The sequence below is a fragment of the Vigna unguiculata genome, chromosome 11, assembly GCF_037176805.1.
Source record: "Vigna unguiculata cultivar grain cowpea cultivar isolate G323 ecotype 2 chromosome 11, ASM3717680v1, whole genome shotgun sequence".
Lineage (NCBI taxonomy): Eukaryota > Viridiplantae > Streptophyta > Magnoliopsida > Fabales > Fabaceae > Vigna > Vigna unguiculata.
Window position 1 is genome coordinate 40334191 of NC_140802.1, and position 126684 is coordinate 40460874.

General features: G+C 27.9%; 11 protein-coding genes, 2 long non-coding RNA genes and 1 other non-coding gene across 17 annotated transcripts; 8 read left to right on the forward strand and 6 right to left on the reverse strand.

Annotated features, from left to right (window-relative positions):
• The first annotated feature begins 8427 nt into the window (after positions 1 to 8427).
• LOC114169077 (protein RGF1 INDUCIBLE TRANSCRIPTION FACTOR 1-like) lies at positions 8428 to 10094 on the forward strand. Its single transcript, XM_028054097.2, has 4 exons — positions 8428 to 8565; positions 8640 to 8822; positions 9110 to 9349; positions 9536 to 10094. Exons 1-4 carry the CDS (start codon positions 8563 to 8565, stop codon positions 9782 to 9784), a joined length of 675 nt encoding a protein of 224 aa, XP_027909898.1. The 5' UTR covers positions 8428 to 8562; the 3' UTR covers positions 9785 to 10094.
• A 19384-nt stretch (positions 10095 to 29478) lies between these two features.
• On the forward strand, positions 29479 to 30432 carry LOC114169114 (uncharacterized). Its single transcript, XM_028054145.2, has one exon. The coding sequence runs from the start codon at positions 29523 to 29525 to the stop codon at positions 30177 to 30179; it is 657 nt and encodes a 218-aa protein (XP_027909946.2). The 5' UTR covers positions 29479 to 29522; the 3' UTR covers positions 30180 to 30432.
• Positions 30433 to 34671: 4239 nt separating this feature from the next.
• On the forward strand, positions 34672 to 35493 carry LOC114168741 (RING-H2 finger protein ATL32). The gene has a single exon (XM_028053655.2). The coding sequence runs from the start codon at positions 34787 to 34789 to the stop codon at positions 35345 to 35347; it is 561 nt and encodes a 186-aa protein (XP_027909456.1). The 5' UTR covers positions 34672 to 34786; the 3' UTR covers positions 35348 to 35493.
• A 5740-nt stretch (positions 35494 to 41233) lies between these two features.
• On the reverse strand, positions 41234 to 46471 carry LOC114169423 (Ring/U-Box superfamily protein). 2 transcript variants are annotated; one of them, XM_028054563.2, is made up of 8 exons: positions 46286 to 46471; positions 44692 to 45798; positions 44212 to 44330; positions 42762 to 43685; positions 42358 to 42670; positions 41909 to 42065; positions 41649 to 41754; positions 41234 to 41562 (listed from the first exon to the last, which is right to left on the reverse strand). In XM_028054563.2, the coding sequence occupies exons 2-8, from the start codon at positions 45529 to 45531 to the stop codon at positions 41445 to 41447; spliced, it is 2577 nt and encodes an 858-aa protein (XP_027910364.2). In that variant the 5' UTR covers positions 45532 to 45798; positions 46286 to 46471; the 3' UTR covers positions 41234 to 41444. The 2 variants fall into 2 exon arrangements, with proteins under 2 accessions (XP_027910364.2, XP_027910363.2); XM_028054562.2 differs by having other exon boundaries at positions 41900 to 42065.
• Positions 46472 to 54107: 7636 nt separating this feature from the next.
• LOC146881902 (uncharacterized) lies at positions 54108 to 54599 on the reverse strand. Its single transcript, XR_014986218.1, has 2 exons — positions 54479 to 54599; positions 54108 to 54382 (listed from the first exon to the last, which is right to left on the reverse strand). It is a non-coding gene; the product is annotated as an uncharacterized LOC146881902 (long non-coding RNA).
• A 4823-nt stretch (positions 54600 to 59422) lies between these two features.
• On the forward strand, positions 59423 to 65500 carry LOC114170707 (uncharacterized). The gene is made up of 18 exons (XM_028056246.2): positions 59423 to 60219; positions 60301 to 60378; positions 60558 to 60762; positions 60866 to 60980; positions 61448 to 61540; positions 61673 to 61754; positions 61847 to 61906; positions 61989 to 62041; positions 62534 to 62700; positions 62902 to 63106; positions 63690 to 63744; positions 63852 to 63908; positions 64009 to 64257; positions 64336 to 64400; positions 64496 to 64552; positions 64639 to 64732; positions 64817 to 64957; positions 65180 to 65500. The coding sequence occupies exons 1-18, from the start codon at positions 59449 to 59451 to the stop codon at positions 65258 to 65260; spliced, it is 2628 nt and encodes an 875-aa protein (XP_027912047.2). The 5' UTR covers positions 59423 to 59448; the 3' UTR covers positions 65261 to 65500.
• An 18529-nt stretch (positions 65501 to 84029) lies between these two features.
• Positions 84030 to 85426, forward strand: LOC114168657 (cyclin-dependent kinases regulatory subunit 1). Of its 2 annotated transcripts, none has more exons than XM_028053553.2 (4): positions 84030 to 84164; positions 84277 to 84367; positions 84459 to 84519; positions 85023 to 85426. In XM_028053553.2, the coding sequence occupies exons 2-4, from the start codon at positions 84315 to 84317 to the stop codon at positions 85173 to 85175; spliced, it is 267 nt and encodes an 88-aa protein (XP_027909354.1). In that variant the 5' UTR covers positions 84030 to 84164; positions 84277 to 84314; the 3' UTR covers positions 85176 to 85426. The 2 variants fall into 2 exon arrangements, with proteins under 2 accessions (XP_027909354.1, XP_027909355.1); XM_028053554.2 differs by having other exon boundaries at positions 84038 to 84164; positions 84274 to 84367.
• A 1365-nt stretch (positions 85427 to 86791) lies between these two features.
• Positions 86792 to 88062, forward strand: LOC114169985 (uncharacterized). 2 transcript variants are annotated; one of them, XM_028055413.2, is made up of 3 exons: positions 86792 to 87016; positions 87118 to 87222; positions 87621 to 88062. In XM_028055413.2, exons 2-3 carry the CDS (start codon positions 87140 to 87142, stop codon positions 87742 to 87744), a joined length of 207 nt encoding a protein of 68 aa, XP_027911214.1. In that variant the 5' UTR covers positions 86792 to 87016; positions 87118 to 87139; the 3' UTR covers positions 87745 to 88062. The 2 variants fall into 2 exon arrangements, with proteins under 2 accessions (XP_027911214.1, XP_027911213.1); XM_028055412.2 differs by having other exon boundaries at positions 86802 to 87016; positions 87106 to 87222.
• A 1521-nt stretch (positions 88063 to 89583) lies between these two features.
• LOC114169786 (uncharacterized) lies at positions 89584 to 91024 on the reverse strand. The gene is made up of 2 exons (XR_003601006.2): positions 90849 to 91024; positions 89584 to 89811 (listed from the first exon to the last, which is right to left on the reverse strand). It is a non-coding gene; the product is annotated as an uncharacterized LOC114169786 (long non-coding RNA).
• Positions 89937 to 94401, forward strand: ACD1 (Pheophorbide a oxygenase family protein with Rieske 2Fe-2S domain-containing protein). Its single transcript, XM_028055090.2, has 7 exons — positions 89937 to 90601; positions 90807 to 91042; positions 91184 to 91310; positions 91851 to 91987; positions 92497 to 92656; positions 93599 to 93874; positions 94039 to 94401. Exons 1-7 carry the CDS (start codon positions 90149 to 90151, stop codon positions 94291 to 94293), a joined length of 1644 nt encoding a protein of 547 aa, XP_027910891.1. The 5' UTR covers positions 89937 to 90148; the 3' UTR covers positions 94294 to 94401.
• Positions 94402 to 98283: 3882 nt separating this feature from the next.
• LOC114169945 (C2H2 and C2HC zinc fingers superfamily protein) lies at positions 98284 to 99958 on the reverse strand. The gene is made up of 2 exons (XM_028055353.2): positions 98719 to 99958; positions 98284 to 98553 (listed from the first exon to the last, which is right to left on the reverse strand). The coding sequence occupies exon 1, from the start codon at positions 99873 to 99875 to the stop codon at positions 98733 to 98735; it is 1143 nt and encodes a 380-aa protein (XP_027911154.2). The 5' UTR covers positions 99876 to 99958; the 3' UTR covers positions 98284 to 98553; positions 98719 to 98732.
• A 5267-nt stretch (positions 99959 to 105225) lies between these two features.
• On the forward strand, positions 105226 to 108272 carry RPL9 (ribosomal protein L9). Its single transcript, XM_028052852.2, has 6 exons — positions 105226 to 105443; positions 105625 to 105752; positions 106496 to 106541; positions 106885 to 106982; positions 107066 to 107113; positions 107843 to 108272. Exons 1-6 carry the CDS (start codon positions 105294 to 105296, stop codon positions 107961 to 107963), a joined length of 591 nt encoding a protein of 196 aa, XP_027908653.1. The 5' UTR covers positions 105226 to 105293; the 3' UTR covers positions 107964 to 108272.
• A 435-nt stretch (positions 108273 to 108707) lies between these two features.
• TRNAV-UAC (transfer RNA valine (anticodon UAC)) lies at positions 108708 to 108780 on the reverse strand. Its single transcript has one exon. It is a non-coding gene; the product is annotated as a tRNA-Val (tRNA).
• A 5099-nt stretch (positions 108781 to 113879) lies between these two features.
• Positions 113880 to 115122, reverse strand: LOC114168799 (zinc finger protein ZAT5-like). The gene has a single exon (XM_028053755.2). It carries the CDS (start codon positions 114984 to 114986, stop codon positions 114033 to 114035), a length of 954 nt encoding a protein of 317 aa, XP_027909556.2. The 5' UTR covers positions 114987 to 115122; the 3' UTR covers positions 113880 to 114032.
• Between the last annotated feature and the right edge of the window lie 11562 nt (positions 115123 to 126684).

The window sequence follows — 126684 nt, forward strand, 5'->3', positions numbered from 1 at the left end:
TACATATTATATTTTCTATACTAGAAGAAGAATAAATATTATTATTTACAGTTTCTCCCTTGTAGGTTAACCTTTAAACATGTGGAGGAAAACAGTTATGGATAGGATTCACTTCGATTATTGGGGGTAAATAAAAAGTGACTTCAATCTATCCCTCCAAGATAATCGGTGCATTTGGAGCATTTAGGAATGTGATAGTAGAATCTTCAGTTCCTTGATTAATTTTGTAGTAACTAGTAAGGATAACCAAGTGTCATCATGACCAACAAAGTAACTCAAGAACATCTCATTTTGAATACTAACTATTCATTTAAATCTTCAAGATTATATCTTCAACTACAAAAATCATATTTTTATTTATCATAAATTTTATTTTGATGTTAAATCATATAATTATAGAATTAATGCATAACTAAAAATAAATAAAGAGGACTAGTACGTGATTGAAAATCAATATAAATAAATAAAAGAGGATAATATAAATTGAATAAATAGGACTAATGCATAACTAAAATGAATATAAATAAATAAATAAGAACGAGAACTAAATATAAGTTAGAATGAGGTTAAGACACCTCACTTAAAGTAAATATAAAAATAAAAATAATTATAAAGAGATAAAAAAATAATAAAAATAAAAAGATAAAATGATAAATATCTCCTTCCCTTACCTTATTTATTGTGAAAGATATATTAAGATTTAATTGAGACTTTAATGATATATATATATATATATATATATATATATATATATATATATTTATTTATTTATTTATTTATTTATACTAGATGAACTTGATGAATGAAATTAAAGCATTACACTTTTTCTATTTTTATTTTTCTTTCCACCTCGTCTACATTCCTTCACCCTTCACATATTTATATTACTCAAGTAATGATTAGTTTTAGTTTTCTTTGAACCAAATAATTTTTAACATTGTGCCAATTATATTAATAGCTAAACATTTTTCCTGATAATTTATTTTCAGATGGATGTGTATTTATTATTGTACTTTCGATGTTTACATGTTTTTATTACATATGTTTTCGTATATATGAATATATATATATATATATATATATATATATATATATATATATATATATATATATACTAATTAGATCTTTTTCTTTTTCTTTTTCTTTTGAAAATAACCTTTGAATCTGTAACATTATTTATAACTAAATCATTCACTACATATATTATTTTTATTTACATTTCTTCTATTATTATAATAAAAATGATTATTTCTAATTACATATATAAATTTTAAAGTATTTAATATATTTCTGATAAAATATTCAATTATTTGTATATTTTGAATATTTATAATCTATATTCATACGTTTATAATTTATTGTAATAGATATGTTATTATTTTTAATTATATATATATATATATATATTATAGATATATATTAAAATGTTCATAAATAAAGTAATACATTATTTATTGATAGTATAATTTATGGATGTTACAATATTAATGTGTGATTTTGAATAAACAATAATATATATATATATATATATATATATATATATATATATATATATATATATATATATATTATTCGTACATTTTGTTATCTTTAACGTTTTTAATGTCATGTATTATTATTAAGTGATGAGGTAGCATCACATTGCTTATAGAGTAATTTATAATAAAAAGAAAGGTATTATTATTATTATTATTATTATTATTATTGTTAATTTTTAAAAATGAGTCATATATACTTAATTTGAGGACATCTTTTTGAATTGGTAGAACAATTATAACTACGTATAAAAAATTGTTATTAAAAAGGAAATTTATAATCTGATAATAATATAATGTTATGAATAATGTTAGATTGTATTATAATTATATTTGTTTGTAACTTGAATTTGGTATTACCTGGTTTTACAAGTTTGTGCTCAATAATTTCACACTTTTATTTTATTAATATCTTATCTCTAAAATTACTATTTTACTTTTAAACATCCTAAACCTAATAATTTTAGCAAAACTCTTTAGCAATTTCTTTTTTTCCTTTCTCTCTTTATACATAATATATATCACAATTAGAGATAACAATAAGTCTCTATAGACATAGATAGTAGTTTCTCTTTGTCCAACCCGTAATAAAGTAAACTCACAAATATTTGTGGTAACTATAAATATATTAAAAAAAATTAAAAAATTATAGAAAAAGAAAGAAAACCTAGAAAAAGGAGAAATACGCGGACTTTGGATAAAAATTTAAAGTATCATTAACCTATTCGACGTTAATTTTATCCACAAATATTTATAGACACAAATATTTTTGTTATTCTTAATCACAATCATCTTTAAACTTCTTACGTACTATAAATAATAAAATAGATTAGGTTTAATGAATCAACTTGTCTGACCTCTAAAATAATCAACTTAAAATTATCCCTAAATAATCGATATATAATGAGAGAATAATACTACTGTAATTTTAATTTTTAAAACTAAATTCTTTAATTCCCTCCTCTCTAATACAAAAGGGATTATTAAATATATTTGTTATTTATAAAATAAAATAATCAATGATGATTTAATAAAAAAAATAATACAAAGAAACATTAGTCATAATCTTTCTCTTGACCCAAATAACTAAACTTTCATTTTTTCTCTCTCTTTTTCAGACTCATTATCTCAAATTTTTAGAAAACACACACAAATAATACTTTTTTTTCCTTTTTGTCATGAATTGATTTTGTCTATGTTTTTCTTGGTTTCTCTTTTGGCTAATGACGTGATGTTGGAGAATTTCAGTAGAGAAAAATTGAGCAACAGCAACATCAATGGTAAACAAGTATTTTTAGAATGAATTTAAAATAAAATAATTGAGAAAGATGAAAAAGAAAAGGAAAAATGTATATAATAAAAATATAATATAAATAGAAAAAAATAAATGTTAATGATTACAAATAAGTTGGACGGCGAGCCTAACCTATGTATGCAGAAGAGCATCCATGAAAAGATGGACTCCAATACTTTATTTCTTTTGTAATCATAACAACCAAGAAATTTAACTTTGAAAAGGAAGACAAAAAGAAAAATTGTTGTGATGAAAGGGAGAGTCACTTTGGTTTGTTCGTCAATTATTATTTTCTCCATAAATTAACCATGTTGTGAATTAATAGCATAGCTGTCATTTTGGTTTGGGTAGCTTCTTCACTTACACTGCCATGTAATGTCTAAAAAAAGATAACTACTTTAAAAAAAATGTTACATTTAATATAAAAATATGTAATCTCTCCTTAAAAACCACGAACTAAATATAAATATTTTCATATATATATATATATATATATATATATATATATATTTGTATTCCTAAATTTAAATTAAAATTTTGTTTCAATATATATTTTAGTCTTCATATTTTAAAAATAAATAAATACAGTCAATTTAATTCAATAATATTATTTTCTTCATGTGTAAATAATATTTTAAACTAACATTTGAGTTAGAATGTGTAAAATGATGTAAATAGTTCAAATGCAACCTAGAATATCATTTAACACAAAGGTTTCAACGTCATTAAGTTAAAATGATATTTATTTATTTTTGAAGTTTAGAGACAACAAAATATATCAAAGTTTAGAACAAAGACAAATTATAATTTTGTGTCTAAATTTAGAAATTAAAAACATATTTAATCACTACAAAAAAAAAAATATTTAATTAGAAACTGATTTTAAAAAATTAAAAATAGTTAATCATTATAGTGATCAATTTAGATACCAATTTAAAAAATTAAAAATGATTGGTTACTAAAATAGTCACTATTATAAATAAAAAATTATAATTTGCCACTAAATTAGTCACTGATAATTAGAGACTAATTTAGAAAAAAAAAATCATTTTAGTGACTAAAACCTAGGTAAGTAATTTTTAGTGACCAAATTTTTTTGATAGTCAAAACCATGGTAGCTAATTTTAAGACTAATTCAATAATCATTTATAATTTTTTATTTATAATAATGACTATTTTACTAACCAATCATTTTTAATTTTATAAATTGGTTACTATACTTACTAATAATTATTTATTACTAAAATTGTTAGTATTTAGAAATTGTCTTTCGGTGAATCATGTAAAAAAATATAAAAGTTATTTTTGAAAAAAAAAAACTAGTTGGGCATAAAATTATGTATGCATATATAGATATAAATTATAAAATGGTGATAGAAGAAGAAGCTTATGTTTGCTATACCTCATGCTTCTGTACCTAATTCACACATTCAGTTTTTGCTATAAATATTAACAAAAAATCACAGATCCACACAAATTCTCTTCTCATGTTCAGCTTTTGTGTTGTTGGGCTTTTGGACCTTCACGACCAGTGTTGGGCCGATTCCATTTTAACCCAATTCTAAAAGTTTGAAAAGAAATTGAAATTAAGTGGGACAATAACAAATATATCTTTTAAGTTTTCATTTTACCTCATTTTTATGTGCTTGGTCTCTCTTTTTCTTCTATTTTCTGCAACAGATTGTATTAAGACTCTTACAAACTACTATGTAATAATGGTCTTGCTTGGGATTAGGTGAACTTTTCAAAAGAACAAACTTATGAAACCATCTTTTTTGGAAGGTTGTAAAACTTTTTTCCAAAGACAAGAAATTCTGTTGTGTTTGATTGGAAATTATTGTACTTTTTGTTTTGGTTTAAAATTTGTAGAGAAATGTTCTTAACTCATGAAACAAAAAGTGATCACATTCTCTTATAGACAAAAATCTTGTTTGACCAAAAATCATTTTTGAAGCTAGTGGAAGTATGTGGCCTATGTTTATTCGTACATTTGAGGATAAGAAGGTAAAGTTCAAGGAATAATTGTAATATTGGATAAATTTTTTTCATAATAGTGATAAGATCTTAAATTTAAGAATGTTGATGCAGTTAAACAACTTTTAAATTTAAATTAACTAAAGTTAAATACACTGTTTAAATACATTACTCACCTAAAGAATATTCAGTCAAGTTACAATTTTATTTCAAAACAAAATGTTAAAAATAGAAATTTAATAAAATATGGTTCAATCTATATATTCTTTTATTATTGGTTATCTTGTCATTACTTTGAAATATAAGAGACCATTCAAACGAAATTAAAAAGATTATAAATAATAAAAAATAGAAATAATAAAAATAGAGTGAAAGTCTACAAATGATTTCATAAATTCTCTAGAACAATTTAAACTTCTATTTTAAAAAATATATAATTTTTTTATACATTACTTTTATATTTAAATATAAATTAGACAAAAGAAATGTATGATTAAAGAATCTATAAATAATTAAAAATATAATTGTTTTTTCAAAACTATATATAAAATATAATCAGAGATATCAAAAAAATTTGTACTCATGGGTATCCGTGGATAAAATCCATAATGGGTAGAAAATGAATATTGCAAATGGATACTCACGGACTAACGGGTACGAGTATTTTTAATAATCGCATGTTAGCATGGCGGGTAAGGGTATCATAGTATCCATACCCATAGATACCCATACCCGCTATACTCTAATTTAAATAAAAAAATTTTAAAAAAATATGATTAAAATATTAACATATTGATTTTGAATGAGCTATTTTTTTATCAATTAATTTTTTAAAAATTTCATTTCTTTATAAACCGTCATTCAACACTATTTAAATTAGTTATTTGGACTTTGTTTAAAATTTGTGAATGTTCTGTATTGTATTTTATTTGAATTTACTATTAAAATATGTTGTTAAATATTTTTTTTTTGTAAATACCTGTCGATACCCATGGATATTTGTGAATATTAAAAAATTATGCAGGTAACCGCATAACGGATACCCGATGGATATAAATACGGGTACGAGACAGATATTTATTTAACGGATAAGGTACAAATGAGCTACTACCCGCGGATAAGGTACGAATGAGCTACTATCTGTACTCTACGCACTCCATTGATATCCTTAAATATAATATTAGTATTTATTATTTGTTCAGACCGAACTAATGTATGAGATGTAATATAGTTTAATCACGTTGTATTTTAGCTTTGAATAATGAACCCTTCCTTTTCCCAAAGTTACTTTAATCATCTATACTAACTTTAATTTTCTTCACCAATAATGTATTGTTTTTATATGATATTAATGACCCTATTCTCACACAAACATAATGACACTAGTAGATTTAGTATTTGGAGAATATATAGTAAATGATTAAGGGGGGAACAATGAATTAATAAATTAATAACGTACATAAAGTTCATAAAGTTCATGCAGAACAAAATATCTAAGTGGAGGGTACATTGGATTATTAGGTTAAAGGATAAAAGTATATTATGATTTACTAAAATAAGATTTAAAAAAAATAAGATTTATTTAAATAATATTGAAATAAATATAATCATCTATATGTATATAGAATTAAAATAAAGTATATCAATATTTTAAAAGTAATTAAAACAAAAAAAATAATTAATAACTGAAATTTAAATATAATTCTGTTCAGTATACCACATTTTATAAAAATATATATGCCTTCAAATTTATTCATTCCATACTTAAGAAAATTTTAGTAAAACTAATTTTTCTAAATATTATAATAATTACTTTATTTTAATAAGATCACAATATATATATATATATATATATATATATATATATATATATAAATGGACATTAGAACTTGGTGAATATATCTTTATATTCTATTCTATTTTTATGTTTTTATTTTTACTTTATTCTAATAACTACATTTTTAAACCATAAACTTCTAAAAAATATATTTTTTATTAAGAAAAAAACACAGTGATAGAAAGTGTTTTTTTTTTTCTTGTTGTAATGTTTGATTGATCCCACACAATTAATTCTTACTCAGTCACATTTGTAGGTGACATTTTCAAAGGAAACTTTGATGTAGCATTATATAATGAGTAAAAAAGTCTCAATCTCATCGCACCTAGAGTTGAATTTTAACTTTGTAAACAGTGAAATCTGAAACAGTATTAAGGAACAATTGAACTGACATTATGGCAAACACAAAAAACACAAAAAAATCAACCACTAAGGGAGAAAAGTGTATAATTTAATGCAACAAGAAATAGAACCCAATTGGAACACTATCTTATAATTATAGGTACTACAGGTAATGTCTACAAAAGTGATCAACTTTGTCACAAAAGGTAGCTATAAAAACTGCCGTCAGATCATATGATTGTGTCGTATACACACTTGAAATTTTCCTAAATTATGAACAATCTTATTGGTCGTCACCTCTCCAAAACACACGAACTCTCATAATTTCAAGAAAGACTATTATCCACACTGTTTTACTTTTTGCTATTTTTGCACTACATGATGATGAAATAATTTATAATGATATGTTAAAAAAACTTATCAATTATCACCATCAATTGTTATTCTATATATCGTAGTTCAAATACTTTTTAAAATGATAGTCAGAGTTATTTTTGTCTTAAAGAAGTTAAATGAACCAGTTTTCTGTAAGAAGAAATCAAAATATACTATATAAACTATAAAAAATAATCTCTTTGATCTAGAATATTTAAAAAAAAAATTATTGTGTTTGATCTTAAAAATTTTACCATATAAAATCATTTTCAAAATATGCTTCATTTGATTAATATTTTTTTAATGATAATATGAAGTTTCAAAAATGGATAATTTAGAAGAGAAAAATCATTGTTTAAACTAAAATGGTATAATTAAATTTACTCTTCTAACGTGTAGATGAAGTAAATTAAAGTTACAATAAATATATAATATAGATTAAGTGCACTGAACTGAACTACTTATGCACGTCCTCAAAACCTCATCTTATTGAAATTTATATTTTTTAAGATTTCTCTTTATTTTAATAAAATAGTTGTGTACTTTATTTTATTTCACACTCTCTGTTTCTTCCTCTAATACACTAAACATTTATGTAAATTATTTAAAAAATTAAAAATAGATAAAGGTATAATAGGAAAAATATAATAAATGTTGAAGTTTTAAAAAGAAAGATAAAAAAAACAAATTTTTTTCTGGAAAAAAATATAGAAAATAATAAATGGAGTATCACAAAATAAAATTGCCTCTATATAATATTTATTAAAAAAATAATAGTGTTCTAGAAGCAATTCTTCATTAAAAATTATTCTAAGCATATTAAAAGAATTATAAAAAAAATGTATTTTTGTTCCAAATGTTAAAGTTTTTCCAAATTTCAAAATATACCCATATTTAAGAAAAAGTTATATTGGAAAAAGAAATGAATGGTGGTAGCTGTAATGACCGACCCTTCGAAAGAACATAATCTCTCATGATCCGACGCTCCAAAAGCTACTTGACCTACCATCCTTTCATTATAACCGTTGGTGTCACCTTATATAACACAACACACTTGCTTTGTCCTTTACTTCATTCATTGTTTTGTTGACAAATCCTATGTTACCCTTTCAACTTCCCTCTTTCTCCTCCTGTGTCTTCCTCGCTATCTGCTAAATAATCTCCAACCCTAAGTTACTTCCACATTATAACAATCATCCTCCACAATGGTAATGTTCAAACATACACACATGTTTTTTCCTTGTCCACTACATATGACAGTGTCTGTGTTTGTCTTTCTCAGGAATTGATGTTGGTGCCTCCACCATGGCTGGAACAACTCTTGTCCACCACATTCTTCACCATGTGCGAAACTCACATCAACACACCCAAAAACGAATGCAACATGTATTGCCTCGATTGCAAGGATCAATCATTCTGTTTCTATTGCAAACAATCTTGGCACAAGGATCATCAAGTAATTCAAGTGGGTATTGTATTTTACTTTCTGTTCTTCATTACAGTTTCAGAAAATGGTTGAGTCTAGCAGAAGGGGTTTTAGTCCTCACAATGTGATGAACCATGTTTTATCTGCAACAGTTTTATAATATCTGAGAGAAGCAAAAAATTAGTTTCTCAAGTATCAATCTTTGCATATACATTCATGCATTATATGTTTTATTAGACATTAAGAGAGTTTTAATGTTATATATAGATTGATGAAATCAACAGAATGAGAAAGATTGAATATTTTGATCTGTAAGTGTAATGCAGATAAGGAGATCTTCGTATCATGATGTTGTGAGGGTATCAGAGATTCAGAAAGTTTTGGATATCAGTGGAGTTCAGACTTATGTTATCAACAGTGCTAGAGTTATTTTTCTGAATGAGAGGCCTCAGAATCAATCAAAAACCAATAACATGGTTGGTGGTGGAAAAAACAACTCTCATTTGTGTGAAATTTGCAGAAGGAATCTCTTAGATCCTTTTCGTTTCTGTTCTTTAGGATGCAAGGTTGGTGATCTCTCATTCACTTCTTCCCTTATTCTTCACAATATCTTAATTTGTGTTCCTTTTTCAAACTATGTTGTTTCCTAGGCTGTGTTTTTTGTATGTTTGTGTTGACATACCCAGAAGAATTATGTTATTATATAATTAATAAGAGTGATTTATTTATTGTATTTATATAAATAATAATAGGTTGTAGGAACAAAGAAGAATGGGAATGCGAGTTTTGTCTTAAGCGCAAAGAAAGACGAAGAAATAGGGAGAATGCATGAAGGAATGCGAAGAAGGTTGCCATCAAAGGAAGAATTGCGTGAAGGAATCCACAAACAAGTGTACCAAAACACGTCTTCTAATTCACATATAAGGCCAACCCTACAACATGGTTGTTCAAATTCAAGGAGAAGAAAAGGGGTACCTCATAGGGCACCTTTAGGTCCATAATTGAAGTTATAGTACAATTAAGAATAATAATAACAAGTTTTAGTTTTGACAAATATTTTTATTGTTATGGATTTTCATGATTAACTAATTTCAAGCTGGATTTGTGCTCTTTATCCAGCTCATTCCTCACAAACCCATGTGGGTTGGAGTGTCCTTAAACCAAAGCTGTCTTAATGGGAAGCATTAATTTTTTAAGTACCAAAAGAGAGAGCAATGTTGATGTTACTTTTCAAGATAGGCTGGCTTTGGCTGCAATAATGCTATGCTTTGCATTCATTTGAATAAATGAATGAAACATCCTAGTTGTAAATGTTCCTTGTACACATGAATGGTTTCCTTCAACAAAACCATTGCTTTGTTTTTTCCTCTCTTGTGTTCTTCCAAAATTAAATTTTCGGTTAATTAATAATTAGTGTGAGACATGCAAGAATGTGGAATTGTAACGGCCCTATTTTATGGACTTAAGGGAATTAAGAAAAACAACCAAAGGTTGGAGCTTTTAATGAATCTATACAAAACTATGTATATAATTATGGTGTGTTTTTTTATGGACTTTAAGGGAATTATAGTTTTTTTTCCCACTTTTATTTGTTCGTAGCTTCTAATAACTCATAGCCAATTAATATATATGTTCAAGATGATTTGAGATATTTTCCTTTTTTTCTTTGTTTGGATAACTAATATTTAAATGACTTTTAATTTCATGAATTTTGTAAAATTTAATTTTTTTTACAAACATTTGTAAAATAATTATCTCATAATAAACTACTTTATCTAAATGCTTGAATCGTAACATGAAAGAATACTTATATTCTTAATAAATTTACTTTAAAAAAAAAATATTATGTTAGGCATTTAATTAATCAGTGTCAAGTGAGATATCAACTATATATAGTTATTTAATAACTATGCACGTTCCATTATTTAGACCATTATCCATAAATTTGAATAATTTGGTGGGGGTTTATGGTTTCTCTTTGTATAAAGAAAAAATATTGGTTACTTTTTGGAGAATAAAATTTATCATAACACCCAAGTTTTAAAAGTTGAACCATGACAAACATGTTTGTTAAATATTGTTTTGAAATTTTATACAATAGAATTATATCAACATGTGTCAGACTAAACTGAAAGTCTAATTTATGTAATGGATAATTGGAACTGAAATTTGACAACAGTCATCGATAGAATATAAATTATATGATAGATTATTGTTGAATTGAAATCTGATTCAATTTAAATTTTAAGCGTGGATGAGAGTCAACGATATCAAACAATTTTAAAAATGATGTGTTAACAAAAAATTCATTGGTTGAAATAAAATTACCATGTTACTTCAAAACAAAATAATATTGTTTATGGAAGACTTTGGATATAAAGTGACATAAAATCCAATCTGTATACACTAAGACCACAAAGTCTTTAAAATGCAAATAATTAAAAAAAAAATCAATAAATATAAACTCAAAACTAGATATGATGTATGAATAATTTAAGTACATGCATCGAGATAAGAAGATCACAATAACATTGCAAAATATAAGATAAAAGATAATATTTTTTTTTTCAGAAACAATTATTTATTTATTGTTCTTTAACATTTTAGGTACACATAGATTTTAAGATTTAATTATTATTGATTTTTTTAAAAATTTTAATTATATTTTTTTAAAATTAGATTTTAATTGATATATCAACCAAGACAATTGATAAAGAAAGAACATGTTGACATTAATAACTACTAGAGAAGGATAAGGAGCTTAAGGTATTTGTGTTACGCACAACCATATTTGATATTTAGTCACTACTAAAAATTTTCATATTACGTGAAATTTTTCTTATAAATTTGTTAAAAAAAATTGTAAGAATTTTTTTCCGCTATTTTTTCTAAGAATCTTTATTGACAGGTAATTCCTTTTTGGATAATTATTTTTTACAAAATTATAAAATTCGTAAATATTTCCTACAAAATATTTATACAAGAAAATTGGTAGTAATTTTCTGCAATTTTTTTTCATAACAAAACTTATAAGTATTTCCTACAAAAAAAAAATTTAAAACAAAATTGACAGGAAATATAAGTATTTTTAGTAATGAGTATTGGCCAAATCAACAAATATATGCAAGATCCCATGTAGTCTCATATGATTGCTGCAAAAAGGATATTACGATACCTACAAGGCATAATTGGGTTTGGAATCTTATTTCCAAAGGTGATGTTAAAAAATGATATAAGTTTAATTGGATACTCAGATTCTGATTGGTAAAAATGATAGGAAAAGTATTACCGGATACATTTTCTTCCATTGAGGAGCACCTATTTCTTGGAGCTTTACAAAATAACTTATTGATGTCTCATCATCTTGTGAGGTAGAGTGCATTGTTGCATCAAAGGTAGCTTTCCTAGCAATGTGACTAGGCTATCTAATGAAGGAGTTGAAGGTGGAACTCATGCACAAGATAAAGTTGTTAGTAGACAACAAATCAACAATTGATTTGGCCATACATCCAACTTCTCATGGAAGAAGTAAGCACATTGAAAACCGTTTTCACTTCTTGCATGAACAAGTGAATGATGGAAATTTATATCACATTTTAAGAAAAAATATATATTATGAAAAAAATAAAATTAATAATAGTCAAAGAAAGAAGTATTACATGTAGGTACCAAAACATAAAGATAAGCATGTTAAATGATATAAAAACATTTGTACATACAACTTCTATAAGAGACTTCTATTATTCATCAATAATTGCATTCTTAAAGTTGAGAAACTTAAAATGATTTGCATAAATAGAGTGTTTGTGCTTGAAATGTGTCAATGAATATATAAATGTTGTGTTTGTTCTATATATGTTTTCGTGTGTATTTTAGTGGATAATGCTACCAACAAGATAAAGTTACTCTTTTAATGTTTTCCTTTTTGTTTTATTATTGAGAATTTTAAAACTAACATAACAAAATGTGACATTGAAGCTCATTATTGATAAAAATTATGTAGGCATCGAAAATAATCAATTAGTTTTATTTGTTAAAATTGAATTTCATATTTACTTTTGACATAACTTACACCATCATTGAGTAGGGATAACAAATAAACTCGTTCTTGTGGATATTGTTCGAACTCGTCTCCGTTTTGACTAAGAATCTCGACATTGACTGGGTATAAGTATAGGTATGGGAAATACTTGACTTTTTCAATTGGGTAAGGAAATGTGGATTTGATGTACATATCTACTTCATCCATGTCCCCATACCATAATACCCATCCCTGCTATATATTCGTTCCCACTTAAATTCTAAAATATTCACGGTTTAGTAAGTAACTATATATATATTCTTCCAGATATTTTTTATCTTATCACAACTTTTCGTCTTATCACAACTTTTTTATGTCTCACATTTGAATATTTCTACTATTTTTTAATATTTTTATTTATTGTACATTTTCTTTTCATATGAGAATGTTTAAGATTCTCAATTTAAATGTTCAATAGCATAAACTTTTTATTTACTAAGTAATATAAAAAAATTATCCTCTTTATTCTACTATTATTAGTTTTTGTTTTATTTGAAAAACTCATTTATTTTGTTAAAAATATTACTATTAGATGTATGTATGTGTGATGTGCTATGTTTTTGATGATGTCTAAAATAGATTTACACTGTCAAATTGATACAGCTATGATATCCTAAAAACTGTCAATCTGTTGCCATGTTAGTTGACTAGGTTGTTAATATAGTTAACTACCCATATTCTGGAAATTGAGGTTTGGACACTGTTATAATATAGTTGATTAGCCAACTAATGTAGTCGACTAAGGTCGTGTATGCAGCAGTTATTACATAAAAACAGTTTCTGCACCTCCCGATAATCGACTAGCAAACTAATGTAGTCGACTAGGTTTGTGGCTGTTTGCATCTGTGATACAAAAACAGTTTCTGCAATTATTTTGTGGGTGAACTGGGAAATCAGAAGAAAGACAGAGAAGTGCGAAATAGTTTCTTGGAGCAAATCTTGGAAGGTCCTTTTGAAGATTTCTATCAAAACAATTCATTGTTGACTTGGCAAGATGAAGAGATCTCAATCTTGAAAAGGTGTATTCAATCCAATTTGTAGTTTGTGTTTTGTTTGTGTTTTGATTCAGTTTTGAAACAATTTGTTTCTGTTTTTTTTTCTGCCCTCTGCAAGTGCGTGTCTGCCCTGCTGTTGGGTGGTTGTGCAAGTGTGTGGATGCCTTGCATTTGTGTTCCTTATCTTAGAATTTAGATTTATCAATTGTATTTGTAAATCTTGAAATTCTTGTGATATAGTGAATATATCTAGCTGTGGTTTGCTAGATGAACTGGATGTAGATTCGTAAGAATCGAACCAGTATAAAATTTTCTGTGTGCCTTATCTCTTTCTCTCTATATTTTGTCATAGTACAAATGTTCCGTACATCAAGCATCACACTATACCATTTCAATTGATTCAAAAGTAAAAGTTATTATCAAAACAATTTCAATTTGCTAAAACTGGGCAAGATCTGTCAAAACCAATTCACCCCCCCTCTTGGTTGTGAAATATTGGGGCATCAATTCTAACAAGTGGCACCAGAGCAGGTTAGTCGAATACATAGTCGACTAGATCCTGACAAATGGCCAATATTTCACAGACTTTTTCTGAAGGGGCTTCAATAAACAGACCACCCTTATTTTCTGGAGATAACTATCCTTTCTGGAAAATCAGAATGAAAATCTTTTTAGAATCAGTTGATAAAGGTGTGTGGGATGCTATTGTTAATGGTCCATTCATACCTACAAAAATTGAGGAAGGAAAAGCTATACCTAAAGATTTTCTATCTTGGACTCCTGATGAAAATAAACGTGCTCATTATGATGTGAGAGCTAAGAATATAATTTCATCTGCACTAACATTGGATGAATTCTACAGGGTATCAATTTGTCAATCCGCAAAAGAAATGTGGGATGTGTTAGAGGTAACTCATGAAGGCACGGATGAAGTCAAGAGAGCTAGAAAGAACACATTAGTTCAAGAATATGAAATGTTTAGGATGAAGGCTGAGGAAACAATCTATGATGTGCAAAAAAGGTTCACTCATATTGTGAATCATCTCATAGCATTGGGAAAGGTCTTTGAAAAGGAAGAATTGAATATCAAAATTCTGAAAAGTCTGAATAGAGCATGGCAGCCTAAGGTTACTGCAATCTCTGAATCAAGAGATCTCACCACAATGAGTATGGCAACTCTCTTTGGAAAATTAAGAGAGCATGAATTGGAACTTGGACGTTTAAAAGAGGAAGAAGAAGGAGAGAAAAGGCAAAGCATTGCATTAAAAGCTGCTGCAAAAACTGATGGAAGAAGCAAAACCAAGGATAAAGAAACTGCTGCAGAAAAAGAGGATGAAGCTTCTGATTCTGAGGCACTAAATCTGATGGTAAAACGTTTTTCAAAGTTTTTAAAGTACAAAAATAAATCAAATGGAAAATCTGCTGCAGGAAATAGAAGATTATCTTCCAAGAAGCAAGAGTCATCTTCTAGCGTTCCAACATGTTATGAGTGTGGTAAATCTGGTCATATCAAACCTGAGTGTCCAATTCTCAAGATCAAAAAGAAGTTGGAAGAAAAAAATGAGGCCACAAGCAAATCCAAGAGAGTGAAGAAAGCATATATTGCTTGGGAGGATAATGACTCCAGTACCTCTAGTGATTCAAGTGAAAGCAATGAAGAAGAAACAAATCTATGCTTGATGGCTGATACAAAATCCTCTGACAGTAGTGTAAGTGATCTTGATCTTGAATCTATTGATGAAAGCTATGAAACTAGGTTCTATCAACTACTTGATGTGTATAATGAGTTGCATGAAGAGGCTAGAAAGCTGCAATACGCTAATAACAGACATAAAGGTGAAAATAGGTGGCTTGAAAATAGATTAAAACAACTTGAAACTGAAAATGAAGAACTGAAAACTGAACTTGAAAATATTGAAAAGCATAAAAGTGAAAATTGTAAAAAGAGTGTGATTAATTGTGAAAATTGTCCTAAGCAACTAGAGAGAATCAAATATCTAATGAGTACCCTAACTAGATTCACCCTAGGAAGAAATTATCTAGATGCTATGCTAGGTTCACAAAGAAGTGTACTGAACAGAGAAGGCATAGGATATGCAGAACACGAAAATCAACTAGGTAATCAACTAGAATCCAGGAAATCCAGTAACATGAGTAAACCATCTTCCACTGTATGTTTTTACTGTTGCAAACATGGTCATACATCAAATAAATGTTACTTTAAAAAGCATGGTGTTCCTGAAGGTAAATATAAATGGATAGTCAAGGATTCAAATGTTTTGTCTAACATGAAAGGACCCAAACCAAATTGGGTACCTACATCATCTCTTTAAACTGTCATGCAGATAAGTCTTGGAGCTAAGGAATCAATGTGGTATTTGGATAGTGGCTGTTCAAGACATATGACAGGTGATGCAAAGAAATTCAGCAAAATATCATACAAAGCAAGTGGTCATGTTACCTATGGTGATAACAATAGAGGTAAAATTCTAGGTGTAGGCAAGGTAACAAGTTCTTCCTCCACTGTTATTGAAAATGTATTATTGGTTGAAGGGCTGAAACATAACTTGCTTAGCATAAGTCAATTGTGTGATAAAGGGCTGAAGGTTATTTTTGAATCAAATCATTGTTTGATATGTTGTGCATCATCAAATGAAGTGGTATTTGTTGGAAAAAGAATTCAAAATATCTACATGGTTGATTTTGAAAATTCGGATTTCAAATCCATCCTTTGCTTATTTGCTAAAAAAGATGATCCATGGGTTTGGCACAAGAGACTTGCACACATTCATATGGCACATCTAAACAAACTAGCTAAAAAGAAATTGGTGAATGGGTTGCCTCACATTAAGTTTGTGCAAGATAGATTGTGTGATGCGTGTCAAAAAGGCAAGCAAATTAAAACCTCTTTCAAATCAAAGCAAACTGTTTCCACATATAATCCATTAGAATTAATCCACATGGACTTGTTTGGTCCCTCTAGAACTAGAAGTTTTGGAGGAAATTACTATGCTTTAGTTCTAGTAGATGACTACTCAAGATACACCTGGACGTTCTTTATTTCTGCTAAGAATGAAACATTCAAAGTCTTTAAAAAGTTTGCCAATGTTATACAAAATGAGATAGACTTGAAAATTAAATCTATTAGAAGTGATCATGGAGGGGAATTTCAAAATGCTCTTTTTGAAACATATTGTGAAGAAAATGGGATCTCGCACAATTTTTCTGCACCTAGAACACCACAGCAAAATGGTGTTGTAGAAAGGAAAAATAGATCATTGGAAGAATTAGCAAGAACCATGTTGAATGAAAATAATCTTCCAAAATATTTTTGGGCTGATGCAGTAAGTACTGCATGTTATGTGCTAAACAGAGTATTGATAAGACCCATTTTGAAATTAACTCCTTATGAACTTTTTAAAGGAAGAAAACCAACCATTTCTCACTTGAAAATTTTTGGATGCAAGTGTTTTGTATTAAATAATGGAAAATCTAACATTGGCAAATTTGATTCAAAGGCTGATGAAGGTATATTCTTGGGTTACTCTCTTACTAGCAAAGCATATAGGGTGTATAACAAAAGAACTCTAACTATTGAGGAATCTATACATGTTGCATTTGATGAATGTTTGGAAACCTATACTAACATGCATAAATCTAGAAAAAGCGATGAATTTCTTGAGACAGGGGGAGATTCAGCAGAAAAGCCTCAAAATGTTCAGATTGAAGAGAAAACTGTTGATACAGCCACAGATAGTCAACTACAAAGTAAACTCGATGATCTGCCAAAAGTATGGACTACTCCAAAGGACATGTCATTCGATAATGTGATAGGAGACATATCAAAAGGAGTGTCTACAAGGAAGCAGCTTAGTCAGGTGTGCTTAAATGTGGCATTTGTATCCCAAATAGAGCCAAAGACAGTAGATGATGCACTCAAAGATGAAAATTGGTATCTTGCAATGCAAGAGGAGCTAAACCAATTCCAAAGAAATGAAGTGTGGGATCTAGTTCCTCGACACCAAAATCAACAAGTTATTGGAACCAAATGGGTGTTTCGAAACAAACTTAATGATAGTGGCTGCATTGTGAGAAATAAAGCAAGACTTGTAGCCAAAGGATATAGTCAAGAAGAAGGAATTGACTATGATGAAACCTATGCACCAGTGGCAAGATTAGAAGCTATAAGAATTCTTCTAGCCATAGCATCAATGCTGGACTTTAAACTCTTTCAAATGGATGTGAAGAGTGCTTTTTTGAATGGATACATAAAGGAAGAAGTATTTGTAGAACAACCTCCTGGATTTCAAGATTTTGCATTTCCAAATCATGTCTACAAACTAAAGAAAGCTCTATATGGTTTAAAGCAAGCTCCAAGATCATGGTATGAAAGACTTAGTCTATTCTTGATCAAGTGTGAATTCCATAGAGGTACTGTTGATTCTACTTTATTTGTCAAAAAATCCAATAATGATCTTTTATTTGTACAAATCTATGTAGATGATATCATTTTTGGATCCACTAATCTTTCTTTGTGCAAGGAATTCTCTAAAAATATGCAACAAGAGTTTGAGATGTCTATGATGGGAGAATTAACCTTCTTTCTTGGACTACAAATCAAGCAAGTTAAGAATGGTATATTCATCCACCAAGCCAAGTATTGTGCAGATTTATTAAAGAAATTCTCTATGGACAGCTGCAAAGAATCTTCCACACCAATGGCCACAAATTGCTATCTAGATAGTGATAAACCAGGTAAGTGTGTTGATCAAACAAAGTATAGAGGTATGATTGGTTCTCTACTTTACTTAACCGCTAGTCGTCCGGATATCATGCATAGTGTGTGTGTTTGTGCACGGTTTCAATCATGTCCTAAGGAGTCTCACTTAACTGCTGTAAAAAGAATTTTGAAATACTTGAAAGGCACTAAAAGTCTAGGCTTATGGTATCCTAGAGGGGCAAATATATCATTGGTAGGATATAGTGACTCTGATTTTGGCGGCTGTAAAGTGGATAGAAAGAGTACTAGTGGAACATGTCATCTATTAGGTTGTTCATTAGTGTCATGGCATTCTAAAAAACAAGCATGTGTTGCGCTTTCTACCACGGAAGCAGAATATATTGCTGCTGGAAGCTGTTGCGCACAATCCATTTGGATCAAACATCACCTAGAAGATTATGGCATTCATTTAGACAGCATTCCTCTTAGATGTGATAGTACTAGTGCTATAAATCTCACGAAAAATCCAATCATGCACTCTAGAACCAAACATATAGAAATACGACATCATTTTATTAGAGATCATGTTGCAAAAGGAGAATGCAAAATTGAATATATTGACACAAATAATCAATTGGCTGACATATTCACTAAACCTTTAGCTAGGGAAAGATTTTATGTACTTCGAAATGAACTCGGGATACTTGATTTAACATGCACCACATAGTTACCTCTTCATATTTTGTATTATGAAGTAAATGGAGTACCTGTATTGTTCCAGACTCATCACTTTTGCATCTGTCATTGTGTTTTCTGCATTAAACAGTCAACTCTGTAGTTAACAATTTTCCACACTGCATCAGGTCTTTATGTTTCTACATTAGGAAGTCAACTCTGTAGTTAACAAATTTTCAATACTGCATCAGGTCTTTATGTTTCTACATTAGGAAGTCAACTCTGTAGTTAACAAATTTTCAATACTGCATCAGGTCTTTATGTTTCTGCATTAGGAAGTCAACTCTGTAGTTAACAATATGCTTTATATGCATCAGACCTGTCACCACTGCACCAGCATTTTCTCTGTTTCTGCATTGTGTAGTCAATTCTTTAGTTCACTATATTTTTTTCCCTGCATCAGACTTATCATTTCTACACTAACATAGTCAGCTCGCTAGTTAACTAGTCACGTATTGCTCATATTTCCTGTGACATGTTTTATACGTAGTCAACTACATTAGTATTCTAGTTAACTATGTCTATCACTGTGGTGCCTTGGTAAAATCTTCTCCTTTTCTTTAAAATCCTCAAAACTGTTCAGAACCCTAAAACCCCATCTTTCTCTCATCCTCTTTCCACCACACAACAAACCCTAATCTCTGCATCGAAATCAAATGGCATCATCCTCTTCGCGTCCCAAACGCATAAAGCGAACCGCGGTTAAGATCACGTCTCGCCCCGCCAACCTCGATGGATGGATCAGCGATGATGAGCAGCACGACATCTTTGTCAAGAACTGGAAGGACCGCAATATTATCAATCCGAAGTATATCGACATAAACTTCTTCCGCACCAATGGGTTTCGGTTTCAAGAGCATTTTGCCTATCAAAGCTTGGAGAAATTTGTACAACTTCAAGGTATCTACTATCCTAATCTTCTTAGGGTTTTCTATGCAAACGCCCGTGAGAATAATGGTACAGTGGTATCACGAGTGAAAGGGGTCAATATAATCTTGGATAATACTGTCTGGACCACTGTCGCGGGTTTTCAAATAGGGGGAGAAAAGTCGCATGTAGGTTCCGCAAATCTGCGCAAAATGGAGATATATAAATCCTTGCTACGACATCCATCTAGTGCAAAGAGATGTAACTTCTACAAAACTGGTGGTATGAAGAGGGATGATCGTGTTATGGCATAAACTCCAAGGGCTGGAAATCATGGGCAACTTCTCACAGAGGATATTTTTCTGATGCATGCCATAAACTCCAGGGTCAAAATCAATTGGTCCGCTCTTGTGAGTGACACCATCATCAAGACCACAAATTTACAAATGTATCCCCTACCTTACGCCTTGTTTCTATCAAGAGTATTTGAGTACTACAATCTTGATTTGGCTGATGAAGTCTCTGTTCCGATCACTCATTCAAGCCTCATTGAACTCAATGCTCTTCATCACATGGGTTTTGTTTTTAATGACACTGAGTGGACATTTAAGGATGATCCTTCTCCATCTGCAGCAACTTCACCGCCTCCGCTATCCACTGATCATTCCACGCACTCTGATGTTCTCCATTCCTTAGCTGCTCTCACTCTGTCTGTTGCCCGTCTGGATGAAAAGGTCACAAAATTGCTGAAATATCATCACATTAATGATGAAGAAGATGATCCAGTTACACAAGACGATGTCAATACCAGTGATGATGAATCTGCTGCTGCAGAAGACAATCCAAATTCCACTGCTACCGCTGCAAACACTGTCAACGATGCTACAGATGAAGAGACCTACTCCACTGCAGATGATATGTCAGACTAGTATTCGCTCTTGCTGCTGCTTACTTTTTTGGTCCCTAGGGGTTATTCTCTCATCTCTACATATATCTGCTCCACTAGTCTAGGTTGATATGTTATTTCCTTATTTTGCTTATGCCCAAAAAGGGGGAGAACTTCAGTAGTATGAAAATTAACGGCATATATATCTGCATATATCTAAGTCAACATAACATGCTTTCTTGATATATCTGTAGTATGAAAATGAATTAGTGTACTTCTTGAATATAGTGTCTTGTTTTGGCCATCATCAAAAAAGGGGGAGACTATTACTATTAGATGTATGTATGTGTGATGTGCTATGTTTTTGATGATGTCTAAAATAGATTTACACTGTCAAATTGATACAGCTATGATATCCTAAAAACTGTCAATCTGTTGCCATGTTAGTTGACTAGGTTGTTAATATAGTTAACTACCCATATTCTGGAAATTGAGGTTTGGACACTGTTATAATATAGTTGATTAGCCAACTAATGTAGTCGACTAAGGTCGTGTATGCAGCAGTTATTACATAAAAACAGTTTCTGCACCTCCCGATAATCGACTAGCAAACTAATGTAGTCGACTAGGTTTGTGGCTGTTTGCATCTGTGATACAAAAACAGTTTCTGCAATTATTTTGTGGGTGAACTGGGAAATCAGAAGAAAGACAGAGAAGTGCGAAATAGTTTCTTGGAGCAAATCTTGGAAGGTCCTTTTGAAGATTTCTATCAAAACAATTCATTGTTGACTTGGCAAGATGAAGAGATCTCAATCTTGAAAAGGTGTATTCAATCCAATTTGTAGTTTGTGTTTTGTTTGTGTTTTGATTCAGTTTTGAAACAATTTGTTTCTGTTTTTTTTTCTGCCCTCTGCAAGTGCGTGTCTGCCCTGCTGTTGGGTGGTTGTGCAAGTGTGTGGATGCCTTGCATTTGTGTTCCTTATCTTAGAATTTAGATTTATCAATTGTATTTGTAAATCTTGAAATTCTTGTGATATAGTGAATATATCTAGCTGTGGTTTGCTAGATGAACTGGATGTAGATTCGTAAGAATCGAACCAGTATAAAATTTTCTGTGTGCCTTATCTCTTTCTCTCTATATTTTGTCATAGTACAAATGTTCCGTACATCAAGCATCACACTATACCATTTCAATTGATTCAAAAGTAAAAGTTATTATCAAAACAATTTCAATTTGCTAAAACTGGGCAAGATCTGTCAAAACCAATTCACCCCCCCTCTTGGTTGTGAAATATTGGGGCATCAATTCTAACAAAAAAAAAATTCATTATCTCTCAACCACCGATTAGATTGACATTTGAAAATTTTTCTTAGATCTCTGAGCTATTTTACATCTTATCATATCCGTAAGTATACATTTATTTTCTTTTGTGTGACTTCATTCAATGGTATTTCAAATTGTTTCTAAGACACATATTTGATTATTTTTTAATATTTTTATTTATTGCTAATTTTTATCACGTAGAATAATATTTTGATATTTTTTACTTAATTATTTTATTTTCTAACTAGTTATCATACATGTAATTTTATCTTTATAATTGTATATAAATAAATTTTATTTACTAAAATATAATAATTAATGTAATTGACATGAATTTTTTTATCGCCATCCAACATATATTGAACTTCAAAAGGTGAAAGATTTATGTTAAAATTATATTATTATTAGTTTAATATATGTTCTTTGTATGATTTTGACCAAGTGATGTATTACAACTTTTATTAGTGTGTAAAAATAGACATTTCATTAGAATTTAAAAATTGAAACAAACACTTAAAATCCCTTTTAAGAATATATGTTTTTCTTTTATATATATATATATTTTAAATATTTTTAAATCTTATAAACTAGGTTTCATTCAACGCTTGTGAATTTAATAAATGTTTTGGCTCTCATCAAATTTTATTTAGTATTCTAATTTGAAATGTAAATAATTATAATTTTTTTACTAAATATTTGATATTTAAGAAATAACCATTCTTTTAATATTGAATATTTTATAATCTTATATTTTATTTGCTGTAATTTTTCATTATTTTATAATAATAACACACAATTTATGTATTCATGGACACATTTTAAGCACAAACACTCTATTTATGTAAAATCATTTGAAGTTTCTCAACTTTAAGAATGCAATTATCAATAAATAATAGAAGCCTTCTATTGAAGTTGTATGTAAAGATATATTTATATTATTTAACATTCTTATCTTTATGTTTTTGGTACCTCCATGTAATACTTCTTTCTTTGACTACTACTAAGTTTATTTTTTTCATAATATATTTTTTCCTATAAATGTGATATTATTTAATCATAGGTTTATTGTAGTCTCTTATATTGTTCTTTCTTTCTTTTATTTTTTAATAAATTTTTTATGTAATTATGCCATAAACATATTTTGAAGATGAAAAACTTAAGAATCCCGATAGAAAGTTATGAGAGTGGTGAGAGATGAGATATATAAGATAAGGGTAGTTAGGAAGGTACTTGAAAATCTCACATTGATAACATGCATTAACGTAGCATCGATAATAACAAATCAATTTTATTAGACAAGATTGGTATCAAATAAGTATGAGGAAAGATGAAGAACATTTTTTGAATAAATAGTTTTATGGTTAATTTTCTTTTTAATTTCAATATATATATATATATATATATATATATATATATTAATTTTGTACCTACATATTTTAACAATAAAAATGGTTAAACATTTTTTTTCAAAATTATTATAAAAATTTCTATAAAGTATTTCGTCTTACACTTTATAAAAATAATATAAAACATTTTTTAATAAATAACAAAGAAAAATTATAGCATTAAATATGTTTTTAGTCCATAAAGTTTGAAGCGAAATCAGAATTTGTTCATGTTTCAAGCTTTGATATAGTTTAGTCTTCAAACTTTAAAAATAAGGTTAAAATACCTTTTTGGTCCCAATTTTCGTCAAATTTTTTCAAATAAGTCATAGTTTTAGTTTTGTGTTCAAATAGGTTATAATTTTCGTCAATTTTGTTCAATTGGGTCCTTTTTTACTAACACCGTTTAAATCATTAACGGCCATGTCACTTCATTTTTTTTTGAATTTATTTATTTATTTATTTTTTTTAATTTTTTTTAATTTTTTTTAAATGTACACATGTCAACCCAGGAGTGTGTTATGTGTCACTTCGTGGTTTTTTTTTTAATTTTTTTTAAATGTTCACGTGTCAACCCAGTAATGTGTCACTTGTCAAAGTCAATGTTCTAAATTCAATTTGGTCCCTATATTTGTTATTTTTGTTCAATTATGTCCCAATTTTTGTTAACATTAACAATTTGGTCCCTCTCCAAATTAAAACCAAATTTAATTTTTATATTACAATTCACATTTTTTATTAAATATTTTTATATAATATATTAAAATTCACATCATTATAACTTTGATATAAAAATTAAATTTGGTCACATCTTTGATAGGGACCAAATTGGTTAATGTTAACAAAAATTGGGACCTAATTGAACAAAAATAACAAATATAGGGACCAAATTAAATATAGAATATTGACTTTGACACGTGGCACACTACTGGGTTGACACGTGGACATTTAAAAAAAATAAAAAAAATAAAGTAAAAAGTTAAAAAAAACCACAAAGTGACACGTGGCACGCTCCTGGGTTGACACGTGCACATTTTAAAAAAATATTAAAAAAATTTATTTATTTTTTTTAAAATTAAAAAAATTAAAAATAAAAATAAAAATAATTCAAAAAAACCACAAAGTGACACGTGACAGTCATTGTTCATGGCCGTTAATGATTTAAACGGTGTTAGCAAAAAATGACCCAATTGAACAAAATTGACGAAAATTGGGATCTATTTGAACACAAAACCAAAATTAGGACTTATTTAAAAAAACTTGACAAAAATTGGGACCAAAAAAATATTTTAACCTAAAAATAAATAGATATAATTTTCTTAATCCAACTGTGTTAAATTTTTTTGACCTGTCAAACATACAACCTAATTTTTGAGTTGTTTATATCGGCCAACACATTAACAAACCCACAAAAATTAATTAATCATTGGGTTAAAAAAATTATATTTATTAATTTTAAAATTTTAAAATCAAAATATATTACAATTTAAGACATTTAAAATTCATATTCAAATTTAAGAACTAGAAATATATTTAATCCAAAATTATATTATAACTAAGATAAAACTCATTTTATCAGATGAAAAATATTTCATATATTATATTTATTAATATATATTAGATAACTTTGACGAGAGAATAACTTGAAGTAATGAAAAATGTATTTAACTAATAAAAAACTTAAGAATCCCAATAGAAAGTTATGAAAGACGGGTAAGAAATGACATGTATAAAGAGGTAAGGGTAGTTAGGAAGGTACTTGAATGAATCCAACATGTCTTCCCAACTTAGACTTTGTTCTCACATGCAATCTGACATCATCTTTCAATTCTCCACCTTCAACCAAAACCAAAAAGCTTCCACCTTCCAACAACTTCTCTCATCTTTCACTTTTTCATCATCTCTAACGTATTCTCCATTGCTCACACACCAACACTTTTTATGCGTCTCTCCTTATTATTACCGAAACTCCATCGATCATGTCTTCAGACTCAACAACACAACATCATCAACTTCCTCAACATTCAAGCCCTTCCAAACAAGGATCAGAAGCAATGATCTTAAGGGTTGTTGCAGCACAAGAGGGAAGTGTTGAAGAGTTGGAACAGTGCAAAACTCCAACTTCATCGAGCAACAAGATTCCCATGATTGAAAAATGTCCACCTGCACCAAGAAAGAGAAGAAGACAACAAATGCAACACTTTTCTTCAAACATCAAAAGATCATCATCAAATGGGTTCAACTATGCAGTGAGGCATGATCAAGAGGTAGATTCTTTCTTCGATTCCACGTTTGAGCTTGCTAGAGTTCACAAGAGATGCAGAAGTGTATGAAACTCAACTTAACTCTTAGTCAATAATTGTGAGTGAATTTATATCCTCACATCAGTTATATATGACTTTTATTGGAGTTTTAGCATTTCTCTATATTTGCATTTCAATGGATAACATCACCATGATGAAGTATTCGATCATATCACATTGGATTCTCCATCTTCCATGTCCAAAGTGATAGGTATTTCAGAGGGGATTTTACTAAGAAGTTATAATACCAATGAGACTTGAATCTAACCACATAAGATATTGACATAATTTTCAATCCAAAATCTTAAGACAATGAGTTTATGAATCTTTATTTTTATATAGTGCTATACTTTTTCATCTGTAACCAATGTAGAACTTAGACTCACACTTGAACTCAACCACATAAAACATTGACAACACTCTCAACTCAAAACCTAAGACAATAAATTTATAGATCTTTATACTTATATAATGTTCTACTTTCTCATTTTTAACTAATATGAGACTTAGATTCACACTTAAATTTCTAACACAAATTTCATGTGATTACCGTATGCAAACTTTGTGTTTATTTGGTTTTTTTAATAGATATTACAGAAACGAGGGTTTAAAATATTATAATATTGATATATATATATATATATATATATATATATATAGGAAGTATACAATGACGTATCATGTGACATAAAAGAATTCTCTTACACGTTCCCACAAACAATGTGTTGTTGTGGGGAAGTATGGGAAGCAGTAACTGCATTATCTGATACTTTCAAAGTTACAGTATAGTCTCTGCTTCGTACAGATAATATAAGAGAGAATCCTACTCAAACAAGAAACTATTATGTCATCGTCATCACGATTAATTCACAACAAAACAGACCGAGTTTTATTATTTCGTTTCGTAAAACTAAAAATCACGGTTATATATTATATACTATTGTTAAGAAACGGACTTCTAACACACTTTCACGATGTGCACCGATTTCAATATAAAAACTTTAAATTTATCTTAATTCTATAAAACGGACGTGAAAGATGGGTGTTTACACCCACCTTAATAAAATATATTATTAATAATTAATTTTAATGGTAAGAAATGGATAGACATTAGAATATCAATTTTGATGTCTAATTTATAAATTAAAAAATTATTGTTTATTAAAATAGTTATTATTATAAATAAAAAATTATAATTAATTTTTAAAATTTAACTTTCAAAAGAAATTGATTAATAAATATTAATTATCAAGATTTTTGTTATTAAAGAAATTGGTTTCTAAATTAGTTTCTAATTAATTAGTGATCAATTTAGCGATCAATCATAATTTTCTATTCGTAACAGTGACTATTTTAGTAACTAAGAATTTTTTATTTTATAAATTAATATCTAAATTGGTCATTATAGTAACTAACAACTTTTGATCACTAAAATTGGTTATTAATGAAATATTTTCTTGTAGTAACCTAATTATATATTAAAAAGTTACATTTATCTCTAATGAATATAAAACTTCGGACGTGTAAACAAAATTATACTTTCATAAACACGTGAGATTTGAGACTATTTAATTAGAGTCCTGACTTATTCATAAGATAAATTTTGAATGTTCATGGTTTTTTCTTCAAGTATGGTAAATAACTATAACTAGAAGCATTTGAAGAAATAAGAGGTAGTTTACGATATGATTTATTTTAGAAACATGGTAAATAAAAATGGAATTAATGAAAAGAATAGTGTATGAGATATTGGGTTTGGGTTATGTTGAATGCATTGTTAATTTTTGATTGGATTGGATAGAAAAACAAAAAAAAAAAAAAAAACGAAGGAAACAAAGGTATTGAAGAAGATAGAGAGGGAGACAGAGAAACCTGCTACAGAATTGATTAACTTTATTTGCCCAAAAGCCATGGATGGGGACCAAGACACGTCCACGAGCATCACGAGAACAAAAATTGTACTTCCTTACTTTATAACCATACATTTCTGTCCTTCATAACCAACCTTTATAATTCAACACTACGCCAATTCTTCTAAAAACACCATCATTTCTTCACATACCTTTATAGACTATTATAAATGTTTAATGTGTTGGATATTGGGAAAACATATTTTAGATTGTATAATCTGAAATATATTATATTTTTTATTTTTGAATTATGTATTTAAATCGTATTTATTGATTTTTAAATTATTTAATTAAAAAATATTTTAATTTATGTATGTCATTAATTTTCAAATTATGTAATCAAAAATGATTTTTATATTATATAACCTAAAATATATTTTGAAATATAAAAATATATTTTAAATAATTTAAAATACATTTTCAAGTTACAAATACAATTCAAAATATATTTTGAGATCATCTAATCTGGATATTTTCTATTCCATAGATAATTTGGATTTTCTTACACCAAGGAGGTGTGAGAATAAAATATGGAGGTGGTAAAAGAAATATCCCAACTCTACCCTTCTGGCCTTTTTAAGTGGCCTGCTCTTGTGTTCAAAGCCTTTTTTTATTGACCAATAAGTTAAGTTTGATGTGTTAATTGGAGACAAAACAGAGGATAGGCTTGATCTACACAACTACTGAAATGACTAGAACCAAAAGGCACGTGAAAAACTCTAACCTAAATTTTATATCTTTTATATTAAATTACTAATATATATTATCATATCACTAAAATAAAGTTATCAACATAAGTTTTCAATAGAGAATTATAGGTTGTGATAACAGAGACTTACTTTCAAATCATCTCAGTATGACTCCATTTGATTTTGATTTTTCTTTTTATGTTTTGAACACCTTTACTTTCATTATTTTTGCTGCTGATAATACAGAAAAATAAATTACATAACTGCTGCATTTTTGTCATTGACATGTTTGAGTTCTTATTTGGTATTTTTTGTATGCTCTAATTCTTTTTACATGTTAGTGATAATAAATTTACAGTCTTGGGCATGAATAACATTATTATTCAAGAAAACATATATATAGCCTTATCCATTCCACCGAATGCATGAAAAACTAAGGATTTAAGACAAATCGTGCTTATTGTCTTATTCTTTTCTTAAACCCCACCCAGTGGTGCATTTCTTGAATCAATTCTTGAAAAAATGGACACATAACAAAGTTGTTGTAAAATCTGACATATACCATTTTTTCTTCTTAATACTACAAAAACATGTCATAGGTAGTATAGTACCATAAATTTGAAGGGACAGGAATCACAGTGGGACACACATCCTCCGAACACTCCTGAACTCGTTAATTACATTTAACCACACGTATTCACTTTGGTTCCTATGCATATGACACATGGTGTCCACGTGTCAAGCTCCAGAACCCCCTTGAGGTTTCGCTAGTTCTTCTATAAGCATATTCATCCATCAGTAACTTATACTCTTCTCGTTTCTAGAAAAGCTTGAAGTATAGTTAATGGCTCCAAAACGTGGTGAGAAGTTGGTGGTGAAATCCACCAAGAAAGTTGTGGAATCGAGCGTGCAAGTAACGGTTGTGAGCAGCAGCAGCAGCAGCAGAAGACAAACACGGGGAAGCAAAGAAACAGAAGAAGCAGAAGGTGGCGAAGAGCATGTGATGGTTATTCCCGTTGAAGAAGTGAATCCTCAAGTTCAAAAGGATTCACCTACCTCTGCCATTACTGATGAAAAAATAGGTGAGAAAAAAAACAGCACTGGTGAAGGTGAAGATGGTGGAGTGCAGAATGAAGAGAAAGAGAAGGCAAGAACAGCAAAAGGGTGGAATGGGAAAGAGAGAAAAAGGGGGAAAAAGAAGGGAAGAAAAAGTGCAGGAGGGTATCAGAGGTATGTGTATAGGGTGTTGAAGCAGGTGCACCCTGAAATGGGAATATCTTCGAAATGCATGATTGTTCTGAACAATTTGATGAATGACATGTTTGAGAGATTGGCTGGTGAAGCTGCTAAGTTGAAGGATTACACTGGACACATGACATTGTCTTCGAGGGAGATTCAAGGAGCAGTGAAGCTGGTTTTGCCAGGAGAGCTTGGGAAGCATGCCATTGCAGAAGGTGTGAAAGCTGTGAATAAATTCACCTCCTATGATACTGATGAATAGTGTAGTAGACAATAGTTCTATGTTTGATGTGTAAAAATTTGTACTTGATTAGGTAGAAGGTGACTAGGTTAAGGTTTTTGTTGTTTTAGGTGTGTATTGTTGTGGTGTTAAGTAGAGATGTGTTTAGTATTTTGCAATTTGGAGAGTGGTGTATGGTTGGTTGGTTCTTCTGATAGGGTGAGAAATGTAGATCACTCACTGTTTTAGTGAGCTTGTTTATCTGTAATGTAATTAGTAGCTATTTCCAGTTTCATTGATTTTTTTTCTCTTTTTTCTGGGGTTTGAGGGAAGTTTGGTTTCATAATAATTTCACGATGTTCTACTCGGTGGAGGATATTATTGTATTTTAACGCCTTTTATATAGGTTACTATTTAAGAAAGAGAAGGAAGAAATGGTTAACGGAAACACTTGCAATGAAACAAGAGAAAATAGTAAAGTACATATGTTTTTGTCCCATGTTGTTTCTGAGGAACAGGGTGGGAACGTTATACACAAACCTGCTGGCTGATATATAAAAAAAACTAAGTTATACACAAACCTATTGGTTGCTCAGTTAATTTAATTTGTCCTTTTTGTTTCAAAAAGGGTGGAAGATAAATAGTGATTGTACTTTATTATACCTTTCTAGTCCTTTTCTTGGAAGAATATATAATGTAGCTGATAAATGGCATTTAAAACTCATGTAATATAATTACTGACTAAGAAATAAACCTTGAGAGAAACTACTCTATAGTTTTGTTTTTATCAACATACTTGACAAATCTAATCTCATCCTACTTTGGACTTTAACTTAATTAATCATAATCACTTCTAAGAATAGACTTGAGTTCATAATGAAATAATTGATTCCATGAAAACGCAAGTTGAGTTGATGAGAAACCAAAAAAGGGTGATATCTTTTATTGGATTGTATCGGAAGTTTTCTTGTAGGATTGAGTTAAGTTTAAAGTCCACTTCTATAAAGTCGATTTTGTAGAGTTGAGATAGATTTAAAATCCAGTTGAAGTCGATTTTGTAAGATTAAGTTAGATTTAAAGTCCACTTCTAATATATAAAGTCGATTCTGTAGAGTTGAGTTAGATTTAAAATTCAGTTGAGTTAGATTTAAAGTCCAGAGTTGAATTAGATTTAAAATCCAGTTGAGTTAGATTTAAAGTCCATGATATAAGAGTGTCAAATGTCAAACTAAAGGACCATAAACATTTATATTTATAATTTAATAATCATATATATATAGTAAATTCTAATATATTTATATATGTGTTTAATATTAAATTATTAATTTCCTACTTTAATATAATATAAGAATCAATTAAAGTTTATGCTTCAAGATTTAAACATATCGCATCACATATTACCGGATTTGATTTTCATGTTCGAATGAATGATATCTTTATTGCGGTAGTGTATTGAAATTTTCATATCAGTCCAATTTATTTAAGATTTATTTCATAAAACATATATTTTCTTAAGTCCATTTTTAATCTATAAAATTATGTGAAATTAGAGTAGGTATGTGAATTGAAAAAGTAAGAAAAATGAGAATCTATCAATTTAAGAAAATATATATATTCACTTTTCTTTTTCTTTGCTAAGATAAAATCTATTAAATAAAATCTACCGAACTAAAACCTACTGAATTACTTTTTTTTTAATAATCTCGTCAATCATGTAACTTTTCTATCTAAAATTTTGTTGTTTCAAGTTCGTGAATTAGTCCACAAAGCTTGGAGTTTAACAAACTAGCTTGAAAATTGATTACAATTATGCAAATTAAAAAAAAAAGAAAAAAAGGAAGGGTATATTATATGTGAGATCCGTAATATTCTTAATGAACTTGTATGCATACTTAGATTTATACATCCACTCCAATTCTCAAATGTACTTGACAAAATTTGCGTACAAAGCATCTCAAATTTAATCAAGATTGACCAATGTGTCCAATATAAAGTGATGTCCAACAAGTTGACGATAACATTAAAGGATTTTCACACAGTAAATTTGATATTATTTCGATCAAAAAATTGCTTATAACATGCTATAAATTCAAATATTCTGATGTTATGAATTGTTGATTGATATATTTGCACTTATTCATCGTATATTTGTTAAAAACACAGCTAGGATATCAATTAAAAATAAGAAATGAACACACGAAAGCTTTCAAGTGATAATAAAAAGTTTAAAAAAAAATAATCTCTAATACGCCTTGTGCATCCAGTAGCTTGAATGGAAACATTTAATTTATGTTCTTTTTTTATAAACATTAATTTATGTTCTTATTCTTTACAAAAGTTAGCAAGATAGTGTTTAATTGTTTATCCTCACATTAGTTGTAATCAAATTTGATTACATATTGAAGGTTATAGTAATTTAGCCTTAAAGAATAGTTAAATTTTTCAATCCAAGTTAGAAATTATGGATTGTAAAAAATGTTGTAGATAACACTTAGGTCTAATGAATTTTTTTATTAAAAAAATCTCATAAAATTAAATAAGAACGGGATAAACTCAAGCAGAATTGTATTAATTTGAATCAATTCGAGTTTAGTGAACATATAATCTTTTTTAATCTTTTGAAGATATGTTTTATATTTTCATTTATACACAATCACATTATTAACTCCTAACAACCTATTTATTTTTCATACTCCCCTGTCACTGTAAAAATTCAAAATATATATTATAATTCTAGTGACTGGTTTCGGGCTTAATAACACCGATTAAACACTTTGGTCACTATAAATTTATTGGATGCATTTCGGTTGTATTCTATAGTTTCTACCTGCACCCCATAACTTTTAAAATGACAATTTTACTCCTCGCACAACAAAACATCATTATCCTTTTGAAAAGAATCTCCATAACAGAATGTCCAAAATAATAATATTTTCAGAACAATCAAAACAAATAAAATACATTTTAGATCCAGCTTTTCAGATCAAGTTTTTCAAAACAAATACAATACCATCAAAATAAGCTCTCTGAAACAAATTTTTCAAAACAAGTTTCCAGAACACATAAAATGTGCACTAGAATGATATTTCTATAACAGAATTTTTAAAACAAAGTTTCTAGAACATGAATAATTGCTTTCAAACGAGCTTTCTGGATCGAGTTTTTTTCTAAAACAAGCTCCTTCCCTTCTTCTTCCACTCAAAAAGTGGAGTACAAGTACAACCACGATGATACAACAATAATGAAGATAGCAACAACAGCCATAACGTAGTTCCATAAAAGGATATTTTAGTCCCTTAAGTTAGTATGGGAATGTAAGAAGAGAAAGCTTTCTAGATCTTGTCTTTATCTAGATCTTGTGTTAAAGGATATTTTAGTCCCTTTATTTGTTTTCTATATACTATTGAGATATAAGAAAAGTTTTTTATAAGATCTTCGTAGGGTAAAGTGTCAATAGGATAAAAGAAATTTAGGATTATATATGTTTTCGATATTTTGAAAAAAAAAATCATGTTTTCTATTTAATAATATGTTAATGTGGTAGTGATAGTAATTTGTCATTTTTAGAATTAACACTTCTAACATGCAACTAGTAAGATTATTGTAACATAATAATGTGTGAGAAGGTAAATACATTAATTTAAAAGTAACATTAACATTTAACTAAGTAGGCATGCTAATAATGTGTGAGAAGGTAACTCCAATAATTCAAAAGTAACTAACATTTAACTAATAAGATAGTTGTAGGAATGCTAATGTGTGAGAAGCTAACTCCAATAATTCAAATGTAACAGAACTATGGACAAACTAAATTAGTATCTTAAAAAATGTAAAAGTATTGCATGCATAATATAATTGAAAATAAAATTTTGTTCATCCCAGATAGCACAATTTATATCTGCATCTCTTTGTAATGGAAAGATCTAAGGAGAAATCTTCATCTCCTACTTTGCCTACTTTGCTAACTCAATCTGATATACTGTATCCTACATAACCTTACATGTGTGTACAATAACATCTAAGTACTGAGTACAGAAACAGAGGAGTACCTCCATAGATAATTCTCACTGAAGCAGCTTTTCCAGTACTTTTTTATAGACAGATCATGTTTATAAACATTTCAGTATGGTTCCCAAAAACTTATGGCTAAAACAGAATAGAGCAAACCGTCGGTGGTGGAACAAAGAATATTGCATCTCTTGTCCTATAGTTACGTCACTCTGCTCACATTGATATTCCACAACTTATATACTCTACTCCAAAAAAAAAATAAATAAATAAAAATTCAAACTCACTCACACTCCCAAAATTGATAGCTGTAGGAACAACAATGGCAAATTAATAATATTTAAGTTAATGATATTGGATTTAGAAGGATCAATGCAACATTCCCGTATACTCCAGAGTCACGGATTAAATGCTGTGGCTCCCATTCTCAGTCCCTGTCATATCACTCACTCTCCAATTGATTTATTTCACCAAAATATATCTATTATTAATTTACTATCCACTGTTTATTATTGCTAAAATTCTAAAATATAAAAGCTATTAACTCAACACTGCACTGCACTAAGCAACACCTTTTGTTATTCTCACAAGCAAGAAGCACATTGGACAGTGTTTGGTTGCTGAGAAATTTAAATCAAAAAATGGAATTCTCTTACCGCAGATTGCTGATGCAGAACGAGGACGTTCCAATCTCCACGTCCATGCCTCCTCTTCCTCACGCCAAACACGCCACAAACGCTTCCTCGCCGCAAGTGTCCATAGGAAGTCCTCTGGAAGTGTCCATTCGTCCGGTGTTCACTTCGAGCGTTGCCTACGTGTTCCTCATCCTCTTCACCACCTTCTTCTTCATCGGATTCGTGTTTCTCTACTTCCAACAGCACCACTCGTCGTCGGAGCCCGAGTCCGGCGCCATCCGGCGGCGATCACAGTCGGAGTCCGTGGTGGCGGAGAAGTCTCTGGCGGTGGTGGCGGATGCGGCGAGGCAGGGGGATTGCGCGATATGTCTGGAGGAGGTCGGAGAGGGAGAGGCGGTGAAGATGATTGCGTACTGCAAGCACGTGTTCCACGCGGATTGCATTGACCGGTGGCTGGAGAAGCATGTGACGTGCCCCGTGTGCCGGTGCTGCTGCGAGAAGTGTGGAGAGGTGGAGTCGGTGACGGTTAGAGGAGACGAAGGAGAAGATGCAGAAGCGTTTCCGTAACAAACTTGGATTAGGCGTGTTGCGTGTGTTAGAGGGCATTGGGTTATTCATATTAACTATGCTTCAACTACTTTCCCTTTCTCTCGTCCTCATCATTCCCACTCTTTTCTTCTACTGTTCAATAACTCAATAACGTTTCCTTCTTCTTTTTTTTTTTCAATTTTTTTTTTAACTTTGTATTTTTTTAGTTTCAATGTGGTTGGTAGGATAAATAATTTTATGAATTAAATGGACAATTAATTCAATTTTTTTAAATAAATAAAACGTATTTAATATTATTAAGTAATTTCTTTTTATGTGTTAAATTAATTAATCTTATAAAAAGAGATTAAACAGGTAGTTTTTTATGAATTACACGGATACAATTTATGTTTTGACACATCAATTCAATATGCTTCTAACTTCTTAAAGTGACCAAAAGATTTGTTTCACTCTATATTGATAAATAACATGTTTTAGTAATTGTTTTTATATATATATATATATATATATATATATATATATATATATTGCATTAGTTTAATTAATACCTTTTAAAGATCTAATGTTAACTCTTGTATACGGTAAGATGTTTCTATATATTTTTATACATGGTAAAGTTTTGTTATTTTTATCCATTTTTTTACAGGTAGAGTTTTCTGATTTTATAATCCATTTGTAGGTAAGATATTGATATTAGTTTATGTAGTTTATTGTTATTTAATACAATATTACTCTAGTATACGTACGGTAATTTAAGGTATTCGATACATGATAAGTTTATTTTGTACATTAATTAGAATGTGTGTTTTAATTGTGTTATTTAGTATATACTTTTATTATTATATTTGAGCCATTATATGAATTAATTTAATCAAAATATGATGTTTGTATAAATAATTTTTTTATTTTAAACTTGATTAAAAAAATATAAGATTATAATAATAGAGTAGACAGTGTGAAAATATGTAATAATTAAAGCTAAAAATTACAAACGTTTAAAATTAATGTAAAACTTATATGATAAATACTTACATAAGCTTTCATTAATAAAATTAAATTAAAATTTAATACAAACTATATCGTATAACATGTACAACCAGTTTTGTATTCACCCAATACTTCTACAGATAAATTTCTCAAGTATTATAGTTGAGCAAGTTAATTTTAACAATTTTCACTTATCAAATATCTACTATTATTTTAGGTCTTTTGTTACCGTTAGTTATGTTCTAGCTAGTTTCTGAATTAGTAGTTTCTGACTTAGTGTGTGTGTGTGTCATATTATTTAAAAATAATAATTAATATAAAATGAAAGATAATATTTGTTTCTGACTTAATATTACTTTGTTATTTTGTTGGAATTTAATGTAAAACGCCACTATAAGCATAAACAAATTGCGCTATCCATAATCTCTTTTAAGATAGTAATAGTAAAAGCCATTTTTTTTGTTATACATGATAATTTGTGATTGAATCACGTTATATAATATAAATACACTTAGAATTTCATTTAGAATCCGAAATATAAATATAAAATAAAAAGAAAATCTACACTAACTAAAAATCTCAATTAGTAACATTTAATATCACTAATTTCATTTTAAGATAAACATTTTATAAACTATCCTTTGAGTTTTTTATATATAAAAAAAGAATCATAAAAAATAAAATATCAATTAAATAAAAAATAGTTTATATATTATGTCGTTAAATAAAAAATAAAGTGAAATGGGTTAAAATGGGTTATTTTTAAAATTAACACTCAAATACTTTTTTATATTCGAGATGAGAAAGAGTAATACATTTTTTCTATTATGTTTTACAATCTGTTTATGATAAGAGTATGAAACATATGTTTGAAATTTGATTATTATTTTTTTTAGAAATATGGTTATTAAAAAAGATTTTGAAATTTAGAAAGGGTAACTTAGAAAAGGTCGTGATGAATTAAAAGTTAGATAAGCCTGAAATGGACGTGGGTCCTATATATGCGGTGGTCTCAATAATCCGGAATAGTAGTAGTACAGAGCATAATAATAGGCGTGGGTCCTATTAACGTTGGTCTTCGATTCATGATGTTCTCAACTTTCACCCAGGCTCATAATTTTTAAGGTTATTTTTTTCTGTTATTCTCAAATTAAATATTTTTATTTTTATCTTATTTTCATTCATCTTATCTAGTTTTTTTTTTTCTACCTAACCAACTTTAACTTGTATTTGAAATGAATGTCTTATAACTTTTTTGAAATTTAAATATATTACAACTGAATTGTTTTTATTTCAAATGTTTTAGATTTCAAAAATATTAGTCCATGATGTTTCTTAATTTTCTTAAATATTTGGTCAAGGATATAGACTTTGTTAAAAAAAATTATATTATATTATATTATATATATATATATATATATATATATATTATGATTTTTTTTATTTAAAAAAATTTAAATTATATATAATATATATTAGAAATTAATAAAAATTAAATTACATATCTTTTTATTTCTTTTATAAAGTATAACATTTAATACTAACTAATAATAAAACATATAATCAAAGAATAAAATTATTTATTAAAATATTTTTATTTACTTTTCTATTGTATTTTTTAGTTTTATATCAATTTTACTATGCTTTTTTAAATAAAAAATTAGACACAAAATTATTACTTTCTCTCACATTTTTATTTGTTCCTTTCCATTCTTAAAAAAATGGGTAAATCACTCATCCCACTTGATAATAAAATATTTGTTTAATAGTTAACAATATCTTTTAACCTTTTATACATCATTTTTTGTGATATTGAAGAACAAATAATGTAAATAATGTACTAGGTGTTTTCTCATAACTGATTTTTAATTATGACTTAATATAAATTTTTCTTTTAGTAACTCTCAATTTTTTAATAGATTATGATAAATTATTTTTTATTCTTAAACCTAAAAGAAATAAATATATTAATGAGAAATAAAAGAATAGACTCAATTTTTTAAAATGATAAAAGAAAAGTTATTCACAAAACAATTATATGTGATTTCTTTTAAAATTACAATTATACTAAATTATGTATTATTTTTTAATTTATTAGTAAACTAATGTATTAGTTTTTGTCATATTAGTAACAATAACTAAATATATAAATTTTGAATTTAATAATTTGACTCTTAATTGTTGGTCGAGATCCATCACGGAATAACATCCATTAAAAAATAATTTTACCAGGATTAATCTAGAATATCCCAACTAATATTAATCAAAAACATAAATCTGTTTTGCATGGATGGATAAATAATTTAGTGATGTAAATTAAAAAATAACATATCAAACTAAAAAACTCACACTTAAATTAAGTGCAAAATGTCTTTACTAATGTGGATGAAATTTTTTGACTTACATTGATTAAAAAAAAAAAAGTCCTCCAACCATAGTTCAGAGGACTTTTATTAGGGTTGATTGAAAATGAACCTAACCTACATTTTTTACTGGCATTAAAGTAAACAACAAACCCAACTTACATCAACTGAGAATAACATCAGGTAACATCAACACAAATGATATTATATTTGACACCACCAAAAATATTTTGTTTGTGATACCTAAGACAAAACTTACTAACACCAACAGAAGAAAATATTAAAAACTACAATTCTTCAACAAAAAAATAATTGCAACAATGACAATAAAAATAATAATCATGATAAACTTCAATCAGAAACAAAGTTTTACTAACCTTACTTAAAATATATAATGTCGAGTTGATGACCTTCATCGAGTCAAGTGTGTTTTAATTTAATTTGAGTTAATAATAGAATATTAAAAATTGAGATTAAGAGAGGATAACATATGAAATTATATATATACTTAAAAACATACTTGATTCCGTATAGTATAGCAACTTTGTGCATAAGTTCCCAAAGGCACAGTCGTGACTTTGGTCATTTCTTGAAAACATTGAATTTGTTGTCTAGTCTTCATATGATTCATATTTAACTTTAATCAAGGAGTGATTCTTGCACGCATGTATATTTTCAGTTTTTGGGTTTCATAAACCCTTAATTTGGCTTCTCTTTCAAGTGTTTCTTATTACAAGGGCTTTTGCTTGAAATGGTTGAGCTTTTCTTTCGATAAATGTAGTCATTATCAGTTTTTATTAGTTTTACTTATAGGCAATATTGTCTGAAATAAGTAGTTAAATATTGATTCAAACTGTTACACGGTGTTTAATTTTTTTCCCGCATTTCGACATTTTCCATTACTTTCGCATTTAAGATAATTTAGCTTTAATTGCATTGCATTCTATTAATGTGATTGTCTTCTCTTGTATCTATACTTTGGATGCTCATCTAAAACTATTGACAGTTTCTTCCTTCACCCCCTAACTTTCTTCTGCACCCAATAATTTGTGCATATTTTTTTGGCCGGTTAGTGTACTCCGAGTCTGCAAATAGTTAGAAACAATTGATTTGAGAGTTATAACTTTAAAAGTTATGGTTAGTTAGTTAGAATTTACCATTAGTTAGTTTTCTCTGTATACGATGTGCATTAGAAACCTATCCACACAAACCTCTCATCTGTTAATGATGCTTCATTATCCAAATTGCTCTTGTTCAACCCTAACGCGTATAACAAATTACCACAAAATGACTTTAAAAACTATATGATTTAGTATTTCAAAAATCATGCTAAAAGCATAAGACCAAGAAAAAGATTCAGCAATGGTTAGCTTCTGTATGAAATAGTTTAATTATGTTGCAGAAACGCAAAAGCAATATATCAACACTTCATGTATGAGAAATTGAATAATTAAGCACCAGTCAGTACTAATACTTTTGTCATCCATACAATTAGACTAGTTAACCATAAACCAAGAAAAACCAAAAACATTTTGTTTTGCCAGCCATTAATTTACATGCAGAAAATTACATTACGTTGGACTAACACAAATATCCGAGTTCTTCCAAAACAGTAACTATCCTGCCTGGAAAATAAGTTAAATAAGTTAATAATACTACATTTGTGCAACTATATTTTATAATTCATAACATATTTTCCTTTTAAATTGTTGAATGTTTAATTTAAAATGGGGCACAACAAAAAAACAAAAAGAATGACCTTAAATAATTCATTTTTTAACAAAAAAAATTAGTATGTTGATTACATAATGATGCGAGCTTTAACGAGTTCTAATATGCAACGTCACAGACAGTTTGTTATATGATTGTTTCATTTTGTACACTTTTTGTTTTTCTTTTTTTTATGGAAGTTAAATGTCGATTCATTTTCCATATTTTATTTATTATTTTTATGATGGCAGTTATATTACTAATTTTTATATATTTCACCTCTACCCAAAAGTCAAATGCTAGATGTTAGGGGGTCATACTCCAAAAAACCTACAGCTAAAGCAAAAGTAACTACGCAATTAATTACGTGGATTATTAAAAATGAAATATTGCGTAAAAAGGGATGTCAATACTATTGTCTTACCAAACTACCAATCAATCAAAAGTTAAGAAATTAAAAAACAACAAAAAGAACATTTGAAAATAGCATTTGATCCAACGAAATCTTTCTAGTTGCAATATGCTGTCATTGGTCAAGAAACTTCTACCAACCATCAAAGCACACTTTAAAAAAAACCTGCATAACTTAGAAACAGAAGGTGCAGGTTTGATGACAAATCAAAGCATTGGTACGGTCCCTCGTAACAGCCAGACAAGCACAAACCATAACCCACTTCAGATCAAAATCAATCTGATTTCCATACAAGTGTAACCCAAACGAGTAACACTTCATTCAGAACGATATTATAATCACATAAACAATACAGAAACAGGCTTGATCAACAAGAAGTGCAAGACGAAACCCCTCTATCCCACAACCACAGAAAAAAGTGCAAGACGAAACTTAAAAAACGACGTACAATTTTTATTCATGAGAATCATGGCCCCCAAAAAAATGCCATCATGTGTTCCATTGGTTCACTCCACATAAATACAATAATCACAGTAAGAAACCAAAAAAAAAAACGAAAAAAGAGTACCTGGAAACGTCCAGGAGATAAAACTTGTTAGAATCCTGTATTTTGTTAAAAGTGTGACCTTTTATATTTATGTCATTATTGTATAGAGTAAGCCCTTATCACCTCTACCACAGGAGCTTGACACATAGGGCATTTTTTCTTGCTTTGGAGCAACTCATTGGCACATTTTGAACATGTGCACAAATGACCACATCTGCAATTGAAGCCCAAGGTTAGGTGCAAAACAGATTTAGGTGCAAACTGGGGTATAAATCTGTCCAGCTGGTTATGGAACACTACCTGTACAACAAAGAATCGATATTGCTTTCGCAGCATACACAGCAAAGACCTTTTCTCACACATTCCCATTTAGATTTATCTTCTGGTGACTCGCAATCATGTATTTCTGAAATAAATTTAACTTAGACTTATCAGTAAGCTGGAGGACAAAAGTTGTTTCTCTTTAAAAATGTATCACACGACTCAGTTGAATGGAAAAATGGAAGACCCTGAAAATTGGGATGTGAAATGATAAGACAAAGAGCACAAACCAGACGAACCAGCAGAGCGATTTAGGGCTGCAGAAACTTCTTGTCTTATAGAGCGCTGCAACTCAAGCTGCATGTCCATACAGGCCTCCAGCATTCTCTGCATGTTATTCATCCTTTGTTGCAATCGAGCCATGTCAATTCTCAAGTCATTAACAATCTCCCAATCCTGCCAAAAAGACAAATCATAAAATTATTCAAACGAGCAACACATTTTTAAAAAGGGGAAGAAAAGAGTTAATCTAATATCTACACCATGGAAAACATATGCCAAAGAAAAAATAATAATAACCTATAAATTTTTAATTTTTGTACCTATAAATCGTTGCATGATAAAACCATCAGGCAGATGAGTAAACTTATATTAAATTAACTAATAAAATTAATTTACAGAACTAATACAAATCATTTTCACTTTATTAGAAAATAGTGAAAAAAAGCACCAAAGAAAATTCACGCACAATTCCTAGACGCTGATTATTTATGTCATTCTGTGACCAGTTGTCACGATGGTGGTGGTGCTGGTCCCATAGAGGCAGAGGAGGCGGTATAGGTAAAGAGGGCAGATCAAGTGGACTGTTAACCGGACCATCCTGATCAACAATTTGATCTCTACTTTGCTGTTCAAGGTCCTGCTCTACCGAGTCAGATGATGGGCTTGTTTCTTGCGATTCCCAGTCAATGTGTGCATTACCTTGCCTTTCAACATATGATTGTATTAACTGATCCAGACTATCCCGGAAACTGCTGTGAAGGAGGTTCGAGACACTTCTCCTGCAAGATAAACAGAAAGAGTTATTCTAGATTACTCTAGCCTACAAGTTTTATTTTCAAAAATCAAGTCCAGAAGCTCTACAGAACAGACCTATTAAGAAGTTCCCTGAGTTCAACACTGTACACATTGTCATCTTCAGGAAAATAAAATCCTCGAATTCTACCAGCTGGAGCACTTTCATGATCTGAAGGTCCTCCCAACCAATTTTCCACAGCCTCTTGGAAGCCACCATCTTCTTGCCATGCTTCATGAGATTCTTGTAGATGGGAGTTTTCTCCATCCCCATTTCCCAAAGTGTTTTCTGGCCACTCATTTCCTGGGTTACTGAGCTGATTACCCCCTGCACTTTCCTCAGTGCTATTTCTCCATTCAATATTATTCTGATACCAGTCACTTCCTTCATTTTCAAAAGCTTCTTCTGGCTGTTCTACTTCCAGAGCACTGGATTCATTCCAATTTACATCGTCAACATTACCATCCATATGAATGCCATGATTTGAAGAATTGTTTTCAATACTATTTATATCACACAGCTCAGAATGCTCAATATGCACCTCGCTGGATTCCTGGTTATTATTATACATCGAATATTCAATTGGCAAGCTTTGTTGGGTAATTTCATTAGCATCGTAATCAATAGGCAACACATCAACATTTTGCTCGTTGCTGTTCACACTATCAACACTAGCACTGAATGATGATTGGCAATCTAGTGATCCAATAGGCAAATGTTGCATTCGATCTCCTACTTGAGCATTAGATTCTTGCCAATTTAGATTCTCAGATGTGGTACCTTGTACACAGCTCTGGCTGTCTGATACCCCGAGACCATCGCTTCCTCTGTCATTAGGGTCAGACTGTTCAGAATGTACAATTGGGACCAAATGTGAACTGTTTGATCCCATTTGTTCATTAGTGCTAAAATCAATATTATCAACATTTGACGAGGTATCAGATACATTGCTGGTTGCTTGACTGCAACCACTATTCTCCTTTCTAGCGAAAAAACCCTCCCTGTTCAGAAGACAAGTTAATGTCATTGGCATTTAACAAAAATATAAAATAATTAAAATGAAGATCATGATAAAATAATTAAAGTCCTCAAATCAGATTAAGGAACAAATAGATTCTTCAACCATCTTTAGAAAGAAAAAACAGAGGAATTATTTTATAATGTCATTAATTACACAGATATCCCTATTTTTTATTCTTTGTTTTTCAACTAAAACAAATTAGTATTTCACATTTCTTTTAAAAAAAGCAGGGGAAAAATGAACATGTGAATCCAATATATAAAAATATTAGTAAAATTTAAATTCCAAAAATATATCAGTTTAACATTCAAAGGATGCATATTCCAAAATTTTCAATACAAGCCTACCTATAAGTTGCAGTATAATGAAATAAAGTTATGTATATCAACTCACGTGCAGAAGATTGTCATGCATATTTATCGGGTAAAAACATGCATAAAGCTAAAAAAGGTATGCAAAAAAATGTATTTGAAAGCATCAACTGAATGTCATAAATAAATTCATACCTTAGACCTGATACAGTTTGTTTACGCCTCAAGAAGCCCAATTCACTTTCTGCAACAGACAGGGGCCTGTTATTATCAACAGGTCTATCATTTCTCAAGAATCTGCCTCTAAGCAATGCCTACAAACATTTCAACAAACATTCATTTGGTGGACAAAGTTTACGATTTAAATTATTTTTGCATTCGGAATACTGGAATACTTTACATTTTCCCCACGCTACATTATTATACTACGGATTTTAAACATAAGTTTACTATACCTAGAGTGGTAATATATTACTGTAATATTGCCTTCAAACTCGATGTATAATCAAGTGCTCACTCACAAGTTCTGTCTAGCTCAACTAATGTAAATAACTCACAATGTTCACAGTAACGAACTCCAAAACAGAACTTGAAAGCTACTAACTGCATGATGCAGGAAAATTGTAAAAAAAGTAATAATTTAAAAGGAAAACATAAACCAGTTACTGAACAAACCTGAATGCGATTACGATAGGGGAATTGAGATACAGCCCGATGTACTGACAAGTCCTCAATTTCTCTTTGCCTCTCTCTTTCAGCCTTCTTAAGCATATCAAGCATAGCCTGCCGGCCACATAATTTTCGTATGCCCCTACGTGTATGCTCGTTTTGGCCTCCATTCTGGTTAACAATGAGTCCATCACGAACACGTTCAATTTGTGTACCAATTTCAGCAGATGATTCTTCCCTATTTTCCCCAGATGAAACACTTCTCTGCTGGCTACTCATTTGTACCCACTCCCTAATAACTCTCACCCTTTCCTGTTCAGTTTCCCCAAGCCATTCTCTCCTTGAACCACTACTTCGTCGGGATCCATTTGATACATGATCCCTGGCACCACTATTCATCCATTCCCTGAAAATTTGCCTAACTCTTTCCCTTTCAACTTCTCCCAAATCAGAAGAGTTTTCACAGCTAGAATTATTTAAATCCTCGTGATCTTCATGGGACTCATTATGACTTTGTGACTGTGACCATGTTTCAGATTCATTCTCAACCAAAACTGCATCTTCTAAAACATGCCCCTGCCCTCTCTCTTGGATATCCAGTCTATCTTCCTGTGAGAGCTCAGCAATCAACCCACTCCTCCTTTGCTCAAGAGGTACATCACCAGGCCTTCCTTGAACTTGATTCACCACATGTTCATCTTCAATCTCTCGCCACATTTGCAAGAGTGAAGATGACCGGGTGCTTCCCCGTCTTCCCTCTCCCCCTCTCCTAGACGACTGGGAATGGGAGTCCCTGAGGAAAGGAGAGTCGAGCACAGACACACTGTGTAGACCAGCAATAGCCATTTCTACTTTACTTTTGTGGCAATCACACAGATCTCCTCAACCCATATCATTCAAACGCACTAAAATTAGCATTCGATAACAAGGAAGAAAATAACAACTTCATTCAAGGCACGGATCTTTTTATATTTTCATGGATTCAATCATCACATTAGGCAAAATCATTACTCTCCTTGCCAATAACATCACCAGCATTAACCCCATCAAGGAAACAAAATCCAAGCTTCGGAGTTTTCCAATTGAAGCTATCACCGCTACCTTCACTTAATCCTGCGCAAAAAAAAAAAATCAGTTGATGTCCCCTTTTCGTAACGACAGCACGTAAAACAAAATACAACACAGCCACATACATAACAGAAACAGAACTAATGAAATACTAAATAAATTATGCATAGCCATGGTGAAATTTCTGAGATTCCACAATATCAGCGAACCTAGGCAAAACAAATTCATTCTGCTCACGGCGTCGGAGTTCGTCATTTCGACTCCGGAAAAGGAAATTCGAAAATTCATTTGTCACCATTTCGGATAGAAACAAAAAACGCGCCACAGAGGAAACAAAAGTAAAATGAAATCCACACGGAAATCAAATCCACATTGCGAGACAGACAAATTTCCAACCACGAAACAAAAAATATAACGGGAGGAAGGAATTAAAATTGAATCCATAGGATTCAACAACGGAACACAGAAAAGAAGATGCATCATTAAGCAATTGTGATTTAACTGTAACGTCGAAGCGTGAAAAGGAACGTACCGGTGAAGCAGAGCTTTTGATTTTGAAGTAAAGGAAACGAAACCCTAACAGCGAAGAGAAAGAATTTCAGAGAGAGAATAATGACAACGAAAATGGAAGCACAGAGATAGAGAGAGAGAAAGAAAGAGAGAAGATGAAGAAAAGAGCGGCGATTTAGAATTAATAAATGTTGACACGTTTGCATGGAAACTGCCGTAACGTAAAATTAAAAAATTAAAAAATTAATTTTATTTTTAAGCGATTCTTAACTTTCCGTGACACGTGGCAATCTGCCCCCTTTTCCGCGCAAATGACGAAATGCTTCCTCCCACAATCTTAAATTGAAGGTGAAGATTTTTAGACCGCACAAGACAGAACCCCTCAAACGCGGTCGTTTTGCAAATATGGATATTTTAAAAAAGAGGGGGAAGGAGTGATTTCTTTTTCTTTTTCTTTTTCTTTTTTTTTTCTATATAGCTTTCTGCTTTTCTATTTGAATTAGTAATTACTAATTAACTCACTTAATAAAGATTGATTTGGAGGGATTTATTTGCATTCATAAGAGAAATGTATATATATATTTGTATATATTTTTTTAGAGTAAGACTTTCTATACAAACTGATTAAAACTTTAATTTCAACCAATTGAAAACAAAATGCATTGAATCAAATCAAAAGTTGACTCATTATTTATTTGGTCAAAAGTCAATAATTTATTTCTCAAAATACTTACATTTACTTTTAGTATTGACTTCTTTCAATGAATTGCCTTTTATATTTAAAGATCAAATTGTTAATTATATATTTAAAAAACATTAACACCTATTACTTATATTACACAATATTAATTCGGATAAAAAAGAGTTCTCTTTATGATAATTTTAACTCAGCCTTTCAACAAAATAAAATCTTTGAAAATAGTTTTCTTTTTCATTTAAGATAAACCTTATTTAAAATGCAATTTAGTCTTTGTAAAATGTACTTTTATGATGACTTGCCTTAGATTATTTGAAATAAATGATAAATGTTAATAAGAAATAGTTTTCATTTTTTAGCTTGTTAATATTTAATAGTAACTTGATCATCTTAGTCAGTATAAACTAGATAATTTTCTTTTCGGATTAAAAACATGTTAGAAAAATTTGTTCTAGCATTATAACAGATCAAAACTATCTTTTTCTGAAAAGTTTTTAGTCAGAATAATAATTAAAACAATCGTCTGATAATTATTCTATACTTATCGGGTAATCATTGTTACTACGCTGTAAATCATATCGTAATGATCATTAATTGTGTTTTTATATTTGAACAAAAGTGCCTGAGTGAGAATAATGTGAGAAGAATAATTAAATAAATAAAATTCTTGCTATTCTTGTAATGAAATTGTAAAAGTGATGGTGTTATATCATCCTACTTAAATATAAAATATAGAACTAAATACAACTGAAATTAAATATATTTTCTTCTCATTCAAGTTAATTATTCATGTAAGTTCTTATAAAAATAAATATTATATTAATAAAAAAACAATCAAAATAAATAAATGGAGGAAATATTTATAATATATTTTCCTCGTATTATTGCTCTCACACACATGCATATAATAGTATTTATTTAATAATAATATTTTAAAAATCGTACTTAAACTTATTGTTTTTTAGTAATATAGCATATGTAGTTATTTTATGTTTAGTAAATTAGTTTTTTTGTTATTTTATGTTTAGTTATCTCAATAATCCTTACACCCCTCTATTTTTTTTAAAGTCATTTTCTTTACCTTTTTATTCTAATATATTTAAAGTTAGTGCTTTTTTTTTCTCAAAAAGATTCTTAAAATTAGAAGATAATTAAGTATAAGTCATTTATAACTTAGAAGAATTTTGTTCGTTATTTTTAGATATTGTTACCATAATCTTTATATTTTGGATAGATAATTTAAGTGAGACTAGTTGTAGTAGACATACCGTTTATTGAAAAGTGTAAAACTGCATTTAAAACATTCTAGGACAGATAAAAGTGATGGAATTTCATTTTAATATGTTTTTGTGAATGTTATTTTCATGATTCAACATATATCATCTGAATGTTGAATTATCATTTGAGTGACATATATCATCTAAACCTTAAATTATCATTTTGAGCAAAGATTATTAACTTGCATACATAATATTATCACTTAAGCATTTAATTGTTCAAACAATATTGTTTCTCATTTAAATTGTGACTAAAAGTTTGAGAGAGAGAAGTTTTGTTAATTCTTATTCAAAACATTATAGAATGGATAAAAGTGTTGGAATTTTATTGTGATATTTTTTGTGTAAATATTTTGTTTTCATGATTCAACATATATTACTTGAACGTTAAATTATGATTCAAGTGACACTTGAGCAAAGATTATTAACTTGCATGCACAATATTATCATTTAAGCATTTAATCATTCAAACAATCATGTTTCTCACTCAAATTGTGACTTAAAGTTTGAAAGAGAGAAGTTGTGTTTATTCTTAATCATATTTAACTCCGATATCACTCAAACAATCTCATAAGTTGCTCAAACAATGAACAATTGACATTGTGGTTAGATTTTGAATGATTTTAGAGGACTCATATTGTTTAAGTTGTAACCTTGTCGCTTAATCTAATACAAGAAGTCACTAAAGTGACATACTTGTAGTTTAAGGAAGGTTTAGGACGAAACAATCATCTCTTATTTAAAGACATATCACTCAAGTGTAGATGTAAAACTCAAATATGTAATGTATTACCAAAATGGCAAGGAGTTTCATTAGGGAGACACAACATCAATGAGACATGAGTTCAACCACATAAGACATTGAAATCACTCTCAATCCAAAACCTTAAGAGAATATGTTTATGAGTTTTTATCCTTATATAGTACTTTACTTTCTCATCTCTAACTAATGTGAGACTTAGACTTACACTTAAATTTCTAACAATTCTCACCTATGAAATCTCAGATAAAGTAAACTTAATATAATTATATTGTAAGAGAGTTAGATGTTATTATATTTCTTTTGAAAATGAAATTGTTAGACCCACGTATAAATTTGATATGATGTAATGTAGTCGAAGTTGTGAATTCTTTATTTATATTTATGTCATTGAATGTTTCCAAGATAATGCAGTAAAATCATGCCTTTATAATTAGTAACTCTTACAGTACTAAAAGTAATTATACTATACAATAACTAAAATAATAATAACAATGATTTTTTTTTGAGTAAATTTATTTTCCTCCATTTTAAAAATATAGACATTGTATTAATTTTAATGTAGTTGACAACACTTTTTTTTATTAATTTTAAATTACAGAGTAAATAAAAACTCAAGTTCAGGGCAAGCCATTCAAAGGTTAATTTTAATTTTACCACTGAGCTTGGAGGAACAACAAGAAATTCAATATCGTTAAGTACAATTTTTTTGTATAAAGTATCAAATAATTTATATGCTTAATTATTTAGGCTCAACGTGTGTCTAAGCCCATGCATACGTATAAACCAAAATCCGAAGTTGAAAGAAGGAGTTGACTTAAGGCAGTGCCAAAAAATTTAGTGCAAATAATTGTGTGTATAAATTTATATGGAAGCAAATAGAGTTAATCTTCTACTTAATCGGATTAATAATATAGATCGAATTTACTATCTCACTATTTTTTTATATTTAAATATTCAAACTTATTTTAGGGTGGATGAATTTTGTCACAAACAAATAATAATTGTAAAGAAAAAACATATACTTTTTTTTAATAAACTATTCCGATATATGCATTATTATTAGAGTAATTCATTTAATCTATTTAACATTTCTGATTCATTTATTAATTTAAGAATGCAATTTGATTTTAAAAATGAAGAAATTATAAATGTCTTTTTGACGATGCATTAGTTAGATTGTGATTTCATTGGAGTCCAAAGCAACACGCTTTTTGTCACCTATTGTTGTATAGCAATCCAATAATAGTAGAAGGGAGTGGTTGTGATTCAGGCTAAACAAATCATTCTTATCGCGTCCTTTGCTAATCTTTAAGAATCAAACAATCCACCTTTTTTTTTATAATATATTTAAATCAAGATATTTTATATACAATTAAGATGTTTCCTTCTTCTTTTTTAAACGAGACATAAATGTTTTTTTTTTCTCCTTGATTATTATCTCATTTAAGTTGCTTGAATCAACAAATAATGGTTGAAAAGACAATTTTTTTCTAATCAAGTTACTTTATTCAAATATATTTTTATTGAATTTTTATTTGACCCAACACATTTTTAAACTAATTAGTGTGCATAAGTATTTGATAAGTTAAGATTTTTTATTTGTAATAATAGACAACTTTTATATTAATATAGTAATGGTTAAGTTGTTAGGAGGAAAAATATGTACGGACTTATGGATGTTCATTATAAGGTACCAAGACATCTTATTTTTTTATAATTAACCGTTAGATTTAACATTAATGAATTATAAACATGTATTATAAGTTTGTTGGTGGTGATTAAAGATTATGCAATTGTTTCATATCAATTGTTCTTTTACAATTAAAAGTTATATTAAGAGAATTTTGCATGACACTACCTTACGACTTGTAAATAATGAATTTTAGTAGTTTGAAATAAAGATTATACACTAAAATTATACTTAGTTCGAGTATATTAGTTTACCTCCAAAATTATAATATCAATTATTACTAACCTATATCATGATAAGTAGGGGTGAAGTCTTATGTTTTACAAATTGGAAAATTTTAACAAGTTCACATAATTAAGCAAAAACTTTAAGAAGTTGAACGATAAATTGATAATTTAACATTTTCATATATTCACATTCGTACTTTGACATGCACAATGTATTATTCAAATTTTGTAGCACATTAAAAAATACATGACACTTGTATTTTTCACTCATACAAGAATTTGTAGCATTCATGCTGAAGTTCAAAAGGAAAGTAACCAATATACATAAATACAATTTTTTTTTTTAAATGCGGGCCACAGGCCAACCTGCACGGACTGTAGTCCAATCTAGACATGTTGCGGGTTATGCAAGTCGAGCTTTTTGTAGGTCAGCGAACTCAATAACCAGTTCACACCTTGGGTTTTTTGGTGGGTTTGTAGACCGACGTCCAAACCAACCCTATATTGACACCCTAATGAAAAGTGAATAAATTAGATGAAGTTGAAAGTGTATTTTTTGGTTAAATTATATGGAAAAGAAGAGGAAGGTGGTGAGGGGGGGAAAGAGGCAGGAAGATAAAAACAGGCATATTGAGATAGAAAGGTAGGTGGTGTTTGGTTAGCTGTCTTTGATTTGCACCCTTTTGTTTTGTTATGATATCTATGAAAAGTGGTGAATGGCATGCCCTATGTTAAGGTACTCTCTCCTTCAATCCCTAAGAGGGGTAGACCTAGGAAACAAGGATATATTATATAAGTCAGTGATCAAATCAAAGAGCACCTTTATTCTAAAAAAACATCAACAACATGCCAAAATTCACACAAATTAACGTGAAACCTTGCAATGGCATGGACCAATAACCCCAACCCCATCACCTGATGTTTGCTTAAAGATAATGCCTAGTCTGCACTCTTTGCCTAACTTTTTTCTTAACACATAGACCCTCCTTTCAAACCATGTCACAAGATACTCCCTCTCATAATATAAGATACACTTTTTTTTTTTTTCTTTCTCAAACTCAAAAACTCGATTTTATAGGTACACATTTTGCTCATAAATAACGCCATATAAGATATTACATCACATGTAACACGTTCAAATGTTCATGTTTTGGATAACAACAAGATAATTAAAGAGATATTTCACTAAGTGTACTACTTGTCCTAATTAAAATTATAATAATAATAATAATGAAGGATGGTGACTATTAAATAAAAAATAAAAAATTAAAAGAAAATAGATTTATTGGCTAAATCTCATTTATATTACTATTAGTTTTAAAATATAAACGATCACATCCTTTATATTTGAAATGAAATGAAACGCACATCTTCTTTCATCTTTAATAAATATTCTGAAAAAATAAAATTATAATCACTAATTGAGTATAATTATTTCTACTTAAGTATTACTGTTTAACTGTAATTTTATCTATTTTATCTCGGTCCTAAGATAATTATTGATTTAATTCATAATAATACTCCTTTTAACAATTTTAATTGTGATTAGATATATATTGTTTAAGAGTCGAGATTAAAATAATTAATTTTTTTCCAACTTTCCAAAACACTTTATAAAAGTAGTAATAAAATTTAAAACTCAAAACGGGTAATACTTCGAATGATACCTATTAAAACTTTAATACAAAAATTATAAAAACTAAAAGCTAAAGTTTAGAATGTAAAATAAAAGATTGTTGTTTTGTAAAAGAAAAAATGAATGGTTTATAAGGTTGAATGTTTATTCAGAAAAAGGTTGAATGATTTTTTCAAAAAAAAAAATAATAATAAATGAAGCTTCTCTTAAATATAAAATACTATATATGTCTGAAACATTATTTTCATTGGACAGGAAAGGCACGCGGTTTGATAACTTTTAATAGTTCATTAGAATCACATAAACTGAGTACTATAGATTTTGATTTTAACATGATAATTATGAAACACATAACTTTACGTAATTGTTCAATAAAAGATATGATGCATCAAATATTATTCATAAGCTTAAAGCCGTAAACTATGTGATTGCAAGAATCTGCATTGCATTGGATATGCATCGGTTGTTGGGGTGTTTGTAAATTTTAAATGTAGGGTATGGAGCTTGTACTCACATATTTCAACTAAAAAAAACATTTTTTTTTAGTCATTCTCAAAATCAATAATTTTTAATATATTTATAAAAAAAATCTTAATATTAAAAGTTTTAGAATGAAAATGCAGGTGGAGGAGATAACACTAAATTGTGGTTGTAGTGAGAAATTGAAATGGAAGCTGAAAATGGTGGTTTTGGATTTAATCTGAGGTAGTTGTCAAAGTGATGTTGTTTTGTTAGTTGAAAGAGAGGTGTCAAAGGAGATTTGTTCCATTTTCATTTTGAATTTGTAACAACAAAAGTGATGAGTGGTGCACATAAAATTAAAACTTTTGTAGGAAATGCCAGAGAGTCATTTTCCTTGAATTAATTAGTCTTGGCTTAATTTTGAGGCTATTTTCATTTTCTCTCTCTCACTGTTACTTGAAAGGTAGTAAAATTGAAATGGGTGGGTGCAATGCCAACTACCAACCAACTAAACTAACTCGGCAATAAATACAAGCCACCGCAAAATAAATACCGATATCTGTTTCTTTTTTCTAATTTATTACATTTAAAAAAAAAATAGGTAAAAAAGGAGACTCATCATCTCATATTGTGGGCATGGGCCACATGTTTTCGAATTAAAGCCCAAATACTTAAATCAATGACAGTTTCTCCCTGCACCTCATGTTTTCTACATCGCATTCATTCCGTCATCACATTTGTAGAGATATAAAAAATTTATATTATAAAATAGGGTTAAATATGTTTTTGTCCTTAACTTTTAGTTAATTTTGGAATTAATCCATTTCGAAACTTTTGACCAATTTAGTCATTCATCTTTCGAAATACATGAATTTAGGCCTTTTAATCAATTTTTGTTAGGTTTATTTGATGTTCATATGTATTTTAGGATTGTATTTAAGTTGTTTATACAGTTTGACATATTTTTACTTTAATGTTAAGTCAAATACTATTATGAAACGCGCTTGAAATGTCAAATAAACTTAACAACATTTAATTAAAATGACTAAATTTATATATTTTGAAAAAATGAAGGACTAAATTAGTCCAAAATTTCGAAATAAACTAATTTTAAAATTCATCAAAAGTTAATGAACTAAAAACATATTTAACCTTATAAAATATACAATAAAACTGCTTTAGTATTTTACATTGTATACCGTCGTTCCAAAACCCTCGGAACTAGATAAGAGAAAAAAAAAAACATGAAAAGGTAACAACTAAAATTTCCACAGCACAACCTTGAACTTTCTGTTTTTCTCTTCATCAACTCGTGTCCCATGAAGATCATTCATGTTACTTCACTTTCCAGAGTCATGTAGATCAATCTAATACATTGAAGAAAAAAAAACATAAATCTTACCTTCATTAAAAATAAAAAATTTAATATATTCAAATATAAAGAAGAATTTGTACTAATTAACCTGAAATCTCTACTAAAATGAATCATAATACAAGAACTATTAGGAGAATGTTGAAAAACCTCTATGGTAGAACTACAACCTATGCTGCAATAGAATTCAGAGCAATGAATGTTAGATTCAAGAAACAAATATATTGCTATGAGCCTGTGTTAAATTATTCCATTAAAATAAAACTTAGCATTTCTTGTACGAAACTCAAATGAAGATGCCAAGCATGATGTTCTTTACTTCATTTGTAATTCAAGCTTAAATTAATGCTAATAAATGAAAAAAAAAAATTATCTTCAGAAACCAAAACTCACTCAAGGAAAAGCATCTAAAAGTAGAAAGTGTTAAGGACCTAGCTGCTAGGAATTCAAAGCTTGTACACTATAAGTAAGCATGTTTACGTTACTAAGTTTGTACAAGAAAAAACATTGAACAAGAACTGCTTAATTTTTATCAATGTTTGAAAAAAATATTTCTAAAAAATGTTTTTTAAATTTTATTCAACTTTACATATTTATTATATAGATCTTTATATGTAAGAATTTACATTTTAGTTTATATTTGTGTAATATATAAATAATATACAATAATATTAAAAAGGAAATAAATGTTTATACATCATATAACATGTATTATTGTCACACATTACACTTTTACTAAATAACGTTATTAATGTTCTCCCGTAAAAATGTTACACATTAAATTTAAACATTTATTTTTAGAAATAGTTTTTTCACTGATAAAAATTAAGCGGTTCTTGTGAATACAATAATATGTGTAGTATTACACATGAATAACTTATATGTATGATAAAAGGAATCTTCAACTATATTTTAATGACCAAGATAAATTTGTTATACACAAATTCTTAAAAAAATAAATAAACTTGTATTAAACATGTTTCACCAAAAACCTCATTCATAGAAAACTTATTAAAAAAATTATCTTCATTTCCTATGTTAAGATGATTATTGCACTTGTTTTATAATAGTCTAACACACAAATTTTCATTCATTTCTCATCATATGATATTTTAATCTATATTTGATTACAAAAATTAGAACGTTACCTTTTTATAATGGTGTATGTAATATTATTTTGCACACCTATAAAAAGTCCCAATACCATACTAAAGATACTTGTACATTAAACCACAATATCATACATATATCCAAATACAATAAAAATGAATAAGTATATATATCTTATCAATATAATGATTTTATAATAAAAGAACTCATATTTCTTACCAATTTTATTTTGAAATTTTTTTTATCATAAATATTTCAAAATTTTGTTGTGAAAAAAAAATTATAAAAAATTACTATCAATTTTCTTGTAAAATATTTTGTACAAACTAATTTTCGCAACAAATTTTGTAGGAAATACTAGTAAATTTATAAATTTATAGGAAATAATTACTCACAAAAAAATTATCTATCAATTAAAATTTTTAGAAAAAAATGACAGAATTTTTTTTTTTACAAATTATTTTAACAAATTTACCAGAAAAATCTTATATAATATAAATTTTTTTAATAATAATATATATATATATATATATTTTATTTATTTATTTATTTATTTATTTATTGCCAGTCATCACAAAAATCATTAATATTGTTCCAGCAACACAAGTTCCAATTGCTTGATCATTACTTCAACAACCATCATCCATCCTCTTACCGTTGGGGTATACAGTAATATATATGTATTATTTTTTAATAATTTTATCAAAATTAAATTCATTAAATATAATTTATTTACTAAATGTATTAAATTCTTTAAATATATCGTGAGTGTATTGATAATATATTTAATATACTTAAAGTTATTTAAGGATAATTTACGTTATATATGGTTTAATTTATTCTTCATTAATTACACATTAATTAATATTATACGTTATTTTTATTTTATTATATTAATAACTATTTTCTTACAGTTTTAAATAAACATATATTATTTTTATATATACTATGTTTATATTCATTAATTACACATTAATTAATATTATACGTTATTTTTTATTTTATTAAATTAATAACTATTTTCTTACAGTTTTAAATAAACATATATTATTTTTACATATACTATGTTTATACAAAAGCTCGTTTTATTATTTATACTATTATATTGTATAAACATAATCTACCTGTATATTTATTTTCTACTTATACTCTTTAATATAATGATTTTTAATATATTGGTTTTTCTAATTTAAAATAATTGTCTTAACAAATTTACCTTTAAGGTGATTTTATTTTATAAGACAACTTTTTTTACTGTTTTCTTAAGTAGTCATTTTTTTAAAATTGAAATAACTATCAATAATAAAAAAAATTACTTGCAAAACAAATAAAAATTATCTATAATAAAATTATAAAATATATTTATATTTACTTTTATTATTATAATTTTATTATTTTTATTGTCATGAAAAAAAATAGATTTCTCTAATAATGATTAAATTAAATAATATCTCCTACTTCATGCTCAATTAATCTCGTCCAATCCGTTCTTAATAATTTAATAAGTTATTGATTTAATAAATATTAATAATTAGTAAAATAATACTCCTTATTTAAATAATACCAATTATTAACATATTACTAATTAAATAATTAATAAACTCATGTATTTCATAATTATTTTTTATTAATTAAACATATATAAAATTAAGTCATAAGCTTAATGAACAGTAAATCCAATAATATTAAGTTATATCTTTAAATATTTTTTATATTTAGTTGTAAAATATATTTTAAACTAACTATTGTTTAAATAAAATAAATATATGTGTATAAATAATTATTAACTGGAGTACACCATGGAGGTAAACAAAGTGATTAAATGTTAGTAGTGAAAGATCCACATTAACTCATCTCAAATAAAATGAGAATTGAATTGTATACCAATATTAATGCACTCTAGTGTTATGTATACAGTAACATATTTTCAACAAATAGTTTGGAGGTTCAAAATCTCTACATAAACTATTGAAAACACATTACATTACGGATATTTGTTCATTTTTTTATAATAATAAATTTATTATTATTATTATTATGAAGTTAAATGTAAATAATTTGTATAACTTTATATCAAATAGTTTTTTTTATAAATAATTTTATAATTTAAATGATTAAACCTACACTGCAAAGGAGGATGGAAATGTAGTTAAGAGCAAAAATAGAAAATAGAACATAAATTTGACATGGTTATGACACCCAAAGTACATCAATTAATAACAAAACTATTTCTTCTCACCATACAATATCTTTTGGCAAAAATTGAAGATGTTCATACACTTTTTTTCTAAAAAAAAAAAACTATAAACAATAATTAAAAAAAATTGTAAACGCATTTCTTCCCATTCTTGCTGACAAAATTGTAAACTCTTTATTATATAACTTTTTTTCTCTTTTTCTTTTAGAAAATTACAACCTCATCCAAGAGATACTGAATTATGGTGACAACAAATATTTTATATTAGTTTACTTATACTTCCTTCCTCATATTTTGAATACCATTTGAGAACTAAAAAACAACCTACTTGTTTTAATTGGAAGATGAGTTATATATTTTTTTGTCTTTTATTTATCTTTTACTCTTTTGTTATTATTTTACCATACCTCATTGTATTTTTTAGTTATCAAAACATTATAGTTTAATAAAACTGATGTGTCATTACATATGTTAAAAGTTTATGTACTTTAATGGTAATAAAAATAAAATGATATCTAAAAGTGATTTTACTTTATTAATGTATGCATAAGTTTTTGAAACTGATACATAAAAAATTAAAGTTCAAAATAATCATTGATATAAATGTTCTTTACAAGATAATTAGTTATTAATTTATTATGTCTATTTTTTATATCATGCCAAAACTGATAAATTCTTTTATATATATATATATATATATATATATATATATATATATATATATATATATATATATATATATATATTAAAAATTTAAAATTTAAAGTAATAAACGAAAAATAATTTATACAAAATACGATGGAGAGGACAAACTAATGTAGGAGAGAGGGAAAATAAAAATACAAACTCTGCCGTGGTAAATTACTTTGTGTTTTAGATAAATTAGACACAATTTATATTTGTTCTCTTAAGGTAAGTAATATTTCCTTGTTTGATTGTTTGTATTTCTTCTTTTCTTTATTCTCTTACTTTTATTAAACTCAATTCTCAAATCTCTTCATTTCTCTTTAAACCCTATTTTTTTCTATTACATTTTTCAATTGATAAATTCTCATTATATATATATATTATTAATAATTGAAACTTTAAAGTAATTAATAAAAAATAATCATTACAAAATATTATAGAGAAGACGAAAAGACGAACTAATAAGGAGAGAGAAGGAGAATAAAACTACACAGCTCTTTTTGTGGTGGTAGGATTACTTTGGGTTCTAGATAAATCTGATACACTTTATTGGTCTTCTTTTAAGGTAAGCAATATTTGTTTTTTCTTTTACATTTTTCAATTGATAAATTATCATTATTATATATATATATATATATATATATATATATAGTTATTAATAATTTAAATTTTAAAGTAGTGAATGAAAAATAATTTATACAAAATACAATACAGAAGACGAAAAGACGAACTAATGAAGGACAGAGAAGGAGAATAAAAATACTCTGTGGTGGTATGATTACTTTGGACTCTGGATAAATCAGACACATTTTCTCCATCTTCTCTTAAGGTAAGCAACATTTCTTTGTCTCAGTCTTTGTGCTCATTTTTTTCTTTATTCTCTTACTTTTATCAAACTCAATTCTCAAATCTCTTAGTTCTTCTTTGAACCCTATTTTTTTTCCTTTACATTTTTCAATTGGTTGTATGTACCCACCCCATTACAATCTTATGTTATTTATAATCACTTAAATTCATACAACTTCAAATTTCAGACTTGTTTGTATCGATTTTGTCCTCACGCCTGCATGGCGAACAATACAAATTCAGCAGAACACTTTGTAGAGTTGTATGAAATTCGCACAGGTTTGAAAAGGGAATTTGCTTTTGCTATGAAGGCACAATCTCAGATATGTGGTTCTCTAGGTCGGACTCGATCGAAAAAGGCCCAAACTTTGGTTGAGTTATCTACTAATTCATCCCACAAGCTATGCGAAAAATCTAGGCAACAAAAGATTCAAAATTTAACAAATTTAGCAAAAACTAAGGAGGATACTAGTGTTGCTCTAAGTGAAAAGGAAGTAAATAGTGATGTGATGGATGTAGAAAAACTTAAAAGTCAAATGAGTGATGAAACAAGGATGTTGGTTATTTGTGAAAAGGAGCACAAGAGTGATGAACCTAAAACCCAAGTGGAGGATAAAGGTGTAATGATTGTTGTTTGTGATGAAGAGAATAATAATGATGAACCTAAGATTGTGCAAAATCAACCTGCTTGTGATAATGACATAATCAAAGAGGAAGATGTCAATGATGAGATGGTTTCAACTTTGGATTACGAGTTGAAAAACCCAATAAAGTCTATACCATCAACTTTACAAAAATTAGAAAATGGTGATAGCAAGGTTGAGAGTAATGGTATTGAGAAAGAAAGGAAAAATGTTTCTATGATTGTTGCTTCAACTCCGGTGACATCTTCTATGAGATTTATGGGAAAAAAATTTCCTTCCAAGCTAAAAGACTTTTTATCTTCTGGAATTCTTGAAGGACTACTTGTGAAATATATTCGCAGCATCAAGGTATTGTTTTATTAAATTTATATAAGTTTTTAGTTTTTTCCAATGTATGGATTAATGAAAGATGTATGTGTTTTTCTGTAGGCGAAATCTATAGGACTTCTGGGAGTCATTTCTGGCGTTGGAATATTGTGTTATTGTGAAGTTTGTAACAAAGCTGAAGTAAGTAAACAAATACAAATTCATGTTTTAATTGTAAACAATATTTTAAATTGCAATTAGTTTTGTTGTATTTCTTGGAAATTATGAAAAAATGCAATTACATTACAAGTTATTATAAAACTATGGTACTCAATACATAGTTAAATGTCATGAATCAACTTTTTCTTTTATGGAAGCAGGTTGTGTCACCCACAATTTTTGAGTTGCATGCTGGTAGCTCAAACAAACGTCCTCCAGAGTATATTTTCCTTGAGAATGGATGTACTCTTCGTGATATCATGAATACATTTTTGAATCATCCATTAAACACTTTGGAGGAAGTTGTGCAGAATGCTTTGGGAGGCTTCACAATGAGAAGATCTAAGTTTTGTGTAAATTGCAGAGGTTTGAAATTTATTTTTGTTTACCATTTTTTTGTGCTTTTCTACTTATCTGAAGCATACTTTTAACAAATAATATTCAATTATTGCATTATGTACTTTTGAAGATGTCAATGTCGTATCGAAATTATTCTGTAATTCATGCGTGGAGTTACTAAAGGATTGTGAAGCTAGTCTCACTTCAACAAATGACACCAATGATACCTTTGCATTTCAATCCAGGTATTTAAACACAACTTAATTTAAAAAATAAAAAAAAACTTTTTTGGAATTTGGATTCTTTGCTGAGTTTTTTTGTGTTGTTCCTCTATTGTGTCTTCATAATACATTGATTACTACTAATTTTGACGTTTTAAAATATATTAAAAAATTATTTAAAATACTAATACAGTGTATCACTAATGCTCAACAGAGGACAACACCCAAAAAATCCAGTAGAGAATCTGGACTCTTTTGATAATAGTGTACATTAACATTAATATCAATAATGATTATATGGTAAATATATAACATGATTTATTGACAAAACATAATTACTTTTGCAATGAGCTTATAAAGTAATACTATAGAGCTCATTAATAGTCAATAGTTAGTATCAATATTGGCACACAAATACTTTGTATTCATGACATAGTTCATTGTTTTTGTGCTAACAACTAAAAAACATATCCGTTAATCAACTATTACAGGTCTTCGGAGTTAGCTATGTTTCCAAAGTCATTAAATTGTGGAATGAAACATAGCACATCTCGTGGAAAGAGCAAAGGACAACTAATTAGGAAGTAAGTATTTTTGTTGAACATATTAAATTGTCCTATCGATTTAGAAATATGATTTTATTCATATAATAACATTTTACATCATAGTCTTTTATCAAACATATAATCTTGTTTTATGTTGTCAAAATTTGGAAGGGATTTACGCATGCATAAACTAGTATTTGAGAAAGATGGGTTGCCAGATGGAACTCAAGTTGGATACTATATTCATGGAAAGGTTATCTTCATAATGTCTTACTCTTATACTTATATTCGTGTTTTTTTTTTTACTTTTAATTTTTTTGAATCTATTTTATGTTATGTGGGCAGAACCTATTATCTGGATATAAGAAGGGATCTGGAATTGTTTGTAATTGTTGCAATCGTGAGGTAAATATTTATTATGTTGCAGTACATATGTTGTCTCGATAACTTCAATTCTAATCATACATTTTATGTAAAACATGAACAGATCAGTCCTTCTCAATTTGAAGCACATGCAGGTTGGGCATCGCGACGAAAGCCGTGAGTTTTTGTTTATTTTGTGTATGGTTGTAAATTTATTATAGTTCTTTTTTACTAATTATGCATTAAAATACTTAATATTTGTTGGGAATAGTCCAAGTGTGAGTCAAAAGTCTCACATTGGATATAATAGACAAAGTTAAACATTATATAAGATCAAAAGTCCATAACACTATTGCCTTAAGGTTTTGAGGATAAAAGTAATGTCAAATGTCTTATATGTACAAGACTAATGTCATGCATCCATATGATGACCTTAACTTTTATATATATATATATATATATATATATATATAAATTCCAACAATATTATATTTCTTGGATGAATCTTTTCTTACTTTTTTTCCTTCTAGAACGATAAGAATTTTTCTATACTTCTCATGATTTCCTTGAACATGACAATTAAGAGTTGTACTATGATATTTTTTTCAAAAGGTCTAATACTTTTTCTTGTTCCCTTAAACATTATTGTTTTTTTCAATTTCTTTGTAGTTATGTGCACATATTTGTATCTAATGGACTATCACTCCATGATTTGTCTATCTCCCTATCACAAGGTCGGAAATTTTCTACCAATGATAATGATGACCTATGTAGTATATGCAGAGATGGAGGAAATCTTTTGTGTTGCGATGGATGCCCAAGAGCTTTTCACCCAGGTGAAGTTTTACCTTTTTATTTCAAGTAGTGTGTTGATATATTAATTATATGTATTTACCTATTAAAAATTATTTTTAGTTGATCTAATAATTATCACTTTTGTCATATGGTTTTGTATGTATAAAACATATTTGTCTTTCCATTTAAATTAACTTGAGATTGACTTTTGATATAAAGCTTTGATATTTTTATTGTTGCAGAATGTGTATCTCTTCCATGTATTCCAAGTGGTACATGGTATTGTAGGTATTGTCAAAATTTGTTTCAAGACAACAAATGTATTGAGCATAACGAGAATACCAAGGTTGCAGGGAGAGTTGAAGACATTGATCCCTTAGAACAGATGAACCAGAGATGCATTCGTGTTGTCAAAGAATTTGAACTTGGTGGATGTGCATTGTGTAGGTAATATATTCTTCTATCTTTTAGTGAGGTTATTGTTAATACATGCATAAATAATGCTTCATTTTTCTCCTTCCTTATGAACAACAACAAAAAATTTAGAGTATAACAAATACTAGGTTTTATAGTATAATGTTTTTAAAGGATGATTTTAGTGAAACATGACGAGAATCAATCCCTGAATCTTATAGAAAAGCCAGAAAATATTTAGAAGAAATAGTTTTAAATGGAAAATACTGTTTGACTACTAAATTTTGACAATTTTCTCTTATAACTTTAGGTATTATTTTTTAAATGGTTTTTCATTTTTCTATTTTTTGATTTTCAATATTCCAAAACCACTTAAAAGATGTCACCTTATGTTGTAAGAAAAAATTGTCAAAATTTAGTAGTCAAAATATAATTGTCCTTTATAAATATATTAAGAGGTAGAAATGAATAAAAATAAAATTTTAAATTTTATTCTCTTTTAAATTATATATCTCTAATAAACTAAGATGTGGGGTCTGGCTGATTAGCATTTTTTTCTGTTTTACTGCAAATTCTTTTGTATTATCTCTCATATGTTTCATTTCATATACTCCAGAGGCCAAGATTTCAGCAAAAGCTTTGGACCTCGAACAGTGATTATCTGTGATCAGGTGTTGTTTAATTCAAAATGCTAATTATGATGCCTTAATAAAATACATATCAGTTACTATATTCTATCTGTTTAAGTAAAATTTTTCCAATAAATGTGTGTTTGCAGTGCGAAAAAGAGTATCATATTGGGTGTTTGAAGGATCATAATATGCAGAACATAGAGGTGTTGTATATTTGTTTTTCTTCTCTGTTTTTTTTATTTTATTTTTTTTATTTGATTTAATTAATGCATGCAATTGTTAACTAGTGTTGTTTTCTTCCAGGAATTACCTGAAGGGAATTGGTTTTGCTGTTCAGAATGTGAGAACATTAATACTACCTTAGTGAATTTGGTGGCTCGTGGAGAAGAGAATCTTCCAAATACTCTCTTGAGTTTGATCAAAAAGAAATACAATAACAAAGGCTTAGAATTTGGGTCTGATATTCGTATAAAATGGAGGCTTCTGAACTGGAAAGTGAGTGAATCTGAAGAGACAAGACAATTGCTTTCAAAAGTTGTTGCTATTTTTCATGTAAGTGTATTACAATACATTATTTACTTAATATTTGTTTTCAAATTAACTACTTAGAATTATAACTATGTTTTGTAGGAGCAATTTGATCCAATAGTTCATACTACAACCGGCATTGATTACATTCCAGCAATGATTTTTGGGTTAGCAGAATCAACTTTGATTCGTTCTATCACCTTTCTTTTCTGATATGCATGAACACATGATAAATTCAGTTTTTGTTATTTGAATTCCACAGAAGGAACATTATAGGTGAAGATTTTAGTGGAATGTACTGCATGTTACTCACGGTGAAGTAAGTGAAGTGTGTTCTTGTTCAACATTTTTTTTTCCTTGTTTGAAAGAAACTATGAATGTTGAATGTGTTTGATATTTTTGCAGTGAAGTGGTTGTGTCTGCTGGAATTTTTCGTGTGTTTGGGTCAGAAATTGCAGAACTTCCCTTAGTGGCTACTGTTACTGATTTTCAGGGACAGGTTGGTTAATATACTTGAGAAAAAGTAAAATAAAATTGTGTGAAATATATTTTTTTTTCTGAAAATGATGTTATTTTCTTTCAGGGTTACTTTCAATCTCTGTTTTCTTGCATTGAGGGTTTGCTTGGATCATTGAAAGTGAAACGATTTGTTCTACCTGCTGCTAGTGAAGCTGAATCAATATGGATCAATAAATTTGGATTTACAAAGCTAGATCAAGATAAGGTTTGAAAAAAAAAATATTTTGTCACCTCAAATTTATATATTTGAACCTATTGATCGATACTTTGTTATAGACATAAGTATATAGTTGAGAGTGTACAAATACTTGATTTGTCTTCACTTACTTAGGGTTTTAAATCCGTCATTGTTGTTTGTAGCACATGTTTTTTTTTTCTTGAGTTTCATTGGTTATTTCTTCTTATACTATTATTCTCATTGTTGCAGATCAACAACTATTGGAAATATTATCACATGATGATCTTTCAGGGGACCTCTTTATTACATAAGCAAATTCCTCAATTTTGAAGCATATTTTGCTTTGAGTATGTTACTTTAGAGACCTAATTTTGCAGACGTGTTTTCTGGATTTTGGTGGGTGTGTGGAAGAACACATCTTTGACTATGTTCTATGGATCAAAACAAGACAAGATCAAACGTTTGATGGTACACTGTGATAAACTTATATTTGAAAACTGTGGACATCCAAACATAGAATGAACTTTTTAAGACACAAACAAGTTCTATGTTAAGTTTGGTTATTATTTATAGGACTGGTTTTTCGTTATATTGAATTGAAAGATAGTGGTGAAGTGTGTTTGTTTTAGGAATATTTGAAAAAATCACTTTTGAAAAAAAAATGATTTTGTTTAAAATTATTTTTTAATAATGTGACGTACAAGCATTTGAAAACAAAAATCAGTTGAAGTAAACAGAGTTAGTTAAAAGTATAGACATTGGAGATAAAAAGAATTTGAATTTTTTTATTGGAGTGTGTTGGATTTTTTTACCATTCTTTCTTATGGAGCATTTAATTTCTTTCTTAGTTTATTTATGATTGAGAAACGGTAAGTGTTTAAAAACACTAACCTATTTTTATAAGTTAAATTTAATTGGAATATATGTAGTAGTTTTTCTCGACTACTATTATTTAACCAGTATGTTATTGTATTTGTTAAAGTTTATCAAGCTTTTATAATAATAAAATAATATTTAAAATTATTTTTATTTACTAATGTATAATTTTTATGATAAAACTTGAAAATAATAACTAGATTATTCAAAAAAAGTGTATAATTATTAATTTTATATTCATTAATATACTTTGATAATCAGGGGCAGGCGGGGTCTCCAAAATTTTTTGAATTTTTTTACATTATTTACATTTTAAATATTTTAAAATTATTTAATATTTAAAATTGTACACATCTTTTTAAATTAAATAATATTATATTAGAAATTAATGAAAATTAAATTATATATTTTTTATTTATTTTATAAAGTCTATTAATAAATAATAAAACATAAAATCAAATATATAACGAAAAACAAAATTATCAAGATATTTTTTATTTTCTCTTTCATTGTCTTTTGAATTTTTCATATGTTGTATTTATCTCTCATGCTTATTTATTTTTTGAGTTTCTCTTCCATTCTTAAATAAATAAAAAATGTAACTTTCTCTTATCTCACTTGATAGTGAAATATTTGTTTAACATTTAGCACTATTTATTATCTCATGATATTTTTCTATATTCATTTTTTATTAATATAGAAGAAGAAGTAATGTACTATGTGATTTTTCATAGTCAATTTTAATTGTAACTTGATTATCATAATTCTTTTAATAATTATGTCTCTCAACTTTTGATTAGGTTACGATAAATTATTTTTTAATCTTAAACTTCTTTTTTAACTATGTATATTGATGAAAAACAAAAGAATAAATTTATTTTTTAAAATTGATAGAGGAACTGTCGATGAAGATGAAAATATGATAATATGGTTGCTTATCGCATAACAATGAAAGGAAAGTTTGTGAAGACTTTTTGAATCAAATGAACGTTAATAAAATGAAAAATAAATATGTTGCAGATAATATGATTATTTACATCAAAAAAAGTTAACCGAAAAATTTAATTATGATTCAATTAACATGAGTTCAAAAATATGAAAAAACGATAAACATTCCTTTATATATGTGTAATTTTATACTAGATTATGTATTCATTTTCATTGAATTAGTTACAGTAATATTAAATATATAAATTTTGAGTATATTATTTTGGCTTCCAAAAAAATTTTGGTGAAGATCCGTTGTTGATAATCAATAAATTCTCATTAAATATAAATTTACATAATATAAATTAAATTTTAAAATAATGCATAAAAATTAATGTATTTAAGACATGGAGAAGAAGATGAAGGGAAGAGATTAAAATAAGACATTGTTGTTGCAAAATTATTTTGAGTTTTGGATTACCTTGAACTTTTGTTTTTCGGCTTTGGATTTTGGACAAGTCAAACATCTTTTTCTTTATCTTATTTTAGGTTAAGGTAAAATATCTTTAATTTATTTTCTATTCTATAAATTCAATTCTTAAATCTCTTAGTTCTCCTTTAAATCCTAATTATAATTTGTTTTGCATTTCTCAATTTCATGCTCACACTAATGCAATCTTAAGACTTTTACAAACATTTTATTCAAATTACTTCAATTTCTATGCTATCAAGGTACAATTTCACTTCTATGGTTCTCTAGGTCAAACTTAAACCAAACAGTTCAAAAATTTAGTTGAGGTATTTGTTAATTTATTTTATAAGCAATGAAAAAAAATGATTTATCTAAACCAAAAATTAATAACTTTCCAAGATTGACAAGAACAAGAGATGATACTAGTGATGCTCTAAGTGAGAAAGAAGTAAAAAGTGATGTAATAATGCAAAGGAACTTAAGAGTCATGTCAGTAATGAAGTAACATTTTTTGTAAAAAGAACACACACACAAGCGTAATGAATGTAAATGCAAGTGGAAAATAAAAATATAATGATTATTGTTCGTGAGAAGAAACACATAAATGATAAATATAAACTTAAGTTTTTTTAGCTCATCAAATTAAAAATTATTAATTTGAATTTCTTAATTTAAATAATATATTTTTAATTGTTCAACAAATTATTTATATTTATACTGTCATTTAGTACTCGTTTTTCTTTTTTCTTTCAAAAATGTAATTAATTTTTTTAGTTTGAATTTGGAGTTATTTTTTAATTGTTACAATTTGTTTTTTTTCTGTTAGTACAATATTAACGACATTAACTTATGTATGATGTGTCAACTTCAGCTTTTTTATTTATTTGTTTGATTTTTTTAACTTTTTTAATTAAAATAAAGATTTTCATGTGCCAAAGGGGTTATGTGACAAAAATAATGTGATGTGACAGTGATAGTGCCACATGTTATTGTTGAAATAAGTGTTGTGTGAAAAATTTCAATTTAGTCTCTATATTTATTATTTTGTCTTAATTTAATCCAATTACTTTTTAAATGAAAACAGTTTCATTCATCTTTAAATTATGACCAAATTTAACTTTTATATAAATGTTATAATGATATTTTTATTATAAATAATATTTTTAGTAATATTGAGTTTATTTAAATTTATATCTTATATTGAACTTTATTTAAAATTTATATAAAATATGAGGGTAAAAATGAGAAAAGATCGGTAATTAAAGGAAAGAGAATGAGAATAAACATGCAAGCGTAGGATTACTTTGGATTTTAGATTAATCTAACACATTTTCTTTATCTTCGGTAAACAATATTTCTTTGTATTAGTCTTTGTCTCGGTTCTTTTCTTTATTTCAATACTTTCATCGAACTCCATTTTCATATATCATAACTCCTCGTTAGATTTTTTTTTTTTCTTTTACCTTTCCCAATTGAGTGCATGTACACACTCGCTTAGCATTTATATTATTTATAATCACTAATATTCACACCTCTTCACATTCTTGGCCATTGTTGATTGATTTTGTACCAAACAATACAAATTCAGAACTCTTTGTGGAGTTGCATGAGGTTAACACAATTTTGAGAAGAAAATTAAAAAACTAGTGTGTTATTACATGTATTAAAAATGGATATAAATGACGTTTAAAAGATATATAATTACAATTTTAAGAGAAAAATTTAAAAAACTAGTGTGTTATTACATGTATTAAAAAAGATATAAAATTTTGAATTTATATATATTTTTTTATTTATTTATATCGAAGAGAGAGGGAGAGAGACAAATAAAATTTTTCTTTCAAGATAAGCAATATTTCCTTGTCTCCGTCATTGTGTTCATTATTTTCTTTATTCTCTTACTTTTATCAAATCTCTTAATTCCTCTTTAAATCCTATTTCTTAATTTTCAATACGATAGAAAAGATAAAAAGATGAACTAATGAAGCAGAAATAAGGAGAATAAAAATACAAAACTTTGTGGTGGTAGGTTTACTTTGGATTCTAGATAAATCAGACACACTTTCTTAGTCTACTTTTAAGATAAGCACAAACTCTTTTTTCTTTTACATTTTTCAATTAATAAATTTTGATTATATATATATATATATATATATATATATATATATATATATATATATGGTTATTAATAATTTAAATTTTAAAGTAATGAATGAAAAATAATTAATAAAAAATAAAATAAAGAAGACAAAAAAATAAATTAATGAAGGAGAGAAAAAGAGAAAAAAAATATGCAACTATGTGTTGGTAGGATTACTTTCGGTTATAGATAAATCAAACACACTTTCTTCCTCCTCTTTTAAGGTAAAAAGCATTTCTTTGTCTCAGTCGTTGTGTTTATTCTATTCTTTATTCTCTTAGTTTTATCAAACTCAATTCTGATATCTCTTAATTCCTCTTTAAACCCTATAATTTTTTACATTTTTCAATTGATAAATTTTCATTATATATACACACACATTTATATTGATAATTTAAATAAAAAAGTAATGAATGAAAAATAATTTGTACAAAATACGATAGAGAAAACGAAAAGATGAACTAATGAAAGAGAGAGAAAGAATAAAAATACACAACTCTTTGGTGGCAGGATTACTTTGGATTCTAGAAAAATCAGACACACTTTCTTTGTCTACTTCTCACGTGAGCACCATTTCTTTTTTCTTTTACATTTTTCAATTGATAATTTTTCATTATATATATATATATATATATATATATATATATAAAGAGAGAGAGAGAGAGATAGAGATTAATAATTTAAATTCTAAAGTAATGAATGTAAAATAATTTATACAAAATAAGATAGACAAAACAATAAAAAAAGAATTAATGAAGGGAGGAGAAAGAGAATAAAAATTCATAACTATGTTGGTAGAATTATTTTTGGTTCTAGATAAATCAGACACACTTCCTTTGTCTCGGTGTTGTGTTTATTCTATTCTTTATTCTCCTACTTTTATCAAACTCAGATCTGAAATCTCCTAATTCCTCTTTAAACCCTATTTTTTTTTACATTTTTCAATTGATAAATTCTCATTATATATACAGACACTTTTATTAATAATTTAAATTTTAAAGCAATGAATGAAAAATAATTTGTACAAAATAAGATAGAGAAAACAAAAAGACAAACTAATGAAAGAGAGAGGAAGAATAAAAATACACAACTTTGTGGTGGTAGGATTACATTGAATTCTATATAAATCAAACACACTTTCTTTGTCTACTTTTCAGGTAAGCACAATTTCTTTTTTCTTTTACATTTTTCAATTGATAATTTTTCATTATATATATATATAGAGAGAGAGGGAGAGAGAGATTAATAATTTAAATTACAGAGTAATGAATGAAAAATAATTTATACAAAATAAGATAGAAAAAACAATAAAAAAAGAATAAATGAAGGAAAGAGAAAGAGAATAAAAATTCATAACTTTGTGTTAGTAGAATTATTTTTGGTTCTAGATAAACCAGACACACTTTCTTTGTCTCGGTCCTTGTGCTTATTCTATTCTTTATTCTCATACTTTTATCAAACTCAATTTTGAAATCTCTTAATTCCTCTTTAAATTTATAAGTAATGAATGAGAAATAATTTGTACAAAATACGATAGAGAAAAGGAAAAGACGAATTAATGAAAGAGCGATGAAGAATAAAAATACACAACTCTTTGGTGGCAGGATTACTTTGGATTCTAGATAAATCAGACATATTTTCTTTGTCTACTTTTCACGTAAGCACAATTTCTTTTTTCTTTTACATTTTTCAATTGATAATTTTTCATTATATATCTATATATATATATATATATATATATATATAGAGAGAGAGAGAGATTAATAACTTAAATTTTAAAGTAATGAATGAAAAATACTTTATACAAAATAAGATACACAACACAATAAAAAAAATTAATGAAGGGAAGAGAAAGAGAATAAAAATTCATAACTATGTGGGTAGAATTATTTTTGGTTCTAAATAAATCAGAAACACTTTCTTTGTCTAGGTCGTTGTGTTTATTCTATTCTTTATTCTCCTACTTTTATCAAATTCAATTCTGAAATCTCTTAATTCTTCTTTAAACCCTATTTTTACATTTTTCAATTGATAAATTCTCATTATATATACACACACTATTATTAATAATTTAAATTTTAAAGTAATGAGTGAAAAATAATTTATACAAAATACGATAGAGAAAACAAAAAGACGAACTAATGAAAGAGGGAGGAAGAATAAAAATACATAACTCTTTGGTGGTAAAATTACTTTGGATTTTAGATAAATCAGACACACTTTCTTTGCCTACTTTTCAGGTAAGCACAATTTCTTTTTTCTTTTACATTTTTCAATTGATTATTTTTCATTATATATATATATATATAGAGAGAGAGAGAGAGAGAGAGATTAATAATTTAAATTCTAAAGTAATGAATGAAAAATAATTTATACAAAATAAGATAGAGAAAACAATAAAAAAAGAATTAATCAAGGAAAGAGAAAGAGAATAAAAATTCATAACTCTGTGTTGGTGAAATTATTCTTGGTTCTGGATAAATCAACAACATTCTTTGTCTCGGTCCTTGTGTTTATTCTATTCTTTATTCTCATACTTTTATCAAACTCAATTCTGAAATCTGTTAATTCCTCTTTAAACTCTACTTTTTTTTACATTTTTTAATTGATAAATTCTCATTATATATACACACACTTTTATTAATAATTTAAATTTTAAAGTACTGAATGAAAAATACTTTGTACAAAATACAATAGAGAAAACGAAAATACAATGGAAAAAATGAAAAGAGAACAAATGAAAAAGATAGGAAGAATAAAAATACACAACTCTTTAGTGGCAGGATTACTTTGGATTCTAGATAAATCAGACACACTTTCTTTCTCTACTTTTCACGGAAGCACAATTTCTTTTTTCTTTCACATTTTTCAATTGATAATTTTTAATTAAATATATATATATATATATATATATATATATATATATAGAGAGAGAGAGAGAGAGAGAGATTAATAATTTAAATTCTAAAGTAACGAATGAAAAATAATTTATACAAAATAAAATAGACAAAACAATAAAAAAAGAATTAATGAAGGGTAGAGAAAGAGAATAAAAATTTATAACTATGTTGGTAGAATTATTTTTTGTTCTAGATAAATCAGACACACTTTCTTTGTCTCTGTCGTTGTGTTTATTCTATTCTTTATTCTCCTACTTTTATCAAACTCAATTCTGAAATCTCTTAATTCTTCTTTAAACACTATTTTTACATTTTTCAATTGATAAATTCTCATTATATATACACACACTTTTATTAATAATTTAAAATTTAAAGTAATGAATGAAAAATAATTTGTACAAAATACGATAGAGAAAACGAAAAGACGAACTAATGAAAGAGAGAGGAAGAATAAAAATACACAACTCTGTGGTGGTAGGATTACTTTGGTTTCTAGATAAATCAGACACACTTTCTTTGCTTACTTTTCAAGTAAGCACAATATCTTTTTTCTTTTACATTTTTCAATTGATTATTTTTCATTATATATATATATATATAGAGAGAGAGAGAGATTAATAATTTAAATTCTAAAGTAATGAATGAAAAATAATTTATACAAAATAAGATAGAGAAAAAAATAAAAAAGAATTAATCAAGGAAAGAGAAAGAGAATAAAAATTCATAACTCTGTCTTGGTGGAATTATTTTTGGTTCTAGATAAATCAACACACTTACTTTGTCTCGGTCCTTGTGTTTATTCTATTCTTTATTCTCCTACTTTTATTAAACTCAATTCTAAAATCTGTTAATTCCTCTTTAAACCCTACTTTTTTTACATTTTTCAATGGATAAATTCTCATTATATATACACACACTTTTATTAATAATTTAAATTTGAAAGTAATGAATGAAAAATACTTTGTACAAAATACGATAGGGGAAACGAAAATACGAACTAATGAAAGAGGGAGGAAGAATAAAAATACACAACTCTGTGGTGGTAGGATTACTTTGGATTCTAGATAAATCAGACACACTTTCTTTGCCTACTTTTCAAGTAAGCACAATTTCTTTTTTCTTTTACATTTTTCAATTGATTATTTTTCATTATATATATATATATATATATATATATATATATATATATATATATATATATATATATATATAGAGAGAGAGAGAGAGAGAGAGAGATTAATAATTTAAATTCTAAAGTAATGAATGAAAAATAATTTATACAAAATAAGATAGAGAAAAAAATAAAAAAAGAATTAGTCAAGGAAAGAGAAAGAGAATAAAAGTTCATAACTCTGTGTTGGTGGAATTATTTTTGGTTCTAGATAAATCAACACACTTTCTTTGTCTCGGTCATTGTGTTTATTCTATTCTTTATTCTCCTACTTTTATCAAACTCAATTCTGAAATCTGTTAATTCCTCTTTAAAACCTACTTTTTTTACATTTTTCAATTGATAAATTCTCATTATATATACACACACTTTTATTAATAATTTAAATTTGAAAGTAATGAATGAAAAATACTTTGTACAAAATACGATAGAGAAAACGAAAATACGAACTAATGAAAGAGGGAGGAAGAATAAAAATACACAACAACTCTGTGGTGGTAGGATTACTTTGGATTCTAGATAAATCAGACACACTTTCTTTGCCTACTTTTCAAGTAAGCACAATTTCTTTTTTCTTTTACATTTTTTAATTGATTATTTTTCATTATATATATATATATATAGAGAGAGAGAGAGAGAGAGAGATATTAATAATTTAGATTCTAAAGTAATGAATGAAAAATAATTTATACAAAATAAGATAGAGAAAAAAATAAAAAAAGAATTAATCAAGGAAAGAGAAAGAGAATAAAAATTCATAACTCTATGGTGGAATTATTTTTGGTTCTAGATAAATCAACACACTTTCTTTGTCTCGGTCCTTGTGTTTTTTCTATTCCTTATTCTCCTACTTTTATCAAACTCAATTATGAAATTTGTTAATTCCTCTTTAAATCCTACTTTTTTTACATTTTTCAATTGATAAATTTTCATTATATATACACACACTTTTATTAATAATTTAAATTTCAAAGTAATGAATGAAAAATAATTTGTACAAAATACGATAGAGAAAACGAAAATACGAACTAATGAAAGAGGGAGGAAGAATAAAAATACACAACTCTGTGGTGGTAGGATTACTTTGGATTCTAGAAAAATCAGACACACTTTCTCTGCCTACTTTTCAAGTAAGCACAATTTCTTTTTTCTTTTACATTTTTCAATTGATTATTTTTCATTATATATATATATATATGTATATACATATATATATATATATATATATATAGAGAGAGAGAGAGAGAGAGAGATTAATAATTTAGATTCTAAAGTAATGAATGAAAAATAATTTATACAAAATAAGATAGAGAAAACAATAAAAAAAGAATTAATCAAGAAAAGAGAAAGAGAATAAAAATTCATAACTCTGTGTTGGTGAAAATATTTTTGGTTCTAGATAAATGAGATACACTTTCTTTGTCTCGGTCCTTGTGTTTATTCTATTCTTTATTCTCCTACTTTTATCAAACTCCTGAAATCTTTTTATTCCTCTTTAAACCCTAATTTTCTTACATTTTTCAATTGATAAATTCTCATTATATATACACACACTTTTATTAATAATTTAAATTTTAAACTAATGAATGAAGAATACTTTGTAAACAATTCGATAGAGAAAACGAAAATACGATAGAGAAAACGAAAATACGAACTAACGAAAGAGAGATGAAGAATAAAAATACACAACTCTATGGTGGTAGGATTACTTTGGATTCTAGATAAATCAGACACACTTTTTTTGTGTACTTTTCAGGTAAATACAATTTCTTTTTTCTTTTACATTTTTCAATTGATAATTTTTCATTATATATATATATGTATATATATATATATATATAGAGAGAGAGAGAGAGATTAATAACTTAAATTTTAAAGTAATGAATGAAAAATAATTTATACAAAATAAGTAGAGAAAACAATAAAAAAAGAATTAATGAAGGAAAGAAAAAGAGAATAAAAATACACATCTCTGTGTTAGTAGAATTATATTTGGTTCTAGATAAATCAGACACACTTTCTTTGTCTCAGTTTTTATGTTTATTCTTTTCTTTATTCTCCTACTTTTGTCAAACTCAATTCTGAAATCTCTTAATTCTTCTTCAAACACTTATTAATAATTTATATTTTAAAGTAATGGATGAAAAATAATTTGTACAAAGTACGATGGAGGAGAGGAAAAGACGAACAAATGAAGGAAAGAGGGACAATCAAAATACACAACTCTGTGGTGGTAGGTTTACTTTGGATTCTAAATAAATCACACACACACACACATACACACACACTTTCTTTGTCTACTTTTCTGAGGTACGCACAATTTCTTTTTTCTTTTATATTTTTCAATTGATAAATTCTTATTTTATATATATATATATATACTTATTAATAATTTAAATTTTAAAGTAATGAGTGAAAAATAATTTATACAAAATACAATAGAGAAGAGGAAAAAACTAACTAATGAAGGAGAGAGAAAGAGAATAAAAATACACAACTCTGTGTTGGTATGGTTATTTTTGGTTCTAGATAAATCAAACACTTTCTTCATCTTCTCTTATGGTATGGAGCATTTCTTTGTCTCACTCTTTATGCTTATTCTTTTTTTATTCTCCTACTTTTGTCAAACTGAATTCTAAAATCTTTTAATTCTTCTTTAAACCCTATTTTTTTCTTTTAAAATTTTTAATTGATAAATTCTCATTATATATATACACTTATTAATAATTTTAATTTTAAAGTAATGAATGAAAAATACTTTGTACAAAATACGATAGAGAAGACGAAAAGACGAACTAATGAATGAGAGAGGGACAATAAAAATACACAACTTTGTTTGGTAGGTTTACTTTGTATTATAGATAAATCACACACACTTTCTTTGTCTACTTTTTTGAGGTAAGCACAATTTCTTTTTTCTTTTACATTTTTCAATTGATAAATTCTCATTATATATATAGTTATTAATAATTTAAATTTTAAAGTAATGAATGAAAAATAATTTATACAAAATACGATAGAGAAGACAAAAAAATGAACTAATGAAGGACAAAGAAAGAGAATAAAAATACACAACTCTGTGTTGGTACAATTACTTTTAGTTCTAGGTAAATCAGACACTTTCTTCATCTTCTCTTAAGGTAAGGAGCATTTCTTTGTCTTTTCTTTATTCTCCTACTTTTTTCAAACTCACTTCTGAAATCTCTTAATTCCTCATTATATATATATATATATATATATATATATATATATATATATACACTTATTAATAATTTAAATTTTAAAGTAATGAATGAAAAATAATTTGTACAAAGTACGATAGAGGAGACGAAAAGAAGAACAAATGAAGGACAAAGGGACAATAAAAATACACAACTCTGTGGTGGTAGGTTTACTTTGGATTCTAGATAAATCACACACACTTTCTTTGTCTACTTTTCTGAGGTAAGCACAATTTCTTTTTTCATTTACATTTTTCAATTGATAAATTTTCATTATATATATAATTATTAATAATTTAAATTTTAAAATGAAAAATAATTTATACAAAATACGATATAGAAGACGAAAAAATGAACTAATGAAGGAGAGAGAAAGAGAATAAAAATACACAACTCTATGTTGGTAGGATTATTTTCTATTATAGATAGATCACATACACTTTTTCTGTCTTCTCTTAAGGTAAGCAGCATTTCTTTGTCTCAATCTTTATGTTTATTCTTTTCTTTATTATCCTATTTTTATCAAACTCAACTCTTAATTCCTTTCTCTTTATTTTTTTTTTACATTTTCCGATTGATAAATTCTCATTATATATATATACACATTTATTAATAATTTAAATTTTAAAGTAATGAATGAAGAATAATTTGTATAAAATACGTTAGAGAAGACAAAAAAACGAACTAATAAAAGAGAGAGTAGGAGAATAAAAATACACAACTCTGTGATGCTAGGTTTACTTTGGATTCTAAATAAATCATACACACTTTCTTTGTCTTATTTTAAGGTAAGCATAATTTATTTTTTCTTTTACATTTTTTAATTGATAAAATTTCATTATATATATATATAGTTATTAATAATTTAAATTTTAAAGTAATAAATAAAAAATAATTTATACAAAATACGATAGAGAAGACAAAAAGGCGAACTAAGGTATGAGAGAGAAGAAGAATAAAAATACACAACTTTGTGGTGGTAAGATTACTTTGGGTTCTAGATAAATCAGACACACTTTCTTCGTCTTCTCTTACCTCTTACGATAAGCAACATTTCTTTGTCTCGGTCTCTATGTTCATTCTTTTCTTTATTCTCCTACTTTTATCAAACTCAATTATCAAATCTCTTAAGTCTTCTTTAAATACTTTTTTTTTCTTTTACATTTTTCAATTGCTTGCATGTTCACACCTTGTTACAATCTTATATTATTTATAACCACTTTTATTCACAGAACTTCAAATTTTAAACTTTTATGGATTGATTTTGTATCCACCCACTACATGGAAAACAATACAAATAAATTTTTACCGATTGATTTTGTACCCACCGCCTACATGGTGAACAATACAAATTCATCAGAATAATTTGTAGAGTTGTATGAAATTCGTTCAGGTTTGAAAAGGGAATTTGCCTTTGCTATGAAGGCACAATGTCCTATATGTGGTTCTCTAGGCCGAACCTGATAAAAAAAGGCCAAACTTTTGTTGAGGTATCTACTAATTCATATCACAAGCGATGCGAAAAATCTAGGTTACAAAAGATTAAAAATCTAATAAATTTGGTAAAAAGCAAGGAGGAGAATGAAAGTAAAAAATATGCCATGGATGAAAAAAACTTTAAAAGTCAAGTGAGTGATGAAGCAAGAATGTTGGTAATTTGTGAAAAGGAACACAAGAGTGATGAACCTAAAACCCAAGTAGAGGATAAAGGTGTAATAATTATTGTTTGTGATGAAGAGCATACCTAAGACTGAGATTGTGCAAAATCAACTTCTTTGTGATAATAATAGAATCAAAGAGGAAGATGTCAACAATGAGATTGTTTCAACTTTGGGTTACATGTTGAAAACCCAATAGAGTCTATACAATCAATATTAAAAAAATTAGAAAATAGTGATAACAAGGCTAATAGTAATAGTGTTGAGAAAGAAAGAAACAATCTTTCTATGATTGTTGCTTCAACTCCGGTGACATCTTTTATGAGTTTTATGGAAAAAAAACTTTCATTTCAAGCTAAAAGATCTTTTATCTTCTGAAATTCTTGAATGAATACTTGTGAAATATGTTTGCAGCATCAAGGTATTGTTTTGTTAATTTTTTATAAGTTTTGGTTTTTTTCATTATGTGCATTCATGAAAGATGCATGTGGTTTTTCGAAGAAATCTACAGGACTTCTCTGAGTTATTTCTAACATTGGAATATTGTTATTGTGAAGTTTGCAACAAAGTTGAAATAACTGAATAAATACAAATATCAATAATTAACTTTTTTTTTAATGGAAATAGGTTGTGTTACATATAATTTTTAAGTTGCATGCTGGTACTTTTCGAGAATATCATGAATACATTTTTAAATATTTCTTTAAACACTTTGAAGAAAGTTGCGGAGAAGGTTTTGGGAGGTTTCAAAGTGAGAAGATAAGTTTTGTGTAAATTGTAGGTATTGTCAATTTTATTTTTTTTTCAAAAGAACAAGTGTATTGAGTGTAATGAGAATGCCAAGATTGTACTGTCAAAGAGTTTAAACGTGGAAGATGTGCACTGTGTATGTAATATATTCTTCTATTTTTATTTTTATAGAGATATTTGTATCCATAAATAATGTTTGGCTTTTCTTCTTTCTTATGAATTTTGCACTAGATTGATAATACAAAAATATATATTACAAATATTTAGTTTTATGTGCAATGTCATTATATACTCAACTGATATAAACATTAGCGGTTGGTTATACTTAAAGTTATTACAATTTGATGATATATATATATATATATATATATATATATATATATATATATATATATATATATATATATATATATAATGATAAACATATTTTTTTTAGTTCATCAAATTAAATTTATTAATTTTGGTTTCTTAATTTTTAAAAAGTATTTTTAATTTCTCACCAAATTGAAAAAGTGTTGATTTTACTTTGTTAACATAAAAATAAATATATTTAATTTCTCTACAAGAATAAAAGTGCAACAATTATTAATAATTATATAATATATATTTATGTAGATAACAATAAAGTTACCAAATAGCAATGCAAAAATTGTCTGTTGCTAAAATATTTTTAATATTCCATATTTAAATCAAAATTAATTATTTTGACCAGATTTAAAATATAATTTGCTGTTTCCAATGAATTTTTTAATTTAACTAAACTTTAAATCACTTTGTTATTTATATCTTTAATTATAGTAATTTTAAAATAATTAGTAGAAACTGTGCTTTTCTGTTCATATTTTTATTGTTTTGTAAAGAGATCACAATATAAAAACAAGAATGATCAATTTATTAATTATTAGAAAAAAAATTATCTAGATATTATTAAAATAAGAATACCATTTTAAAAAACTTTGTAAACAAAAAATAATATATTTATGAAGAATTAGTACATTAGTACATGATAAATACGACTTTATTATATGTAGATTAATTAAAGAATATAATTATTTTTATAACAAGCTCATTAAGTGACTTATAGAGTTGATTAAAAGTTCAAACTTAAATACTAATACCAATACATACAAACATTTTATATTAATGTCATTTTTTTTAAACAGTAAAAAATATATTACTTCCATCAGAAAGTTAAATTAATTTTATGTTTATAATTTCACTTTTTATTTAATTTGGACTAACACATTAAATTTTTCACAAGTAGACGTGTTATTTTTCTAAGTGTAGACATACTTGGCGTGTGTACTAAACTCTATATGTTTATGATACAACTCTACATTAAATATATATTTACACATTTTTTTGTGCTGATGATTTTTTTTTCATTTAAATTAATATAGAATTCAATAACTGAGTAGTTATGGTTTCAAATTTTTAAAATATAAAATGCACCAACACATGTTGTAAAAAAGTTGATGAAAAATAATTACAAAATAAATATTTTTGTTGCACATATTAAATTATTTGGTTCATTTAGAAGTGTGACTTGGTTCATGTAATAACATTTTGAATTTGAGTCTTTTATCTTTTATGCGTTAAAGTTTATCACTTGTATAATAAATTATTTTTATTTACTAATGTGCAATTTTTCTGATACTAATAATATAAAAAACAAATATTAAAATATTAATTGATAAAAATAATTTCCAAAAGATACATATTTTTTAATTTTAAGTCCTTGCTATCTTTTGATAATCCGACAACATCAACCATTGCATTCTCATTTTGGAGTAGTGTTTCGTCACAATTTTATTCTTAAAAAATACTTCAAAAAATATAGGTAATTGGAAGAATATTTAAACTGCATTTGACTTTGATTATTAAACGACGTGAAATTTATTGAGTATACCAAATAAATAAATATATATATATATATATATATATATATATATAAAACAAAAATAATAACAAAAAGTCACTTTTCATTACAAAATAAATTATATTTTTTTCCGTCTTTTATTTATCTTTTACTCTATTCTTATTATTTCATTATTATGACTCATCCTATTGTTTAAACATCGAAATATTACAATTTAAGAAATGTTTTTATATATGTTAAAAGGTTATTAACAATAATAAAATGATATTTAAAAATGATTTTACTTTATTAATGTAAATATAAGTTTTTTATACTAATACATATAAATTAAATTTCAAAATAATCATTGATATAAATGTTCTTTAAAAGATATATAATTAATAAATTATCATATTATATTATATTATATATATATATATATATATATATAAATAAATAAATAGATAACATAATAAGTTAAACTTTAAAATAATAGACAAAAGGTCATTTATACAAAATACATCAAAGAAGATAGATGACTAAAAGAGAGATAAATAAAATAAAAATAGAAAACTTTCTGGTGGTAGATTATTTTTTAATATAGATAAATCAAATTTCCTTTCTTTTCTTTGTCTTCTTATAAGGTAAACAACATTTTTTTTTATCCGTCTTTATTTTCATTCTCTTCTTTATTCCTCTTACATTTTATCAACTTAATTTTCAAATCTTTCAATTCCTCTTGAACCCTATTTTTTTTTTCTTTTACCTTTCCTAAAACCTCCTTTCAATATTATATTATTTAGGATTAAATATGTTTTTATCTATTAATTTTCAGTGAAATATAAAATTAATTTATATTCGAAACTTTGAACCAATTTAATCCTTCATCTTTAAAAATATGTGAATTTAGTCATTTTAACCAAATTTTGTTAAATTTATTTGACATTTAAACGCATTTCATGATTGTATTTGAGTTGTTTATACAGTTTGACACATTTCTACTTCAATGTTAACTCAAATACTACCATAAAACGCATATGAAACGTTAAATAAATTTCACAAAATTTGATTGAAATGACTAAATTCACGCATTTCTAATGTTGAAGAACTAAATTGGATAAAAATTTCGAAGAGAGAATAATTCTAATTTTCAAAAATTAGGAGATAAAAAAACATATTTAACCCTATTATTTATAATTAATCTATTCACACATTTTCAAATTTCAGACTTTTGTGGATTGATTTTGTATTCAAATCATTTTGTTGAGTTGTACAAAGTTGACACAAATTTGAAAAGGAAATTTTTCTTTACTATGAAGGCGGCCCAATATCATATTTGTAGTTCTCTAGGCCGAAGTGGATTGAAAAGATCCAAAATTTGGTTGAAGCATCTATCGATTCATCTAGCAAGTGAAGAAAAAAAATTTAAATTTTAGTTTATTACGAAAGATTAAGGCTCTGTTCACTTTCAAGAATGGATTCTTTGTTCACTTGTGCTGATTTTCCAACTAAGGTTTGAAAGAGTGGATTTAAGGGATTGAGGGTATGATGAATCCTCGCCCAAATGTAAAGATTGGAGAATATTTATAGTTCATAAAATCTATTTTACTTAAATGCATTGTTATCATTTGAAATTATATTGGAGTTATGTGTAAAGAGCATGAAATGAAGAAAAAAAATTGCAAAAATGAAAAGAGGATTAGTAGAAAAAAATTGCAATAATAATAATAATAATAATAAATAAAATAATAATTATATTAATAATAAAATTAAATAATAATAATAATATAATACAAATACTAATTACATGAAGGGTAGTATAGTAATTTATCTTTTATATTTATTAAAATATTTTTTTATCTATCACATCAATCAAATCACTCATAAACTTTACTCTCAAATTCACTTACAATCATCTCTAAATCCCTTAAAAAAAACAACACACAATTCACTCTCATATCCACTCGAACCCATCCACTCTCTCTTCCTCAAACTCATCTCTTCAAGTGAACAAACCCTAAAATTCTACCAAGTTTGGTGAAATCCAATGAAGATACTAGTGCTACTATAAGTGAGAAGAGAAGGAAGTAAAAAGTAATGTGATGGATAAAAAAAAAAAAAAACTTAAAAGTTAAGTGAGAGAAGCATCAAGATTTGTGTTTGTTGTCTGTTTAAAGGAGCAAAAGAGCTATAAACCTAGAAGCCTACCGGAGTTTCACGATTGTCATTTGTAAAAAATAACACAATAGATAACGAAACTAAAACTAAGCTTGTGCAAATGCAACCTGTGACAACAACGTGGTCAATGAGGAAGGTGACAATAATGAGTTTGTTTCATTTGTGAGTTTCAATGTGTGCATTCATGTTAGAGCTACGTAGTTATTTATAGTGTTGGAATTTTATGTTATCCTGAAGTTTGTAAAAATTGTTAAGGTAAGTGATTAAATATATATATACACACACGTTGTAGTTGTTAGCATGAGTTTAAATTACATTTATATTTTTCATGTGTTGAAAATTATAGACAAAAGTTACTGTAAAACTATGGCAGATAACATCACGTTAAATGTCATTAATTAACTTTATTTTAGTATAATAGATTTAATTTTTTTTCTTCAATCTAACTAAACTTTAAATTATTTCACTTCTTTAATAATACATTTTTATTCATATTTTTCTAAATAATCAGTAGAAATTGTACCTTTTTCTAAACATTTGCATTTGCATAATTCTGCCACGTTTACTATTTTTTTATGATAAATTATTATCAATAGAAATGTTATTGTTGGTAGATTATTATATTGTTGAGAACCTTTAGTTAATTTTTAGCGATGGAATAAATTTCTTTGCTTTTATTTATTAAAAAAGTAGTCCTGGAGTGAATTAAAATTCTTTCAATTTTTTTAATGTGCTTAAGTCTTAGAAAATAGTTCTCTACTTATATTTAATGGGATTTCCACTTATAAGGGTCAGGAAAAGTTCAAAATTGGGTTAACCGTGGTGAGTGTGTGTAGAAAATTCTACTGAGGAGCGGGAAAATCTAAAATTTGAAATGTTAGAAATAAAGCCGTTATTATTACTTTACTTATTAGCCGTTATTTTTTTAAGTGTTATTAAAATAAATAGAAAAGAATAAAAATAAATCTCTGCACAAAAAAGTAGTATAAGACTGAATTTACAATTTCATCCTTCATATTCATTGAACAATATATTCCTCGTTGTTCTCTTCTTCTTCGCTCACTCTCAATCTTCACTCTTCAGGTGAGAAATTTTTTTCTCTCTATACTCCTTTTTTTCTTCTCTGTCAATTATTATGTTTGATTATTTGATTATTCTATTTTAGTTGAGAATTTTTTGTGTCGTCTTGTAGCAGATTTAATCGAGCAAACTTACAAACCCTAATTTTTGAGGATGGGTCAGATCCAGTATTCTGAGAAGTACTTCGATGACACCTATGAATACAGGTATACGCACTTGAATCCTTTCTCTTCTTCAGCTTTGTAATATTATTTTGATTTCAATGATTTTTATATTGATGTTAATTTTGTTGTTCAGACATGTGGTTCTGCCTCCTGAAGTGGCCAAAATGCTTCCTAAGAATCGGCTTCTCTCTGAAGTAAGTTGATTTTCTTTATTTTTTTTCGTTATGTTGTTTCAATTTGATTTTGTTTGTGTTTGGTAGCCATTCATGTTTTACTTTTTTTGAATTTAAAGTCAGTTTACAGAGAATCTATCCTTGAAAAGTGAAGAAAATTCTTAGTGTTTTCTCCTTTCCTGTATGCAAAAGGACTTAATGAATATTAATCAATCAAGGAATCAACGTGTTTAAATTTCCTTCAAACTTTGTTACCTATTGAAAAGGTTGTGTTGCTGTTTATTATATTTTACTATAGAAAGGTTTATAATCACTATTGTAACAAAAGCATAATTTTGCAAGTTTGTTCGGATGAGGGTGGTTCATGTACGACATTTGTTCTGTGTTCTGTTATCTGATTGAAAGTTGAGCTTATGAGATTTTCATGTATTTATTTTTCTTATGCAACTTTTGTGGTGCAAGTGCCATTTCTGTTTTGTTTTTATCTTAGGTTGTCTAAGTGTTTTGGTTTTATGTTATTACAGAATGAGTGGCGAGCAATTGGGGTTCAGCAGAGCCGTGGTTGGGTTCATTACGCTATTCATCGCCCTGAGCCACACATAATGCTTTTCAGGAGGCCTTTGAATTATCAGCAGCAGCAGGAGAACCAGGCCCAGCAAAGCATGCTTGTCAAATGAATGAACACTTCCTTCGCAAATCCGAAAGTGGGAATACAATGTTATATAGATTTTTATTTTGTTGGAATATGGGTGATATTATGAAGACCTAACCGATGGAATTCTCTTTTTGTGGAGAATCTTAACGTGGTTTCATTTTATTTGAATGTGTTGTGGACATGGTGTTTCTTCGATTTGTGTTGGTGTACCTCTCGTGTACTCTTGTGGGCTTCGTGGATTATATAATAGTCATTATCAGTTACATTCTGCTATGGCTCCATGCTTCAATTTGTGTTTTTCTATTGATCACTTCGACGTCTTTTAACGGCGATGTAAAAATGATCTTCTTTCTGGTTTTTGAACCAGATTATGTACTTGTTGAAAAACAACTTTTTGCTCTTTCACCGCTCCATGAAGGCACAATGTGTTTTCCTTTTTATGTATTTGGATGATAGTAGTTTTACAGAAGACCGTTGGTGGGTTTGGGTTGATTTGCAATAACTTGTTCAGTTTATGATTTTGATTTTGAACTTATGAGGCATTGTGATTCTTGGAAGATTTAAAATTATAACGTTTATTTTTGATTCATAATTATCATTGAAATTACATTATCTGGCAATAATGCCTCTTGTTGATGAATAAATGTCGTTGTAACATTTAAATAAATCATAGTTTATTCTAACATTGAATTCATGAAATGAATGAAAGGCAAGGTGGAATAATGAATTAGGGAGGGTACTCACAAGATGAAATGTATTCCTGGAAAAAATAATTGTCTGGTTTTCTTTTCATATTAAAATTTCTGCAGTCCACGCATTATTTAGCATATTCAAAACATGAATTATTCAAGAAAAAAATAATTCTAAGGATAAATCACTCTTAAGATCCTTTGTTCTAAAATTTTTAAGTAGGTTCTACTAGTTTTGAATTTTTTTTACGGTTGTTATACCTTTTGAATATATTTTAAAACAAGTTCTCAATTGCTTTTAGTAAATAGTAAGACCTATGATAGAAGTATGAATTGGGTAGCATTAATCGAACTTGTACTGAATTTTTGTTCATAAGGGGAAGTCAAGATCAAATAAATATTTGAAAAAATAGCTTTCTTCATGAAAGATAAAAATAAATTTTGAAGTTTTTAAAATCCCAAAACTTCAACTTTAAATTGAGAAGGGTTAGATAAATGTCAGCCGAATGATAATTATTTACGATTTTTTTTTTCCGAATTTACGTACAAATGGTAAAACATAGACGAACTTCTCTTCATGAGGGGAATCAAGATCAAATAAATATTTGAAAAAAATAGCTTTCTTAATGAAAAATAAAAATAAATTTTTAAGTTTTAAAATTACAAAACTTTAACTTTAAATTGAGAAGGGTTAGATAAATGTCAGATGAATGATAATTATTTAGGACATTTTTTTTCGAATTTACGTTCAAATGGTAATACATAGACGAATATCCTTTTTCATAAATAATTCTTAATTGAAATAAAAAATTATAAAATAAATTTTGACCAAAATCAACAGCTTCATGTAGTTTTACGAAAACAAGTTCAGTACCAATACGCATTTTTCTTTTATACAAGTAGGTTGTAAAAGAACCAAAAAAGGAGTGAGAATAGCAGACCTAAGTATTTGTTTCCTTCTGGGCCTCTCGAGGCCCATACTCCTTTGAACTGTTGACCAGAAAAAAAAAGAAGGAATCACGCTCATCTTCATTCTTCACCATAGCTTTCACTGGAATGTGAAACTCTGACCCAGAAAAAAAAAAAAAATCTGCTCCGGAGTTAGGGTTCGCGAGTTTCGATTGGCACCGCAACAAATTTGTTGACAAAGAAAAAGATTCGGTTGAGTTCCGAGGTAGTTCATTTATTTTATTAATCCTTGCTTATTCTAATTTTGATCAAATATCTCTACTATATGATTTCATCCTTCTAAATTCTTTTTAGGGTTTTCTGTAGCAATTTGGTGACAGATTGATCGATGGCCCGAGCACGCAATCTAATGGTTGCTGCGGGTTTAGTTGCTTTCGCTGCAGCAGGCATGTCATTTCCCTTCTACATGGCGTAAGTTGACACAATTCATTGTTTTTTCGTTCACATTACATCCTCATTACTTAAGAACGTGTCATTTTTATCTTTCGTATACCTTCATTTTACACTGTCAACAAGTATTTTTCTTTTTAAATATAATTATTGAAAAGTAAAAAAATTTACTTTACATCAGTTAAAATCAGATTATTCATAAAGTGAGGTAATTTGTAATCTCTTACAGTATAATTTTTAAAATTTTATTTTCAACTTATGCATAAACTAACTTTAATTTATGGATAAGTCAATTTCATTTTTTTTTTGTAATTTTCTCTTCTGCAAATTCTTCTGGACAAGTTCATCTAAACCTGTTCCATGTATGATATTTTTTTTTCTTTTTTCTGAATTGTCTAAAAGTTATTATTATTGCACAGTTCATCAAGGAAGCCTGTTATTGATCCAACAAAGCCACTCCCACCACAAGCAACTTTTCGAGGGCCTTACATCAACACAGGCTCGCGTGATGTTGGTCCTGATGTTGGTCCGCAGAAAAAATGAAACAAGTTGAGTTTGATCAAGGTCATATATATCTCGCTGTTTAAGAGATTTTTTCTCACCTCAGTTTGGTGGATTGTGATTCTTAAGCACAATCTTGGAACTGAGAAGGTTTGAGGATGGGAGTTCTTTTCTGGAAGAGGTCACTTAATCTGTATGTATTAGATGAATGATGTTATTTGTGATGTCACTTGTATCTGTCTCTTCTGTTTCCAAAAAGACATGTAGTGTATTGCATGTCTCTATGACCACAATAACAACAACATTTTTGTCTCGCTGGTTTAAGTTGGTTATATGGATTACAAGATACCATTTAGTTCAGTTAAAGACTAAACGAGATTCCTCTTAATCACTTGTTCTAATGTGTTTCCTGGTCTTCGTTTTTTCTTAGGACTGAAAAAATATGCAATTTACTATCCTCAGTGATATGTTTTCTTCATCTTGTGACCATACAATTGTAAAAACTTTAAGCTCTCTAGCAATTTGCGCTTTTGGCTAAGCTTAGCTTGTGATTGGATTTGAGTTTGCAGATTTGGTTTTGCTTAACTGATGCTATCCTCAACGTAATTAGCTGTTGTTTCTTGCAAAATCTGGTTTTGTGTTTTGAACTCCTCTTTGCATTGTTTTCTGAACATAGGGTAACTATGATGCAAATGCCTATTGAATGTTATGTTAGCTTCATCGGGTGTGAATTCATATAAACTAGTACTTGCTTACAGTTTTGCTCCTTGTTTTGATTGAAGATTGGCTTAATAAGCTCTTGCTTTGTGTGTGTACTTTAAAACTGTATCCAGGCGAATGACTGCAGTTTTATGTTTATGGCAAGTGTGTTTCAGTTTATTTTTTTGGTAATATTTTTTTTTTCTTAAAAGTTGTCAAGAAAAGTATATAAAAAATGGTTAAATTGGTTTCTGATTTTTTTAGAAAGATCTATCTATGTGCATTCTAATCCTTGAAGTGTTGATATTCACAGTTTTATTTGGCTTTCATCATAATTGTTTAGTTATTAAAATTGATTCATAATTTTGCCCAATTATGAAAGACCGGAAAACTGTTCAAACTCTCTAATGGTGTAAAACCACTTCCATAGAGAATCTTGTGTGCGTGTATGTCTTTGAACGTCACAACAACCAAATACAAACATTGTTGTGAAAGTCATTGAAAGGAGACAAAACAGCACGACAAAGTTGGACACCGTAACACCCACCAAACGAAACAACAAAGCACAGAAGTAGTCCCTTCTTTTGCTTTTTATTTTTTTCTTTTATATCGAGAAATTTTTACTGCTTCTTTAGATCAGTTTACTAAAAAAAAAAACATTATTTTGAAATTTCTCGAGAAATTAAAAAAAAAAAGCTGTTGTTTCCCTGAATTAATCTCCAACCAACATGTTCTTTACGCCCTTTTTATTTGCATCTTTAAAAGGTTCCTAAAAGAACTCCTCTGATTGAACCAGTTGTTCTGGCCACTCTGATCAGCAAGCGTAGCATCATTCACGAATCGATGTTGATGCATTCTAACTTGTTTCGGAAACACTTACCAATAGGAAATATGTTAGTATTTTTGTTCGTATTCTGTTCCATGCTTCATATATTTCGTCTGTGTATGAAAAGTAACAGGAATGGGGAGAAATTTGCCTGTGATAAAAGATTTTAAGAATGAAAGGGGAATTCAGCTGATGATGCACTTTAATTACTTAAAATTTTCAATTACTTTAATTTATTTAATATTTAATATCTTTTAAAAAAATATAAATAATACCAAAACTAAAATGCAATCTAATCCAAATCATTTTAAACCAGATTAAATTAAACAAATTTTAATAAGATGATGGAATATATATATATATATATATATATTTTTTTTTTTCAATTTCTTTCTTGTTTGGCAAGCAAGGCATAAACCGAAACCAGTACACACATGAACAAGAACAGATCTCACTGTTTTTCAGTGTCTTCTTTTCCCTTCTTTTCTCTTCTACAAACAAAGACTCACCCACGTGGTAGATACCCTTCAAACTTGTGGACATGAATCATTCCACCGAATGATTTCACTTCTTTTCCTCCTCCGCTGAAAAATAAAACAACAAAATTTCTCAAAATACTAATTAGAGACAGACATCGACACCAAAACTTTTCAAAGTTTTATTTTGCTTCCTAAATTTTACAGTAAGCACTCGCTAATTTAGTTAATTAGTTAAACTAAGAAAATAAAAGATCTCAGAGAATGACACATCTGAACAGTGTTTTGTCTGAACCGAAAGAAAGAGCAGAAGAAAGAAACATTTGAAGCTTGCACGACTCAAAAACCTTGCTCTTCGATTCTCTTATTAACATAACCCGCATGAACCTCCGTGTACAATTCCTCGAACCTTAACGTCTCAGAAAAATTAACTACAAAACCATTGATGGCACTCCCGCACTCCATCTCTGCGTTATCAACCACACTCACGCTTTCCTCCTCAGTGAACAAACCCACTACCAACAAAGTGAATTCCTTTCCCTTCTTGTCGAACAAGGGCACGCAATTTTTCACGAAACAAACTCGACCCAGAAGCGGAAGAAGCCCCTTGCTTACCCCTGCACGCGTTGCGGCGCCACCCTCAACGGTTGAAACCGATCAATCGTTCCCTGAAACGGAAAAGGGGGAGACTGAAGAAGAGTTTAACGAGGAGAGCTCTTCCTCGAAGTTCACCTGGAGGGATCACTGGTACCCTGTTTCGTTAATTGAGGATCTGAACCCTCTCTTACCCACTCCGTTTCAGCTTCTGGGTCGTGAAATCGTCCTCTGGTACGACAAGTCCACTTCCCAATGGGTTGCTTTTGATGACAAATGCCCCCATCGTCTTGCCCCTTTATCAGTGAGTATAACTCTCTCTCTCTCTCTCTCTAGTTTTGGATATCTGATACATCTAAGAGTTTAGTTTTGAATATAAATCAACCAGGAAAAAAAAATCTAACTTTTGGAGTGAGAGTGACTTATTAGATGTAGTTTTTGGCTATATTAGTTTCCTTTTAGTTTTTTTTTTTTTTTTTTTTTTTGTGATAAAAAGTTGGTTTTTGTAGGAAGGAAGGATTGATGAAGATGGGAAGTTGCAGTGTTCTTACCATGGGTGGTCTTTTGATGGTTGTGGATCTTGTGTCAAGATTCCTCAGGCTGCATCTGAAGGTCCAGAAGCACGTGCTGTTGGATCTCCTAAAGCGTGTGCCACTAGGTTCCCTACTCTAGTGTCTCAGGGATTGCTCTTTGTTTGGCCTGATGAGAATGGTTGGGAGAAAGCAAGTGCCTCCAAGCCTCCAATGTAATTTATTTAGATTTGTATTGTCTTGTCTGAGTAGTAACATTAAATTAATTGTAATGGGGCCCCTTGTAATGGATGTTGTCTTGTGTTTATTATTTTATGTTGATTTTGGAATGTTTTATTCTAACTTTGTTTGTTTAGGTTGCCTGATGAGTTTGAAAAACCGGAGTTTGCCACTGTCAATATTCAGCGTGATCTGTTCTATGGTTACGATACTCTAATGGAGAATGTCTCTGATCCTTCTCACATTGAGTTTGCTCATCACAAGGTACAAATGACACCCTCCAACTTGAGTTTTTAGTGCAGGCTATTTTAATTTAATTTGGTGTGCAAATTGAAGTTATTTTATTCGTTTCTGGTGTAAGTGGAGTTTGTTAAATATACTCAAAAAAGTGTTAGCAGGAAGAAAGTTTGGGTTGGTTTCTTTTGTTATACATTTTCACTCGCTGAAACCGCCATATGATTAGCATATTTTAAAAACTTTGAGAAACCTTATTCATATTCCCTCGTGAGAATTTGGTTTGAACGTTTGTTTGAATTTAATTAGGAAGATATCCTCACTGTCTTAGTGAATGTGTAGGAATTTTAACTTTACCTGATGTTTCAAGTGTTGGATTAATTGATCATGTGTCTCTTAAGCTTGTAGATGTACTTTTTTCTATTTGTGGCCCTGTAATTAACTTTTCTTACTATGGATTTTTAATTTAGAGTCTTGTTTGATAAGCAGTTGCAAAAGTTGAAATTGTTTGGTATTGATAGTTACTCAAGATTATCCTAATCACTAACATAAATATGGTCCATTCTGCAGGTCACAGGAAGGAGAGACAGAGCCAAGCCTCTGCCATTCAAGATGGATGCTCGTGGTTCATGGGGCTTCTCTGGGGCAAATGAAGGGAACCCTAAGATCAGTGCCAAATTTGTTGCACCTTGTTACTATATGAACAAGTAAGCCCATGATTTTTGTGGTGTTCTCGTGTGCATTATTTAGTTCCAGTGTTAACACTGAAGGAAATTATATGGATTCTGTGAGTGTTTAGGGTCAAAAGATTTGTTCTCAACTTTAATTTAAGGCCATAATTTTGGATAGCTTTTGGGTATCACACATTCAATCATAGGCTTCTTGTCTCGAAACTTGTTGAATGAAATATGATGTTTTATCCACCAAAGCTTCCTCAATAAGTAGATCATTGAGTATCAGACAATCAATTTGGAGGGTTCCTTTGCCATGTAGTATGTGAGGTTCTTGGTGAGGATAGTCAATTTGAGTAGGTAATTTGATATAAGGGTGAATGATGTTGGTGGTATATATGCCTTAATGCATCCTTTTTTAAGTGTTTATATGCATATTAATGATGCATTTCAGATAACTATTACTTTTCATCCTAGGTGCTGTTGTTCTCTTCTTCAATAGTTGCCACTGAAGCTCAATACAACTGGCATTATTATTATTGCAGGATTGAGATTGATACCAAACTCCCTGTAGTTGGTGACCAGAAATGGGTTGTGTGGATATGTTCCTTCAATGTCCCCATGGCACCTGGTAAGACTCGCTCCATAGTTTGCAGTGCTCGAAACTTCTTCCAGTTCACAGTGCCAGGGCCTGCCTGGTGGCAAGTAAGATTTCTATGCTATATGCTGTCATTTTTCTTCTGTCTGATTAAAAATACATGTTCAGTTTGCTTAATTTCAATGTTCTTTTACTGGTTTATCTAGAGAACTTGTTCTGTCCTTATGTTTATGGTGTACCAAATTCTAAATCATCGTGGAAAGGTGAAAGAATTTGTCTATTTTGAAGTATGCCTGAACTAATAACACTATTGAACATTTCTTTGTAGTGTCTGAAAAAAGCACCCTTAACTTTCCACTTAGGACCTACAATATTATTACCTGCTTCATATACATTAGAAGTTGACATAACAATGTTGGTTTATTATGACAACTGAGATTCATCTCAATAATGTGGGAAAGGATTTAGTTTTTCTTACTTTTGAAATTGTGCTAAAGGTGAACAGTAGAAGATGAATAATTTTACTTTTATGTGGACACGGACAATGTTACTGATAATAAGGGATTTAGACTTAACAAGTTATGCTGAGACCTGGAATATTTGAACAAGTTCCGGATATCTGTAGAATTTAAAATCATTGCAACTTTAATACATTAGCTACTATCATTCCTTTCTACAAAACCAATATCATATATTCTTTGGAATATTTCTGAACACAATACTCGGACTCAATGACGGATCTAAGACACTAAGTAGTGGAGATAAGTCAATTAGTGTATTTGTACACTCTCAACTATACACAAGTTCAAATATATAAGATTAGGGGGGCAAAATAAATTTTTTTCAGATACTTAGAAATAATTTTAACAAAACTGGAGGGTGCACCTGCACACTCCGGTGTACATGTAGGTCCGTCACTGCTTTAACTTGCCCTACCATGTTGTTTCTGTATCTCTATAGTTCTCTTCTGAGTAATCATGTTTTCTGCATTCAATTTCATGAATGCTTAATGTAACTTAGATCTGAGTTTTGGGTTTACAATGTCTCAGGTAGTTCCTAGATGGTATGAGCATTGGACTTCGAACAAGGTATATGATGGAGACATGATAGTCCTTCAAGGCCAAGAGAAAATCTTCCTTTCAAAAACCAAGGAAGGAGATGACATTAACAAACAGTACACCAGCATCACCTTCACACCAACTCAGGCAGATCGCTTTGTCTTGGCATTTCGAAACTGGCTCAGGCGACATGGCAATGGCCAACCAGAATGGTTTAGCAGCATCACCGACCTGCCATTGCCATCAACAGTTTTATCCAAACGTGAGGTACAACAAACATGATCCAAGCTTTTCAGTTTCAACAATGAAAAATGTTAAGAACACACTCTTTATTACAACACCGAATCAGGAACAAGACCTGCATTCAGTGTGTTGTCATTTCTGTACTAATCACATAAACTAAATTAATCATTTTCTTTTTGGTTGTGTAGATGTTGGATAGATTAGAACAGCATACTCTGAAGTGTTCATCGTGTAAAGAAGCTTATGAGGGATTCCAAATATGGCAGAAAGTCCTAATTGGTGCAACAGTTATATTTTGTGCAACATCAGGGATTCCAGCAGATGTCCAGTTTCGTGTTCTTTTGGCTGGACTTGCAATTGTCAGCGCCGCCTTAGCTTTTACCCTAAACCAGCTCCAAAAGAATTTTGAATTTGTCGATTACGTGCATGCAGAAATCGAATGAACACTGATTTCCACGTTAATTGTAAATAGAGTTGAAGAAAAATTACATGTATTCATACTATTTTGATGAAAGAGCTCAAATCTACATAACCTTGGTTTTACCCTTAAATTCAATGAACAAACAATTACAGCAAAACGTTTATATCATTCACAAATTCCACAGTTTTGTAATTCAAAGACACGAAATCAAGGTTCGTTTTATCTTAATTATTACACGAAGATGACCAAATTCGATTATTCGATTCCACTTCAGAAGAGCCTGTAACACTAACCGTTGGAATTCGTGAACTTGGTGAGTGCAGCGAACTCAAGAACAATGCTATAAAAGTGAACCTTTGAAAGAGACAAGGTTATTCGTTTGAATTTCACGTTGAAGTTTTGAACAATCCCAACACGGTAAATTATTCCAACCATGAAAGTAAACAAAGCTAATAACTGAAAAATCAATTGATTTTTCCTGTGTAGCAAACTACTATCTAATTTAATTTTCCATCCTTAAAATATTATGTCATTATATGTTAAATTGAGAATATTATTGTGATGTATATTTTATACATATATTAAATTAATTACTTTTTTTTATCTCTGTTTTTGTTCAAAAATGTCTCCTCTAGTTTTTTTAAGTTTCAAATTGATCTAAATTTTTAAAAACTTGATACAACTTGATTTTTTTGTTAAAATTAATAAAAATGATTTGCTTTATTAATGTAATTAACATAATTATAGTGCCAATTTTGATAACAAATCATTAATTCATTAATAAAAAGAACCAATTTGTATCAATTTTTAAAATATTAGAACTAAATTGAAACTTAAAAGAAATAGATGACCAATTTGATATTTTTTAATAAAAGCAAGTACCAAAAGTAATTAAACTTATATTAAAAGAGTAACTTATTTATTTAATTCAGTTACAAAGTTATTTAAAAAAATTTTAGCGCTTATTACAAAGAACATGCCTTTTTTCAGCTAAGTTATATAAGTAATCAAGAATCATGCGAGAAGGTTTACCTTTTTGATTTTTTTATTTTACTTTCAAATTTATGACGAGTAAAATTAAATTTGAAATAATTTGTATTTAAACTGTTACACACTTATATGCAAGTTTTTTTTTTTTTAAAAAAAAGGTAATTAATCGTATAACGAAGGTGTTAAGTTGAGTCAAGATATTGAATTATTAAAAAATGTGTTCATTTTACTAATTTCTTTTAAATATAATTGAACTCAGCCGACCACACCTCGGTAGGTGAAAGTAAATTGATTTTAACCTGTCGACTCACTTAGTTAAAAGTAAATAATTAAATAAATAATCAAATTATTAAATAATACGTAAAATATAAATACAAGAAGTCTAAAATTAACAAACTAATTTAAAATCTTTCATAGTGATAATTAAAAAGTGTTAGGATCGAACGTTTATCATTAGGCCAAAAGCTATAACCATTAGTTAAGACACAACTATTTTGATTTGAGAGTATAACACAAGCTTGTGCCACGATTCGATTGTGACCCGGTTCACTTGACTTCTGTCACGAGACAATTGATTGTTGCAGATTGCACAATTATCTCGTGGCAAAAGGCAGGTGGGCCAATTCATAATCCAATTGCTGAGGGAGAGATTGTTGCAGGTTGCAGCAATTAGCCCGAGACAAAGGCCAAGTGGGTCAGGTCACAATCAAATTGTGGTACTTAGACTTTTATACTCTTAAATAAAAAAAAAGTTGTGCCCTATAACTTTGACCCAGTGATAAATGCTCAATTCTAAAAAAAATAGTCTAATTCATATTATGAAGGACAAAACTTTGTTGAAGATAATTTATAACTTCTTTTGTGGGTACTCTTTAAGCATTCATTGAGATCAATCCTAAATGATGTTTTTTCAATAAAAAATACCAAAACACACACAACTTAAGCACATTATTTCCTTAAATTCAAATATGGAGGATGAAACTATAATGGAAGTTATTAACTTCTTTTGTCTTTAACAAAAGAATAAGAAGAAGAAAAACTCCTTTTTGTCTATTTATGAACGAAATAAAAAGAAAATGAAAAATTTTACAAATAGGTTTCGTCTCCATTAGACATGAAATTTAGTGCTCTAACTTTTCTGTAGGTGTGAAATTATTATTTCTTTATTATTTTCGTTAAAAAAGCACTATCATTGGAATTTTTATTTTTATTTTTAAAATTTAGATAAAAAATTATACTAAAACATTGAATAATAATAAGTTGTTGATAAAAGAGAGTAATTTTTTATTGATATAAAAATATTTCTAGAATAATTTGTTTTTTCTCTTTCTTCTCTTGTTTTCTATTCAACCAAATAATTGAAGATAATTTTTTCAGTATTATCCCATCTATTATTATATATCTACGTAACACATTTTAATTCTGTATTCTTTTTGTTTTCATCCATTCTATTTCTTTTATTTTCACCTTATTTTACTTTATTTATAGCGGAAATATTTCACTCTCCAGACATACATAATTATATTTCTATGTTACTTATCTTATCTTAATGATCTTTTTAATTATATGTGATATGATATTGAGGCTCAATGTAATTTTAAGTTTTTTTTTTATATAAATTTTTGTCTTTTAATTAAATATGAAAAAAATGCATATAACGAGAATTAAAGATAGTATAATAGTGAGAGTTAATTTTTAGTGAAGGTTAAGAATGGAAAATAATGATTTATATAATGAAAATTAAAGATGAAAAATTAAAGGTGTATTAGTGGAAGTTAGTCAATTACTATTGCATAATAAATATTACTTCTTAATAATAATATGTAATTTGAAGGGTCTTATCTAATTCATCAAATACGTTATAATATGATGGGGATATAGATTAATTTCAGTAGATTGAGCTTTCTTTTTAAGATAATTTTTTAGAGTTCTAAATTATAAGAACCAAATTTGATTGAAGCAAAATGTTTCATGACTTTTAGTTAAGTGATATTTCTTTTCACTTTTAAATTTCTTTTTACTTTTTTATTTTGGATTTATGACAAGTACTAATAGTACGGTTACTTCTTTATAATATATAATAGTAGGGTTATTTTATGAATTTGGATTGTCCATTAAATTTTTGTGTGTTGTTTTTTTATTGTGTCTTCAGATTATTATTTGACGTTTTAAAATATGTTAAAAAAGTATTTAAAATATTAATACAGTATATTTTTAATGTTCAAAAAAAATAATACCAACAAAATCGGTAAAAAAATCTGAACTCCTGTTTTACTCTATGCATACCGCCGCAAATTGTAATTGAATAGAGAGAGGTGAAGATTGAACAAAGTCACAAAAAGATGGATGGAGAAAAAAAAGAGAGAGAACTATTAGAAAAGAAAAAGAAATGAAAGATAAAGAGTTACGAAAAAAAAAAGGAAGAAAAATGAGTTGAGGGAAAAGAAAATAAAGGACCAAAAGTTGAGAGAAAAAAGACGAAAATTCAAAATTACTTTGACCCTAATTACATCACTGTAATATTTAATAAGAAACAATAATCAAACCTTTTACGAAATATTAAAAATTAAAAAATAAATATGCCACTCTGATTATAACTAAATGATTAAGAAGATGAAATTTTTTGATAACACTATAAAATTTAAAATTTAAAAGTATTATTGAATACTTACACTATAAAATTATTGCAAAGTAAAACAAAAAAAAAAACTAATTAATTAAATTTTCCTCTCTATTTAATTGTTTAGGTAAAAGGTCCCTTCTATACCAAGTACCCCTACCTAGGTCAGGGCTGGCCTGGTTAGCATTAGTTCTAAACATGAAAATATAATACATCTACTCATGCATGTGCTCTTACAACTCTCTCATTGCACCTACTATCACAGTAACAATGCAAACACATAAAACTACATTATCTATACACATATTCATATACATACATGTATGTATATATATAGCGATCGATATTCTCCTTTCAACATACGTACTTACAGAACAAAACTGAGATTATCATATCATGAGCAACATTCATTACACCCTATACTCAGTTATATATAGAAGGCAAATCCAAGAAATAAAAAGAGAAGAAAATTCAAACTAACAGAAAAGAAAACCATATATATATATATATATATACGATAACGATAAGGAATTAGAGTAATGTTGGCCATTGCTGAGGAAGTATATATATTACCACATGTCAACAATAATATGCTATGGCAGCAAATTTTCCACCGAACCCAAGTTTTGTGCAGTGAACATGCTCCAAATCACACTCCCCAACTTGCTGCACCTAAAATGTTAGCACAAGAACTCATCATTAGCTAGTTTTTGAACTGAATCATATATCTGTGCATTACCCTTTCACAAAACCATTTTTCATACAAAATGTTACGTGAATGTATCGATTACATGAAAATAGAGAACTAACACTGAAACTGAAAGAGTTAAGTAGCACCTCTTCATGATGAATCATCGAACATATCTTGAGAAACCATGAACAGCTGGTGTGTGTCCCACGAACAAAGCAACATGTCCCATAAGCTTGTCTTTCCTAGAAAATGTTGTGCCGCAGGAACACTGCCACTTGGGGTCCCCACAGTGCTTCTCGTGTGTCCTCAAATCAGAAAGCACCGAAAACTGTTTCTGGTTGCACCTATTGCACACGTACATCTTGGGGCAGTGGCTCCTCTTGTAATGGTTCTTAGCACAGATCATTGACTTCAAGGGCTGGAACTTGGCATGTTTCTGGTTCCACCTACACCCTTCTTGAGGGCAAGAATATTTCTTGCTGGAACCTCCCTCACCCAATAATAAACTATCCTTGCTTTTCATTGGATTGCTCAACGCTGCACTTGTTTTGTACTCTTCCCCATGAGCCCTCATGTGCATCCTCAAATTCGCATCACGCTTGAACCCTTTCCCACACACTTGGCAAAAATACGAATACTTGGCCAACAAATCAGCAGCATCCAATTCGATTATGTCACTCTCTCCCATCATGTTCATGTCGCCTTCTTCATCCTTAACGTTATTACAATCTCCGATGTTGTTGCTGTTGTTGTTGTAGCTTTCAGCAAACCAATCCAGTGCCCCTCCTTCTATCCCAGACAAGAAATCACTCTGCCCTCTAATCATATCAGAGCTCATGCTAATGCTACTCATACTAACCATACCCCTATTACCAAAGTTCGATGGATGATGAGGTGATGATGATAATACTCTACCATGATCAAGTTGTTGCTGATTCTGGTTTCGGTGCAATTCATTAGCAATATTACTGGTTCCTGAAGAGGAACCAAGACCCATTTGCTGACAGGTGAATCTCATTGAAGTGGCTGCCACTATGATTTCTTGGAGTGTTGCGTTCATGGTGGAGATTGCCATAGTTGAGTGGGTTAGGTTATGTTGAGGGGAGACAAGAACATCGACCAGGTTCTGCAGCTGACCTAGCTTGTCCTTGAGAAGAGAGAGATAGCAGAGGAGGGAGGTAGAAGAGTGTGAAGTTGAGGAAGAACTTAGTTCAACAGAAGATGAAGCCAAATATTCATTCACGGGAAACATTTGAGGTGCTTGAAAATCGTTTGTGGATGAAGATGTAGCCTTTGGCATCATTGTTGAATCAATCTTCTGCAACAAAACCTGTGAAAGTGCGAGTTATTTGGCTTCAAATCTTGGTTTTCCGTGTGAAGATTGGCTTTGACTTGGATCATACAGATAAACAGTGCAAGGTGTATGTGGAGGGAACGTTCTTTATATATAAAGTGGCATTAGCAGCCAAATAATGATTATAATAATTTGTATTTTTCTATGTTATGACTTATGGATGGTTACAGATTCTCTACACAATACTGAGTTTACCCCCTTTATATAATAGCTTTTTAATTACTACATTTTATTAATATAAATTATTTGTTTTGGAATTGAAATTTAAATAAATATAAATAAGTGGTAATTAAGATAAACATCAGATTTAGTGTGGATTAATATAAGCAAAAAAGAGATAGAAAAAAAAATGTTATTTATTATTAATGTTAACAAAAATAATTTCTTTTATAAAATAGAAATTTATTTAAACAGAAAATTAGTTTTTTTAATAAATGTAATGAATTCTTCCATCAATAATGTACTTTTTTTTTATTTACAATTTGTTATATTTTAACTTATACAAAACTGATTAACTTTGGGTTATATATACTTAGCATGTGTTCAATTATGCATAAAAAAAGAACTTATCCGGAGTATCATAGTGATGAGAACTCTAAATTTTAAAGACATGAAACCCTAGCTAGCTTTAAGATTCTCAAACTATATAAAATGTTTGTTTTTCCTCCAATTTTTAATATCCAAATATATTTTAAAGTGAAAATAACAATATTAGCTTAAATTTTAAAGTGTTTGATTTTTGTATTTTATTTGAATTTTTCTTTTTTAATTCTAGACAATAAGTCAACTGAGAATAGAGGCATATATAAAGGAAAAAACTCATCCCCGCTTAAGACCTCCCTCACATGAACCCTATCTCACATCAACCATGGCAAATGAGAGATAATCCAATTTCCATTGGTTACAGAACTTACAACTTTCATTGGACTGCTCTCATCATTCTATTTTTTTTGCACGTTGATTATTATAAAATTGATTAAATGCTTTGAGTTCTTCTATCCTTTTTTATTTAAAAAGTATTTCCTTTTGTCTTATCTAAACCTAATTGTCTTTTTAAGGTTGTGATGTCAATCTAAGCACAAGGTTTGAAGGGTTCGCAATGACAATCTTTGTTCGTGTGACAGCGTCAAGTCGTGTTGTTCAAGTCTACTACAAGTCATTAGTATATGTGATTGAATTTTCGTTCATTTTCGCTTTGTCTTTTATATCGCTTTTCTACACGGAAAATGATATTTTGATTACTAAATTTTGATAATTTTATCTTACAACATGAGGTGATATTTTTTAAGTGATTTTGAAATATTGAGAATGAAAAAATAAAAAAATAAAAAATCACTTAAAAAATGATACATAAGATTGTCAGAGAAAATTGTCAAAATTTAATAGTCAAAAAATCATTTTTCCTTCTACACACGATGGTATAATGTAAAAGATACTTTTTACACTAACTTTTTATTAAGAATAATGTTTTTATCAAACTTAGATTAAAATGCTAGACTTCTTTGAACGAATTTTGAAATAATCGATTATTTTAATGATGTATAACCAAATGGGTTTATGGTTTATGATTTATGGTGTAGGGTTTTGAGTTTTGTAAACCCTAAATCTTAAACTTAAACCAGATGATGGCGAAGATAAAAATAGTAGATTTGCCAAATATTAGTAAAAGGTTAGGGAGTACAAAATGGTTAAATAAAATTACCATATTTTAAGATTTTATCAAACGGTTTACGGAGTTCCATAACAAAAAAATCTTAAGGACTTCATGAATTGGTTTTTAGGTTAAGAGAGGAAATTTTATTTTTATCGTTCATAACTTGAAAATGATAATTAATAATATAATTATCCTTTTTGTGACTTGATCAAATTTTTAGAGACTAGTATATAAACTTCTTTCGGGGCTAGTTGATGTTAACAATATGTTCAGAGATGAATTTCTAGTTAAATAGTGGTTAATTCAGGTGTTGTAGAAATGGTAAATGCACGTGGGGGATTTTGGTTTGTTCCAAGAAATAACAATGAGATTGAAAGGAGACAATTGTATTAAAGTGGCATATTTTATATAATTGTTTCAAAATTAAATATAATTACGTTAGTCAACCATGAAGTCGTTAGAAAGATTAAACATAATTTTTATTTTCAAATTATTTAAATATATACCGTGACCAATAACGATCAATAATTATATTTAAATACTAATTTACAAAACAAAAATTAATGGTTACTAAAGTAGTTATTATCATGAATAAAAAATTATAATTGGTCAATAAATTGATCTTTAAAATTAACTATCATGTTTTTGGCTATCAAAGAAAATTGGTTACTAAAATTTAGCTACCTAGATTTTGGTTACCAATTTAATTTTGTAGATTAATATCTAAATTGGTCATTATAGTGAATGACTATTTTTTGTTTATCAAATTAATTTTTAATGGAAGATTTTCTTTAACTATATCAGTATAAGAAAACTTCTAAATAATGATTGGAGCTGCGTGGAGCTCCGTCACGATTTTGTTCTAAAAAAACGCATCGAAGGGTGGAGGGAGACAGGATTATATAAAGTACGCTTGACCTCGACTCTTAAGCAATGCGAGACTTATTGGGTGTACCCAAACATATTATGAATACAAAATTATAATTGGTCATTAAATTAGTTTTTAAAATTACCTACCATATGATTTTGGCTACCAAAGGAGATTGATCACTAAAAATTAGTTATCTAAGTTTTGGCTACCAAAATGATTTAGTTTCTAAATTGGTCTTTAATTATTTAGCGACCAATTATAATTTGTTATTTGTAATAGTGATTATTTTAGTAACCAATATTTTTTTTTTTTGTAAATTAGTATCTAAATTGGTTATTATAGTGAATAACTATTTTTTTTTCTAATACGAAGATTTCTTTTAGTATATATATATATATATATATATATATATATATATATATATATTGATTTTGTATTTTAAGAAAAGTTATATAAGATATCTTTTATAGCAAAAATACATGAATGTTATATTATAATTTATTATGAAACTTGTTTCTCATGATAAATACTCCATGTATATTATTTGTTAAGAATGTTTTATATTCATAAAATATAAGGATAAATAGATTTATATTTTTGGATTATTTTTAGAAGAAAAAGAAATATCAACACTAATATATAGTGATCAAACTTATACAACATTAAAATTAAAAAAATTAGATAATTATATATATAATCTATTAAAAAATCAATGCTTTCAACGAAACGTTGAAAATTCTATCGTACGTCTTGATTTCTTCTTATATATAGCAAATGGATTTTTATTTCTTTGAGTGTACAATAATTCATGAATATAATATTAGGAGAATCCATATTATAAAGCATACCTTCTTTTAATAGAGTCAAATGCTAAAGAGACAAATTGAAAGTATAATCGAAACAAAACTTATGACAATTCTCTATGGTAGTATAGATGATTGTCTAACAAATACTCACATAAAATGTAAATAAAAAAAAACTACAAATTTTTAAAATAGTCAATTTTTATAAGTGGTTGATTTGTGAGATTTTATACATAAATGATTAGATTTTTTTTCTTTTGTTGAAAATCAATATTCTTGTGTACTAAATTATACATTAAATACTTTCCCTATTTTGAGTGGGATAATCGAAATAATTTTATTTATTTTTACAATGAATAGAGGTTTGTTTTACCGTGTAAACATTTGTTTTTGTTTTATTATATAATTATTAATATATTTTTATTCATCATACTTCCAAAATTAGGGATAATTGCTGCTTTGTGACCTCGTTCTAATTTTAATAAAGAATATACGAATCGATCCTGTATACATGAAATATTTAATTTTTTAAATTCAGCATAAGTTGTGAAAGTTTCAATAAGGACACCTAATTTTTTTAATGTTATTAATAAAACTAAATGATATTAATAAAATTTCTTAATTTTTGAAAAATTTAATTAGTTTTACTTATATTTAAGTCTTGAAAAAAATGTTTTAAGTTATTGAGCATTTTAATTAAAATAATATGTAAACGTTAATAAATAATAAAGAACCCTAAACCCTAAACAAAATTTTCTAGATTTAAGAAATTCTCTAAATTTTGGTGGATCAAACTCCAAATTTTTTAAACTACAACTGTAAGTAAATTAAAATAAATACATAAAATATTTGGAAAAAAGTTTTAGGGATATGGATGGGGTTGATAATATATCTATCTCAACTTAATTTAAATTGAGTTTTTTTAATTCAAAGAAGGTCATAGTTACAAATTATTAATATAGTTGGTTTACACTTGTCACCTGAATTGATAAAGGGAAAATATGTTTTTTTTTTTTTTTTATAATAGGGTGAAATATATGTTTGTGTACTTAAATTTAAAATTTGTCTTCGTCTCAAGATATATTTTGGTCCTAAAATTTTAAACAATTATATTCATCGATTTATAAAGTTTGAAAAGTAAAATATTTCAAATTTAAGAAGGTAAGCTTATGAACTAAAAATTACTTAACTCTTTATAATATTTATCTTTGATTTTCTATAATTCTTTTTAAATACGTCACTTTAATATTTTCTATATTTAAATTTAATATTTAACTGCCGATTTTGTATTCTCACAAGTGTGATAGATGAACAAAATTTAGCTAGTGTGATATTAGTAATTTTTATATATTCAAATTTAACCATAAAAAATATAAAAATATTAAATTAACGTATTTATTTTTAAATTTGAAGACTAATTAAAATTTTTGAAATAGAAAGACTAAAATCAAATTTTAAGAAAAGTATAAAAATAAAAAACATATTTAGTCGTATACAATTCTAAAAAATCTATAAAATAATCAATAAATCATTTTCCATCAACAAATAATCCAACCAATAAAAAATATGTAGTAAGCAATTAATTTCAAAATTTAAATAAGAGTTTATTTTTCATATATTATATTTTTTACTTGAAAGGATATCCATAAATAATGTATAGTAAATTTGAGTTTGTAAGAGTTTAATTTATGTAATCCTAACCGTATACTGTAATTTTATGATATTTTAATATTTTATTAAAATTGAAAAGATGATAGTTTTTTTTTATCTATTGACTATATAGAACTTTTTATATTCATATTTTTTATAAAAATTAAACTCAGAGATTTAAAATATAAACTAAAAAAGTTGCTCAATTACAATAATAATTATAAAAATAATAGCCAAATTCTTTATGAAATAAAGATTAATCTTACCATATATTATTGTATTTAATTTAATAATTTCAAAATTTAAAAAGTTCTCATTTTATAATTTACACGCGTAACACTGCGCAAGAGATAAGAAAACAGAACATTGTGCTTGTTCTCAATCCATCAATGGCGTCACCATTATCTTCTCTCTCCTCTTCCTCTTCTTCACTCTTTCACCACACCTTCACCGGGAGCTCGAAGGTTCCAATTCACTTCCCCAACCAAACTGCGCACTTTTTTGTCTTCGCTCAGAAGAAGGCAAAGAAAACTCGAAAGGTTACATAAAATTCCATGCTCTAACACGATAAAGCAATAAAATTTCGTGCTTTTTAACACAATTTGGATGTCAAATTTGAATTTTGTAGTTGTACAACAAATGGGTATGCTCGTTTTCTTCTAAATGTATTTGTATTTTGCAGCACTGTATATTCACTTGGTTAGTTATTTGTGAAATCAGATTATTCTGAAGGAAGATGTGGCTGCTGTGGGAAAGCAAGGACAACTCCTTGATGTGAGGGCTGGATTTTACAGAAATTACTTGCTTCCTTTGGGAAAGGCACAACTTGTTACACCCCAGATACTCAAGTAATGTGTAACTAAACCACCTAGGTCTTGGATGGCACATTAATTTATCTAATAAATTTGTTTTCACATTTCAATATTTTGGACTAGTGCTTGGAATTTGCATTTACATTACCCTTCGTAGTAGAAATGATGGTTTCCAAAGAAGCAGTAGGTTGCTTCATGCTTGGATAAGTTTCCAGTTAGTGCTGTCATTGTAGTGTCATGAAAAGTAATCTCTGATAAGAGGTCGTTTGAATGTAATTTATTTGTGTATATAATCTTCTGGATTTGATTGGAGAACAACAAAAAGATTGCTTTTAGTTAATAATTATACTAGTAATGACTTTAGGAAGTTACTTTTATTTCACCCATTGGGCTTTGATGTTCTGGGTTGGATAGGGTTTTCATGTTTTTTCTTCTTTGAGTTGTTCCTGCTGTATTAGTTCAATAACAACTGCTGCCATCTTGGATTGCCAAATGGAAATTGGCCTCTTTCAAATGAGATTGCTTTTGTGGCATTTTTATGATAAAATTGTAAAAATTCTGTGTTTGTGAGTGTAATAAATCTTTGTTTTAGTAATTTGATCATTTCTTTGTTTCAGACTTTTTTTATCTGTTTCTTTTATAGAAGTAATCATTGAAATTTAGGGCTAGCTATTTCTTTGTGCAGTAAATGCTGTTAAAATAAAATATGATCGCCTCAGTTTTGAGCTGAGTTTACTTTGATTGTGCTTAGAACTCTTCATTTTGACCTTCTCTCCCAGGGAAATGAAGATAGAAGAAGAAAGAATTGAGGCTGAGAAAAGACGGGTAATTTTTCCTTTCCTCCCCAGTCCCTACTTGGATTCAGGGTTACTATCTGTGAATAGCATTAGGAATGAATGCTATGCTGTTGAGCTCCAAGTGTAAACCTTGCATCAAGAGCTGTAAACTTGTAAAAAAAAGAGTTCTATATGACAGAATGTGCACATCTTCAATGGTTATCCCTGTAGTAAGTTTGCATGCAGTAAAGCGCTCTCTTTATGATATCTGGTTATCTGCATCCAGGAAAATTTACATCCAATTCCATACTATCTTCTGAATTTATTAACAAGTATTTTCCCCCATGCACAGTTCTTTTAGACATATGCTGTCCATGTTTACATTTCTGCAGGTAAAAGAAGAGGCACAACAACTTGCTCTAATTTTTGAAACTGTTGGGGCTTTCAAGGTGAAGCGTAAAGGTGGTAAAGGAAAACAAATTTTTGGAAGGTGAGATTTGTCTTGCACAATTAGGAGAAGTCAATTTATGTCCTTGTATGAATATTTGTGTCTGATGTTTGGATGCTTTTTAGTGTCACTGCTCAAGATCTTGTTGACATAATCAAGGCACAGCTTCAAAGGTACCATCTTTTACAAAATTCTTTTATTTTGTTAGTATTATGGATGTTCTTTGATGAAGTACCATACTATACAGTCACAAGTTTTCCTTTTCTTTAATGTGGCTAAAATTCACCGAGTTTCTAAAATTTTTTTTTTTTTCATTTGATTCTGGAGCTTTCTCTGATTTTTGGGTGTTAATATCGTGATATTTATGGAATATGAACCAAATTTCCGAAATAGTAATACAGTCATTCAATATCCGATGCTTAATTTAGCAAATTTCATATTATTTGGAGTGTGTATGCATAATATGTTTCATGTGATAACTCGGTATCATCCACCAGTATTGCTAGTGTATTTCAGTAGTGCATCTGATTTTACCTTTTTTCTCCCTTTCCAATTGCTAGTAGAAAGTACAATATAATCCAACTTTATCAATGTAAACGGTCCATGCATAATTCTATGGATCAATCTATACAATGTTCTACTTGATTACCATTTTAGAAAAATTCCAAACTTGTGCACTCTTCAATTTATATGGTATTTTTCTATACGGGGTTCAATGTTCACACTTGAAACAATCTTCCTATTTCTGAGAATCTGTTGGGGGAAGATCATGTAAGTACATTCCACTGCAAAAAAGAAAAATGGGGAGATGATTTGTTTTTCCAATATTTATTTCATATCTGTTTTGTAATCTGAATGAGTAATGTTGCTTTAAGATATATTGTCCTGTGATTCATTTCTAGAGAGGTGGACAAGAGAGTTGTTGATCTTCCGGAGATCAGGGAAACAGGAGAATATATAGCAGAGTTAAAGCTTCACCCAGAAGTTACAGCTAGAGTGAAGTTGAATGTTTCTGCCAACTAAAAGCACTAATATTTTCTGAAGTTCCTTTGCTAAATGGACAATTTGAAGCTACTAGTTTGTTTACCTTTGTTCAAGGTGCATAACCATCTTATGATGATGAATCTTCAAGCTTCAAGCAGTCTGTGATCTTGTTTGTAATCATGCCATGAGTCTCAGATGAGGAAGGGTTTGTCATAGGTCCAAAATGGGAACTGTCTCTTATTTGAACATTTTTGTTCTGTTCATACCCCATTCTTGAATGTTTATTCAAGTTTTAGGACAATGTAATGCACTACTGTGTTGTTGGTAAAGGCTATTTTTTCTTTGATCTTTCCTTGGTTTGGTGAGCATGAAAATGGAATATAAAATGAATCCATTGTTTTTTTCTGCACTTGATTCAATGATTGTGTTTTGCATTCAAGTGTGAAGGCTTTTAGTTTCTTGGAGGCCACTGAAAGATTCAACAATTTTTTCCTGTTGGAGGAGATAAACAAAAAATGTTGAAGATTGACATTTAGTGAATGAGTTGGGTTAACTTCTTATTGACAAAGCGATTGTCTATGTTTTTATGAACACCCTGTAAAATTTTGTCTACTCTTTGGAAATTCCATCTATTCGTTTAGAGTAAATGGTCATTCTGGTTGGTTTTTCAATTTATTGAAGGACTCTTACTCATTGGTTATTGAAATGAAATAAAAAAGAATGTTCTTGAAAGTTTAAATTGTAATGAATTGACGAAAAGAGAAAAAAAAGTATTAAGATCCATGTTGCTGCCCAGGATCGAACTGGGGACCTTCAGTGTGTAAGACTGACGTGATAACCACTACACCACAGCAACTTGGTTGAAGGCTTTATCAATAATAATCTTATTACATTATTCTTAATACGTGTATGGATTTACTGCATTCATCACAGTGTAGCTTGCAATTGTACAACTGAATCATGTGTTTTATTTATTTTTTTAAATTACTTTTACATTAACTTTATTTGTTACTCATGTTTCATTCTCATGAAATATACATTTTAAAAGTTGAAATATAAGGAAACAAATACCAGCAATATACTCTTTTAAATGTATTTTTTTTACTGTTGATTAATATTTATTAAAAATGAGAAAATTGTATAGACTTGTTCTTATTTGATAATGGATACCTTTCACTTTCTAATAAATTTTAATATAAACGTGTATATATATATATATATATATATATATATATATATATATATATATATATATATATCACAAATAAAAACAGTAATTTTAAAGGAAAATATCTTTTTTTAAATAAAATTTACTTTTTAGTTAGCGTTAGACATTGGCGGAACATAGGTTTGACAAGTGAGCCACGGCTCCCGAATGATTTTCTTTTATTTTTTATATATTTAAAAAAATATTTATATATTATTATTTTATTTATATTAATTTTAATGATTTTTATTTTATTTTATTTTTTATATATTAAAAGTATTTATGTATTATTATTTTATTTATATTAATTTAATTTGGAAAAGCTTTTTTAAAATTTAAAAATCATCTTTTTTCTTTGTATTTTAATTTTTTTATAATTTTATATTTGGTTTCTCTCTTTTTCCTGCCTCCATTTCTTCCTCTCATCTTATTTTTATCCTAATTTTCACCATCAATTTATTATTATTTTCAAAATTAAATTGCATTACGTTAAAATTGAGAAGTTAAAAAACGTTTTGGATCGAACAATTTCTTCTTTTGAGTAAGTTCATTTTTTACCATTTTTTTTCGAAGCAATATGTTTTCGTCTTGTATGTGACTTTTCTACGTTCTAGACATATCTCTATCTATTAGAGATCATAAAATCATGCTCTAATTGTTGATCAAACTCTTCTTTGTGTAGATATAACTATTTTAGACTTTGAAGATGTGTAAGAGAAGAGCAAGATTAGGAAAGAGAAGCTAATTATTTAGAAGTTATTAATTTTCTTAAAATATTGAGTCTTGCTTTTAAAATTTAATTTGATGTATTCATAATTTTATTTTTTATAAATAGGTGAGAGGTGACAAATTTATATTAGAAAAATTATGGTAAAAAGTAAAAGAAATGATTTTTTGTTTCAAGAGGAAGGCTTGTGATGAAGATGCAAAAAATGCATCTAATTTGAAAATGCTTTAGAAGGTGATATGGGGAAGTGTGTTCAAATTTAGCAATACCCACCAAATCAAATTGATGAGATACGAATGGCTTATCTAAAATGATGTCCATATCAAATACATTTAGAAAATTTTCCGTTGTCTGGTAAAGATGATCATCCAAGAAGATTTCAGTTGATGATAAACTTTATGTTACTCTTTCATATATATTATTGTCATATTATTTAGATTCTATTGTCATGAGTGATTGTTTTAAAGAGGAAAAAATATGTAAAGAAATTATTTGTTTTTAATTAAAAAAAAATTTATATATAACAAATATAATTTGTCTCTCTAAAATTTTTGTTCAAGTTCGGCTGGTGTTATGTGTAAACACTAGTTTTTATTTATTTTTTTCACTTTTACAATGTATTAAGTTATAACCCACAAACTATGGAAATTGGTTTCCTACTAGTGATGGTGATTTTTCGTAAATCTCTCTGATATATAAGAAATTTAGGGATTGAATCAAATTCTTATGTGATTGCTCTAGTTCATAGGTTTTAAGAATAAAATGCATAAAAAAGAGTTGTAGACCAAATAGAAAAAAATCAATAGAAGCAAATAGATATAGCATAACAAGTAGAGAATAAAAGAATGAAAAACAAGAAACGAAAATATACTTTTTCTTTTACTAGAAAATCCCTTTAAGTAAAAAAGAGTCTATACCTTAACAAAAAACACCCTTTTTATATTAAAAAAATTATAATTAATCATCATAATTAGTTGGATTGACAAATCTAATTTAAGATTTAATTACACTTAAAACTCCTCTACCAAACTTAGCGTGTATAATCGTTCAACATTTGATAAAGATTGTTGTTGTATATATTGATGTTATACATTTTCAAATCGAATAACTCACCATTATTATTCAAAAGTAACAAGTCTATTTAACATAGTACATTTAACACCTACAAACTATTTTTTTCATGTATGTAATTTGTCTTCAATCAACCGACAAGATTTTTACCACCACAAATATCTTAACACCAACCAACAAGAATTCTTGGAATATTATCAAAATTTCTCCCAACAAAAGTACCTTACGTTAAATTGGTAAATATTCATAATGTTGTCAACAATGTCAAAATCTGTTCAACAGTCATTTTCAGTTCTAGTAACTAGGTTTTGCAAAAGTTAACCAAACCCCAAACCAAGGAAGTGGATCTTTAGAACATATATATTCCACAAAGAATGAAATGAAATGCCACTAATTAATTAATGAAAAAGAAGATGCACACCAAACACCGATTGGCATCTTAATGAATGGTTTTGGTTGAGATATTTGGAAACTAAACCTTGCTTATGGTCAAGACTCAACACCAATAGGGTATTGATTAAGCAATTGATTAATGGTGTGGAAATTAATTTAAGATTAGCAAGCAACGACACACATAATTTATGGCCGGCCAAATGCCTACTTTTCTGGTTATGGCCACAACCAGCCACATAGTAAACCAACTCATGCATTTGAGACATTTGTCTCCATCACCAAGAACCTTGAACCCATGTTGCCCTAACACACATCTTTTTGAAGAGAAAATTAGAGTTCAGATTTTCTGAATTTTTGTTATTGTCATATGTTGAATATTGAAAATATACTATTTTGACTCTTTAAATATCTTTTTAATATATTTTAAAATTTCAAAATCAGTATCTATATTCTAAAGACACGACAAGAACAATACAATAAACTCCAACAGAAAATCCAAACTTAGAAAATTATATTTGAAATCCAAGAATAATTGTGGAAGTTTCACATTAAGTAAAAAGAAGAAAGTTGAATACGAAAAAAGATTGTTTTAAGTTTTTAGATTAAATATCCAAGTATAATAGTGTAAACAAATTGATACACTCATCCATGATACAAGGAATACTCATATCTATGATTTTTCACTTCTATAGTACTCGTTGTTTACCAAATTAAAATTAAAACTTTGTCTCTAATACTACCGATGGATCTTTTGGAAAGATTTTTCAAAAATACACAATATCAATGAGTCTAACCTAAAATTTTAATTTTATGAATTTTTAGGTCTTTTACTTCATGTGTTTAATTTTTTCATCTTTATTCAATATAAAATTCAAATTCTAAATTATATTTTACGTGAATTGAGCTAATATCTCATTATTGTATAATGTCCTGAATTAATCCCCTCGTGGTAACAAATACAGTAACACAATGCATGAATAAGTATATAGTTCAGTTAATTTCCTCATTCTTTTTCACCAAAAGGACATTGACATCTCAGTAGATACCACGGTTATGTCTGGTCGTGCCTAGTAATTGAGAATGTCCATTTTGGAGTAAGTTAGGTAGTCAAGTGAAATTTGTACACAACCCCATCATCTCTTTTCGGGAAATTATCTCATATATAGAATAAAAATCAGTTTTTTTTTTTCTACATTGAACAAACATCGCTGAAGCGCGTATTACACTGTCATAAGTTGCGTGAAGAGAAATTAAAACGAGGCGTTGAGAAAGCAAGCAAAGTAATTGTTGTTTGTGACATACGAGAATATATATATAATATGATGAATAAAGTATAATAAAGGAGAATATAAATATAAATAAAAATATAAAGTGGAAGGTTATTTATTACATTAATTTATTATAGGACATGGAGGGAACATCTCCAACTACATGTGCTAATGTCAATGAGTGATATCTTGTTATGCATTCGGACACCTCACGCAATGTACGTGTCCACATGCTTCGCCAAAACGTGCACATTACTAACTTTAGATAAGTGCCCACTCAAACTCACTTCAAACTCTTCTATCTCTCTCTTTCTTTTTTTCTTAATTCAACTTTTATCTCTCACTCTTTCTTTCGTTATTTGTATTTCTCGATACTATTTTCCGTGGAAGAGAGGAACTGAAATTCGTGTCTTTTTCTCATCTTTTGTTATGAACAAAATAAATAATGGTGACGATTTGTAGCTGCAAAAGAGTAGATAAAGAGTAGTAGTAGTAGTAGTACTAACGAGTGGGTGATGGGTCCAACTCCAAAGAGTGGACCATTCATTCGTACAAGTCCTAATCAAATACACTTGTGGCTTCAAAGTTAATAGTATCTTTCTTGGGAGCATCAACTTTCTATTCTATGGGCTCAAAACTCCCATAGCATAATCCCCAAACCAATTATTAATTAATCATTATATACGTGTGTTGAAAATTAAAAAGTGGAGAACAAATTAGTTTGTTAATTAGGTGAAACCTATTAGTTTGAAGCGACTAATGGCAAAAAAGTTGTGGGGAGGATGAGATTAACATAAATGGAAAGATATTTGGTTGAGAGAGAGAGTGGGAACCATGTAAATTGAAAGATGGGCATGCATATGTATGGTGGTAGAGCATATATATATATTTATCAAACAGTTTTGACAAATCCTTTATTCTCTTCATTAATGAAAGGAGTGGGAATGGGTAGTGAGTGTGAATGAGAAAGTGATGTTTTAGCTTTATTGTAATGAAATCCAAAACAAGTAAAGGAACCTAATCCACCACTTTTGGTTATGGTTTTGGTTATGGTCATGGTGATGCCAAAACCAAACCCTAGCTACCAATGCCAAACCACTCTCTCTCGCACATCGCCCTCGATTATCCCCTCAAACAAGAACTTGCAAATACACCCAAATTAAATAAATAATTCAATAAAAGATGCCCTATGAACTATCACTCACTTTTCGTGAATGAAAGGCAACCACATCAACACTAACCACTTACTTACTCAAAGTATTCCAACTTCAACAAGTAGATCGATCACATATATCAAAATGGTAATTATTAATAAACCGAATTAGGAATAATAATCCAAAAAAATCGATAATTACGAATAATTGTAAATTAAAAATAACACTAATAATTCACATTGATATCAAAATAATAATTCTGTGAAACTCCGATCCCCACCCGGATCTCTAATAAAAACAATCTACCAAAGCCGGAGTACCAACCAGCATCTGAGTTGTTACCGGAAATTGAAACTTAGCCTCCCGGATATCATCCTCCGGCGCCGGGAGGTTAAGATCCAATTGCAAGACGCTCCGCGGCGGCGAAACGGTGGTGGCCACGGCGGTGACGGTGTTAGAACTGGAAGTGTCGACAGTGTTGGTGTTCGTTGATGATGCCCTATGCCTCCTCATGTGTCCACCCAATGCTTGTCCTGATGAGAATTCCGAACCACAGATGGAACATTCATGAATCTTGCCCTTGTTGTTGCCATGACCCAATTGAAGGGAAATCGGAGGACCACTTTTAACGTTAACGGTATCCTCTTCGAACCGATCATAGGTTGTAACAGCCACGTGCGGCGACTGAGAGGGTGGTGGTTTTTTCTCTTCGGGCGAAAGTTTGGGCTTTTTGTGACTCGCCCTGTGTCCACCGAGTGCTTGAAACGAAGGGAACGTTCGGTTACACGTTTTGCACTCATAAATAAAAAAGCCAACTTTGGTGTCAACGGCGGTTGTTGCGGTGGTGGTGATGGTGTTACCGTTACCCTTTGCTGTCTTGACACCGTTATGATCTTCAACTTGTTGCTTGTGATGATGAGGTTGACGAGGTTGATGAGATTGATGAGGTTGATGAGGTTGATGAGGGTGAGATTCCCCTCCTTGGGCCAAGAGAATCAAACAATTTGCCATGTCTTCTTCTTCGCTCTCACAAGTGGTGGTGGAGGAGCCACCGGAATTAGGACTGGAGCAACTGGTGGTGGTGGTTCCAGTGGCGGCGGCGGTGGCGGCGGTAACAACGACGACACCAGAAGGGGACAAAAGCCTCATCCTTTTGGTGCGTTTGCCCTTGGCTATGTTGCTCTGGGTAGAGCTAGAATTGGAATTGGAATTAGAATTAGAATCTAAACCTTCCATCTCCATAACCAAACCGAAACAAACCCAAGTGATGAAAAACAAAGGCTCAACGCTGCAGTTTTATATGTAAAAAACAATGCTATTTAAGGTAAGAGAGAGAAATGTGATTACGATGTAGTGATGGAATTGAAGTGGTTATGTTGTGTGGATATATATATATATATATATATATATATATATATATATATATATATATGTGTGTGTGTGTGTGTGTTGTGAAATTTGGTAGTGAATGGAAAAAAAAAAAAAGAAAAAAAAAAGTTGAAGCCGTCTTATAACAGCTACACCCAAGTGGTCTGTCACCAAAATCTTCCTTGCGTTTCCAACCTTCGAAGTGTTACTAACAAGAAAACTAACTTCTTTCAGCTTTTTCACGCGCCTCTCTGAGCACTTCTTTCTACGCCTTCATCATGACCACACTTTTTTGCTTTCTGTTTCACTTCTACTACTTTATAAAAAAACATCGTAGCTCAGCCTCAGGGTGTTACTTTTATCAACTAATATTTTATTTTCTTATCCATAGGATACACTTTTATATTTTTTTTTCTCATAATAACAAACCAGATAAAAACTGAGACTTTTTTTTTTTTTAATTGTGTTTTGAGTATACTATAAAAATGTGAACGCAGTGTGTTTCACTTGTACATGTTGTTATAAAATAATAATAATAATAAAGTTGGGAATGTCAATGCTTGTGTTGTGATGTGTGTTGTATTATTCTTCCATGATTAACATTGTTTTTATTTCGCAATTAATGGCGAGTTTAATTAGTGGGAGTGTAATTAATATATATAGTGTGTAACTTAAAGTTGGGTTTACTAGTAAGTTAGGTTGGAATTAGAGAAGGAGATTGATGGATCTGATAAGTAAGTAACTTATAAAGCGGAAAAAGGGAAAAAAAAAAAAACAAGGAAGCGAAAGTATGGAGGAGTTAAAGAAAGAAAGAAAGAAAGGTTGGCGTTAACGTTTGAGAATCGGTTTCAACGCTCTCTTTTGTTTACACCTTTAGGGCAACTATTTACACTAACCCCTCCAAGAAAAGTGAGATTGCATCACGTTAAAAGCATGTCAACTTTCACAATTTGCTTCTCTAATCTCTTGTGTGATTAAAGCAAAAATTACTAATCCAAATGTAAGGATCATTCGGGTGGCTTTCAAGCCATAGTAAGAGTAACTATAGTAGTGTTTGATAAATATGTTAAAAATGTTAAAGATCTCGTATTGACTAAAGATTTTACATACATAAGTAGGTGTAAACATTAGCATGATTTTATAAAGTTAGGTTATATTTAAAGTTCATTTTTCAAAATGGTATAAAAGTCAACTAAAGTTTATCCTAATGTATTTGTTACTTGTAGGCCTCTTAGACTCTTATGGATCATCCATTAATGTCTATTTTCATGTTGAAGTTGTATATGCCTCAATGTGATAAAAGTGTGTTGAAGATCTCAGTTTGATAAGAGATAAGGTAGATTTATAGTATATAAATGAGTATAAACCACATCATAAGTCGATCTTGTAAGATTGAGTTAGACTTAAAGTTTACTTTTTAAAAGAAAATAATTGATTTTTCATATATTTATGTAGAAGATTTAAGGATTAAATATGTTTTTAGTCCTTCAACTTTTAGTAAAAATTGATATTGGTCCCTCTTGAAAACCTTGAACCAATTTAGTCCCTCAACTATGTAAATGTGTGGATTTAGTCCTTTTAACAAGATTTTATTAAGTTTATTTGACGTTTCAAACATATTTCGTTATAGTATTTTAGTTTGTTACATCGTTTGACATATTTTCGTTTCAATGTTAGCTGAGAAACGCATTTAAAATGTCAAATAAACTTAAAAAAATTGATTTAAAAGACTAAATATACACATTTCTAAAGATAAGAGACTAAATTGGTTTAAGATTTCTAAAAAGGACTAATTCCAATTTTCACTAAAAGTTTAAGGACAAAAACATATTTAACCAAAGATTTAATAACAAAAAGTGAAAAATCAAACACAAAATTTTAGGATGTTTATATATTTACCTTGAGACCGAAATTTATATTTGAATTCTTAACAAAATAGTTAATAATTATGAATTTTGGTTTTTGTTTAAGAGAGAAAGGGTATTTTATAAGTAGTTAAAGGGTATTAGGTGTACTAATGTAGGGTTGGGTTAATAATAAGAAGTAAAGAAGAGACGGCATGATAAAAGAGGTATAGAACGTAAGAACTTTAGGAGAATTCCTACCAAAGGGTAGGGTTCCTCATAATTTCCTTTGGTTAAACTTCATCTTATGCTGAAAGCTTCATTGGTTAAACTTTAGAAGCTCACCTGTCACAATAATAAATTATTGTTAAACATTTTAATCATTTCATATTTGGGAGTTTTAGTTCAAAACTAATCATCATTGGTTTGATTTCTATTTATTTATAAAGACCAACTTTTTGTCCTCGGTTTCTACTTATTATAGGGAAAAAAGATTATGTATACAGTACATTTATTGACTGCCAAAAAAGTTATAAATTTTATAAATTTAATCTGTTTATGGAGTGCGTTTTTCTATAAATTTAATTTAAAGAAATTCACAGTGTCAACTTTTTTTTCGACTGTCCTTGGTTGGTCATCTACATTAAATTTTGATTGTTTTTACGGTAATTAATTTAAAAATTACGTGTGGAATGATTTTTAATTTATGGACATGCTGTAAAATTCCGTAAAAGCAACTCAATTGTAAAGCTATACTTAGCAATTATGAAATAAGTTGATATTTTAAGTTTAATTTTCATGTGCTAACTTTATTGACTTTTATGATAATTATTTTAAACTATATTTATAATTATATATAATTAATGATTTAATGAATTGTCGAAAATTTTATATATAGCTAAGGTACTAAAATTAGACTCTTAATTTAATTATCCATTTAATTTTCATTGTTGTACAAAATTGTCTTTACCTTTTATGCTTAAATATTTATTTTAGTTTTACGCATGCTATTTCAATTCGGTTTTATTTCCATATATTGAAATTCTTTTATTTTGAATTTATAACTTATACCTTACCGATGTTAGTAGCTTTCAATGTATGTGCTATAGTTTTTTCTTTCTTTCTTTTTAAACTACAACATAAATTTTTATTAAAAAATAATATACTATGTATTAATTGATTATGAGATAATTAATTAAATACTTAATTATATTTTAAATTTCTATTTCAGTTTCTAATAATTTTTTGTGATTTATTGAGTATTTAATAAATTTAATTTTTTAATTTAAACTTTGTTTTTAACTTTTTCTGCTAATTAATGGGATGATTTGTCCGTTAATAATTATTATCTTATAAAGTGTCACAGTGTTAAGTTGTCACATGTCATTCAATTATTTAATTATTTTATATTTTTATATTTTATTATTTATAACTTTATATTTTTATGATTTAATTATTTTAATTCAAAATTTTAGTTATATAATTATGATTTCATGATTTGAATAAAAATTGAAAATATATCATAATTTTATATTTCAAAAAACATAATTTTATCATTATACAATTTGGAATTGAAAAACTAAAATATTAAAATTATATAATATAAAATCATACAATTATAAAACATAAATTATAAAATTTTAAGATAATAAAATGGTATGTGACAAGAATCGAACAAAGTGATGTGACAAGATAATAACCACATCAGTCACAAACTGGTTAACACTGTAGACTTAATTGAAAAAAAAAAATTAAGTACTCAATCGATTGCAAAAATAAATCGAACTCAATTGAAAGTTCTCAACCTTATCAGAGACTAAAACATAATTAAGTTTTAATTAAATTGTAAATTACAAAATTAATGCATTAATAAATAATCAATTTTATAAAGTAACACAATTAATTACAATAAATACTAATTATTCATATAAAGTTTGTCTTCAACATAAACACACACATACATAAATGCATGACACACATATACACAAACGACACACCATACACATACACACATAGTTTATACAGTTTATCTTATTTTTAAAAAAAATTATTGATCATGTGTCAGGTCCTGTGGTGTGACACGTGACACTCTCACTATCAATGCAAGTGTCATATCTTGTACTCAGTTTTGTCCTTTTATATGTATGTTTGAATCAATTTAGTCTCAATTTTTTTTAAAAATGAAGTAAGATTGTCCCTTTCAAATTATGATCAAATTTATTATTTGTATAGATGTTATACTAATATTTATATTAAAATTGACTTGTTTTATTAAATATTTCTGAAATTAATTTTAATCCAACACTGACAATAGTATAGGATTCCATTTAAATTAATTACTTTTAATCCTATGAAAACTATGTATTAATAATAAAATAGTTTTAAATATATTTTTAAATAAAACTTAAATTTATTTAATAAATATAATAATATTTATATGATAAATAATAAAGTATTGTTTGACTTAAAATAAAATATAGAAAAATTTAAATAATAATAATTATTATTATTGTTATAACAATAAAGTAATTTAATATTAATCCCAATAATTATTTTAATTTAATGTTAAGAAGTCAACTTTAATAAAAATATTAGTATAATATTTATACAAATAATAAATTTAGTATCGATTTGGAGAAACACAATATTATTCCATTTGAAACAAAAATTGAAACTGAATAAAGTAAAATATATATATATATATATATATATATATATATATATATATATATATATATATATATAACTGAATTCAATACATGATTATAACGCTTTACGATATATGACATATGTTAAGTGAAAATATCATTGTCATATGCCACACCATTAGACTTGATATGTGGATAACAAAAAGTTTTGAAAAAAGAAAATTAAAACAAAGTCAGAAATAAATAAAAAAACTACAAAGTCATGATTTTAATATGTTTTTAGCGATTTTTTTGTAACTAATCCAGTAATTTTTTCAAAAATTAAAATTTGATTGAAAAAAAAAATTAAAGCTAGGAGTAATTAAGCCTGGACTTTAAATAAAAGAATGGATTTTACAATCCCACCGTAATGCCAACATTTTAAGCACCCAAATTTACCCAACTTTCGTACGGAGTAAAATGGACAAAAACACCGTAAGTTTATAATAGAAAACTAACACTAGTTTTAGGTACATAATTGGATATTATTAACAAAAAAATTTGATTAAATATGTGAAATAGTTAGAATATTTTAACCTTAATTATACAAACCGCGTTTGATCGAACTTTACTTCCACTTTTCCTCAGTGCTATGCCTAATAATCTCACCTTTAATCTGCACCTATATTCCACATAATTCAATATATTATATGAAAGATGAACTCTAAATAAAATGAAGGGAGGAAAATCAAAATGTAGTTATAGGAAGCAATTGTGATTAATAAAGCAAATTATTATTATTAGAATAGGTTAGGGAGAGATTTGAAGCATTCCATTCTCATGTGTTTTCCTAAAAGATTTTATAATAAAATGTTAATTACTGATTACTTTAATCAGATCATTGACTTAATTGTCCAGAAGTAGGTAATGAGGCATTCTCACATTATTACCCATTAATCTGAGTACTAATAGGAAGAGCAGTTGAAAAAGTAATCTACACCACTACTGTTATAATAGGACATTATATATATATATATATATATATATATATATATATATATATATATATATATATATATATATATATATATATATATATATAGTTTTTAGTTTCTTGGATCAAATTGTAATTAACAAAAAATATTCTTTTATCAGCTACACTTAATATATATAATGTATAAAAGGCCTATATATGTTATATTAATCGAACTTGGACTTCTAACTAAATACTATTAACAGTATATCTATAAAAAAAACTGCTGTAGAATTTTAATAATAAATTTTTGTTGGTGATATTTATAAGAGTTAAAGATATACTAAAACTTTAATATAAGGTTAAAATACTAATCCACTTTGTTTTGGTGTAGGAACATTATCATTTAATTATTAATTTATTAATCTATAATAATATGTAAAGAGATATTTTCTTTTGTGTTTATTTTTCATTTTTTTCCAATTTTATTTTAAATTATTATTTTAAAAATTAATTATTTTATAAATTGTTTATCTTTAACAATTATATTTTTGCTAGTTAATATAATATGTTTCTGATACGTGTATTTTAAATATTTTCATTTGCCTTCAATCGAAACTTAAAATTTTGATATGAAACATTTTAAATTGAAATTCACTCAAAGAAAAAGTTGAATTTTCCATATACATTTACCCATGCAATAAAATTTGTGGCTAAATTATTATTACTTAGGAATTATTTACTGATAATGTCATTATTAATGAAAAAATACATTATTGAGTCGTAGAAATTATCTATAAAAGTGTAAAATTATTCAAATTTTTGTATTGTTGGTAATATGTAATTAATTTTTAACTTCCTACAAATTTTAGTTATAGATAAAAAAAAATTTGTTTTGTAGTGATTATTCTTTAATTAAAATTATAGATGTCAAATTTAGAACACTATATGGGAAAGTGATTAATTGACACAATAGAGAAAATAACTTAACTAGGTAGTGAAATATTTTCGTGGTCACACTTTTGTGCTTTACAATATTGGGAATGAACATAGAGATCAGAGAACAGAGTGATTAAAAAACGCATTATCACATTATTTCTCTTAAATCAAAATTAATATTTTATTATGATTTATTTATATTAAATTTATGATTATCTTATTACGATGTTTCTTCTAAATTATGTTTTCTTCAAATTAGTAAGAACCCTACTTGTAATTTTAGAGATTTTTTTATGAAATTGGCATGAACCCTAATTATATTTTTACCAACATTAGTATAACCCTAAATTATACTAATTTAAGGATTTTGTGTTTTCTGTTGTATGGTAAAATGTTGTAAAATTTATTGATATATCTTAGGTTGCATCATAAATTCAGTTGCACATAATGAATTAGTTGGATAAGGAAATAGAAATTAGAATACTTTGTTGGATGAATTCAATGGATTGGAAATATTAGAAATTGAAAAGTGCATGTATGAATCACTATGTGAAAATGGTTTAAGTAAAGGGAAAGAAGAGGGTTTTTTTTATTTAATTATAAAAAATAATTATATAAAAGTTTATATTTTTTAAAAAAAATGTAATGTTATGAATTTATGTGACTTTGTAATAATAAATGAAAACCTAAATTTAAAGATGATAAATCTCTTCATTATATTTTCCTTCCTTATTTTTTGTATACATCTCTCCATACATTTGTTTTATCCGCATTTATCTCATTCACTTTCATTTATCTTCTTCATCCTTCCACACATTTTTTTTATCCACACTCATTTTCTTATTTCCTTTATTTACCCTCATCTTCTTCATCCACCATCATATATTTTATCGATTATTAGGGGTGGCAAAACAAGTTAATTCGCCCGTTTTGGTTCATCTCGGCTTTGTCCTACCAAAATGAGTTGGGTCTAGTTGGCCCGCTACCAAAACACAAGCCAAACGTTACAACTCATCCCGTCACAGGACGAGTTAAGGGTTGACCCGCCACTTTTTTTTATTACTTAATTTTTTTATTTTTAAACTTTGTTTATATATATACTTATAAATAAATATTAAGAACATATTTAATCATACAAACATTTTCTAAGTTTTTAATTGATTAATTAATATTCTTAATTAGATAAATTAAAATAATTATTATATTTACATGTTAAATTAACTCTACTATAACTAATAATGAACACTTAATTTGTAAGTGTTAATAATTTTAATTACAATAATATTGTATATTTACATCTTTACAAAAATATAATATAGAAAAATTAATATTTCAAATTATTTTATCTTTAATTTTTAATTTAAAAAAATAAAATAAAATGGGTAGGATCATGCGAGCTGGTGGGTTGAAAATTCGACCAATCCCGTTTTGCCAGGTTGGCCCTATCCATTACACTTTTTTTTTCTGTTATTGTTTTTAGTTTCTATATTATTTTGTTGTTGATAGAGACCTTGTATGATAATTTTTTTAATTTTGGTTAAATTGATGCTAATTAAATTAATACTAAAAATAGATTTGATTAAATAATTTAAAAATTAATGATGAGTTAAATTTAACTTCACCAATGCCAAAAGTTGACCCTAATGAATTAGTGTCTATGATGTTATAGTAAAATGCACATGTGACACACATATGATATTATCGATTAATTAACATCCACTTTTAGGTTGTGTTCACTTCCGCTAATATATTGTTGGAGAAGATGGAATGGCAAGAGTTGTGTATGTTCATTTAAGTGAATTTGTGAATGTTTGGGAAAAATGATTTGAGGGATGGAAGGGAGAGAGGATCTTTTTAGTGGGAGAAGGTTTGAAGGTATTCGTTGTTTACATCGGTACCTTTACATAATTATCGTCATACTTTTATGAAAATCCCTTATTTTTCTCATTGTGTATGTGAAGCAGAGATTCGCCCGGTGAAGCTGAAGCAACTTCCATCACGCTCATATTCACATTCTTATAATTTCAACAAATAATACATTCACATTTAATAATTATTTATAAAACTTTTTTTTAATATATCACATCTATCAATTCATTCACAAACTTTACCTTCAAATCTTTTTACTTTCACCTCCAAATCTCTTAAAACAAATCAAATTTTATCTTCAAATTCTCTCAAATTCATTCATTCACTTTCCATCAATTCCATCTTTAGAAGTGAACATAGCCTATTGACGACTAATTATTTTCTTGTAGTGATACACTATAAGAAATAAATCACTACCTACCAACAGATTTTTACTTGACGATAATCTGTCAATAAACATGATTTATCGACAAATTTTGATTATTACTGATGGATTGTACATATCAATAATATGTAATTTTCTTATATTGATATGAAGACGAAGGCCTTATTATCTTAAGATTTTAGGTTGAAAATGATATCATTTTTATATGTAAATTGAGTTTATGTATAATTTGTGTTGTCTCTCGACTATCTCTTATAAGACCATAAAAAAAAATCCGACTATTTCTTATAAGACCATAAAAAAAACATATTTATGTGCATCACATAAAGAAAATTGCGTTATGAATGTACAATGAATGTTTGGAGAAGTTTTTTTTAATTTATTTATAAGAAAGCTGTGCAACTTGACTAACTATAGTTCATGTTGATTTTTTAATAGTTCATAAAACTTTTAGTAAATGAAGGAACACTTTTGGCGCAATTAAAATATAAGGAAGAAAAACCATACAGAATATGATATTTGAAGAATTAGAATGAATAATAAATAATTGGCACGGAAACGAGGTAGATTAGACTAAACTTTGCATGGTTAGAGTCTGTTCTGATTTTTAATTATAGGACTTGGAACTTGACAAGTATAATTATTGTAACCTTCTTTTTAGGTCTAATTAGGTTTATTTAAATGTATGGCCTAACTTTGTGTAAAAGTCTTTCTAAAGGCCTTTTCAATATGCTCATCAACAAATACATACTACAAAATGTACCAATGTATTTAAAACAAACTAATCCACTATTGGTTAGTAAGCTTATCAACATAAATATTATTCTTTTCGAAATAATAATAATAATATAATGAATATTATTATTAGAATTAATAGTGCTTTTAGTCTGAAAAGTTTTCAAATTATATAACTTTTTTGTTTAAAAAAGTACTTGGCATGACCTTTTTCCAAATAAATAGATCAGTAGGAAGCAGATAAACCGACCATTCTATTTTCATCTTATAGGATAACATATATTTTTTTATCACATACTCTTATTTAATTATCAAATATGCAAATTTTTTAGCATAAATTATCAGCAATTGACTTATATTTTGCTCATTATAATTGCTATCTTAATTCCAATTAAATTCAGCTACATGTACCAATAAAGATTCATTAATTAAAATATAAATAAGTAAATTGCATTTCAGCACCCAGCTTAAGGTTCAATGTACAATGCTAATAAAAAGAGCAAAATAAAAGGCCTACCTATGCATCAAACTCTTTAACACATTTTTAATCCCTTTTTTTGTTAATTAATTTATGAAATAAAAGTAATAAAATGTATTATATTTTATGATTTTCAATATAACTCCACCCATTAATAGGAAAAAAATGTGCCCAAAAAAAATTATTGCATATTTTAGTTGAGTAGATGTAGTGGGAAACATGAAGTAATAGTAAGTATGAAGAGATTTGGAAAAAAAAAATTAAAGAAATGTTAAGTCAAACATAGCTTTGAGTGTGAAATAAGGATGTTGGAATCTTATAATTACAATATATAAAGAAACAGTGTGGGATTAAGACATATTTCTCATTAAGAAAGGGAAATAAATATATATAACCCACCAAATGCAAACGCAAAAAATTTAGGAATCAAAACAATGTATTTGAAAAAGGGTAAAAAGTCCTTCTTACTACGAAGCTGGTTTACCTAATTAGATTATAGGGACTATTATATCATCAAAATATGGTTTGCATTTTATTGAAAATTTTACGTAGACTAAAAATAAAATAAAATTATAATATATAAATATTAGTAAATTTAATTCTATATTATAAAATTGAGTTAAAATTCATTATATTAATCAAGTCAAAATTTGTTCTTGATGTAAAGACATAATGTTTTCGCATGAGAAGTATATTGAAATATCTTAAATTAACTAATAATATAACCAAAATATAATATATAAATAATGATAAACCTTATCTTACTAAATAGATTTTAAGTTAGATTTAAATCCACTATTTTAATGCACCATTTTCGACTCTTAATTACTTTAGTTTTTTATGTAAATATTTATGTCTTATTCATCTATATGCATATGAATTATTATAAGAAATTTTAAATTTTAGCAATACGTTTAAAAACTAATTTTTTAATTAGAGAACAATTTTGATATAATTTTTTTTATAGTCAAAACTTTGTTAATTAATGTTACTGACCAATCTAGTGATCAATTATAATAGAAATTATTTTAGTTATCAATTTAGAAACCAATTATATTTTTTTAAAACTGTTTTAGTTATCAATAATTTTAGTTTATAAATTAGTATCTGAATTAATTATTATAGTGACTAATTATTTTATGTCACTAAAATTAATTATTATTCAAAAATTTTCGTGTAATAAAGAAGATGTGACAAAATAAAAAAATAGAGTTTTGTAAATTTGAATTGTGTATTTCAAGACTAAAATCCCAAGGAATATTACCAAAAACCTAACAAGATAAAAACAAATGTTAAACTAATAAAACAAAGAGAAAATAGGAACAATAGTGATAAAAAGATATTGATTAATGTGTCGTAACATTCAAAATTTCAAATTTTTTTTTTGTCTGCAAGTCTGTCTGATTAACAAAGATTAATAAGTAGTTTTTAATAATTAAATGAACATAAAAAAATTAATGAAATAATTTTATTGTTAACTTTAAGATTTAAAAATAAAAATAAGATATTATAGATTAGGTGAAGGATATTAGCAAAAGAATGAGGAAAAAGAGAGTGAAAGTAGTGGAATTAATCCTCCAACTCCACTTTAACTCTTTAACACAACACTTCACACCTCACTCACTCATTCACTCACTCACATATCCTTTTCAACCATACAACTTAACCTAATTGGTTGCAGCTAAAACATTATCATCACAATCTACACTTTTTTTTTTCTTT

What these genes read in the sequence shown, in the direction of transcription:
- LOC114169077 (XM_028054097.2), top strand. An exon ending in AGGATCATCAAGTAATTCAA is followed by an intron (nt 8,823 to 9,109) that starts GTGGGTATTGTA and finishes AGTGTAATGCAG; the next exon opens with ATAAGGAGATCTTCGTATCA. An exon ending in TCTGTTCTTTAGGATGCAAG is followed by an intron (nt 9,350 to 9,535) that starts GTTGGTGATCTC and finishes AAATAATAATAG; the next exon opens with GTTGTAGGAACAAAGAAGAA.
- LOC114169114 (XM_028054145.2), top strand. Translation starts at nt 29,523, where the DNA reads ATGGCTCCAAAACGTGGTGAGAAGTTGGTGGTGAAATCCACCAAGAAA.
- LOC114168741 (XM_028053655.2), top strand. Translation starts at nt 34,787, where the DNA reads ATGGAATTCTCTTACCGCAGATTGCTGATGCAGAACGAGGACGTTCCA.
- LOC114169423 (XM_028054562.2), bottom strand. Translation starts at nt 45,531, where the DNA reads ATGGCTATTGCTGGTCTACACAGTGTGTCTGTGCTCGACTCTCCTTTC. An exon ending in ATAATCAGCGTCTAGGAATT is followed by an intron (nt 42,066 to 42,357) that starts GTGCGTGAATTT and finishes TCTTTTTGGCAG; the next exon opens with GATTGGGAGATTGTTAATGA. An exon ending in ATCGATTCTTTGTTGTACAG is followed by an intron (nt 41,563 to 41,648) that starts GTAGTGTTCCAT and finishes CTTCAATTGCAG; the next exon opens with ATGTGGTCATTTGTGCACAT.
- LOC114170707 (XM_028056246.2), top strand. Translation starts at nt 59,449, where the DNA reads ATGGCGAACAATACAAATTCAGCAGAACACTTTGTAGAGTTGTATGAA. An exon ending in AAAGGACAACTAATTAGGAA is followed by an intron (nt 61,541 to 61,672) that starts GTAAGTATTTTT and finishes AAAATTTGGAAG; the next exon opens with GGATTTACGCATGCATAAAC. An exon ending in CCCAAGAGCTTTTCACCCAG is followed by an intron (nt 62,701 to 62,901) that starts GTGAAGTTTTAC and finishes TTATTGTTGCAG; the next exon opens with AATGTGTATCTCTTCCATGT.
- LOC114168657 (XM_028053553.2), top strand. Translation starts at nt 84,315, where the DNA reads ATGGGTCAGATCCAGTATTCTGAGAAGTACTTCGATGACACCTATGAA. An exon ending in GATGACACCTATGAATACAG is followed by an intron (nt 84,368 to 84,458) that starts GTATACGCACTT and finishes TTTGTTGTTCAG; the next exon opens with ACATGTGGTTCTGCCTCCTG. An exon ending in AGAATCGGCTTCTCTCTGAA is followed by an intron (nt 84,520 to 85,022) that starts GTAAGTTGATTT and finishes ATGTTATTACAG; the next exon opens with AATGAGTGGCGAGCAATTGG.
- LOC114169985 (XM_028055413.2), top strand. Translation starts at nt 87,140, where the DNA reads ATGGCCCGAGCACGCAATCTAATGGTTGCTGCGGGTTTAGTTGCTTTC. An exon ending in TCATTTCCCTTCTACATGGC is followed by an intron (nt 87,223 to 87,620) that starts GTAAGTTGACAC and finishes ATTATTGCACAG; the next exon opens with TTCATCAAGGAAGCCTGTTA.
- ACD1 (XM_028055090.2), top strand. Translation starts at nt 90,149, where the DNA reads ATGGCACTCCCGCACTCCATCTCTGCGTTATCAACCACACTCACGCTT. An exon ending in ATCGTCTTGCCCCTTTATCA is followed by an intron (nt 90,602 to 90,806) that starts GTGAGTATAACT and finishes TGGTTTTTGTAG; the next exon opens with GAAGGAAGGATTGATGAAGA. An exon ending in AGTGCCTCCAAGCCTCCAAT is followed by an intron (nt 91,043 to 91,183) that starts GTAATTTATTTA and finishes TTGTTTGTTTAG; the next exon opens with GTTGCCTGATGAGTTTGAAA.
- LOC114169945 (XM_028055353.2), bottom strand. Translation starts at nt 99,875, where the DNA reads ATGATGCCAAAGGCTACATCTTCATCCACAAACGATTTTCAAGCACCT.
- RPL9 (XM_028052852.2), top strand. Translation starts at nt 105,294, where the DNA reads ATGGCGTCACCATTATCTTCTCTCTCCTCTTCCTCTTCTTCACTCTTT. An exon ending in AGGCAAAGAAAACTCGAAAG is followed by an intron (nt 105,444 to 105,624) that starts GTTACATAAAAT and finishes TTGTGAAATCAG; the next exon opens with ATTATTCTGAAGGAAGATGT. An exon ending in ATCAAGGCACAGCTTCAAAG is followed by an intron (nt 107,114 to 107,842) that starts GTACCATCTTTT and finishes ATTCATTTCTAG; the next exon opens with AGAGGTGGACAAGAGAGTTG.
- LOC114168799 (XM_028053755.2), bottom strand. Translation starts at nt 114,986, where the DNA reads ATGGAGATGGAAGGTTTAGATTCTAATTCTAATTCCAATTCCAATTCT.